Source organism: Cydia fagiglandana, chromosome 3, assembly GCF_963556715.1.
Source record: "Cydia fagiglandana chromosome 3, ilCydFagi1.1, whole genome shotgun sequence".
NCBI lineage: Eukaryota > Metazoa > Arthropoda > Insecta > Lepidoptera > Tortricidae > Cydia > Cydia fagiglandana.
Genome location: NC_085934.1, coordinates 5,320,144 through 5,464,322, shown reverse-complemented (window position 1 = coordinate 5,464,322; position 144,179 = coordinate 5,320,144). Strand labels below are relative to the sequence as shown.

The 144,179-nt window shown below is 37.9% G+C and overlaps 1 protein-coding gene across 2 annotated transcripts; it reads left to right on the top strand.

Annotated features, from left to right (window-relative positions):
• The first annotated feature begins 53,346 nt into the window (after positions 1-53,346).
• Positions 53,347-120,819, top strand: LOC134679896 (tyrosine-protein kinase Drl). Of its 2 annotated transcripts, none has more exons than XM_063538825.1 (13): positions 53,347-53,759; positions 95,031-95,158; positions 97,645-97,751; positions 98,382-98,512; positions 104,190-104,385; positions 109,377-109,504; positions 110,588-110,703; positions 114,577-114,754; positions 115,139-115,301; positions 115,720-115,863; positions 117,286-117,445; positions 117,890-118,026; positions 118,318-120,819. In XM_063538825.1, the coding sequence occupies exons 1-13, from the start codon at positions 53,651-53,653 to the stop codon at positions 118,427-118,429; spliced, it is 1,809 nt and encodes a 602-aa protein (XP_063394895.1). In that variant the 5' UTR covers positions 53,347-53,650; the 3' UTR covers positions 118,430-120,819. The 2 variants fall into 2 exon arrangements, with proteins under 2 accessions (XP_063394895.1, XP_063394897.1); XM_063538827.1 differs by lacking the exon at positions 104,190-104,385 and adding an exon at positions 103,981-104,167 and having other exon boundaries at positions 53,348-53,759.
• The last annotated feature ends 23,360 nt before the right edge of the window (positions 120,820-144,179 follow it).

Sequence of the window (144,179 nt, the reverse complement as noted above, 5' to 3'; positions counted from 1 at the left end):
GGAGGTACGCAGTTTTACAGCTCCTATAATGGGATTAGGCCAAATACCACTATTTTTTTACATCTGTGGAGTCACAACATAGTGTGTTGTATACCTTATCTCATGGTAAATGCAGTTAACAAAACACATTCTAGTTCTCATCAAGTATTAATTAATTAAAATTTAATAAGGTAAGGTTGACGCCAATTTCTTAAAAAACAACCAAATTTAATAAAACTTCAAACTGAAACAGCTCTAGGACTCTTATTTATGATAATATACAGCCAGTGTTAATAAACTACTTTTAGATACTTATTTTAGAGGAATTATGTTTTTTTGTCCCATTACTGGTTCCACCTCCATTATAGGGTCCACTACTATAATGTTTATTATGTATGACAAATGTATAGTTTTAGATATCTATGTATTTTAATAGGTAGCAAATTTTTAATTTATTTTGGTAAATGTTTATTTTAACACAGTAAGTTAACTTTATGCCTACTCATTTTGGCTCTGGTTAACTTATAATTAATTACTAGATTTTAAGATTGACATTGAATGTACCTACCAATAATGTTTATGAATAAAGATTTAATGGATTCTCATTAATTACCTGTATTCATGGGGTTTCTATTATTTTTCTTTATTGTGTAACATTAATCTCTATCTGGTTTTAAATTACACGAAGTTTTAAAACTAATTCTTGCTGGGATTATTGCGCGGTTTATAAAACGGCTTAAACACTGTGGTTACTGCAGGGACATATGACCTTTTAAAATGAACTTATTCGCAAACACTAACACATAATTGGAATATTAGGTATAATTTAAGATTTAGTTTTCCTTTTATTTCACTCCGCTGTTTAAGTAGGTATTTATTTATCATTTCTAAGCGTCAGCAACCCTAGCGTTGTGCCGGAGCGCGCGGTGCGGGGAGCGGCGCGTTGAAGGTCACTCCATTGTATTTTTGTGTAGGTATCAAAACGGTAGGTATTTGCGTTTTGTTTGAGAGATAAGTATCTGTTCGTAAGAACTATTATATAATCTGTGCTCCGGGCTTCAATTCACACTCGTTCGAATTCTTGTTTACCGCCTTTAATACACAAAATGTATTATTATTTTTTAGACAAGTCAATATTGACATATCACGCCATAAACGAGCAATTCTTGTTTATTTATTTATTTATATGTATATATATTTCGGGGATCTCGGAAACGGCTCTAACGATTTAGATGAAATTTACTATAAGGGGGTTTTTGGGAGCGATAAATCGATCTAGCTAGGTCTAATCTCATGCATGCATGGGAAAACGCGCATTTTTGAGTTTTTATATGTTTTCCGAGCAAAGCTCGGTGTCGCAGACATTTATTTTTTAGACAAGTCAATATAGTCATTACACGCCATGAAGCCGGAGCTCGGAGTTAACGAAGCACGCTCCACTAAGTATTTCCGCGGCGCTACGCAGTACGCACCCCACGGCTGATTAGTCCGAGACGGCGCCATTGCTTTACGGATAAAAAGTACGGTATATTTTAACAAATACGTTACTTTTCATCATACTTGCTCGTAACAGGCGTTTTGTAAGCGATGCGGTCCGAAAATCTTAAATTTCTTGGGCTGTAAAATTTCGACCAAGGACTGTAATTTACGTCCGAAACTAGGCACAATTTATATTATTTTCCGTTTTTGTACAAGTGTGATGAAAAATGTGTGTGCCACGGCGGTACAGGAATTACAAACTCGTGTTAATCGCGGCGCCATTGCTTTACGGATAAAAAGTATGGTATATTTAACCAGAATGTTACTGACTCAAGCGCCACTGGTACGATCACCATCCCACTAACCCGGTTAAACCTGAAGTTACCATGGTTAGGCCCACTTGCACCATTCAACTAACCCGGGGTTAACCGGGTAAACAAAACATGTAGTTACCATGGTTACCAGTACAATTTGACACTAGGTTAACGGTTTAACCGCTTAATCTCGGGTTAGTGGAATGGTGCAAGTGGGCCTTACCAGTAGGTACAATTTGACACAGGGTTAACGGCTTAACCGGTGAACCCCGGGTTAGTGGGATGGTGCTTAGTGTATTAACAGAAACAAAAGAAATATTACATATGTACTAACCCCCGTATGGACTTCCACAGTCATCACTCGCCGCACCAAGCTAAGGGTTTTCAACTCGAACGTAAAGTCGGTCCTCCTATATGGATGCGAGACATGGCCCGTCAAGCAAGACATAACCAGTAGACTCCAGGTGTTTGTAAACAAATGTTTGCGGCGAATCGTAGGAGTCTACTGGCCACGGACCATCTCCAATGTTAAACTATGGGAACTGACTGGCCAAAACCCTTTAGCTAAGGAGATACTTCTGCGGAAATGGCGCTGGATAGGACATGTTTTACGAAGGCCAAACAATCACCTATCCAAGCAAGGGCTGACCTGGAAAATTCCCGGAAAAAGAGGACAAGGTCGCCCACGTACCACCTGGAGGCGCACAGTGGAAAAAGAGGCGGCATCAGTTGGCCTTGGCTGGGCGGAGCTGGAAGAGGCCGCGCTGGACCGCGAAGAATGGAAATCCCTTCTGAGAGCCCTATGTCCCTGATGAGGGATAACAGGATATCATCATCATCACATATGTACTAAAACGTTTTAAGAAGGTAGACGTTAGAGTAGAGATAGATTTCACTTAATTTCAACATAACCTTACTGATTTAAACATTCACGATTTTTATACTCATTATTATTCACAACGACCATCACGACCACGACCACGACTACAACCACGGGAACAACGCCGTCCTAGAAACGTCCGAGGTAAATTAATTTTACGCGATTAAGTTCAGTCGTTGTGAATAGTAATAACTTTACTTTGGGGCCAAGCATCGTCGAATAATCTTAGACTCGATTTTTGTACAACTATACATTGGTACTTATTAATCGGAGCAGAAATGTTGCCCAGATTGGGCTCATTATTATCATCAAAATTTATATTTGTGAATTATTCGCTTTTGTCAGTTTATTCCAAGATATAACCACCCACCGTATCTCCTAAATGTAGCTTTTCGTATTTTTCAGTCCACTAACCTTACGTTTTGGAAAGTCATGTTGTGAAGCTCAAATGTGGTCACATTTTTCCATATGTAACCTGCCTCTTTCGCACTCATAAAATGTTTATGTGATGTTGTGTGATGTTGTCCCTTTTGTAGACTTCAATTAGGTAACTATCTTTAAGTGTAAGCTTCATTCAAAATCTGTGGCCGACGATAAAATCTAGTTAATGGCTATCTCGTCTAACCAATACACTTATACAGTGAGCGAGTAGCCGCGAGGTCGGGCGGCGTCTCCGGCGCATCAGTCTTGCTGCCTCATCCATCACCGGCCGCATCTTGAGGCAAAAAGGTCAGCAAGCGGAATTCAATTTAATTTACTAATAATAATAGTTTAAACAGACTTTATACATAGGTATAATATGTAAACACTTTTTAAATTAGTTAATTTGCTTATGTAAACAACGAGTACGGTCAAGTGTAAAAATATGGGTGCACTCATCATACTCAAAAATATGTCCAATAGCTCTTATGTCAAAGAATTAAGAACTATGGGAATTATGAGATATATTTTTTATTAACTTGTATGCACCCATTTTTTTTACACTCGACTGTACGTACAAAAACACCCACGGCATACATAAATAATTAAATAGCTTTTTACACCAACACAATGTCTTTTGCGGCATTTAAACATACGACCATCGGCTTCGCACCTAAACCACTGTGTAAAGAAAGGTAAACGAAACTACAGAAAAATCTTTTATACGGGGTGTGGCCTGTAATATGAGCAAAAAATTAAACTGTAAGCTATACTCCTCATACCCACCATTTGTTCAGCGATATTTAAAAATAACTTGTGGTTTGATTTTTAATACCTACACTTTAAAGTTTATTCTAAGACGCAATGTATTGCGAATTTTGTTATGTTTAAGGCGTGACAAGCAACGTCAGTCACAATGATATGGCGTGGCGATGGCGTCCATTGAAGATAATATTTATTTTGTATGAAAAATACGGAGTCTAAATACTTCATAATTTTTAAAAGTTATTGAACAAAAGTGTTACCGTTTGAGGAGTACAATCTATGTTTTAATTATTTACTCGTGTTATAGGCCACACCCGGTATAGTGCAGACATATCTCAGCGCTCCAACCACTGAATTTTACATCCAAATGGTTACATTAATTCCATTGCTCATTTTTATCCACCAGAATAAATTTGAAGACAACATCGAACGCAAAGCGCTTGAAACTTCAACACCTAAAAAAACACATCAGAGAAAATTTTAAATCACTCGTGAATAAATTACCCTAAGGTACCGAAGAAAATTTAAAACAGATTTCCGGCCGAAAATATGTATTCGGGTGAAAACAGGGTTGAAAAACACCCTGACGAGGTGTCGCAGTCGCCCCTTCGCCCCCCTGGCGGTTGATGGCAAGTTTATACTGTGTAACACGAGCTAAGTGAATCAAACTGTCATTCTGGCTGCATTACGTAGCAACTGGAGGTGTTCGATTAGTGTGGATAAGCTTTGAATGATTGTTGGTTGTAATCCTGGTAAGGGCATACTTATTTGTGTGTTTATCACAAAATATCAAACGGGAGGCGATGACAATTTTTTTTTTACGTTTCAGTGGCTGCCATTCCTCAACCCAGCAACGGAGAGTCAGCTGACGTCCATGAGGGATCATTATACATAGCCGTTAACCAATATACGAGTTATCACCCGGGAGGCGATTGGTCATGGAAATCTGTTCGTGGCTCGCGGTCTATTAACTACTGCCCAAATTTAAAGAGCTGTTCCTACGTTCAATTTCTCGTTACCTTGTGCCAAATATGTCATTGTGACATTTATGATATTTTACTAAATGAATAATAAAAACAACTTTTTATTAGACGTCATATCCTCCTTATTGTCAAGTCTCACGGTTTGCGTAATATCATCCCTTGCAGAACAGGGGTGCACCTTTCCATTCTCGCACCCTTCTGAACCGAATCTTTTCTACCGTAAAAACACACCTCCCATTTTTTTCGAATTTGTTTGATATTAAAAAACTTTGGGCACCGGTAAGGCGAAAAAAGTGAAGTAGTTACTTATGTTGGCAAGTAAGTATCAACGTTTATTTTAGTGCCATTTAATAAATAAATATTTTGGGGCAATCTTATACAAGTCGACCAAGCCCCACAGTACGCTCAATAAAGCTAAGGGTACATACTAGATGATGACATATTTAATAAATATATACAGATAATTAAATACTTACATATAAAACATCCATTACTCAGGAAAAAATATTAGTGATGAACATACAAATAAATTACCAGGATTTGAACCTGAGACTTTATGTTTTATAGGCAGGGTCATTACCGACTAGGTTTGATGGCGTTAAAATTTGGTAAAAAAGTATTTATTGTTTATTATTTAAAATGATTGCCATTTTGTTCTTTACCTATTTGTTCTGTGTGACTATGTATTTCCGTTTGTGGCGCATTCGAGCCAATAAATAAAACCGCTAGACCCTAATTTAAGCTGAAAAAGCGCTGCCAATAAAAGGTACGTGTGACCACTAGACGTGATCATGCGATGCTTAAGCGCTTAAGCGATTTAAGCCAAAGGATTTTACGCCCGACGGATTTCAGCAATCCACGCCTCCGGACAGCGACTGGGCGTTCAATACGTTTGAGTTATTGCTATGTGGAAAATAATATAGTCGGACCATGCTCATGTATTCAAGCCAAGTGAAAAAATATTTTTAACTACAAATTTGAACTAAGAATCGGTTCACAAAATAATAAAGAAAACAAATTTTATTAAAAAAGTTAATTTAGTTAATTGTTGTTAAGTTAGTTTTTTATAGTTTATAATTTGTATGTTTAATCTGTTTTATTCTAAAGGTTTATAATAAAGAAAATAAATAAATATTATAGGACATTCTTACACAGATTGACTAAGTCCCACAGTAAGCTCAAGAAGGCTTGTATTGTGGGTACTTAGACAACGATATATATAATTATAAATACTTAAATGCATAGAAAACAACCATGACCCAGGAACAAATATCTGTGTCATCACACAAATAAATGCCCTTACTGGGATTCTAACCCAGGACCATCGGCTTCACAGGCAGGGTCAGTAGGTACCCACTAGGCCAGACCGGCCTGAAAATACAAATGGTTGAAAATACACCTACTTTTCAAATGTCATTACAATATTATACCTGCTTCAGCTGCCATAAATGCGGTCGCAAATGCCGGTCCCGCATTGGCTTATATAGCCATGAGAGACGTTGTTTCTCGCCTATAGACGCTGCATAAATCATCTGTCAAGATGTTAGAGGCCTGATGATGATAATACCTACATATTAGTACATTATTGCAGAGGCCGGGAAAGGGCAATTCGTGGATGAGTTTCGATTTTGTCGGACGACGCGAAGCGGAGTCCGACAAAGAAGACGAATCCACGAATTGCTATTCCTGCCGAGGCATATATAGTGCTTTTCTCCAAACATGCGAGGAAATAAGCTAAAATAATTATTATTTAAGCATCAAGCCTCACTCAAATCAAACCTTCACATCCAAAATGTCAAAAACAATTTCCCTCTTTAATTAATTTTTAAAAGTTAAAGGCACAAACTTATTCTGCCATTCAGTACCATTCAATATTCGTTCATTCAATATAATTGCGCAATATAGTTTGTCAAACCAACTTTTCAGTCAGTAAGAACCAGGAAAACTATACCCATCCTTTTCTTTTGGGTGCTAGTACTAGTGTAAGACAAAGATAGTATGATTCTCTTTGTCTATGTTTGAAATGAGAAAGTCCTTTGACAAACTATGTAAGCTTTATGAACACGGATGAGATATAAAAAAAAAAAAAAATCTTTGATTTTATTAAGCAGTATTCGCACGATCATACACGTGAAATGATAGCTGATCGGGTCGTGTAGAAGCGGCTCGCGGCAATAATAATTGGCTGTTTGCGTTTTTTATTATTAAAAAGTAAAAAACACTACAGTAATAAGTTATTACTGTAGTGTTTTTTTACTTCCCGTCCGCTAGAACAGGACAGCGATAGTTTGATGTTTTTTAGTTAGAGTTTGACATTAACGAAGAACTTCCCGTACTATTTTTGCTACAGTAAGGTGAACATTTCCGAGCATATTGGAGAAAAGGTATTTTAGTTTACGAGTAAAATAGCTGTGATGATACGGAAAGACGGACGGACGGACAAGACGAAACTATAAGGGTTACGTCTTACGTCGTAAGGAACCCTAAAAATGACGTGATGTAGGTACAGTCGACAACAAAGATATATTTACATTTTTCGCCTTATTGTAAAGGTGTAAAAGTGCTCAATCATCCGACACATGGATACGGTGGGAAAAGCTCTTGAGTAGTTGACGGGGTTGATCTTTTCTAGGGGGTAATTGCACAAAAGATCCCTATGGGTTGAAGTGTATCCGCAAGGGCCTCCGAAAACAATAAGATAAGATAAGGTGCAAAAGTGTAAACATATTTTTGAAGTCGATTGTACAAAATGTACAGAATTGGCCTTCGTCACACGTAGTGAGAGCCCTTCCCGCCTGCGGACAGTGCGGACTGCTCGCGCGGAATGGCGAACCGCACGACCGCCGCCAATATTGTCTTTAAATGCATGCAACCATGCAACTATGCGAAACCGTAACAAAGTGATTTAATATTGCCCTTTTATTACATGTTTTGTAAATGGGTGACAAAGATATGTCTAACAAAGTTTAATTTGATTATTTTTTCTCTTTCCTAAATGGCAGATTAAAGACGATTACTTATTTATTTATACATACGGCAGGTACTGGTAAGTGTGGCATACGGTGAAGTGTGGCTGGCCTTCACATTGAGGTCTGTTTACACATTGATTATTATTTATTGCGAGTCCATACATTTGATACTTAAGCTACTTGTGTTTAGTGGCAAATGTATGAAATCGGAATGAAAATTAATTAATTTTTAAATAATAGGCCTCAAGCTGAAGAACAGCCACACTTATCCGTATGTCACACTTACCCGTATTGACCTTATAAAAAATCTAATTTCACATTAGTGATGTATTCATAAAGGTCTGTCAAATGTAATAAACCGAAGCCGATGTAATAAATTTCAGGTTAAAATTACTGTTTTTTTTTTCATTTTCTCCGTACCTATTTGAGCGTCCATCGTTCCTCAATCCACCAAAGGAGCGATAGCTGACATTTACAAGGCTTCAAGATACATTAAGGTTAAAAAATTATGCACTTTGCGAGTACCTACCCGGACAGAAATAGGTAACTGCAACAATTTGGTTTTAAACAGCTTTGTGCCGTGCCTAATGGGTAATACAAATTATAACCTGCAATACCTAATTACTGTTAGAATCGACGCAAAACAGGTTTCCAATTCCATCTAAATCAGCGTCTATAATTGCAGTATACAATAAATAGGAGCATACAAGCAGACCGCAGTTTCACGCATGCCGTTCGTATGCGGTCGGCGCGGTTGTGTCGGTAATGTCCGGTGCAGAAGGCTTACCGCGAACCACGTTAGACGTGTTGCCTCTTTGTCGCACTTGTAAATTTGCACGCAAGTGTGACAGGGAGGCAACACTTCGAGATTCGTGGCGGCTAAATGGGGAGGACTCATAGTAGTCGGGGTATACTTCTCCCCCAACCTGCCGCTGAATGCCTTCCAGCGCTTCCTGGGGGACCTGGAAGGGGTGGTGAGAAGGGCCGGCCAGGCGCCCATCCTGGTGTTGGGAGACTTCAATGCCAAGAGCCGAGCATGGGGGTCCCCAAACACCGAACCCAGAGGGGCTGAGGTTGAGGATTGGGCGGCGGCGGCGGGCTTGGTCCTCCTCAACCGCGGCAACACGCAGACGTGCGTCCGCTGGAATGGGGGGTCTATAGTTGACCTATCCTTCGCGACCCCTGACCTGGCAGCGCGCGTTGCCGAGTGGCGAGTTTTGGAGGACGAAGAGACCCTCTCAGATCATTTATATATCCGCATGAGGGTCTCCCCACTGCAGAGGGCCGCGCCGACCAGCCCTAACGGCCGACGTGCCGGGAGAAGGGGGTTCCCAAGATGGTCGTTGGCCCGCCTCGACAGAGAAATGGCGGATGAGGCCGCCATCATCGAGGCGTGGAACGCTCCCCAGGCGGACCCAAGAGGAGTCGAGGAGAGGGCCGTCCACTTCAGAAGGTCCCTGGAGACGGTTTGTGACGCTTCCATGCCCCAGGCCCGGCCTGCCCGGGGCAAAAAACAAGTCTATTGGTGGACCCCGGAGATCGCCGCCCTCCGCACGGCCTCCAACAATGCCCGGCGGGCCTACACGCGGTGCAGAAGGAGGAGGCACACCGCTGAGGAGGAGGAGCTCCTCCGCACCGCATGGGCAGAGAAGAAGCGGGCCCTCCAGCAGGCCATTAAGAAGGCGAAGAACGAGGGGTGGGAGGAGTTCTTGGCAACCCTCAATAGGGACCCATGGGGCCGCCCTTACAGAATGGTGCGCAACAAAATGCAGAGCGCCCCATCCATGGAATCCATGGACCCAGAACTCCTCCGGAGAGTGGTTGAGGGCCTGTTTCCGGAGGCACCGCACTTTGTCCCACCGGCGATGGCCCCCCCAATAGTGGACCCAGTGGAACCTCTCGTCGTCGTCCCCATCACCGACGACGAGATAGAGTGGGCAATGGACCGGCTCAGGGGCTCGCGCAAAGCGCCGGGACCGGACGGAGTGCCAGGAAAAGTGCTTTTCCTGGCACTCAAGCACCTCGGGAACCGTCTCAAATCCCTCCTGGACGACTGCCTCAAGGAGGGGCGCTTCCCGGGATGCTGGAAGGAGGGGCGATTGTGCCTACTGAGGAAGGAGGGGCGCCCACCAGACTCGCCTGCTGGCTACCGTCCCATCGTGCTGCTGGATGAGGTCGGGAAGCTTTTCGAGCGAATCCTGGCCTCCCGTATACAGCAGCACCTAGTGGAAACAGGTCCGAACTTGCATGACAGCCAGTTCGGGTTCCGTAGGGGGCGGTCCACTATAGACGCGGTGGGCGCGTTGAGGGATTTCGGGCTACTTGCGGCAGGCCAGGGGGAGGGAGTGGTGGCGGTGTCATTGGACATCGCTAACGCGTTCGGGTCCCTTCCCTATACGGTCATAGGGGAGGCACTCCGCTACCATGGAGTGCCTCACTATCTGAGGCGCGTAATAGAGCAATACCTGACGGGGCGGGTAGTGCTCTATGAGCAGAGGGGTGTCCGGGGCGCGAGGGCCATGGTGTGTGGGGTCCCACAGGGGTCTGTCCTGGGTCCCCTCCTGTGGAACCTCGGTTACGACTGGGTGATCCGGGGGTCGCAGCTTCCACGCATGGTCACCATATGTTATGCAGACGATACACTGGTGGCCGTGCGGGGAAAGGAGCTGGAAGAGGTGCTCAGGAGGGCAGCGGTGGCGACCGAGCTCACGGTGCACCGCATAGGACTCCTGGGGCTTAGGGTCGCACTGCCGAAGACCGAGGCCATGGTCCTCGGGCGAACGAGGGCGTGGGGGCAGCTGCCGGAAGGCACTGCAGTGAGGGTGGGGGGCGAAGCTGTCCAGGTCAGGGCCCACATCAAGTACTTGGGCCTTGTCCTGGACAGAAGATGGACATTCGAGGAGCACTTTGCGAGACAGGCTCCTCGTCTCATAGGTGCTGCCTCGGCTCTGGGCCGCCTACTGCCTAATCTGGGGGGGCCGAATGCCCCATGTAGGCGGCTATATGCGGGGATCGTCCGGAGCATGGCGCTCTACGGAGCGCCAATTTGGGCCGGACGACTGACGGGACGCGCGAGGGCATTGCTCCGTCGGCCACAGAGGGTGGTGGCCCAGAGGATGGTGAGGGCCTACCGCACCACCTCTCACGCAGCAGCATGCCTCCTTGCCGGCACCCCGCCTTGGGAGCTGGAAGCGGGGGTGCTGGCGGACAGGTACCGGCTGAGGGCGGAAGCCAGGGGGCGTGGGGAGCTCCCAGGCGCGGAGGAGGTTGAGAGGGTGATGCGGGGAGCCGCGGAGCGCCTGCGAGAGAGGTGGCGGGAGGCCTTGGAGGATAGCCACTATGGAACCCGAACCATAGGGGCTATTCTCCCGGTAATGGACGAGTGGGTGGATCGGGGCAGGGGGGCCCTGACCTTTAGGGTGACGCAGGTGGTGTCCGGACACGGCTGTTTCGGACACTACCTGCACAAAATACAGAGGGAGCCGGGGCCTCAGTGCCACGAATGTGGCGCGGCGGATGATACGGCTCAGCACACTCTGGAAGAGTGTAATCGCTGGGCCGTGGAAAGAGCTTCCCTCAGGGCAGCGACGGGGGTGGCGGATCTCTCGCTACACAGCATAATAGCGGCGATGCTGGGTAGCGAGAGGAAATGGGAAGCGGTGGCCTCCTTCTGCGAAGAAGTAATGTCGCAGAAGGAGGAGGCGGAGAGGGAGCGAGAAGCGGCGGCTGACGCGCTTCCTCTCCGACGCAGGCGGCAGGGTCGAAGGCGAGGAGCGTATGCTCGCCTCGAGCCCTAGTGGGGCCAGTGGGTACCGAACCCGCATCGCATCGGCCCCACACACGTCGTAGGGGTGGGGATCAAGCGTTTCTGGTCCCCCCCTGCATTGTGAGGGTGCCCTGGCGACAAGCCGGGGCTGCCGGAGGGCGCTGTGGTGGAATGACCTCGATCCCAGTGCGCCCTCACGAACGGCAAAGAGGGTGAAACGCCGGAGTGGGTTTAGTGGGTAGGGCCAAATTCTCCCTCCCTCTCGCTAAGAGAGGGATAAGGAGCGGCGAGTCCCACACACTGTGCGTAAATGCATTCCTGTGCGTAAATGCATTCGAACGTGGTTCGTGGTAGGCCCTCAGTACTTAGTTTGAAATGAAGCGAGCAGATCAAGTTCAGATGTTGGGTTGGCACCGCAGTTTGAAATGCCCAGTGCATATATGTAATTTAATTTATTACCGGCGCAAGGCGCATTATTACCGGGAGTGTCGACAGACGAAGGAGTAGAGGGCGTGCACCCAGTAGACGGTCAGATGTGGTCCAAAATATTACCCAGACTTCGCTCCAGGCAACGATGCAGATGGCTGAAGATCGAGAGACCTGGAGAGCAGTGGTAGGAAGAATAACCCATAGGAGTCACGTCCCTCAGACATGAGGTCACGACCACGAAGAAGAAGAAGAATTCAATTTATGCATATGTTGCATTACCTACGTAAATTAAGAATGACTCATGCTAGAACGCTGTGTCCAGTCTTCTGACACTCCGTTTTTTATGACGTGTGATTTGTGATCACGTAATGCTTTCTATAAAAAACTGAAGTGGGTGAGTTGGACACAGTTGGACACTTCGACCCGTAACGTAAGTCAACTTTTAGACTTGCTAATTTCGACTAAAGTATTTACTGTTCACCTTTTTGTTATAACTGGGGCTCTAACCAAAATTACAATGTGGATGACAGATGCTACGAAAAGTCACGTGAATAGTTACATGACTATAGTCGCACCAAAGTCTGCAGCGGATTTGATAGCCCACGCAGTGTAAGTGTTATGTATACGTCATAATTTCATAGAAGTTTGACGGTTTAAAATGACACTTGCACTGCGTGGGCTATCAAATTTAATCCGCTACAGACTTGGTTTGGTGCGACTATACATCATTTAGCTTTCGATTAGCGTTTTTTACTATCGTCATCTTGGCTAGTACCCCCTGATACTTTATTAAAATAAGTTTAGTCGCACATCACAGCTTGGAGTAAGTACCGTGAGCAATCTCAAAACTTTTCCAAACCTCACCGTGTCATTTGCCAACTCGGAATCACGCGAGAACACTTAGGACCCACTTAAAATTTCCCAACACAAATTCGCTAAATGCAGGCAATGTTTTCAGTGCAAGTTGCTAAGTACAGAATTTCTTAACTCGTAATTACTTGAGAGTTGTTGATAAGTTGCGGTTAGTTCGAGACGTGCAGTGCGTGGGTTAATATTGCTGATGAGGAGTTAATAAATTACATAGTTATCAGGTAAACTTTAATTATGATCAAGTTTATAAATGTAGGTTGCAGATGGCAGGCTTCTCTTGTGTTATATTATTATCTTAGAAGTGTTTGATTAATGCCAGTGAAATTCCCTCTCTCGAACACTTCGACAGCGGAATGAGCTTCTGGCAGAGTATAGGATGACTCACGCTATATTCGTATTCATATTCATATTCGTTTATTAATAATAATTCATATTACATGTCATTTTACAATGTTACATCAAAGTAGGTATAGAACAAAATAAATTTAAATTAAAATAAAATTAGAATTAGAACAATAAATAAAATGTCAAATAAAGATATAGGTACCTACGGTAACATAGGTAATAACTTAATTCATAAAGTCTGCAAAACTGTACAAAAGTGTGCTCTACAAGCCATCGTTTAAGCCTAAATTTAAAGCTGGTCAGTGACGGCGCATCTGTGACGTGTGGTGGCAGACGGTTGTAAACTGCTGGTCCCATTACATGGGTGAGTTTTGCGGATTTTGCCAATCTACGCTTCACGCCCACGAGTTTTCGGGCGTTTCGCAGGTTTCGTCCATGAATATCGGATCCACTCGAGTACTCGTCAAGGTGACATCGCACGTATGTAGCTACTTGGAAAATCACAATGGAGGGCAGAGTGAGTATCCCAAGGTCCTTAAAGTGAGGTCTCGCAGAGTCACTCTGACTCACTTGCACAATCGCTCGGACGGCTCTCTTTTGCATGCGAAAGACACGCTCCCATTCGGCAGCGCGGCCCCACAGCTCTGCGCCGTATTGTAGGAGTGAGTGTACAGTGGCAAAGTAACAAGACCGCACCACCCTCCTGGGCACCACTCTCGCCAGACGTCGCAGGGCAAAGCAGGCACTTGCTAGCTTGTTACACACTTTGCCTATGTGCGATTCCCACTGCAGTCCTCTGTCGAGCCCAAAACCCAGGAAGGTGGTATTCTGCACTTGACCCACTTGGACACCATCCACAAACACTCCAAGGTTTCTTGGGCCTCTACCCCCGAGATAGAAGTGGAGAAAGTGGGTTTTATTAAGGTTTAGTACCAGGCCATTGCTTCTAAAGTACTGTGACACCTGATTTGCGACTTTATTCAGACATTGCTCGAGTTTGTCAATGTCAGGTGCACACACTACCACGGCTACGTCGTCGGCATACATATATACTTCTCCCTCTACTATGGCTTCTGGAAGATCATTAAGAAGCAATGAGAAAAGTATATTGGATACCGACGACCCCTGGGCAACGCCCATTGTTGTAGATACCCATATAACCATTCCAGTCGCAGAATCATCAAAGTGGTAACTAAATGTCAGATGTGTCGTAACAGAGTCCACACAATGTGTCTAGAATTGTTTCGAAACAAAGTGTCGTCGCCGTGTCTACACTTTTCCGTAACAAGGTGTCGACACATTTGTGTGCACTTTGCGTGCGGTTTGCGACTAAATCTGACAGCAAATTTGTGACAGCAAATGTCAATATAAAATACCTCTTGAAAACCAAGGTTTGTCAAACTACTATTAGTGTCTCGTGTGCTCGTAAGTAATTCTTGTAAGTCTTCATGGGCGATGCAAATGATAATAATCGACCATAACCATATAAACACCCAACACCCGTCAACATTTTACAGAAAAGTTTTTAAAGAAATGCAATAAGCTACTTAGGTCAGCCAACGAATGCTCCAAAAAGTTGTAGAGGGAAATGCTCGGAACACAATTTTTGGCTCTGTAACTTGGTTTGGACAAGTTAGGAGGTGAACATATCAAAAGTCCCCGGCCGTAGCCCTTGAGCGGGGGGAAGAGAGGGGGCTTTGAAGGTCCCATTTTCCGGTTTTTCGATTATATCTCGGAAACTATGCATTTTAGCGACATGGCCACTTATACAAAATGAAAGTTAATTTAATTTTTTACAAGTTTATTCAGTAAATTTTTTCGATATGTTGAATAGTTTTTGAGATATCCGCTCTTGAAAGTTTATTTGTTTATTTAGGGCTCTCAATTTTATCTTGATATATCTACATCAGTGAAGGTGCTAGGCCGTGTATGGTATCGTTTTCGTATAAATCTGGGTTGCTGAATCCATTTAAGGTATCACATTGACACCATTCCACAAAATTAAATTAAATCTTTCTCAAAAAACGGAATCCTTATAGGATCACTCGTGCGTCTGTATGTCTGTCCGTCTGAATACACAAAATAGTTCTTTACCTATAGATGACAGGAAAACCTATTAGAAATGTGCAGTCAAGCGCGAGTCGGACTTAATGTACGGAACCCTTAATACGCGAGTCCGACTCGCACTTGGCCGGTTTTTTTTTAAACTCCTCTTGACGCTTAACCGCTGAACCGATTTCGTTGAAATTTGGTATAGAAATAGTTTGCGTCCCGGAACAGGACATAGGATAGATCTTATAACCAAAATCATCTTTTGAAGGTGTGAAAAGTGGCGTGGAAATTTGTACGGGAAATCAATAACCGCTGAACCAATTTATATTAAATTTGGGATCTACATCTTTGATTTAGTTAAAAATTATAAAAAAAAACATGACTTCGAACCTAAACTTAAACAGTATTAACTTCAAGAAGTCAATTCTGAATTCCCCCCTACACCTCATTTCACACCTTTAAAGGATGATTTTTGAGATAACTTATTATGTCCTGTCTCGGGACTCAAAATATATGTGTACTAAATTTACATTAAAACTGTTCAGCAGTTTAAGCGTGAAGAGGAGTTTAAAAGAAAGTAAGTTTATATGTTTTTACTTTGGAATGGTGTCAATGTGATACCATAACTAAATTTGGTACTGCGAATTTATACGAAAACGATACCAAACATGGCCTCGTAGCTTTACTGTTGTAGAAGTCAAAATAAAATTGAGAGCCCTAAATTCTTATTACTTGACCAAACTTGTGTAGAAGGAAAAGGAAAAATAAAAGTCTTCGGCAGGAATATAAGACACCAATATAATTATTTTTTTTGCGTTACTATTTCAATCATCAAATATATAAACATACCTTGATTATATTATTCTAGTGAGATCCTCATAGATAAACAATAGTTATTTGTTTTACAAGGGGGCGAAGTTGTTGTTTAACCGCTCGTGCTAATATTGATACCCGAGCAAGTGAAAGATTCCAAAATTGAACCACAAGCGTAGCGAGTAGTTCTAAAAATGGAATCTTGAGCGTTGCGAGGGTTTCAAAGCACGAGGATTAAACAAAATTTGCCCCCGAGTGAAACACAACATTTTTCACCACACCAACCCGAAGCAAATATTAAATGTAAAATATCAAACCAAATCAAATCTAAGTGAATTTTATTAAATATGTATCATCCAAAATCATCATTTAAAAGTCAATTCTACCACCAAACTAATAAGAAAACAACTCAAAATTTGCATTTGATTACTTTGCCTCACGAATAAAATGCAACTTTGCTATCAGTTTTTGAAGTGCAAATTAAGCCTTTCGGAGCTGGTGTGGTGAAAAAACATTTACTTAAAAAATTACAAGGTCGAAATGTCACGGAACTTGTGAGAGTAATATGTGAAAAATAAAAACTTTTATGACAAAAAAATCTGGACACAATATAAGAAGCATCCAATTGCGTCGAGGCATCATCTGTATTTTTGCTTGTTTCATTACCTCCTCGCTTCTTTTTTTGTCCTTTGTATTCTGTAGCAATTTGTTAGGTCTGAAAATAAAGATAAGTTGCGTCGTCACGGATGTCGATTTTAGGGAGTGCAGAATTCGAAAACGATGATCATTTTATAATCCAAGATGGCGGCTACGTATTTTGTCATAAAAGTCGTCATGAATATCGTTTTATAGGTTTTAGGAAGTGCCGATTTCGAAAATGATGACCAGTTTGGAATCCAAGATGTGTGCCGTGCACTTTGTCATAAAAGTCGTCATGGATATCGTTTTATAGGTTTTAGGGAGTGCAGAATTCGAAAATGATGACCATTTTGGATTCCAAGATGTCTGCCGTGCACTTTGTCATATAAGCCGTCATAGATGTTGATTTATAGGTGTTAGGAAGAGCAGATTTCGAAAATGATGACCATGACCAACAAAACGACATCCATGTCGACTTTTAACATAGTGCATGGCCGCCATCTTGGATTCCAAAATAGTTATAATTTTCGAAATCTGCGCTCCCTAAAACCTATAAAACGACAGCCATGACGACTTTTATGACATAGTGCATGGCCACCATTTTGTAATCCAAAATGGTCATCATTTTCTAAATCTGCGCCCCCCAAAACCTATAAAACGACACCCATGACGACTTTTATGACATAGTGCATGGCCGCCATTTTGGATTCCAAAATGGCCATCATTTTCGAAATCTGCGTCCCCTAAAACCTATAAAACGACATCCATGACGACTTTTATGACATAGTGCATGGCCGCCATCTTGGAATCCAAAATGGTCATCGTTTTCGAAATCTGCGCCCCCTAAAACCTATAAAACGACACCCATGACGACTTTTATGACATAGTGCATGGCCGCCTACTTGGAATCCAAAATGGTCATCGTTTTCGAAATCTGCGCCCCCTAAAACCTATAAAACGACACCCATGACGACTTTTATGACATAGTGCATGGCCACCATTTTGTAATCCAAAATGGTCATCATTTTCTAAATCTGCGCCCCCCAAAACCTATAAAACGACACCCATGACGACTTTTATGACATAGTGCATGGCCGCCATTTTGGATTTCAAAATGGTCATCATTTTCAAAATTGGGGCCCCCTAAAACGTATAAAACGACATCCATGACGACTTTTATGACACAGTGCATGGCCGCCATTTTGGATTCCAAAATGGTCATCATTTTCGAAATCGGCACTCCCTAAAACCTATAAATCGACACCCATCTCGACTTTTATGACAAAGTGTTTGGCTACCATCTGCATGCAAGACATTTCTATTATTTTTACGTACAAAAATGGCCCCCTGTCAAATTCCAACCGAGATTTAATCGATAATTTATTCGATTAATGTTCAGATTAATTCAATTTCAATCTATGTTAGGTCGACTAAAGTAATCGTGATTAAAATTTGAGGATTAACTTTTTTTATTCCATTAATTAGTCGAATAAACAGTTAATCTATTAAGTCCCATCTCTGACCACGGCATTTTTACACTTTGAGAATATCTGAAAACAAATGAAAACAAGGAGCCATTTTGCAAATCCAGTAACTTTGTTATTAATTTTGACAGCGCGTGTCATGTGTCTACACAGAGTCGACACAAAGTCGAAACATTTGCGACTACTTTGTGACTGCAATATTTCTCAGCCTTAAACCATATTTATACATCATAATTAACAAGTTTCGTAGTATGTAAAGCGTTATTTCTGTTATTTAAGTATAGTATACGCATCGAAGTAATAAAAATGCATCAAATAATATATTTATGAACACAGGCACTGAGAAGTAAACAATTTCATTTCCGGCTAAACTAAAACAATGTGGTGGCGCGTTGATTATATTACACTTAGTTTATCAAATCACTCGAGCAGTTTAATTCCCCATAATAATTTAAGTCCTATTGTAATATAAATGCAAACAATATATAATTACGTCTTGTAATCCGTTTTAGAGATGGCGTATTAATGTCACTTATTTTTATTTAACTATTTTTCCATCTGACAGTTTCCATTTGACAGGAACAAAATGAACGAATGAACGAATGATTTTGGCATAAAGTAGTCGCAAACCCGAAACAATGTGTGCACACGGCGACCACACTTTATGTCACTTTGTGTCATGTGTCGACCCTTCCCCATTTCTGGTAACTGTGTCGACACGGCGACGACTCTGCGACTGGAATTGTGACCGAAACAGACGGTGTCGACACAAGATGTGTCAACACCGCGTCGTAACGGCGACTAGAAATGGTTGTATGGGTATAGGCTCTGACCTCACTCTGCCTCCATCAGACACAACCACCTGTGACCGTCCGCGCAGCATATCACATACGAGTGCGTGGGCCTTGCCTCCAATGCCGTAATGACGTAGCTTAATAGCGAGTACGCCGTGGTCTGCTACATCGAAAGCCTTCGATAAGTCGCAGCACAACGCTGCGACTTGCTGGCCACACTCTCGAGCATCCAACACACGGCGCACCAACTCGCGCGTCATCGCACACGTCGAGCGGCCCGCGCGGTAGGCGTATTGACGTTCGGACAGGGCATCAGTGGCTGTTAAAAACTCCATTAAGCGAGAACTAAGACCGTTCTCGAATACTTTTGCCACCGCCGGTATAATGGAGACGGGCCTGTAGGCATCAATGTCTTCTCTTTTTCCCTTCCCCTTAAACAGAGGAGATATTTTACTCATTTTCAAGGGGGAGGGAAACACACCTTCAAAGATACATTGGTTAAACAGACCCGCTAGTACTGGTGACAGGGGAGCCGCGGCGATGAATAAAAGCTCCATAGAAATTCCGTACAGGTCTTTCGTGGTTTTATGAGGAATAACTTTAGTTATTATACGATATACCTCTTCTGCAGAGAACAGCCGCAGGCGGAAGCAGCGGTCAGCGGGCGCTCGAGCAAGTTTTAGCGCAATTCGCACTTGTGACAAGTCTGCGTTCGGCGCACCGCAAGCCGCCGCCGCGCACGCGAACCGTTGGATATCTGTGAAATCAGTCTGAGGGCGGCGTAATGATTGGCCCCGCTCCTTGTTAATAATTTGCCACATGGATTTTGAGGCATTTTGGCTCTTTGTAATGATATTAATATAGTGGTCATATTTACCCTGCCTTACTAACTCACTATATTTTTTGTGCGCAATCCAAGTAATGTTCTTTACACGTTCGTCATTAGGAAATATATTGCTAATTTTAATTATGTCAAAAAGTAATAATTTTGCATTAAAAATGTCATCAGATAGCCAGGTATGCTGTTTACGATTACATATTTTTTTAAGCGGGAAAAAAATTTCAAACTGATTATTGATTATATTAATAATAGACGTGGCCATCTGATCGGCCGTATGACCTCGACGACTCCACAGGTCATCCCAGTCGATGCTGTAAATGGCTTCAATAAAACCAGCTCGGTTCACATGAGTGACTGCGCGCGCCATCCGCGTCAGCGCAGGCGGTGCGCGAGCCCGGTATACCGCCTCGCAGCGCACCGCGAGATGATCGCTTATGTTAGTCGTCACAGGAGATGCATGCGTTACGCCAGCTTTGCAGTTAGTGTAAACGTGATCTAAACATGTGGACGAGTGACTAGTTATCCTTGTATTAAAATCTACTAAGGATATAAAGTTATATACAACCAATAGATCTTTTAATTTTTTTTGTGTGATGTCACTACCTAGTAGATCAATATTCATGTCACCAACAATAATGCAGTCTTTTTCATATTCCACGACCTTGGCGAGCACACTTTCTAAGTGAGTCATGAAGTCATTAGCGCTTATCATGTTTGTTCTATAAACACAAACAACTAATAAATTAAAATCTAACAATTCTATTGCAGATATTTCGCAATAACGTTCGATAGACAAATTTTGTAATTCAGTCACTTCGATAGCTTTGACATTTTTCTTAACAAAAATACATGAACCACCGTGAATACATTCTGTATCTTTAGGTATTTAAATAAAATTAAATAAAAATTTGTACATTTTCGGGTAGTTATAAAAGTTATCGTATCTTGGTGATGTCTAAAAGATATCTAATAAATGTCTGTTTCAAAATCGGAATCGATCTTTGTTTACTTTTATTTATATACCTAAAGATGCAGAGTATAGACCGAGCCGGGGCCGGGTCGGAGCTTCCGGCGCTTCGATTTCTGGTGGAAAGCACCACGAGATCACCGATCAGCGGTCATAGAAAATGACGTGTCAGACGCCTCGGCCCGGACACGGCCCGGTCCAGCGTGAGACATCCTTAAAAACTACTACTTATACCTGTTAGGGAAAGTAAGGTTTAAAAGGGGCAGGTCATAAACGTGCATGTACCTAATTTCTATAAATCCGATCCTGATACTAAAGTATCAAACAAATTGTTGGAGAAACAGCTAATAGTGTAAAGTAAAAACAAAACTAAAGTAAAAGACAAATGCTGTCAATATCTGCTTTATGTTGCCTTTCAATAAAAACTCAATCCAATATATTCAGTAAGATTTATATTAGCATGAGAGTTAAGTATATATTCCGAGGCGCACATTATCCCGGAATATAGGAGAATTAGGAGAAAGGAAATAAGCGGTAATTCTCTGACATATTCTACTATCCAAGCGGATATTTCGATTGCCGAGGTATTTGAATAAAGTTAACCCCCCTTCCGGGTCAAAGACAGTGGGGAATTGAAAACAGTACGTAAAGGCCCTTGATGACATAATTAACCCCCCGTGTCAAAAATAAGGGTCGGATCCATAACAAATTTAAGGATTTGCACATGCATCGCCGCGCCGCCCTTCGCTGACCAATCACGTGCAGTCTGAGTTTACTAGTAGGTACTTATGGATAAGATATATATACTAAGGTAAATACGGGTAAATGTGAGATACGGATTACTGCCGTATTCGAACTTCAAGATATTCACAAGAGACGACACGAGATCCATTCTAGATACGTTATAGTTTAGGTATCAACTAGTTCTCTTTTGCAGCGTTATTCGGGCAACCAATGTCACTTTGACGTTAGATAGAGTAAGATATAAATATTATTAGCAGGGGTCGGACAAAAAGTGCGGATGACGTAATCTTGCACACAGGATGATGTTTGAGTTTGTATTTATACTTCCGTGTCACGTACCTCCAAAAACGGAAAATTGCCACAATATTCGAGTAAAGATGACATTTAGAGCGTTTTCTTATACATTAGTAAATATAAATTTTAGCTAAATATAATCGTGAAGATACAATAGCTAAACAATAACGAAGTCAATTTATTGTTCATCTGATTGACAATGTGTCAGTCAAAAACGTACTTACTCATTTCAAGTGGCGATATCGTTTAATAAAGAGGTTGATAAATGATAAGTGATAATTGTTTATGAAAATAAAAAATACTATTTGAAATCATCCTATAAGTGGTTCGACGTCATCCGCACTTTTTGTACGACCCCTGATTATTAGATGTGAATTGGATCTCTATGTCATATCCTGTGGAAATCGTTCAAGAGTGTCTCCAGAATCGCGCAAATGTCAAATTTGACATGTGGCTGGCCATCACATTGAGGCTTATTTATACATTAATTAGTGTAGGTATATTGCGATTTCAATCATTTGCCACTAAACATAAGTTACAAATGTATAGACTCGCAATAAATACTAGGTAATCAATGTGTTAACAGGCCCCAATGTGAAGGCCAGCCACACTTCACCGTATGCCTCACTTACCCGTACCACAGAATAAATAATAGTACTAAGTAAGTACAGAAGACTCAGTCTCTAACAAAACGTGTCTGTTACGATCAGCACGGATATGGCCGCTAGGTGGCGACAGCGCCACGCGCGGCTTATGGCAAACCCCAAAATTTAAGCCGCCGCTCGCCTTCCCTGCGTCCCCGATGCCCGGCCCCGCTCAAACGGTATCACCGGGCTAGGGGTCGCGGGGTTGGATAAATGATCGGTGGCGAAAAAGCTGGCCTACACTAGCAGCACTGACGTCCTCAAATTGACGTCGACTGACCTCCCCACGCGGTGGGTAGCGACCCGCCACAGCCGTCGCAGCCGAAAGGCGGGCACGGCCACTCATACCTCTCTATTAATAGAGAGGTATCGAATGATATACAGTCAGATTGGGGCCGAACGGATGTACTTTTAACTACCTGTAGCAAAGCGACGAAATCGCGGAGTGAGACACGCCTGCCCGTACTGACCTTAATAAGGTTGAATTGAGTTGAGTTGAGTTGAATTTTGAAAAATAGCAGTATAATATACTGTATACTGCGGCAAGTCGTGATGAAACGATGATTGATTTCTGTTTGCACTGAGGGTGGGTTGCAATTTAATATCTTATTGTTAATCGAAGGAGCGTTTGCGTTGCGGGAGAGCTTAATTATTGTAAACGCCATCATTGTTTTGGTTATAATTTTGCGAAACCGGTCTTTGATGTTTGACTTGGAAACGGATTGTTGGCAATCGTTTCTTGATTTGGATGAAAATTGTTTGAGTTGTATGATAGTTAACGTAAAACGAGAATTTCAGTGGTATTTAGGAAATTAGAAAATTAGTTTCCTTATTAGTTCCATTTAAACAAAGGTTTACAAGTCAACACGCGGAAGATAAGTATTTTATAGTATTTTAAATGTCACTAAATGTCATTTTATAATTGTTACAGGTTTTACCCGAGTTAGTAAAAAAAATTTTAAGGAAGTTAAAATTTTAAGTACTTACATTTGTAAGCAAATAAACCAAGCAATATATTTCTGAGATGACCGAGGGTCAGAATCGAACTCGAAACTATTACAATAGGTACCACTATGGTGATACTTTACTCACATTTCACTAATTATTCAAATGCACACCCCTGCTAAAAGATCTAAACACCATTGCGTAGACACTAATTCAATTTCTTCGTCGTCAAATACATTTGATGTCATTAAAACAGCATCAATCTTTATTAAAATGTTTGAATTTTAAGGAAACTCTAGAGATTACTCGGTTAACTCCAAGAAACTTTTCAATTTAGACGAGTGTTACCGAGCCTAAGCGAAGGGATTGAATTGTGACTTTTGTGATACACACGGTCACCTAAGCTTATGCGATATCTAATGTGTGTGTATTCAAGTTAATAAGTACCTTAAAAAACCGGGCAAGTGCGAGTCGGACTCGCGCACGAAGGGTTCCGTACCATAATGCAAAAAAAAACAAAAAAAAAGCAAAATAAAAAACGGTCACCCATCCAAGTACTGACCCCTCCCGACGTTGCTTAACTTTGGTCAAAAATCACGTTTGTTGTATGGGAGCCGCATTGAAATCTTTATTTTATTCTGTTTTTAGTATTTGTTGTTATAGAGGCAACAGAAATACATAATCTGTGAAAATTTCAACTGTCTAGCTATCACGGTTCGTGAGATACAGCCTGGTGACAGACGGATGGACGGACGGACGGACGGACGGACAGCGAAGTCTTAGTAATAGGGTCCCGTTTTACCCTTTAGGTACGGAACCCTAAAAATCAGTTTATGATAAATGAAAATATTTTGCTTCAGGTTAGTTAGGAAGCAGTTCGTCATTCAAGAAAAACAGTCATAATATGTACAGACATATTAATTAGACCACAGGGTTTAATTAGTTGCCACGATCCATATATTTTCATACAAAATGTATGAAAAGGGTTGTGGCAATTAGACGCAACCATAGACATATTCTCAGAGAATGCTCCAGTATTTCTTTTTAATCGATTTTAAAATTTCAAAAGGAGTGTGTGAGTCTTAATTCGTCGCCTATTAGTTACCTCAGACACAATAGACGGTGCAGGCCGGGGTTCAGGCAGACCGAAAAGGAGATGGCGGGACGAATTGGACGCATTCTACCCGTAATGGTGGGAAAATGCCGATAACAGTGTCGAGTGGAGAAAACAAGGGGAGCCCTTTGCCCAGCAGGGTCATAAACAAAACTGTGTTCGCATCTTTCCTGTAGACATACACAAGAGTTAAGGACTATTAAGGTTAATTTTCTTATTTAACCCTTATCCACGTGAAAAGGTCCTCCTTTTATTTAGAGAAGTATGATAAAATCATCACTTACATGCCCACAAGCTGTTAACTATTGCCCACAGGAGAGAAAACTAGCGTGTTCGCGCGAACTCTAAATTTTTCTCTCCTGTGGGCAATAATTAACAGCTTGTGGGCATGTAAGTAATGATTTTATCACAGTTCTCTGAATAAAAGGAGGACTTTCACGTGGATAAGAAAATTAACCTTTATAGCCCTTAACTCTTGTGTATGTCTACAGGAAAGACGCGAACACAGTTTTGTTTTTGACCCAAACATATGAGAAGTGTCCGAAATTTTTCCATGTGGAAATTTCCCAATTCTTTAAACTTTACGATGGGATATCAGAAGGCACACATTAGCATCACCAGTGTGTCAGCAAGCACACGCACATAATAACATTAGTGTAATTGCGATGCAAGGAAAGTTAGTCCATTAGTGGCATTATTGATGGGTTTCAAATTGCATCCTGCCCGCTGGGACCTAAACGGAGGGTGATGCGAATATTTGGATTGCTTCCGTAATAGTTTCCTTGTGTGACGGTATACTCGGTGGAAATAAGGCCTAGTTTCCCCTCTGGGTTGGAAGATCAGGATGGCAATCGCTTTCGTAAGTACTAGTGCCTACGTCAATTCTTATAGGATTAGTGGTCAAGCGGACCTCCGGACACCTACCCAAGTAATAGGATAACGCGAGGAAGAAGAAGACGGTACTCGGTGGAAAATTTTTGATTAATGGATGCGTTTGGCGTATAATTTTAATTGCATCAGATTGTATAGGTTGCAACGCTGTTTAGTAATAAGAATCTCATTCGTGAGCATTTATATTTAAAGTTGTAGGTCCACTTGCATTTTAGATTTTGGAAATTTCACGATCCTAATACAAGAAAAAGTGTCCCCAAAATTTCATACAATTTTTTGTCGTCCGTTTTGTTACGTTCATAGAAGTTTTCGATTGAAAACCGTAACCAAACGGACCAATAATTTTGGGGACACGTTTTTTCTCAGTAAAAATGGACAAAGCTCGTGATTCTGAGTAGAAATAATATAAAACTTCACAATTGTAACAAAAAGAAATTAGTACAACTTTAAATAGGTTTAAATGTCGCACACTTACCTCTAGACCTCTAGTCACTTGCTATTCAATCGCTATTTTCAGTTGAATTTACGACAACCAATATAGTTCAAAAAGTTACCAACGCCCGAAACTAACTTCATAAGTCCCGGGTCAAAACATGAAAGTGGCCAATTTCCCACTTGGAAGTCCTCACTAGCCCATTGTCTTGACCGAAATTAAGTTTGTCAGAGAAAGTTGGCACGCCGCCGAGTTCGGTGTTATATATCTGCATTTAGTTTGACTATTATATATGTAGTTACTTATTTTAATTTATAAATGTTACTTTGGGACTTGGGTTACTAAACTTTTGATGAGGAAGTTTAGGTTATACATTGCGCAAATGAGGATGATGTTTAACTGGTTGAAGTCTTATGTGCTGATGATGCTGATTAGTATTATGTTAATTAAGTCAAAATTTCATAAATAAACTTGTTTTAGTCCCAAAATGTAGCTATACTTTCTACTAGAAAATAACCGCGTAAGTTAATAGCCAACCGGCTGAGATAAGTTGTATAAGTTCTCACTGCGAAAAATGAAGAAATGTGTTCTTTCTTTCCGGCTCTACATAATGTAGAGCATATAATTTGGAAGTAATGTACTGTTCGGATTAAGACTACCCTCCTAAGGCCCAGCCATACAAATGAAAAATCCAAAATTTGCCATTTAAATTAGAACCTATAGTGTAGGAAATAGAGTTTCTTTTGCGGTGTTGGAGCGGCGTTAATAATAGCCTAAGCGCCAACCGCCATAAAGTACCTTTTTTCGTGGTACGACACATATCTTTACTATATCGTGTCTAGTTCGCGCCGATAGACTTTGTACTCTTTGCAATAAGGTGAGAATTAATTTCAATGTAGTAAACTATTATATTCCTTCGTCAGGTAGGGAAAATGCGCTTACAGAGTTTCTTCCCGCCCTGTTTCAACTCTCACTCGTAGTATCCCCTAACTTACAAAAATAACTTTTCTCGCAGTTACAGAAACTTTTGAAAGGATAAGTTTCATTTACTTTTAAGGCGCCTCTGAAAATCACAGACAATTTGGAAAATTGGCTGAAAATACCTGAAATGTCCGATACGGTTAAAATATTAAGCCTATTTTTAGAGTAAATTTCCTGTCGTGGTTGGATCGCAGCTTAAATATGTACAAGATATTATACCGACATTTTTCGCAATAATAATATTAATATAACGCGGGGACAGCTTGGGGCGAGCTGACGGTGAGTGGCGACACCGCGGACCCCTATTCCAGAGGGCACTTTCATCTGGCCCTCGCCTCTGTGCTTGCCTTCACCGGCCGGCCAGAGTGGAGTCGCCTGAGCGGGACCTATGCTCCAGGTTGGAAGTGTAAAATGTCATAACGCCGGCAGCCCGATTACCGAGATCTGGCTACCGCAGACTCACCTCTCGACAACCTAAAGCCACTCCAAAATGTTACACTGTTGTCGAACTGTGCGTGCGGCCATTGCGGGGCCCACTCAATGAGTTGGCGAGTCACCACCTGTCTTATACAATATTGAGACTGATTGTTACGGCAGGTGTCCGCTAGTCTCCTCCCATAGCCCGATATCCAGTCCATCCAACATTCAAATCAATAGCCTATGAACTTATTACCTGCATTAGTACAAAATAAAAGCAACAGCACCATCTTAAGCAATTGTAGCTGTGGCATTCTCTTCTGAATTTGAGCGCGCGCCAAGTTTTGCAATCACAGCCGTATGTAGGCCAAGAGGCTGCGGAGGCTTAAGCTTTTTTTACCCTCTGTATATTGGCGGGAAGGTATGGTAATGCACTTTCTGCGGATCTTTTGTTTATAACGACATTATAGCTAACCGATGAATGTTATTGGGGTGAACGAAAATTATTGGAATAAGTAAGATCGAATGAAAGTAGCAAAGTAGCAAGTAGTCAAGTTACTTATGTTTCAAGACTATCTTTGTGTGTGGAGAGCTGTTAAAAAAGGTAGAACACGGAAAATTGCGGACTGGATCAGTATTTCACTATAAATAAAAAAACCGGGCAAGTGTGAGTCGGACTCGCGCACGAAGGGTTCCGTGCCATAATGCAAAAAAAACAAGAAAAAAGCAAAAAAAAAACGGTCACCCATCGAAGTACTGACCACTCCCGACGTTGCTTAACTTTGGTCAAAAATCACGTTTGTTGTATGGGAGCCCCATTTAAATCTTTATTTTATTCTGTTTTTAGTATTTGTTGTTGTAGCGGCAACAGAAATACATCATCTGTGAAAATTTCAACTGTCTAGCTATCACGGTTCGTGAGATACAGCCTGATGACAGACGGACGGACGGACAGCGAAGTCTTAGTAATAGGGTCTCGTTTTACCCTTTAGGTACGGAACCCTAAAAAGCATACAAAAATAGCTGAACTGAAAATGCAACACTTTAATAATATAACTTTTCAACCCTTTAGTGAAAGCCAGTAACTAATATGCTTAAATAGTAGGTATATAGATAACATAAATATCTATGGAATTGTTAGTCTCGTTATAAAAGTACTTTAGTGTTAAGTACGTTCTATATAAACACCTCGCAATCTATAAGGGTCAACAAAATACCTTGTACACAAAATATTCCAGATTTAAAGGTCCAAGATCCTTGTTAGGATCCTATTTGTCGATGTCCTTTATTATAATATCGGATTTCCGTCCGTGTCCGTGTCAGAGCCAAGGCTGTATCCACATTTTGTCGGTAAACATGTCTCGCGATCAAACAACATATCCGAGGGAATATTTACTCGGAACTATCGACGTTCTCAATGTATTTTGGCACAAGTTATAGGAGGAGCGGGTTGAGATACCTAACTTAAAATGTGTACATACAAATGTATAATATTATAGGTCGTAACCCCAACGTTTTAACAGTTCTAATTCTAGGTAGTTACTCGAGAATAGCACGGTTCGAATTGATTTGCTTTTATTTACAGGATGTTTACAATGTTCCTTGTTTAGGTACGTGGTAAAAAAATTCCTAGGTATAAACAGTACAGTGTTGTCGTCAGAAATCTCAAAATTGGACCAAATTTTCATTGTAGGTACTTATACAGTCAGAAGTTTTCCTAACCATTATTTCTATATTTATTCTTTGCAAAACAACACCAAATATTCTTTGCAAAGCAGTGCAGCGAGTTGTGCCAAGTACAATAGCGAGTTTACCAAGTACAATCAATGTTATTCCATAAAGTACTAGGTATCTAAGGTTTGAAATAACCAATTTTAATGAACTACATTCCGTCTTAGCTATCTTTGCACCGAATTGAACAGAACAAGCGAAGGAGTGTATATAATAACGTCATATTTTCATAGAAGTTCGACATTAATGATGACATTCCCACGCTTTCTAATCGAGAATGCCATGCACAGTTAGCTTGGACTGCCTCTACAATGAGTTAATGAATGTCGATTGAGATGACAGATGGTCTGATACAATTGGTGCGGTTCGAATATCCAATGACTTGAAAACCGCTACCGCCTATGGCTTAACCCTTCTCACTTGTGAAGAGAGAATAATGTTCAGGATAGTTTCACTTTTCCGCACCGCTGAACTGGATGCCATGAATATATCGCGCAACTTTTAAAGCGGAATCATTATTGTCACTCTCTTCTTCCTCGGTCCCTCATTGCTGAGGATCGCGACCATGTATGCTACGTCTCCACAGTGTGCGATCATAAGCCATATGGGTCACGCACTGCATGTTGCCGCCAACCACTCTCTTCACAACATCGGACCATCTCGTGGGTGCTTTTCCTCGCGCTCGCTTGCCCTCTATTTGGCCCAAGATAATTTGCCTTTCTAGGTCGTGCTTTTTAGACCGCATGATATGACCAAAGAAGCTGAGTGCGCGTTCTTGACATTTTGTAGAGAGCCATGTGGTGATCTTCAGCTCCTCTAAGATTATTGTCACTACTAAGTTCGAATTTTAAAATATTTCTCTCCCAGTGAAGTTTGCCGGGCATTTTATGAGGCGCGTTCAACTGAATATTTTGCATGTTTTTTTGAAACTTAGACTTTATTTTTTGTTTAGTAGAGCTTTTGTTACAATGACGAAGTTGTAGGATGTGAACGTTAAGAAAGTAACTAAATGAGTTTTTTCTTACTTAGTCGAAGTATAGCGCCGTTGGCGAGTGTCCAATTTTTTAGAATATGTTTACTCGCATATTCATAACTAACAAGTAAAGGCGGTTGAATTTAAATAGGCATTTTATGATAAAAACAAAGGCACGATTTCAGTTCGCTTTTTGTCAGTTCGTTAAATCACTAATGAATATTAAATTTTACTTGAGATTCTTCCATGATTTTCGTTACTTTCAAGTTTAAGACGAAGTATCTTTATTTAAAAAAAACCGGCCAAGTGCGAGTCGGACTCGTGTTCCAAGGGTTCCGTATATTACACAATTTTTAACAATCAGTACCGGATTAAGATATTTTGATGCCCTAAGCATTTCTAGGTGCTAAAAAATCCACACCCTGTAATTATTCAAGATTACACAATAATAGAAAAATTTGAATAAATTATGGAATTTGTAGTAACAAGAGTTAAAGAACCATTACAGAGGGTGTGGATTTTTTAGTGAATTTTTAAAGTGACCATAATTTTTAAAAAACGTGAGTTGGATTTTCTTTTTTGTATTTTTATGATAACTTGGTCTATCATCCGTTTACGGCTTGACGTCGAATTCTGGGACACCCTGTATGTGTACCAAATTTCAACTTGATTGGTCCAGTAGTTCCGGAGAAAATCGGCTGTGACAGACGGACAGACAGACAGACAGACAGACACACGAGTGATCCTATAAGGGTTCCGTTTTTTCCTTTTGAGGTACGGAACCCTAAAAAGCAGGTTTAAATTTAAATATATCATGTATAAATACAAAAAACACCCATTTTAATTGCCCTAGGGAGTGTTGTCTTGTTGCAGTCCGGTACACTGGTAATCTACATTTAAATAACCTAAGCTAACCTATTTAAATAAGTTAAGTGCATGTAATTCGTACTAAACTTCATTTTATTTTATTCTTCCACAAAAAATGACATAAGTAAAAAAAGTTGCCATCTGGAACAACTTACATGAAATGAAATGGTGTCTAAAAAGGTTTGATATATGTTTAGTTAAAGGTAACATTTGTTGTACCTATCATACAAAAATGCAATAAAATATAAAGTGTCATTCTATGAAACTTGCTAACTATAAACAAAAGTCACTAGTAAATTCATTCAGAGACAATTTCAATATGGCGGTTTGTTTACATAGTTAGCAAGTTCCATATAATGACACTTTAAGTACAACCTACGTTGATAATGTAGAGTCAACATGTGGCATTTGGTTTGCAATTTGGCTAAGAAACCCTAAAAATGACATGAAACAGTTCAAAAGTATAATAAATACAAGTGCATGCATGCTACTTTGCCCACTTTCCTAATACAATCCTCCAATAATTGCCAAAAAGGTATAAAACGTACGCAAGAGTGCTCCATTTCCTACTTCAAAGGCAATGGTCGGTGTCGGTCCTCATGGGCCAATTCTCCCCAATTACGGGGAAGGTGGGGGAAATCGCGCGACGAAACAAAGGGTAGTCGGGGCACTTAGCCGCAGTATCTGGCACTAGATGACTAGATATTGCATTTTACAATTTGAATCTATTCTTTGTTGAATAAAAATAGGAAACTAGGTGCATTTTTATGGCTGCAAAAGAAGTTGTCTTAAGAGCTTAAGTCACAAGAACGTAAATAATTGAGCAATTATTTATATCGGAAACTTTTTTGGCAGCTATCTGAAAACTACGATTTGCATAGTAAATTTTATTGAAATTATTTAAAATCGACACTTTTACATACATGCAAACCTACTTGAAATACATGAAATATACTATTAAGCTAGGTACATTGGGATTGGGATAACTTCGGAAGCAGGGTAAATTTTCGGCATAATTATATCTACTAAACTACCAACATTAAGCAATAAGTATGCCTTCGTAGGCAGTGGCCGATTTGCAGTCTTTGCCGCCCTAGGCCCCAGACCCTGTAGCCGCCCCTTTCAAGGCACCCATAATATTGACTACATTTTGAGTTATTTCTTGTTACCATCAGCGAATTTTTTGTAACAATTGGCTGCCCATAAATATCTTGCCGCCCTAGGCCCGGGCCTACTGTGCTGTAGGGCAAATCCGCCACTGTTCGTAGGCGTTGTATTAGGTAGCGTGTGTTGCTAAAGTATGAAGTTTTACAAATATTTGCCAATTACAAAACTACTCAGCGTTCGAATTTACCCCAATACACCTTACAGAATGGTGTATAGGTTCTTCCATAGAGATTCCATAGAGAGGAAGTGCAGCCGGCGTATTATGGATGGCTTTATCCATCTTTATCCACTTGATAATTTAACTGTCACTTTTTAACACCGTGGGACAGAAAGTGACGGACACCGTTTTATCACGCTGTCACGTAGACAAGAACGACCATCATATCCGTACAGCAATGTAGACTAGACTTAGTCCAAACTGAAATAATTGCTAGACCGTAGTCCGTAGCGGAAAACTTCTTGGATTGGAATAGTTTTTGTTCATTTTAACGAAAACATTGCACAAGGGAGAAAAATGGTAGGTGCTTAATTATATAATCGCGAACTATAATCCTAATACTAAACTATTACTCGTTGCAAAACAACGTACCAATATGCAACATTGTTGCGCTTCTTAAGCGACCGCGATTCGCTAAAGTTAACCGAGTAGCCCGAAGTTTGCCGAAGTTCGCCGAAGTTTCACGAAGTTCGGTTAATCTGGCCCGAATGGAAGGCGAGGCGTGATGGCGTAAAGTTTGGTGACTCGGTGTTTGGTAACTGGTCTTATTCCTATCGCCTTCGGGGTGAATCAGAATATTATGGACCTTGGTTAATTTAGTTATGCATGGTTATTGTGGATCTTATGATATTCCGTATGTAACACACGAGACGGGTATAGAAGCAAAACACCTCTGTCCATATTATGGACAAAGGTATTTTCACCACACCAGCTCGGAAAGGCTTACTTTGCACTTCAAAAACTGATAGCAAAGTTGCATTTTATTCACATGTGAGGCAAAGTAATCAAATGCAAATTTTGAGTTGTTTTCTTATGTTTGCTGGTAGAATTGACTTTTAAATGATGATTTTGGATGATAAATATTTAATAACATTCATTTAGATTTGATTTGTTTTGATTTTGTTTGATATTTGACATTTAATATATGCTTCGGTTGGTGTGGTGAAAAATTTTGTGTTTCACTCGGGGGCAAATTTTGTTTAACCCTCGTGCTTTGAAACCCTCGCAACGCTCAATATTCCATTTTTCGAACCACTCGCTACGCTCGTGGTTCAATTTTGGAATCTTTCGCTTGCTCGGGTATCAATATTAGCACGAGCGGTTAAACAATAACTTTGCCCCCTTGTAAAACAAATAACTATTTTTCATCTATTACCCTCAATTGTGACACAATTTCTACAACCTCGAAATATGGGCATGGACAGAAAGGCGTTTTTGCTTCTATGCCCCTCGCGTGTATGTGCGACTCATAGTAGCTATAATTGACATTTTGCAAATTTTGGCAGTGGTCACCTGTATGACGTCATTATTTGGTACGGCTCAGGCAATATACATAGAGATGGGCTCCCGATAGTTTAAGAATTCAATTCAAATTGTTAATAACATTTTGTACTACGATAGACGCGTGGATTTTGTGAAAAATTGCCAATTTAGTTTTTTTTTCTTTAAGGCATATTGTTCTGTCGAACGCTCCGTTTTTGGGGTAAAAGGTTCAGTAAAGTTCAACAATTAAAATGTGTCTTAAAGAGTTTTTAATTTCACGAAAAGCTATTAAACAGCTACTGACTATGGTTAAAACCACCTTAAGATAAACCTAAGAGTTAATATTTGTACTTACCCTTCAACACGAACACTGTCCTAAAATATTCCACACAGTCCACTGCACTTGTATAGCCGGTTAATCCGTCACCCTGTAAACTTACCTTAGCGAAAACGCCGTATCTTCCAACAAATTTCATATGACGGACGTCTTTTTGTGTTAAGCTGGCACAAGATGAAAGCATTCAAGTGATTCAAGGGAAAACGGTTGACGCAATTGGCTTAGGGATTCACAGCTTGGCGCTTTGAGGTGACCGGAGATAAAGGATAGGGCAGATTAAGAGGAAAGGAGACGACTGCTTCACCCTTACAGCATTTAGTAACTGGAGAAGTCATTGCTGTCATTTTCTGTACGAAACAGTCTGCCAATGTTTGCGGAGGACGGGGACTCCAAATATATTGCTATTTCTACATGATTTGTGCGTAACGTAAAAATAGCCATCAGTCCATACAAAAGTTTGCACAATTGTGCAAGTTTTTCGACAGAGGGGTACGCTCTTAATGGCGACTCCAGTTATTAAATGCTCTAAGGCTTCACCATACAAAAAGTAAGCCAGTGTTTTCCTCTCTGTGGCCGATATAAATAAAACAATAAATAATTAAAAATTCAGTCTGTATACGTCCCACTGCTGGGCATAGGCCTCGTCTCGTGCGCGAGAGGGCTTGGGCCATAGTCCCTACGCTAGCCCAATGTGGATTGGGGTCATCACATACACCTTTGAATTTCTTCGCAGATGTATTGTATGCAGGTTAGGGATATAAAACAAATTGCGTAGAAATATTTTTGCACAACTGCCCCGACTCGAAAAAATCCAAACGTAGGGCTAACGCTAAACGCATCAAATTGAGTAAAAATAGTTTCCTTAGTGCATTGAGGGGTATTGTCAAAGTAAATTTTTGTAGTCACAGTAAATTTACTGCCAGCTTTCGACCCATGATTAAAAATTTTTGCCCGAAAAAATAGTAAGTAACTATAAATATTTTTACCTGCATAAAATGACCTACTTACTTACCTTATAGGTACTATATTAAAACATACTTAATGTGCTTTGTTAAATAAAATGTACATAGTTCATATTTTGGTACAAAATAAGCAGGTGGGTACACAATTTTTCCTGTTTAGCGGGTAGTTATAAGGTCGTAAACCTAGAAACCTGTAATCCTTTAAGTTTACTTTTGTACTGCTACAGAGAAATAAGCGACAAGCGGGATTGAAGGACAGTTTTTTTGTGACATATAACTAAGCGACCGAGGCGCTCAAAAATATCTGAATACGCACTCTAGCGCCAAGGCGCTAGTGCGTTAGAGATAGGAACAGGTGAGTCAATGTAGAAATTCCTCACGTTTAGCGTCCACACTTTAATCAGTCAAATCAGGTACTCGTTATAATGCGTCAAATCGAATTGTTATGCTGAGAAACAGAAAAGGTAATGGTACAATGCAATGAATCCACCTCATTATTGTTGTGAAGTGTCGAGTTGAAGTTGATTTTAAAATAATTAGAAAGGCAAAAGAACTTTTTTTTTGCTGGGTATTGTTTTGACATCATAATCATGTCGATCTCGCATCGGTCTATTTAGTCACCAAAAACGGTGTTACACCATAAATCGTCTGATATAGACGAAAAGGCCTATGATGATAATCGCTATGAAGCCATTTCTTTTATCTATTAGGATACAGCCCAACTGCAAGCGAACATAAAGTTATCATACGACAGTTATTGTACGCCCAGTTGCAGCTGATTGAATAAAAAAATAGCGTAAATACAAGTTCTAAAGTCATTTGCCCCGCAACCTTTCAAAACTTGTACCAATACTCACCACCTGGAACGGAGGACAGTCATGCAGTGTGGCATGTCAGCACAGTATAAACTAGAAACGTAGAATCGCCCCGTCCACGCCACGGGGCAGCACAATAAGGCTGCCCTTACCATACCTACAAATTTGTTCATACGGTTATTTTTAGTTATTTTGAGGTGAGAAAATTAAATATCGGGAAATTATTTCCCACATCATTCTAATTTACGAAATATTTTTTATCTTTTTAAAGGCAGCACTCAGCGATACCAACCATACAGATTTAAAATCTTAGTAACATTTTGAATTTGAAAAATGGCAACACTTTTCTAATGGCGGCAATTTGTGACCATACGTCAAAGTCAATGTCAGTTGTGATTTTTTTTGCAATAACGACAATTTTTTTAGTGTTTTGAGGTTAAGTGCGAAAACAAATCTTGTAAGTGCATACACTGAATACTATCATAAACTGGACTTATTTTCCCTGTGTTTTGCTTGAAAAGAATTGTGATAACGATATGATTGAGCCAAGATTTTATGGTTTTAGTAAGTGGGTAATTATTTTCCATTGTTTGTTCCTGAACGTACGATTTACAAAAAAATTGGTACCTAGGTTTTATCAAGTGGGAAATTATTTCCCAGTATTTGTTTTGCACCTAGATTTTAATTGGTTTCCATAAATAAAAATATATGCCCGTTTGCCTGTTACACAAAAAAATCTGTGCCAGTTTTTGTTTTCTTTTTTCTTTTATTTATTTCTTTGATTTTTGAAGATTACGTTAAAGGATCATAATTGAATTCCAAGCAAAGCCGGAGGGAGCTACTAACTAGTAAAAAGTTCGTAACCGTATCGGACAATGGGAAACTATTTCCCACTTCATTCAAAATTTTGCTATTCCGTAACGGATAACGGGAAATTATTTCCCATCGCAAAACCCCCCTTTCCCCCCCCCACTAAAATTCTTTTTATATATTTTTTCGTAATCTACGCACCCAAATTACCTAAAAACCAATCTTAGTTTTCAAAAATCTCATAAAAAGTGTATTTTTGTTTTGCACGCTGTTTCGCACATTGAGAAGGAATATTTAATAATTTGAAATATGATATTTTATATCAACTTGATTTCAATATCAGAAATATCTTCTCGAGCCCAGAGCGAATATACAGATTAGATTAATTACAAAATTTTAAAAGTTCGGCAATGCGCATGTAATATCCTTGGAGTTGCATGTGTCCATAGGTTACGATGACCGCTTATCATCTAGCGGGCCGCATTTTGGTTCAGCACCAACGTGGTACCTATGTATATAAAAAATATTAATGAAATGTGAATATTTTAATCAGACATCAGAATTCACTTAACATTCCTACTTAATTCACACTTAACGGCATTATCATTTCTTTATTCAAGTCACGGATAACCGTTTGTTTAGATCCGGCAACTCGAGACGCGACAAGAGTATCCGGGCGCAGTATCCGGGTGCACAGATTAAGTAAGTACATAATGAGATACGCCACTCATGTCGTTGTGCGCCGTTACATTGTTTTATTATTATTTTAAGTTGAAGGGTTGACGGTTGACCCATAACGATTAAAAAAATCAATCGTTTCAGGGATGGGAAAGGAGCGAACAGGAGAATTATCTGGCATTTGCCAATAAACAGGTTTAGATAATGCCACGGAAATCAACAGCCAAGAAATGTAAAGTTCCTTATTCGATCCTTAAAGAAAAGATGGACACAAGGAGCCAAATCTCGAGTTCTTTGACAACTCAGCAAAGAATAGTTTAAAGCTGCTCAAATGAGTGAAAATCAAACCACACTCAAATTTATTAAATTTGACCCATACATACATCCTGTATCCTGTAGGTTTGACGGTTGCCACTATGATGCCATTGTATCTTTTGGTTTGCCTGAGCCTTTATATAATGCATATTGGGTGATTATATGTACCTAATGACACACCTAAATTCTTGCTCATGGCACTAGTGTGTGAACGTAGCATATCATTTTGTAAAATTCCATAGTATTGGTTTTCACGGTAAAAATGCCAGAACTATTGCTAAAAAGTATCAGGAACTCTAGAACTACGGTGCATGCTAATAGAACTCCAATAAAAACGTGATCTGCTAGACTTTGATATGCCAACTTCACAGACATCACATCGAACTTGCTCGCGAATCAATCCATAATTAGGCTTTGTGTGTTCGCGCGCAATCAATATTTCGGGAACCTATTTTTTCGTGGCGTATCTACCTTTGGCATTTTATATTCTGTGCAAGTACCCTAGCCCCGCTAGGGGCACTCGAGAAGAGATTTAAGGCTTCGCCAGCCAATATTTGCCCGGGTTTGCTGTAATTTGAGATAATGTATTTGGATTACAATTACAGGGAATTCGATTATGGACCTTGTTTGTGTTTGTAGGTTTTTCGATAATAGCTTAAATTTCAATGTTATTTGTTTAAAAGTTAGTTTCACAGTAGGTAATGCGCTTAAAGACAGAGCTGTATATCTTATTGAGCTTCTGTTAAGTACTGGATATACGCACGGGAGGAGACGCGCGGGCGGCGGGCAGCACGCGACGTCATCGCGGCAAGCCGCGAGCGACCCGCGGCCCACCACTTCGCTTTACCTACTTCACCGGCAACGGACGAATACCGAATTTAATTTTATAATTGTTTGGCCGGGATTTTCCATGTAATTAAGGCGGAATAAACCAGCCTATTTTGATACAGTCCGCGATTTTATTTCTACGTCCCAGTAGGACCCTAACATTGGTCCTTTAGGATTCTCACCGTCTTAATTCGCGAAGATAACGGTCAACCGACTTCAAAATCTCCGGGCGCTTCAGACGTGGTCTTCAGCTGTAGAAGATACCTGGTGAAGACTCTTCGTATTCATCGTCTCAACGGGTACTCCGCCTAGCAACCGCGCACGCCAGAGAAAAAGAAGCTATTCGGAAATTTGCATTGCAACGGACTTTGGACCCATCGAAAGTGCGAGTCATCTTGAGAACAAAGGAAGTCAACATATTTTATCACGAGTCACTGGTGGACGTTTATAGACATACGTGAGTTCGTTCCATATTTTTCCCTTATAAAAACCTTCCTTTTCGAAAAAAAAAAAAAAAATTAAATTTAAAATATTAAAATTGCAAGTAGTTTCAGTGAGTGCTTTCGTATTTCATCATAAGTGTAGTTTGCAATTGAGCTGCATTCTTCTTTTGCTGTCACTTCTTGTGTTTATAATCTTTAAGTTGCTAAATTGCAATTACAAGTCGAATAGCACCCGATTAACAGGAATTTGCTTACGACGCAGTTCACTCGCTTCTTATCGCCGGGTGGCAACTAGCTCAGTGCGCTTGCTTGCATTTATTTTTTCCTTAATTAGCATTGCAATAAGGTTGCTTACGCTATATTTTAACTTCATATGCGTACATATTTATTTAATCTGGGTCATTAGAACATCAGTTTATTGCTTATTCTGTTACCATGACGGCCGCAGAGACCCTTAAACAGCTTATTAGGAAACGTAGTTGTATAAAAGGAAAAATGACAATTTTTAGTAATTATTTAGACGAATTTGGCACTATAACAAAGCCTAGCATAGTACAACTTTTAGATTTAGAAAGCAGATTTAATAAATTCGATGCCTTATACGCCGCCTTCGACAAATTACAGGACGAGATCGAGGTGCTTTCGGAAACCGCGGATTCAGAACGCGAAGAATTTGAAACGAAGTACCACGAGCTGGTGGCAGGGGCGCGCAACCTGCTCGGCGCGCGTCCGCTGCACTCCGCGACCTTGGACGCTGCGCGTGAGGGATCCGTGGCGAGTTTCGAGGATGCTCAGGCAGGTGGTCATAAATCTAATTGTGTTAGGTTGCCAAAAATAGATTTGCCTACTTTTCAAGGTCACTATCAGCACTGGCTTGAGTTTAGGGATACATTTATCTCATTGATACATTCCAGACAAGATATGGATAATATTAATAAGTTACATTATCTTCGCGCGTCTTTGAAAGGTAGTGCCTTACTTGTCATAGATAACTTAGATTTTAGATCTGAGAATTACACGTCTGCGTGGAAATTATTGTGCAATAGGTACGATAATAAAAGGTTGCTTGTGAATAATCACGTCAAGGAACTTTTTAACGTTGAGCAAATGAGCAACGAATCTTGTACATCAATTAGACGTCTTATAGACGTTACTAACAAAAACCTGCGTGCACTTTCTACTTTAGATGAACCAACTCAACATTGGGACACATTAATTATTCATATGATGTCGGAAAAATTGGATAGTGTGACGCATAGGGCTTGGGAGGAGCATAGGAACAAACTCACTGATCCTCCTACTTTAGAAGTATTTATTACTTTCCTTAGCAACAGAGGAGACTTGCTGGAGACTTTGCAAGAAAGTAAAGGTAAAAATTACAAAACTGAAAATAAAAATACTAGCAACCTATGTATAGATACTAATAACAATAATAGTTCATTTAACAAAAAAAACACAACCAAAACATTCAACAAACAACATAAAAAACTATTTACATGTCCGGTATGCAATCAAACTCATTTTCTCTTTAACTGTGAAACATTCAGAGCCCTTCCTATAGAAAGTCGTATTCAAAAGGCCAAAGAAGCAAAGGTCTGTCTTAATTGTTTACGGCCTGGGCACTTAGAAAAAAGTTGCAACCTTGTGCCATGTAAATATTGTAAACAAAGTCATAACACGCTTTTACATTTGCATGAGCCCGTGGCTCATTCTGAGCCCACGGCTTCCCCTGTTTGTAACGTCGCTGAATCACGCCATGATGTACCGCAATGTACTACTGCGCCGCATGCTTTAATGTCCACAGCGATCGTGAAGGTGCGCGACGGCGCGGGCAACGTGCATACGGCCCGGCTGCTTCTGGACAACGGAAGTTCCTGCCACCTCGTAACAGAATCACTCTGCGGTAAGCTGGGTTTGTCACGGCGCAGTGTAGCCTCCACGTTGACAGGTGTTGATAAAATGAAATCACGGCTTACACAGTCTTGCAGTCTTAATATAATGTCGTGTTATGAGGATTACAGCTTTACTTTGAACTTTTACATTTTAAAAGAAATTTCGGAACCAACTCCGGCTTCTTACTTTAACATAGACCATATCTCTCTTCCGAAAGGAATCTTTTTGGCTGACCCTTCATTTAACGTACCGTCAGCAATAGACATTTTAGTAGGGGCCGATGTATTTTGGTCCGTTTTAGGTCACAATTCCATTGAATTAGGTAAAAACTTACCGAAGTTGTTTGAAACGAAGCTGGGTTGGCTGGTGGTCAGGGATCTCACCCATCTTAAGTCACCGTCTTCTGCTCCAATTTGTAATTTTGCGCATGCGGAGCCCAACCCAGATTTAAGTCGTTTTTGGGAGTTAGACACGGTTGCAGCCAAACACTCTTTGTCACCAGAGGAACGCGCCTGTGAGGAGAATTTCTACCGCACTACTACTCGCAGCGAGGATGGCCGGTTTATCGTTACGATGCCGCTAAAGGAAGATCCTGCTGTCTTAGGCGATTCGTTTCAAAGGGCAAAGTGCCGCTTTCTGTCCTTAGAGCGTAAGTTTACTCGAGAGCCGATTTTTAAGGAAAGATATATCGACTTCATGCGGGAATACGAACGTTTAGGTCATATGACTGAGAACAGAGAGTCTTCGGCTGGCTGTCTTCAATCCAAGGTCAATTATTACCTTCCTCATCATGGTGTGCTTCGCGAATCGAGCCAAACCACAAAGCTGCGCACAGTTTTTGCCGCGTCAGCACCTTCAAGCACTGGCGTGTCTCTTAACCAGATTCAAATGGTGGGACCAACAGTCCAGGAGGACCTTTACTCCATTTTGCTTCGTTTCCGACAGCACAAGTATATCGTAACTGGTGATGTCGAGAAAATGTATAGGGCGATTGATCTTAACCCTTCGCAACGCTCTCTTCAACAAATAATTTGGAGATATGATTCCTCACAGCCCTTAAAAACCTACACTCTTAATACCGTTAGCTTTGGGCAAGCTTCGGCACCGTACCTAGCAACGAAGTGTTTGGTTTCATTGGCATCTAGTGCCATCGATAGCGATGTTAAAGAATCGATTCAGCGGGATTTTTATGTTGACGATTATTTAAGCGGCTCATCGACCATTGAAGACACAATTAGGCTGTGCAAGGGTGTCATATCTACTTTAAAATCAGCACAATTCAATTTAAGAAAATTTCAATCAAATAACAAGTACATACTTGAACAAATTTCGCCTAGTTCGGAGGCGAATAATATTTTGGACATTTCAAATACTGACAATAATAGTTCTTCAAAAACTTTAGGTTTAAACTGGTTAATTTGTGACTCTGATATTATGTCATTTTCTATCAACATCCAACTTAATGAAAAAGTCACAAAACGTCATATTTTATCAGTCATCAGCCAAATATTCGACCCATTAGGCCTAGTTAACCCTTGCATTGTCGAGGCAAAAATTGTGATGCAGAGGCTTTGGATTGAAAAGAGCTCATGGGATCAAGAGGTCTCGCAGGAAATCGAGGAAATGTGGTTATCGTTTGTTAACACTTTGCCTCTTCTTAACTATTTGATGGTACCTCGCTGGGTAATTGCTGATAACTCAGTGAGCCATGAAATTCATGTCTTTTCAGACGCTTCAGAGCGTGCGTACGGTGCCTGTCTATATATTCGTTCGATTGATAGGTCAGGTCAGGTACAAGTGCATCTTTTGACATCAAAAAGCAAAGTAGTCCCAATTAAGCCAACCACAATACCTCGACTTGAACTGTGTGGGGCTTTGATGGCTGCAAGGCTGTGTAATAAAGTGGTAAGCTCTTTGACTCTTCATTTCAATGAACGTAGATTCTGGTGTGACTCTACCATTGTTCTGGGGTGGTTAAGTACACCACCAACCAATCTTAAAAGCTTTGTTCGTAATAGGGTTCACGAAATCCAAGAAAGCACTGCGGGTCACACGTGGAGCTACGTACCGTCGAAAGACAATCCGGCGGATCTTGTTTCTCGTGGGGTGAAGGCTGACCAAATCAGCGGTTCATCCTTGTGGTGGTCAGGTCCAACATTTCTGTTGGAAGCTGAATCTCAATGGCCAAAAATGCCTAACACTCACGTGAAGCACGATCTACCTGAGTTGATTACTTGTTCTTTGGCGCTTGTCAATGATTGTAGTACTGATTGCGTTTCTAAATTAATCGAGAACAAATCAAGGTTAACTAATCTACAAAATATAACAGCATATTTACTAAGATTTATTCATAATTGTAAAAATCAGAACAACATATTAACTGGTCATCTTTCAGTCCAAGAACTTCAAGATTCGTTAAATTTAATAACTCAAAAGGCACAGTTGGAAATGTTCTCTGAAGAATATGCTGTTTTGAAAGCCGGTAAGGCACAACCCGTCTAACAAAAACCGTTTAATTTCATTAACGCCTTTCTTGGATACGAATGGTATCATGCGAGTTGGTGGTAGGCTTGATAATTCTCCTTATTGCTACAACACTAAGCACCCAATTCTTCTATGTAGCAAACATCATTTAACGAAAATCCTATTTAGACATTTTCATATCAAACATTTACATGCTCCACCTCGACTCCTTCTAGGAACTATTAAACAAACTTATTGGCCATTAGGTGGCACAAATCTTGCAAAAAACACTGTAAACAAATGTGTACGTTGTTTACGCTTCAAACATGACACAGTTCAACCCATCATGGGCCAGTTACCTGCATCACGAACTGATTTAGAGTTCCCTTTTCTACGTTCTTGTGTCGATTACGCGGGGCCAGTGTTGATAGCAGATCGAAAAGGTAGAGGATGCAAGCTTATAAAATCCTTCTTGGCAATCTTTATCTGCAACTCGACCAAAGCCTGTCACATCGAGCTCGTCACGGCTCTCTCTAGTGAGGCGTACATTGCCGCTTTAAAGCGTTTTGTCTCTCGTCGTGGGTTACCATTGACCATTACAAGTGACAATGGGACTAATTTCGTTGGCGCTTGTAATGAATTGGCACAGCTCCTTATGAAGTCAGATCTTGAAGGTCAGGTAGCGCAGGAGGGCATCGAATTTAAATTTGTACCGGCATATACTCCTCACTTCAACGGTCTGGCGGAAGCGGCCGTTCGCTCCACAAAGCATCATCTTAAGCGACTGCTACAAACTACTCACTTCACTTATGAGGAAATGGCGACTTGCCTCACTGAAATAGAAGCAGCGTTAAACAGTCGTCCCCTCACACCATTCTCCACTGATCCCTCCGATTTTTCAGCTTTAACTCCTTCTCACTTTTTAATTGGCCGCTCACTTATGTCTATACCTCAGCCACAAGTGTCTGATGTGAACATCAATCGTCTGGAACGATACAAACGGATCCAGCAGATCCGGCAGCACTTCTGGGCCCGATTCTCGGTTGAGTACGTCGGCCTGCTGCAACAGAAGCTGAAGTGGCAATCCTCAAACAAGGAACTCAAGCTCGGATCGCTGGTCTTAATAAAAGATCGAGCTCTTCCACCCTTAGTGTGGTCCCTAGGGCGCGTAATCCAGTTGTACCCAGGCAACGACGGAATCACTAGGGTTGCGGAAATAAGGACGAGGAGAGGCACCATTAGGAGAGCCTTTAATAACATCTGTCCCCTTCCAGATTTTTGAAGTCTTCCTCCACATACTTCAACCCGGGCAGCATGTTAAGTACTGGATATACGCACGGGAGGAGACGCGCGGGCGGCGGGCAGCACGCGACGTCATCGCGGCAAGCCGCGAGCGACCCGCGGCCCACCACTTCGCTTTACCTACTTCACCGGCAACGGACGAATACCGAATTTAATTTTATAATTGTTTGGCCGGGATTTTCCATGTAATTAAGGCGGAATAAACCAGCCTATTTTGATACAGTCCGCGATTTTATTTCTACGTCCCAGTAGGACCCTAACAGCTTCTTAATTAATTTGTAAAGCTAGAATGTAATTGAATAGAATGATTAGCTTTTTTGCAAAAATAGGTTAGCACCAAAATAATTATTTAAAAAAATGTTCATAATACTCGACTGAAGCTAAAGGGTATAAAGCTCAAGATATTGTTATGGCTCCTCTACACGATGGGCCAGCGCCAGCCACTCCAAGGGACGCAGCCATACGGTAGAATGAGATTGCAATATCACTTGTTTCCTCTAACGCATAAATGCGTCTCTTGGAGTGGCCGGCGTTGGCCCATCGTGTAGAGGAGCCATTAAATCAGCAGACAAAGGGCTGGTTACACTAACCACAATTAGCGAACCGATCAATGTCACTCAGCAGTGAACTATGAAACTTCCCATACAATTAATATACTGCCGTATTCGAAGTTTAAGATATTCACAAGAGACGACACGTACTAGATACGTTGTAGTTTAGATATTAACTAGTTCTCTTTTGCAGCGCAATTCGGGCAACCAATGTCACTTTTACGTTAGATAGAGTAAGATATCTATTAGATGTGAATTTGTGAATTGGATTTCTAAGTCATATCCTGTGGAAATCGTTCAAGAGTATCTCCAGAATCGCGCAAATGTCAAATTTGACAGGTTAGATCTTAAACATATCGTTATCGTATCTTGGTGATGTCTAAAAGATATCTAATAGATATCTATTTCAAAATCCAAATCGGGCCCATAGAAACGCCTTGACGGTGACAGACGGTTTGGTTCAACCGAACCGACACTAATTGTAAAAAACTTTGACTAGCCATAGGTATTTTAGAAACCATAAGTATTTCAGCTATCTCTAAGAATTTGTTACTTTTTTGTAGACGGTATTGTTATGTAAGACCAATCCCACAAAATAAAACGAATAACTTCAAAATACATATTAAAACACAATAATACCACCCCTGTAAAAAACAAGATCGATAAAACCATAATGAAACATTTTATCGAGATCATTCCTCACTTTCCCGTAAAAATCTTACACAAAAATTTTATACAAAAAACATTGAAATAAAATATTTCGTGTAATGATAATTTTATCGCAACGCGTTTATTCGTTGCAATTTTAAAAACAGGTCATCAAGATAAACGGTGATTGTGAATTCATTTATTTTTAAAAACGGCGGAGTGAGTTTCAACTTTTTTTTACAATTAAGTAATAAATTTTGCAAGTGTTGACAGACGTGAAATTACTTCGTTACCTAATAGAAGGACAATTATTGTGTTTTTGAATTTGGAAGTTTCGTAAACGGTAAAAATGGCGTCTTTATAATTTTGTGATTACCATTTCACTGTCTTTTAGCGCAATTCTTATTTATTTTTAGTCATGAAAATTTGATAGATAAAAACACTATTGCAAAATATGTCTGACAAAAAATAATGAGAAACTTATAATAAAAAAAATACAAATTAGATATCGATATTGGTACCTATTACAAAATGTATCAAAATGACTCAGGGCCCGATTCGGATTTTGAAATAGACATCTATTAAAGATAAAGATCATTTATTTGCATTAAACATTACCAGTTACAAAGGTGTTCATAAAAAGAGGTGGTAGGTTTACATGTTTAACCTCATTTGGTATGCAAAAGGGTAGGTAACTAAAAACTAAAATTTTACATATTAATTTAACCCGTGTCAAAAAAATCCCTACTATAAAAGTTTTTGTTGTTAAGCCATTCATGTAATTTCTTTTTAAATAAAAAAATATTCATAGTGCGGAATTCGATTGGTATTTTGTTAATATATAGGTATTTTAGACATCACTAAGATATGATAAGGATAATATATGTTTAAGATCCCTGTCAAATTTGACATTTGCGCGATTCCGGAGATACTCTTGAACGATTTCCACAGGATATGACTTAGAGATCCAATTCACATCTAATAGATATCTTACTCTATCTAACGTAAAAGTGACATTGGTTACCCGAATTGCGCTGCAAAAGAGAACTAATTGATATCTAAACTATAACGTATCTAGAATGGATCTAGTACGTGTCGTCTCTTGTGAATATCTTGAAGTTCGAATACGGCAGGAAGTGTCGGATATCCGGAGCCGTACTAGTGTGAGTATTTTACGGGCATTTTTATACGATTTTTTGTAGAAAAAAAAATTGTCTCATAAAAAAGGGGAGCATTTCCAAAATTAAACTCGAGTAAATAGCTAGGAGCCGAAACGAAGTATTACTGCCAACATCCCTTGTATTACAATAAAACATCTCCGTAAACAATCCGTCCAATATTGTAAGAGATCGCTAAATGTTTGAGCAGACCGGGCAAATATTCCCTTTCATTGTAACCAAAGACCAGTTAGTTGAAAAGACTACCTACTGATAGAGATCGTAAATATATTGGAACAGCGTGCAGCGAACGGCGTGAGATTACCGCGGTGCGCAAAACCCTGCAAATAAACAGATACCTAAAGGGTCATTGCGTCAGTTTACCGTTCAGTACTTAACGATTGCCGTCCACTTGGCGTAGTTGCTACAGAATTGCGTGTAATTTGAATATATGCCTATATATTCAAGAAATACGTATAATCTGAATATATACCTGTATATTCAAATGATACGCAATTCTTTGCAGCAACTACGCCAAGTGGACGGGAACAGGCATTGAACGGTGAACTGACGCAATGACCCTATATAACGTTTGTGGATTTTGCGACAACATAAATAGTAAACGTTACATATTCAGCACAAAAAACAAGAATAGAAAAAAAAAACAACATTTTCAATCTCACATGGCTTGGCTCACATGCGCCTATACATGTACGGACAAGTGCGACCGAAATGCACGATAACTGAAATTAACTTAATGTAATATGACTCAGGATGGTATAAATTCGATTAAAAGTCTTTATTGTAGAAATGTCTCGGTACTAACTAAGCAAACCAAGTCACTTCGATACCTAGCTCCGTTGTTTGTGATCTTAGAGTTACAAGATTGTTATAAGGGTTTGCGAGCGCTTGTCGAAAATGTTATTGATTAAATTATGAATTGGGCAAATACCGTATATACCGTACTAGCGACCCGCCCCGGCTTTGCGCGGGATACACATCATCATCATCATCATCATAGGCCTTTTCGTCCATATCAGACGATTTATGGTGTAACACCGTTTTTGATGGCTGAATATTAGACCGATGCGAGATCGACATGGTCTACCACAGGTCTGACAAGAGAAGTTTGCGGAAACCGGTACTGAGACACCTTGTCCTCGTCTTTGCTTCTTGTCAGCGAGTGCCGCGAACCAGGTCTCATCCTCATCACAAAACTTGCGACCCTCCACAACTACGGGACCCACAAAACCTTAACAAATTATATACTTAAACCTTTAATTTTTAACAAGCAGAAACGATGCATAACATATGCAGGGGCCGTGAGTTCAAGTCTCACCCAAGACAGTAATTTTTCCACATTTAAATTTTTTAAACTTTCCTCAAAAATCACTCTATTGATAGGTGAAAACCGCATGAAAATCCAGTAGTTTTTGAGTTTATCGCGAACAGACATACACACAAACAGACAGATGCAGCGGGGGACTTTGTTTTATAAAGTGTTAGTAATTAGTGATATATCCATGTACTTATGAGTAGGTACTCAGGAGGGATATTTATTGTTAGTAGGAACTCAACTTAAAATTTGACGAACTGTTTTGAAATTTGAAGTTACTGCACTAAAAAAAAACCGGGCAAGTGCGAGTCGGACTCGCGCACGAAGGGTTCCGTACCATAAAGCAAAAAAAAAAGAAAAAAAATGCAAAAACCAAACGGTCACCCATCCAAGTACTGACCACGCCCGACGTTGCTTAACTTTGGTCAAAAATCACGTTTGCTGTATGGGAGCCCCACTTAAATCTTTATTTTATTCTGTTTTTAGTATTTGTTGTTATAGCGGCAACAGAAATACATCATCTGTGAAAATTTCAACTGTCTATCACGGTTCGTGAGATACAGCCTGGTGACAGACAGACGGACGGACGGACGGACGGACAGCGAAGTCTTAGTAATAGGGTCCCGTTTTACCCTTTGGGTACGGAACCCTAAAAACGGTTTTTATAGGGGTTAACACGTCTGTACAAATTTTGGTTCTAATCACGGAAACCAAAACCGAACTTTCGGTTTTGGTTTCGTTTTCAACAAAAAAAAACTGTATTCAGTCGGAGACTAATATTTTTTGCTACCCTGAACTATTCCATGTTTATCACAAAAAAAAAGTTAATATCAATTTTCAAGACAAAAAACGAGTGGACTGAACGGAAAAACAATTAAAAACTGCGTTCATCAATCCGCCATTGAATATTGAAATACTATCACAAGTTCACAGACTTTTCATGACTTGGGGCACGATTCAGTTTTATGAATTTGATATGGTGTTCACCTTATTTTAATACTCGTTTTTGCCCGCGACTTCGTCTGCGTGGAATAAAATTAGTACCAGCAGCTAGAGTAAGTACAGCGCCTAGATAAAATCTAATAGCAATTCAAGCATAATATGCTTAATTGTTTTCACCAATTAACAGGCACTTCATTCATTTTCTCATTTCCACTCTCCTTTTCATCCTCTTTAGGGATGACTTCTGACATAAAAACTACTTTGTCCTTCCCCGGGACTTAATCTAATCTCTATGCCAAATTTAAACTAAATCCGTTCAGCTGTTTAAGCGTGAAGAGCTGAAGAGGTAACAGACAGACAGACAGACACACTTTCGCATTTATAATATTATATATATAGTATGGATAAGAGATTTGACCTTTATGGCGAGCATCATGCAATCAACGTTAGTTAAAGTACCTGATATAATTAATCTATCTTATCTATCTAATACCTCTAAACAAGCAATTCTTATTTATTTATTTATATATATATATATATATATATATATATATATATATATATATATATATATATATATATATATATATATACATATATATTTCGGGTATCTCGGAAACGGCTCTAACGATTTTGATGAGAATTGCTATATGGGGGTTTTCGGGGGCGATACACGATCTAGCTAGGCCTTATCTCTGGGAAAACGCGCATATTTGAGTTTTTATATATTTTCTGAGCAAAGCTCGGTCTGGGAAGATATCATGATCTTCTCTGTGGCGTTAATAAGCACTGTTTTCGTAGGATAGCGGTGCCGCCATATAACGGCCGTTTCCATACAAAATAATACGGCTACCTAGATATGGAATATGGATGAGTATATTTTGTACTGAGATGGGCCGGCCGCTATAGAGCGCCCGGCCCATCTTTGTACAAAATATACTGCCGCTAAATGTACAAAATATGCCGTCAATGCCGTCATATATGACGGCATCGCTATCCTAGGAAATCAGAGGGCCTACCGAGAACCACGCTATTAGACATCTTTTAGACATCACCAAGATACGATAGGTAACGATATGTTTAAGATCTAACCTGTCAAATTTGACATTTGCCCGATTCTGGAGATACTCACATCTAATAGATATCTTACTCTATCTAACGTAAAAGTGACAATTGGTTGCCCGAATTGCGCTGAAAAAGAGAACTAGTTGATATCTAAACTATAACGTATCTAGAATGGATCTAGTAGGTGTAGTCTCTTGTGAATATCTTGAAGTTCGAATACGGCAGATAGTGGGAATGCGGCCTAACACAACTAAAAATAGTATAAAAAATTGTGAAATCAAGATCAGCCTCTTGAACCGTACAAAAATATAAAAGTGGTGAAAAACTAGCATAAGTTTGTTTGTGAGTGTGGAATAAATTCGGATAATTTTCGCTGGTGGCGCCCGTTTTATTCGATGTTGCAGACGATAACATTGATTGGATTTAAATACAAAAAATCGTAATGCATTTAATCGGTCTGTGTTGGTATAACTAGCGTGATAAGATTTAAAAATAATAACATTTGTTTAAATAATTTGCACAAATAAAAATTGTCTCCGGTATCTACTATATTTTTAAATCCTGTTAAAATATAAACACTGAACATTAAAATTGCGACTACCAAATATGTCATGATATGTTCGTGAAAAAGGATAATTAAATAATTTTTAGATTTTTCGTCTATTGTATAGAATCTTACGAACTTGGGCATATGTATACAATCTTGTACATCTGCTTATTCCAAAAATATTAGCAAAACTTAATAAGAAAAAAAAAACTTGAACGTCGTTTAAACCTTTTTCCTACCGTTACATATAACTATAACTTGGTTAATTTTAACTTTATATTGAACAATATGCTCTTTAAGGAACTAAATTAACATTACATAGTTCACGTTGAAGATTTCCCTCCAAGCTAAAATAAGAATATTTAAATATAGAAAAATGCAGGAAAAGTTTGCAAGCGCATGGCTCGCGATTTCCGAGCATTTTCCGCGAGAGCGTGTGTCGAGCATTTCTCGCGCGAGAAGGCATTGCTTACACTGGCGTAGAATATGTAAGGTATAGTTGTTGTAATGTCTAGGCAAAATATCAGTTTTGGTGTAAATTTATACCTATTTTAATGGGTAAAAAAAGGATTTTTCTGTACAATAAGAACTCGTACTTTTTAAGACTTGCCTATACGGTCTTACTTAAACTTTGTGTCTTGTTTAAGCGGACACACCATTCGATTTTTTAATTGATTAAACGGATCTTGACTTTGTTCTTGACGTGTCTTTGGTGGAGCAATTAATGTTGGGTGTGGGGTTCTAATTCTAAGTGTACTTACTTGTATCATAACTTAAACTAATAACTGTAGGTATCAGCATCGCTGGGCGAGAAGTCAAAAAGTAAAACATTTGAAAAGAACCCTTCCATGACTTTGCCGTACTCGTGTAAAAAATAAAACAGTGCAGCCCTAAAGGATTTACCTGCTCGTCGCAGCCCTAAAGGCATTTCCTGGCCGTCGAATCTGCCATTATACAGCTATGTATTATATAGATAGCACCAGAAACAGCTAAACGGGTAGGGTATTCGAAATGGTCTAGGTACATCGGGGGGCACGGCAGTGCCCCCGCCAAGTCGAGCGCGATCAACTTTTCAGGAAAGGCTGTCAATGTTTTATTTCTTGTTTTGTTTATTTGTTGTTTTATTTATTTGGGTAAACGTGTTCTTGAGTGGAGACCGCGACTTGGCAAACGTAGTGTAGGACGCCCTCCAACCAGGTAGGATGACGATCTGCGAAAGACTGCAGGCAGATGCTGGATGCGGCAAGCTGAGGACAGGGCGCTATGGCGCTCTTTAGGGGAGGGCTATGTCCAGCAGTGGACTACTATAGCCTGATGATGATGATGATGTTTTATTTCTGACTAATCAATCATAGGTAACTGTTGTAATGAATTGTTTTTTAAACTGATTTCACAAATAATAATTAATTACTGGCTTTCTTTCAAAACGTCATTAAAGTACTTAAGTAAGTACTCAAATTATTTTGGTCATTTTGATTCAGATTCAGATTCAGATTCAGATGTTTTATTGACAGATCAACCTAAAGACAGACAGATCCTAAGATCAACGACAAGGTCTTTATCTCCCAAATGATGAAGTTGTGATCAGATAATTTTGAACACCTCGCTCGCTTAGCTACTTCTGCTGCTGACTGCAAAGATTGACGTTCGGATTCAGGCCGCACCAACAATACTGCATCAGTATTGCATTGCGATATTACTGCCGGCTGCATTACTGCAGCGAATGTCAAAAATCCGGGCATCAACATCGATTTTAATGATGATTCGATGCGCTGCAATACTGCTGCAGTCGACTCCATTGCTGCAACTTCAATACTGCAGCGATGGTCTGAATCCAAACGGCACCTTAACCGTCTTTGATACAGGTGCAGCATTTAGCAGTTCTTATTAAGCGCACCATCCATCAGTGCCACGCATTACTTATGCATTCGCCAGCGGCCGGTAATCCAGCGCGCCGGGAAGTAATGTTTTATTGTTCTCTATTTAGATAATTAGTTATTCTGCGTGAGGTATTTTTGAAGCTTTGAGGTTGATGTTTAGATTGATTGCTTAAATATTCCAGAATAACTTAATCTCTTATTTTGAACTGTTCTGTAATTTATGTAACCGATACGTTTATTAACCACTATGACGATATTTTCGCCTACATGTCGATATTAAAACTTCTATGTTTTAATTATATATTAATGGTAAAAACTTACGTAACTTTTTAATGAATCACTAATTAGGACAGTCATGGACTAAAATTTAACTTCTACACATTTTTTAAGACTAAATCAGATTTGGTTCCAGCTTTAATAGGTATAGTATTTCGTGAAAGTTTGTATTTACATCAACCCCGTATTTGCACATGTTACCAAGTAATAATTAGTCTCCTAGAGCCCCTAGGGTTCTAACGTATTTAGGATGCAGCAAAGTGCCCCTTTTAACCCTATTAGGCATCTAATGCAAAATATTGAAGCGCAGAAACAAATCAATTTATCGCCACTCGTACACGATGTCACGCTAAATAAACTCAACAGTATCTGCATAGAAAATAGAGTTTAATTTTATTAGTACTCGCCAAGCGGGCGTAATGCAAAACGGAAACTCCCTTGAGACAAACTCAATTAATTCCCTTTAAAACACAAGTCGCTTTCAATGAAAGCCTGAAAATTTAAACATTTTCTGATACAGTTCTAAACGCTTCGCATCCACTGCTTTCTTTCCTACAGCGTTTTCTTTTTAAGTGTATTAAATGCAGCAATGTATATATATAGTATGAGTCCTTGTTCAAACTGCGAGAGGGTTGTACAGTGCGCATGACAGTAAGTAACTTGTTGGCACGGAAAGCGTTTCAAAGCGGCAGTGCGGCGTCCGACGTCCTCAGCGTATCCCGCTGGGGTTTACCGCTCCCGGACTAAGTTTCCGTTACGAAAAATCCGCGAAAAGCGTTCGGATTTCGAATTCGAAATGGATTAGGCGTGTTTTGTTTTTGATTGACTTTTCTGCCATGTTGGAAACGGGGTTTCACGCAACATGGATACAACGTGACTTTAAAGAAATTAAGATTGAATTTGATGGAATTATTGAACTGTAAGTGTTTGTGATGGCGTTGAAGAGACTTGTTATCGTCTGGGCGGTCTGGCTGGCGTTGCCATTGGCAACGGGCCATCTCAACGTGCTCATCAGCCAGGCTGAAGTGATGAAATTGCTCGGTGAGTCTGATTAGAAATTGCACTTGTCTAAGTCTTGAGACTTGGCAAGTTGTCCGCGCTGTTCATCGTAACTATTTGATACTTAGAACTATGTTGTTTATGATAACTTTATATCTTATGAATCTACAGAGAGCATAATATATACACTATTAGAAGACTAGTTGTCATAGTATTGGTATTCTGATAGGAAAGTTGCGCGTGGAAAAGAAAAGAACAAAATGCTTAATAAAGCCTTAAGTTGCAGCTTATAATAAGTACGAGTATGTTGCAAGTAAGGTAACTCAAAATTATAATTAAGTTCTATAGTATGCAACTATTTTGCGCTAAAGCTACTTAGGTACGAACAATTTGAATAAATATTTTTATTGTTCTGAAAAACTTCTCATTTTTGACTTCCTACGATAGCCGTTAGCCGTTAAAGCATAAATTCAAATAAATTAACACCTCTTTCTATGGGCCCGATTCGGATTTTGAAATAGACATCTATTAGATATCTTAGATACGATAACAATATGTTTAAGATCTAACCTGTCAAATTTGTCATTTGCGCGATTCTGGGGATACTCTTGAACGATTTCCACAGGATATATTATGACTTAGAGATCCAATTCACATCTAATAGATATCTTACTCTATGTAACGTAAAAGTGACATTGGTTGCCCGAATTGCGCTGCAAAAGAGTACTAGTTGATATCTAAACTATAACGTATCTAGAATGGATCTAGTACGTGTCGTTTCTTGTGAATATCTTGAAGTTCGAATACGGCAGTATATTAATTGTATGGGAAGTTTCATAGTTCACGGCAGTATATATCTCTTTCGCACTAACATGTCAGTACGAGCGAGATGCGTAGAAAGTAAATTACGTTCACGATAGCGTTTATGTCAATGCCAAACTGATGGTAGCCGTACTGTTATCATTGTTATCAAAATGCGGACGTATACGTAGATCTTAACAATACGGTTAAACAAAACATTCGGCGCGATTCGGGAAATGGATTAGACATTCACTAGATATGAAATAGTAACGATATGTGACGTTCCAAGAGAAAAGGTACCCTATGGCGGTTGGCGCTTACGCTATTATTAAAGCCGCTGCAATATTATTTTGGCGTGGAACGTCACATATCGTTACTATTCATATCTAGTGAATGTCTAATTCATTTCCCGAATCGCGCCGATAGATACATATAAGACGGTAAGGCTAAAAAGGATATCATCAATGTTGCCTCTTTTCTGGAAACACCCTTTTATTTTACATCACATTACGACTCATATCGTTCGTAAGAATTCTTTTACGTATCGCTAAGCAAAGACGTTCCATATATTTGAGACGTGACGACATTTCACAATCAGAATATTGATAATTCTCGTATTTAATATCTACATACGATCTGTTACATAACGACATGATTTGAATTTCATCAGAAGATTATTACATTTAAATTTTATATAATTTTATTGGTCTCTACTCTTTGGAAAGTAGAGAGAGGGCAATATAGAGCACACTCTCCAAGTGGGTGCTGTGCCTGGCGACTGAAGTCTAGGTACTGAGAGTTGGTCAGTTGTATTAGAGGGCCGTTTTTTCAGGCTTTAGGTTAGGTTTCGTTCATGTTGTCTCGGATATGAGTGAATATAGTATCTATGCACTCAGTGTAATGCCCTGAACACAAATATATGAGATGACAAGGATTGTAAAACTTTTGAACGTTTTTTAATAATTTGTTAGACCAAGTATTGAAAATGTTAGAGTACGTTATTTATATATTTGTGATCTACTCACAAAGCCCTTTCATTTGGTATCACACATTGCATGTTTACACGAAAACAAAAAAAAAGTTTGTACTGCCGACTTTATGATGTCACAGCAACGACCCCCACCACTTTCGCGCTTGTCATCTCATATATTTGGGTTCAGGGCATTACACTGAATGCATCGATATCATATTCACCCATATCCGGGACGACATGAGCGAAAATCAATTTCTAGAAGACTTTTCTTTCGTTGGCCGGCCCACTATACCCACAACACCAGTCTTCTTGAGCTTACTGTGGGACTTAGTCGATTTGTGTCAGAATGTTGTATAATACATATTTATTTATTTAGCACTAGCGATCTTCGCACGGGGCTCTCAAAATCTTAACAAATTATACACATAAACCTTCCTCAAGAATGACTCTACCGTTAAGTGAAAACCGCACGAAAATCCGTTCAGTAGTTTATCGCGAATATACATACAGACAAAGAGAGAGGCGGCGGGGGACTTCCGGCCCGATTCAAACTTTACTTTACGTCAATTAATAGATCTATAAACGATATGGATTCGATGTTAGTCTCAAAATGTCAAGTTTCTTCAAACAAAAACGTCACTTTTGACACTGACACATCTAATCCATATCGTTTTTAGATCTATTAATTGACGTATTTTAAAGTTCGAATCAGGTAGTTTTTTATAAGGTGTATTGATTTATAATATCAGTAAGGATTAACTATGAATACAATACCAAACCACCAAATTGCTACACATTAATTTATCCACCCAGAACACCATGACACAGTTTAGATATACAGGCCTATTCGGATTTCGAGATAATCACAAGATCTAGAGACGATATAGAGATCAACTAGATCTACATTAGATATCGACTAGATGTGACTTGGATATCTAAGTCATAACTTGTCGAAATCGTTCAAAAGGACCTTCAGAATCGCGAAAACGTCAAATTTGACATATCTATCTTACAAATACCTTTAAATTATCCATATCGTAACTTGTTGAAGTCTAGTAGAAATCTAATTCGTTTTCCGAATCGAGCCGATAATCTCATTAAAGCAACAAAGACAACTTATTACTTATGTGTTATCAAACTGGATCGAGTTTCTCTGCTAATGGAGTCTGAATACGATACTATTGAAACTAGAGGACGCGTTGCCAAAAAGGCTTTTATTTTTAAAGGTATAACCGGTTTTATGGGTAAATAACGGAACGATTTCCCTTTTTTATAAAACACACACGAGAAATAGATATTCGTTGAAAATACTGAATATCTGTACCTACTTATGTGAAAAGGAATTATATTTATATTATATGATATTATCGTGTAAAAGCTCAAGTACCTACTTAATTTTTATATACCTTAATTTTGGCATAAAAAGTCAAAATAAAATAAGGCAATGGCAATGACAAATTCTCAGTATTGTTTTTTGGCAACAAAAACAATAGATACTGAGAATTTGTTAATAATGCTCGAGAAAAATATCATTATCAACAATAGAAATAACAAAACCAATAAACAAAGAGAATATCATCCAATCAATCTCTTATTTCCTAGTGGATCGGTAAATGACATGTCAACTTGTTTCCAATTTCCTCCCAAAAACATTCCAATACCGTATTGCGTTTGACTTGCGTCACCTCCGCACAAAACCTCTCACAACTGTTGATACGTCACAAAGGCATTGACGACCCCTGCCTTCGGAGATCAAAAAATGTAATTATCTACCCCTGATCTACCCTCAACCATTTATATTTGTTCTACAAATTCGACGTATGTGAGTGCGTGTCCGTTTGTTGAGACGGTACGGCAAAGTGTAAGACTATATTTTTCCTTGAATACTTTAAGGACAACACGCCTTAGCTTTTCGTGTTACTACACAATTGTTTCATAGTATTTTATCTTTTAAACAACTTGTAGTAAATAGGGATATATAATAATTAGTAAGCTATATACAGCTATATTAATGTAACATTCATAAAATGACTACCATTGGTCAACATTTTATATTCGTTTCCACGGGTTTCTTTCATCGTCATTGAGGATATTAAAAACTCTGTTATAAATTGAAAAGCTAGGAAAGCGGCTAAGTTAAAATGGGACTGGGCTGGTCATGTCTGCCGAATGCCGGACGACTTCTGGGCCAAGAAGTTAACCACAGAGTGGGAGCCCTACGAGTCTAACTGGGGAGCCGGCAGGCCTCGTCGCCGATGGCGGGATAACCTGGACTCCTTCTTGAGAGGCTGGCCAGATACTTATAGCACCAAACAGAGACGAGTGGAAGAAGAGGGGGGAGGCCTTTGCCCAGCAGTGGGACACAGTGGGCTCTGAATAATAATAATAATAAATCGAACTCGTAATTTAGCTAGATACAAAAATAAAAGAAGATAATATTAAATTAAATAAAGCTAGAAATCAATTGAGTAATTAAGTCTAGCTACTTCTTTATTCACTTCTAGCCCTAAACATTCACTTTCCCAACTAACAATTCGCTTTCCAACACCCAACTTTCGCCATCCAACAATGGAAACAATTATAGTGCACCCGCCACTACTTTATTACTTTAGGGACTACCTACTGCCAGATCAGAATGAAAATCTTATTAGAGATAAAAGAAACTCCACTGTGCAATGCATACGGAATTGAGACATAAAACAAGCTGTCAGATAAGTGCAGTGGCTGAATAATGGTCAGTGCATGATGGAATGAAGGCTGCATAGTTGTGATATTGTTGGATATCTAGAAATGCGGGGACGTGAGATACATGCGAAAGTCAGTAGTGTTTAGTGTAAGCGGGCCTTTGTTCGGGAAACATAAACAGCATCCTTGTTCATGTAAAGATTTCTATTTATCAGAAATGTCTGTTGGGAACCAGTCAATCAACTGTTATTTTCGTACTCTGAGAAAGGTTTTCTTTGTCAAATTAATCCGATTTGGACGACATTTATTTTTGAGTTATTGAAATAATCTAAATCATTCTTGTAGAATATTTAGGTAATCGTTGGCTTATAGAACATCCTCCGAATTATTAGTAAGCATAATTAACTATTTAAATAACTTCGGTATTTAGTCTATAAAACACGAGTAGGTAATAAGAGTAAGTACACAGGTAACTAATGAAACAAAGACTGTAACCTACCTGTAATTAAGGATTACTCTAGAATATTCGAACTTTATTTTGAACGTAGAAATTACCCTCACTTATATTTTCTACTCAAACGTATGACTACATCTAAATCTAAGGAGTCTTACGTGTTTGTTTTATGCATAATTACCGGGTCTTATTTAATTTAACAATGATCACTTTAATATCTAAAGAGTAAAGTTCAATAAGTCTGTAATAATGCTTTTATACAACTCTTATACAATAACTTGTTATTGAAACGAAACAAATTATTCCAATAAACTAATACTTTTATAGCATGAAAGTTCAACGTACAGTCGATTAGACAAACATAAATCATTTTAACGACAAATGACAGTCGTATGTGTCAAAAATAATAGACTGGAGCGACATCTGACGTGCGGGGAATTAATGACAGTTCAAACATCAATTTGGGTGTCTTATCGTATGGTTGCAGCGGTGGGGTGTCACTGTATGGTAGACGTCAAAGATGTGTTACTAATTTAAACCATATTCCTTTGTAATAAGGATATGTATGTACATATCTGCAAAGGCGTTCGTATGGGGTTATTTAGCAATTTTTGTAGTGGATATTAGGGTAATGGTGAAATAAATGGGGTGATTGGGAGCGCTGAAGAATGGCAAAGTTGTGTCTTCATTTTAAATGTGTGGGGTGCCGTGATTATACTCGTATCGTATAATTAGATCTCAATTATTCTGGTTGGCAAACAAAGTGATGACTAAGTGCAGTAGTATTTTCTTTTATAAATTGACCTCTGCTTTTTATCCAGAAAGTCAGTTTTCTTTCACGTTTTTTACTACACCATAGTCCATAAGGGCAACAGGTATCTTATAGGTAGGTACCGTTTGGATTCAGATTACATCATCATTACTGCAGCAGTATTGCAGCGCGACATATTGCTGACCCAATATTACAGAGTTCTATTAAGTTTCACTTTTATCGAATTGAAATTTGAACATTGTCATAGTGACATTAAGGGGCACTTGCACCATCCCACTAACCCGGGGTTAAGCGGTTAAACCGTTAACCCTGTATCAAATTGTACTGGTAACTATGTTTACTCCAGGTTTAACCGCTTAACCCTGGGTTAGTGGGATGGTACAAGTGGCGCTAAGTCGAATTTCAACTATCTTGACTCAACTACCTTGTAATATTGGGCCAGCGATATGTCAAAACCGGGTAACGACACTAGTAACACAAAACACAACATAGGCTATGAAAAAAAAAACAGCAGTAAGTAAAGTTAATACGTGTGGTACCTTTATTATTGCACGAGTTTTCCACGGTACATAAACCAAAGAAACCTTGTGAAGGAGTTAGGACTTTGTGTTTCTACATACTTGCCTACTCTTCTAGCACAAAAGAGAAACGACGTAAGTGACGGAATTTTGTGAGTAAAATAAGCTGTTTAGTGTTGCCTTGCTGTTAAAGGGATAATATCAATAAAACGTACTTGAAGTCGGTTTATGGCGTAGTTTATGGCAGGTTTAGTGCGATTTGTAAGGTATAGGTGCTAAAAGGGCGTAGTTGTAATAAATATGTATGGTTACTATTGGGGAAGAAAGGGTCCAATGCTTTATAACACTTATAGATGTACGATACGACCCAAGCTTACTTGGTCTTTGGCGAACGTCGAACTATCTGAGGTCTCCTGCTCGTACAAAATATAATTGTAAAATTTTCGTTACAAAATATTTCATAAAAACTTCCTTGCACTATTTAAAAACAAACAATAATATATACAATAGAAGTTTCCAGCCTTCCTACGTGTTCTAACGAAGACGCGTGTCGTCCATTTGTGCCTGTCGCTATGTGGGTCACTGGGCTGTTATATATTATGGTAATGAGGGATGACCACTCCCTTCGCTATTTAGGTCTTGTACTTTATGTACTATCTATGTACCTATTGAACTATTTAAAAACAAATATCAGTACAATACGCAAAAGTTCTCAGGCTAAGTGTTCTAACGAATACGCATCCCATCTGCTATGTGAGTCAATGAGCCACTGAGCTGTTGTATGGTAATGAGGGATAATGATGAAATACGGCGTCAGCGAAATATAGATAAATACAGTTAGGAGTTAAATAATTGAATATATAGGTATGAAAAAGAAATGTCGCTGATATGCGGACAATATTGCAAAAACAACAAAATTGGACAAAAATGCAAAAACAAACAAAAGCACAATAGAAGTTCTCAGGCTACGTACGTGTTCTAACGAAGACGCATGCCGTCCATTTGTGCCCGTCGCTATGTGGGTCACGGATCTGTTGTACATGGTAATGAGGGATGACAACTCCCTTCGCTATTTAGGTCTTGGGATTTATGTACTAAAATGTGGCTGTAAATTACAAGTGTGATATAAAATACCGAAAATAACGTACGGGGGTAACTTACTATGATGTCCTTATTGCCATTTTGTTTAGGATCTAAACTGAGTGCTAAGGGACGAAGTTATGCGACTTATATAGCTCCGTCCTTTAGCAATTCAGTAAAGGTCCTAAACAGAATCGCAATAAAGACATCGTGGTAAGGCCCCAGGAAGGAATGAAGAAGTCACAGGAAAACAATTTAAGAAATTAATAAGGTGTAATAGGATAATATTCAGTCCTCTAGTAATAACTAAGAAGAAGGCAAAGCCAAACATGGAAAATGCTCCACCGACAAGAGTCATACTCTTAAATATATGATGATGAGTAACAACTAACACCATAGAATATGTGGTATTTTGTCATCTAGATTTGAAAATATTTTTACAACTAAATGATATCAGGAAGATTCCTAAATTAAAGTCAATGTGGAAAAAACCGTCTATCAGGTAATATTGTCAGCAAGCTCATACGTCGCTTCTCGTCTTGCATTTTGTACACAAGAGCAAAAGGAGCGAAGCTCTTCTTTTCTCACTGTGTTTGAGCGTGACATACTTATTTAAATACGAGAGTTTTCCCCCTATGATAGATATCCCAACCAAAAATTTTATATGCTAGCCATCCTTATAAGTAATGACCTTACCTATACACGAAAACCAACACGACATTAAATTTCAATAAAAATAGCATGCTACAAATTAGACTAGCCAAGTTACAAATGAAGCCGTAACATGTCATAATAAATAACTCAAATGACACTCGAGACCCGTTTGTCAAAAATAACCTTTAACATAAACGCCATAAGAGCGCTGGGCGCCATTAATCTGACAAACTTTTACAAATTGGCGTTTAAAACGCATCAGTCAGTGTTGCCATGATGAAATTGATGAACAACTCGCCGGACCGTCACGTGAGTTGCGATGTTTAGTATTACAATCGCTTTAAAATTTAAAAGAGTCCGGCACTCGAACCAACCAGTCACCCAACTAGTATATTATTTTTCAAACTGATAGGGTAAGATGATAGATGTCATCTCCATACAATTTATAACTTATAACCTTAAAATGCCAATACTTAGTGTCAAAATTGTCTTGAATTCACATCTATCATGTTTAGTTTAGTTTAGTTTAGTTTATTTATCTCAATATACAATTTTCATACAGGTAAAATATAACATTTCAGCTTGTACTACTTGTCATATGAAGATCGTTTTTTAGAATAATAATAAGAATTAGAATAGAACATCAAAATATAAAATAAAATAAAATTAGTACATAACAAATCAAAACAATGCAAATAGAAATAAATTAAAAAACGTCAAAATGTCACAATAGTAAAATATTTAAAAATAAAACAATGTCAATAGAAAAATTAAATCAGTTTCAGTACTACAAAGTACAGATCATAGAAAATGATGTCAATAAGAATAATTAAAAATAAAAATAACATAATAAAAACAATTTATTAAATATATCTAGTACCTACTGTATAGTACGCATCAATATCCACTAACTAATTATGTTCAATATTTATTTAATTATTTGTATATATTCTTTTACGGAGTAAAGTTCCTTTTCCAACAAAAGGCTCTTCAGTCTGCGTCTAAACGTTTCCTCATTAGTTTCCTTTTTCAAGTCGACAGGTAGGTGTTCATAGTATGTCGGCCCTATGAAAGATCTTTCTGGTGTTCATAAAGCTACATGTCATCTACCCTTCCAGTTTGAAAAAAAAAACAGTATAACGAATGCCCTTTCAGAGTCTTATATGTAAACTCACATAATATATGTGTGTATGTGCTTCCATTCACTACCACTATGTGGCTGGTGTTCTCACTTGCCCTCAATGTGCGCGGAGGTTCACCTCCAAGATCGGCTATGTCAGCCATATTCGGGCGCACGAGCGCCGAGCTAACTAGGAGTCGAAGTGGTCGCCATGGTCGAAATCGGCCGGAAGGATCATCATCATCATCATCATGTAAACTCAATAAGCTTTATGAACACCAGAAAGATCTTAAGTAGGTACTTCAATGGAAAACTAATTCAGATGTGTGCATTACTTCTAACGATGTAATGATGCTTAAATTATTTTATTTATCTCACCATTCGATTCACCGGCACCATCCCTACAATAATCCTCTAATCTAATATACAATCATCTATCCATCTCGCGTTGAATCATAGTTCACATAGTTGCCTGCTGTGCATAGGTCTCTGTTACTTTTGTTGTTTTTATCACGTGTACCGTTTGACTCACCCGTGCTTAACTCGCTATAGGAATATTCTAATGTCCAAGCCCACACTCTGGCTCGCATTGCATTTTAATTATTAATATGATCGTGTTATGCTTTTCAGTTACACGGGTCAGGTACACGTTTATCTGACCACTCGACTCGTCCAGCTACACGAATAAACATGATGTCCAAATTCACTGCGTATCGCATTGCATTATAATTATCTGGGTAATATGTTCGTGTTATACTTTTCAGTTACACGGGTCAGTTACACGTTTGTCTGAACGCTCGACTCGTCCAGCTATCGAATATCCCTGATGTCGAACCATTCCGTCTCGCGTTGCATTTTAATTATCTAGGTAATATTTCATGTTATACTTTTCAGGTACACGGGTTTGTCTGACCGTACGACTCACTCGTCTAGCTACATGAATAAACATGATGTCCAACCATTCCGTCTCGCGTTGCATTTTAATTATCTAGGTAATATTTCATGTTATACTTTTCAGGTACACAGGTTTGTCTGACGGTACGACTCACTCGTCTAGCTACATGAATAAACATGATGTCCAACCATTCCGTCTCGCGTTGCATTTTAATTATCTATTTCATGTTATACTTCTCAGGTACACGGGTTTATCTCACCGCTCGACTCACTCGTCTGGTTACACGAATAACCCTGATGTCCAACCATTCCGTCTCGCGTTGCATTATAATTGGCTAGATCTGCTCCTGTCATTTTTCACGTGACACAGTCGAGAACCCGTGGTAATACATCACTTATGATGGATGGTTCTGATATTTAAGAACTTATAAATTCCTGGATATTTATAGGGGCTTTAGGTGTGAAATCGGGGGACATGGTGGTGAACGCATTTAGGTGAAGGTAACCGAGTGAATAAATACAAAAAATGGGAGTCTCGAAATAATGTTGATATGAAAATATTGTTAGAAAACTTTCTTCTTTTTATATTGCTGTCAATAACCTACAGTAAGTATTAAGGTAAAGTACAATAGAAGTAACTTTGCTTTTTGCGATAGAGCCATGAGTAGTAACTATTATGATCTAAAAGCACATCTATTTATGATAATCATTATCATTTCCCCGCCCAATTTCATATGCCATTCCCAATTCATTTGATTCCCGCACAATTGCCTCGGGATTTGATAATAGTTAGCGGTCGTCATAAACTATACTATAAAATGGACTCGTAAAATACATTATTTTAACAGTTATTAGCTCTGGCTTTAACGATACACTTTCATATTTAGCATATTAGGAAATCTATTGGGAAATATGAAATTGACCATTTATAGCTGCGAAATAAAATATGAACTTGCAGACCTTATTATAGGTACTAACTTTTCAGTTTTTGCAGAGTTTTTTTAAAGCAACGAATATTTCAACATTAACATCAATAGAACACAATAAATCAGCACTCACCAACTACCTGTTTGTCCCAGTAGCCGTAGAGACGTCGGGGTGTTGGTGTGGTGAGGCAAAAACCTTCCTTAGGGAAGTAGGTCGCCGCATGCAAGAAAGGGGCCTTGACCCGCGCTCCAGGTTTTTCCTGGTGCAAAGGCTGTCCATCCCAATTCAACGCGGTAACGCGGCGAGTGTGATGGGCAACTTTGCGCCGGGGGTAACGCGGGGAGGCCTCTTTGAGTAGTTTTTATATTCTTTGTTTTATTTTAGATATACATATTTAGGGTTGTTAGTTTTAATTTAGTATTATTTATAGATATATCTAGTTCATAAGTTATTTATTTGCCTTTCTACTAAATACGTTTTTAGATCTAAATAAAGTTTCTCATGGGAACCAGAAAAAAAATATACCCCTCAAATATGTTATAAGTGTTATAACTGTTATAAGTTACAACTAACAGTCAAGTGTAAAGATATGGGTGCATATAACTTCTCAAAAATATGTCCCATGGTTCTTAATTCGCTGACATATTTTTGAGTATGATTTGTGCATCCATATTTTTACCCTTGACTGTACAATCAGATAACCTATTATTTACGAGTTAATTTTACTAATAAACAATGCAATTAACATCCTCTCTTGCATAAAATCAAACGTGCCATATTTTCCGTGAACACACAGTACTAAATAAACGTACTTTATGACGCTTTAAATTTATGACATGTGCGTTGCGTATACGCCGTAAAACATTGATAACGAAACGTGTAATCAAACGGCTCCCTGTGGACTGCCAAAACTGGTGGAATGGATGCTTTGCTGTGTATGTTTGGTGAAAGGTGGAAATTAGCCTTACTGATCATTACCTACTCATCAGAAGCAGCCATTGTATTGCAGATCGGCAGTTCATAACATTTTGTTCAGCAAAAGAATTAATTAACTGTGAAAATGAAAAGCTTTAAGGCGTGCTTTTTCCGTAGGAGCTAAGCGAACCAGTTTTTTGAATCCATTAGAAATATAAGAAACAATGTTTTAAAATTGTGAAAAAAATATATCTTATACTTAAGGATCTGGCAGATACGTTTTGGATCTCAAAAACATGATTAGATAAACTTTGCTCGATAGAAAAAAATTCCAAAGTTACGCCTTTTTTTAACAATAAATCAAAACCAGAGCTACAATACAAACTTTTTTGACTTGTTTTTTACATAAATGTATAGGTAATAAGATAATCTAGATGTTTTGGATCACTTTGTCTCGGTAACATCATTAAAATAATTTCTATGTTTCAATACCTACTAAATCCGCAAGCGCCATCACTCGCGAACGCACTTACGCCCTCTTCAGTCGCGCGGCAGCGCTTGTAGAGGACGGACCTGCGTCAGTGTGTTCCGCGCGGTCACGTGATTTTACCATTTACAAACAATGGGAAACAAAGCATATGAAACGTAAGAAAAAGTCACTAAGTGCTATAAAAACACACTTTCTGATAACAGAAGCATCTAATACTTTACGAGGTGTTTAAAAGCGCCTAGCTTTACTACATCAACAGTTAAAATATTTCAGTATTTTCACTAGGTCAGCAACCAATTTCAATGTAGGTAAATAATATTATATTCCTAGATAATATAATTGTGAGTATGTAAGTATGATATATTTACAGTATTTCACCTTTACTGATATACCTACGTCAGATCTGCAAAATGATTATATTCCTTCGTGCTCTTTGACTCCTTTGAAAATCAGAAATTATTTATTTGGATTGACACAGTATGGGGATGTATAGTGTTACGCTTTTAGTATGAGGGTGCCGAAGGCGCCCGGCTTTGGATCGCATGCAACGTGCCAGGCCCGTCAAGCGTGCAATTTCATCATCATAATCATAAATTTATATAAATATAAATTTTTTCTTTAATGTATTGTTTTTCGGGATGTATTCAAGCGATTTGCTGAAATTTATTGAATAGTGTTCTTTATTTAGGTATGCCTCGATACTCAAAAACCGAATACCATTTGTCATATAAAAAAAATTACTCTCTACTCAACCGGTGTTTTACAATGTAGTATACAAACTCTTCGATTATGTTTGCGTTTTCTTATCAGGTTGTCGTATTTAAGAGTAAAATGCTTATCTCTCACCCCGATTGATTAAGGTTCTACCTACCTACCTACCTACCTACCTACCTACCTACCTACCTACCTACCTACCTACCTACCTTACCTACCTACCTACCTACCTACCTACCTACCTATACCTTACCTTAATATGAACAATACCTTACCTTAATTGACCGTCACCTTAAAAATGTTTGTTTCCTTTCGGTACTTTAATTCTACTACGCTGCCATTAAATTAAAACGTTGTTACCGATCACTAAATAATAAGTGCACATGGCTCTGTAAAAATAATAATTCTAAATATAATGATCAGAAACACGTAATGAAAAAAATACATACATATACAATAAAAACTATAAAAACGTGACCCTTGCACGGTATGGTTAAAATACTGCCATCGTAAGATCCTTATACTGTGACCCGTTTGCTATCGCCGCCGCGCACAGCGCGCGCTCACGAGCTCGTCGAGCGGGTCGGGACGCGCGGGCGGGGCTTCACGGTTTGCCGCGCACCTCACCCCCTCAGATTCGTTGATGAGTCGAATCATATCGCCTTAACATTTTTAAAATATTTTGTGATTGTGGCATTGATCTCTTATTTAGATGTTTTATATCTCTATTTGAAAGACCTGCAACCTAAAATAAATTAAAAATAACTACAAGATTAAAATTTACTATCTAAAAAAAGTAAAAACGATAAAATTAAAAAGCCTAATATGTCTATAATTAAGCTAGCTAGATCATCCAAAGTCCGACCCCAGTGGAGGGATTTCTATAAGGCTGGTTGCGTTACAATAGCTTTCTTAACTACCTTTAGCGAACAAACAGACTGTTTTCTAAAATTGTACTCATGTATGTTCATCGGTAATTAAATAATTTGTCTATTAATACTAAGTCTACCCCACTATGTAACAACGTCTCCACTGTTTCTACCAATTTCATGAAATCAAGTAAACCTCAGTATAAATAAATCTAAACTACCAATTACTGTAAGCCTACGATTCGCGTGTGTTTACTAGGGTTGTCTCTATAAATAGACCGGACAAAGGACACCGTGGGAACCATCTGGTGCAACACGACCGTTTGTCAACCCTTCAACAATTACAAGATAGAATTAAATATAGAACGGAAAGCTTAAGGTTTGGTGTAATAGTGAATAACACAATGGAATATGTATGCGATAGTGTTTCATGGATTATTTATAATTTAGTTTAACACAAAACAACCTGTATACTTATTTAATTACACAAACGGGTCTACCGCGATATACGGCTCGATTCGGAAAATGAATTAGATATCTATTAGACATCAAGAAGTTACGATATGGATAATTTAAAGATATTGTAAGGGAGATATGTCGAATTTAACGTTTCCGCGATTCTGGACGTCCTATTGAACGATATCCACAAGTTATGACTTAGATATCCAAGTCACATCTAGTCGATATCTAATGTATATCCCAAAAATCTCTAGTTCGTCTCTAATCTTGCAATTATCTCGTTTCCCGAATACGCCTGATACTTTCATTGTCGGCGCGATTCGGGAAATGATTTAGAGATTCACTAGATATGAAATAGTAAAGTTATGTGACGTTCCACGGCTAAAGGTACCTTATGGCAGCTAGCGCTTACGATATTATTAACGCCGCTCCAATATTCAGCCAGGGCAATGGTGTTTTATGCCGTGGAACGTTACATATCTTTACTATTTAATATCTAGTGAATCTCTAAATCGTTTCCCGAATGGCGCTGTGTTTTTGCCTTCGCGAGAGTTTACAGTGTTATAACCTGTATACTAAGTTTTAGTACTAATTGAAAATGTTACTAGTTTGCTTACTTTTAAACTATTAGGACATACCTAGTGTAGTTTTGAGAATAGTGTGTGTAGAAGAACACAATTTTTAGTACCTACATTACATACCTATGTATAATAAATGTAGGTGGATTTAAAACTTGAAAACGTCTGATAGGCTACGCCTAATAGAGATACAGTTTGGACAGAACAAATCATTAGGTAAAATTGTTGAATAATTGTTTAACCTATATTAGGCATTAATTAATTAATAAACAATAATTGTTTGTTATACTCGTACCTACAATGAAGTATTTGAACAAATTAAATTATTTTCCAGGAAATATTTTTGCGATAGCAGAGGACGCTGGTTCGATTCCAGCCTGGGGCACTGGAGGCCTTGGTCACTTTTTCTTAGCATATGACATTTATTTCAGTTTATACTCGTACCTACTTGTATTCGGTAGGTGAATTTAATTTTCGCTTATACTTAGTATATCTATATCTAAGCAACAAAATAAATGTAAAACTGGACCAAAGTTGTATTAGTACTAATAGTTACCTAATTTTACGGTACCTATGTACAACTAATAGTTCGTATATGTTCAAGGCGATACAGGCTAACCCGTGTATTTGTCTCCCCTTTATGTGACGACTCACCTCATAATTTCCCACCATAATGACCTGTATTTATAGCCGCTGATAGCTTCGACAGCTCCCGTCAGACTGTCAATAATTATCGTGTTCTATATCAGTACTGTTTGACGTTAGTTGACCAGCGCGATATTTCCAGTGAATTATTTAAGTGGGCGGAGTTTACAAACGGCAAATAATAGCACGAGTTTCTTTGCAGTCTTTTTTCTTTTCTTCGGCTGAATGGATAAAAAGTAACGAGGCTGTGGTTATTTTGCGAGGTATTTTTTGCTGACTAAATAATTTGTTTTCGTGTCTCCCGTTGGGACAGTCACTTTGCAAATGAAGATATCTCTTCACTCCGTTCGAGCACCATAATACTTATATCGGGGGTAATGTGCATTGTGTCACTTACAACCCTTGGTTAACAATTTAAATCCAAGATGAACTGACGATCTAGTCAGGTTAGAAGAATACGCACGACTCGTTGTTGTAACATCCTTGAGAAAGGCTTTTAAATAAATAACAAATTGACTAAGCCCCACGGTAAGCTCAAGAAGGCTTGTGTTGTGGGTACTCAGACAACGATATACATATACAATATATAAATACTTAAATACATAGAAAACAACCATGACTCAGGAACAAATATCTGTATCATCATACAAATAAATGCCCTTACCAGGATTCGAACCCGGGACCATCGGCTTCATAGGCAGGGTTACTACCCACTAGGCCAGACCGGTCGGTTTTGTATGTTTTCTTAGCCTATTTGAGTGTTCCACTGCTCGGCAAAGCCTCTACCCCGGTTCACCATAACTCGATGGTTATAACTTACGAAACTTAAATTAAAAGCACTTACAGTAAATGTATTTAACAAAAGCGTTGTACCTCCCATGTTTATTTCTATTAACTTACACAATAAATCAATCGTTAAACTTTCCACAAACAATAGCTTAGCTTGCACGTGTTACCCGGTGTTCAGTTTATTTTGCCACAAGTGTACACTCTATGCTGTGATGTTATTCCCATAACTAGAGCGCGCGCACGTGCCTCTAAACCAACATAAGTGTGAACTCTGGGTATAACTGATTGTTATTAATATAAAGGTCAAGTTATACTAGTTATTAGTTTCAGCAAATTGCAAGATAAAAGATAAACTTGACGCGTGACGGAGTTATAGCTTGTTTACCTTTCCCATTACACTGGCGGGCAAGTTAATGGCTTTTAGATTATGAATTTACTGTAATTTGATAAAGTGGTTTTTAAAAGTTCAGGTACGTGGTGCTATTTTTGGATAGTCATGTTAGGGTGAAAGTACGTGATACTATAAAGATAGTAAACCCACTAACTTCTAAACTAAAGTACTTTTATAATTCAGCACTTACTTGATAATATTGGACTGGATATGATACTGGACTGTGCAGCGCAGACTACAAAAAGGTTCATGTTTATATTTCGTCGGGTGACAAGCAAAAGTCACTAAGTACTATCAAAAAATTAAAGTAACAATATTCAATTTATTACACTTGTAACACAGTTTATTGTCCAATAATTTCAATGGTGTTAGTTAGTGACTTTTGCTTGTCACCCGACGATTTATCTTTAGTCAAGTCACAGAATAAATAATAGTACTAGGTACAGAAGACTCACTCTCTAACAAAGGTCTGTTACGATCAGCACAGATATGGCCGCTAGGTGGCGACAGCGCCACGCGCGGCTTATGGCTTTCCCCAAAATTGGGGTGAAACGGATCTACATTTAGCTACCTGTAGCAAAGCGACGAAATCGCGGAGTGAGCCACGCCTGGTTAATTGTACTAGTTTGTGTTTGTTGCTAAGTCTGTCTGTTTTCCAGTTAAAGGGAACCAGGAATGAAGTGGATTTCGTTCGCATTGAACTAACAAACAAACAAAGTTTTCAACTTTTTCCAAGTCCCTGTTACTTTCCAAATATCATACTGTGTCTGTGAAGAGTGTTATTGAAAAAGAAACTGTACTGCAACTAAATACAGCGCACTTTTAAATAAATAAATAATTTACAATATAATATAAGTTTAGTTAAAGGACGCACGGACGCATCTACTGAAGCAATGCACAATCAAAGAGAAAATGTTTTTCTTTTGCTGCAGAAGATAGTTTTGCTTTTCTTTTTTTGTTTTGTTTTGAGTTTAGCACGGAAAGCATTGTTTTAATAAAGTATTCAGGAATATATGTAATCATTTTAAAAATAAAAACTGCAGTTTTTTTTAAATTGGTTATTTGTGTATAAAAATTGGTACCTAATTGATATTCAGGCTATCGAACGATGTTAGTGACATATATATTTTTTCTATATTTTTAGCCAATAGCAATTTCCAAAACTTCCTATGTGATGATTTGTTTGGATCGAATAATATTCTAATTAGAGTATAAGAATAGCTTCAATACTCGTGTCCTTAGTAAAGTTATGTATCAGTTTAATATAAACGTATGACACTTTATAAAATTGCCTTATTATTGATAATAACCGATTGAAAACAGCCACATTCATCAGAAGCAATTTAGCACCATACGTCGTAATATTATAAAAGCATTATATACTTGAAAAGTCGACTTTTTCCGACGATAAAATATTAATCGTGTGAAGCTAGTCAACATTCACAGTAAAAAATGAACCACTTATTTACACAATAATCAATTTTCTACCTTTTGTCATTGAAATAAAGCGTATAAATGGACATTATTAGATATTCTATAACTTGAAGAATTACGAAGGTACAAATTACTTTAATAGACGATTCAAAACTACCACATGACGTGTAAATTGTTACGTTCGTTCGTCGTTCGAAAAGAATATTAGTGAGAAACTTTTCTTTTCCTCTTCACGTTAGTATAAATTGTCTTTTTAGTTGTTAACTTGCACCTGAACTATTACAAAAGTAGTCCCCATCTTGATATTATTTACATTATTTATAGAAAATTTGTTTATACAATTTGATGCCACTCAACCACACGGGCATACCTTATTGCAAGGTATATTTCAATTCCCATCAAATTTTGGTTTCTAGTTTTAATATTAACTTGTTTGTAAGGCCTGCTTAGAGTGCTTAGCTTTACTTACCTAACACATAGTTTATAGTCTCCTACGTGACACTAAGTAAAGAAATAATAGATCAGGTACCAGAAACATTCGTTTAAACTATAAACAAAAAGCAAAATAATGTATAGCGAGATTCCACCAAGAATTTCTACCAGATATTTGTACGAACAATAACTATTCTTCTCAAGACAAATTAGCATCTTCATCTCCAAGCGCTGGCTCAGCTAACACGTTTTGTTTTCTTTAAAACAATTTCGGGGACGCAATTCTGGAAGTTAGGACATTGTTTTGCACTATAAGGCGTAATGGTGCCAAATGCTTTAGCCAAAAAGTTATGGAAGCAAGTCGAGATGAAATAGTGGTCTTTGAATGCAATTTGTTTTAAGTTAGATGCATGAAGTTAAATAGTGCAATATATATGTTTGTTGTTTTTAATATGTTAATTGTTGAATCAGTCACTTAGTTTAGATATAAGTAGGTAATTATAATCTGAATATCTATACAAATTGACCAATTTTCAATCTTCTTACGTGTAAATGATCTCATGTCGGTAAGTAAAGTAGTACTGTCTCCTCATTCTGAATCCTATATATACCTATGCTCGTACTCGCATAATAAATGCTCCATACATAATATGTACCACCTCTGAAATGGCAAATGTCAATAATGGCAATAAATGGAAATTGTAAAATATGCCACGGTGTCCACTTGCGATAAGGTAGGCCATAAATTGCATCCACACTGCAGTTTAATTTTGTAGGGCAACACTGTTCAACATGGTAACACTAGGTAACTTACCTAGTTACTTACTGTTGCACAGGTTTGCTCCAAAGTTGTTCTACAAAAGTTAATGTGGAATTGTGATACGTGAAATGTGAACGATACACTTATATGTATCCTAGTTTGACACTAAAAATAAACATCATGCTTGCATTTTCCTGCATTTAAAAATTACTAAACATTTACATATTCTAGTGTAATAAATGTATTACCCCATCTCGCTATAATTAACAAAGGCTCACAAAAGTTACGATTTATCCCCGAACAAATAAACATGTAATGGAGATATTCGGTAATTCCCCGCAAGGTCGCATACGTGACGGGCCGGGAATACTTTGCCGGCAACAAGTGGGTATAATGTCGGAAAATAATGCTTCATCGAGCTTTATTGCCTTCCGCTTTGCAGATGTGTTCTCCATTCATTCGTTGTTTTGGTTTTATTTGGACTTAATGTGTTTCAAGTTGAGTGATATTTCTGTTGTTTTTTTACGTAAAAATAGACCTTAAAGGTAATCGCAGACCAAAGCATATTTATTTGTGCAAATACAAAACACACATTAGTTATAGACTATAGCCAGAATAGCACTGCTACGTACCTATATATGTGTTATATGTAGGGTCGTGTTCCTGGTGTAAGTAGAGGATGACTCACGCTAGACCGGGCCGGAGCCGAGCCGGAGCTTGCGGCATTTCGTTTTCTATGGAAAGCACCACGAGATCACCGATCAGCCGTCATAGAAAATTACATTTCGGACGCCTCGGCCGGTCTAGCGTGAGTAATCCTTTAAGATTCCCAGAGTTCTTAAAGATGCATCTATTGAGTTTGTTGAGGGCCAGGGTATTTTCTGTGCCTTTATCAACATAGTAAATCCTTATGCATTTGTATAGCTAATGATAGGACGATACTGGAGTCAGTTATGTAACGCTGCCATACATGACCCAAAAAAATTTTATTAAGCTATGAGCTTCATCACATCTGATATTTGAGTAATTCTAAGCATTTCTAGCGTGAAGTGGGGGGGAGGGTGGGGTACAAAGACGGCCGCCATCCGTCATCTTTAAAAAAAATCTACTCTGATCCTGGTGGGTACTAGGGCAAGTTTGGTATCATTTTCGTATAAACCAAAGACGTAGAATTCATTGCTGATATTTGTTTTTTCAATTTCATAGTAATTTTACAAGAAAAACGTAAAAAGGTGAAAAATTTGGTTGGAGATTTTTGCTACGCGGAGCCGAAACTACAAAAGATAGAAAGTTGAAATTTACACACTAGATTACATTTATAAAGTGTACAAGAGATAAGAAGCGATTTTGAGAAATTCAACTCCTAAGGGGGTTAAAAAGGGGATGAAAGTTTGTATGGGGTTCAAGTTTTATTTTAAGCTAGGAATTTGAAACTTCGTAAAACGATATATTATTAAAATACAAGAAAACTAATTTCAGCGTTTTTGAAAATTCATCCCCTAAGGTGGTGAAAAAGGAGTTGAAAGTTTGTATGGATATCAAAAAAAATTTCGAACGCGGGACTTGAATCTTTGTATTTGGGGATATTATTAAAAGACAGGAAAAGTAATTTCAGCGTTTTGTAAAATTCATCCCCTAACAGGGTTAAAAAGGGGTTGAAAGTTTGAATCCATTACAAATCCGAGTAGACACACATTTCTTATTGGCTCCCAGGCTTGAAATGCTTAGAATTACTCAAGGAACATATGTGATGAAGCTCATAGCTTAATAAAAATTTTTTGGGTCAACTTTATAACTGCTTCCGCTACGAGTCTCCAACATTTACATATGTTCAATCTTACTAAGCTGCAGCTATCTAAGCCACAGGCATTTCTAAGTCACGTAAACTGAAACCTAGTATTAGACCTAGCCCTCTAATTGTAGTAGTTTAGATAGTCAACGGTCCAGTATCTCCAACGGTCCAGTCCTGAAATTATAAAGCTGTAAATAATTATATACCTACTACCTACAGTGTACAATTGTACATGTCATGGTCATGTACAGTAAGCTGCAGAGTTAAGTGAAGTTTTGTGTGGGAAGTGGCCTAAAAGAATTTTTTTATACGTTTTATTTTACCGTTCTGTCGCAATGCATGATTTATGTATCCATGCCAAATTGCAGCTTTCTAGCACTAACGGTCACGGAGCATAGCCTCGGACAGACATACAGACAGACATGGCGAAACTATAAGGGATTCTAGGTGACTACTTTACAAGTCCCTGTGATGTCATTGAAAGTAATAACCATGAGTAATCCACATTTGCATGCTCCAATATCAAGCACTTGAAGCTAACATGTGATCACAACATGCCACTCTTCATAAAGCTCAATTTGTGTAATAAAAGGTCTTCAGCAAAACTGCATTGTGATGTCAGTTACAATTGCTTTCGCGAATATTACAGCTTGTGACATGTGGACGTACTAAAGTAAGGTAGGGAGTGCACGTGAGATAGTTCCCAAGGAAAAGGAAATTTAACCTCGTGCCGCCCACCATACAAAATTATAGCCAAGGAAATTAGAATCTTGTTGTATTTTCAGTTGGGTTCATTTTCATTTGTTCGAAAATTTTAGGAGACAAATGAAATGCTACCTATTTTCTTTTTAATTAAGGTTGACATTCCATCGAAACTGAGTGTACATGCTAATGTACATTGGGCGGCACGAGGTTAAACGTTAGTGACGTTAGTTTTATGTGGCGCGGGTAGCCAAAAACTATATTCATTCCTATAGTACAGTAAGCAGCAATAGTTGCTAAGCGGTTGAGGTGTTCGAAATGATCTTGACGCGACTTTATTGTTAAGAGAATAAGAGCGCGTCAAGGTTATTTTGAACACCTTGCCCGTTTAGCAACTTCTGCTGCTAACTGTACGAACCGCGCCAAAGAATAATAATTTTGGTTCGTAATATTTTTAGCTTTCCCATATTTAATTTTTAGGTCTGTAAATCAGCATAGAGTTGGACCAAGCTAACTATGCATGGAATTTGCAATGACTAAGTGTGGTAATGTCATATACGGGTATGAAGTTTACAATGACACTCCCTTTGTTGTCTTCACTCGGTGCATAGTTAGCCTAGCCGGACTAGTTATTTAGTATTTTAGGCAATGACTGCCATTATTGGAAATGGGAAGTAAATCTAGTGAACCCGTTCATATTTAATTTTCTCGGAGTCGCTTAATTTTTTTTCTTTTATTTTTAAACCTAAAATGTCAGTCAGTCAATCACACCATTTTAGATTTACAGTGCAAACTTAGGTAAGACCAGGTGGTCAGGTCGCATTTTTTCCTACATACTTATATAGTTGGTCAAACCAATTTGACAGTCAGTAAGAACCAAGAAAACTATACTCATCCTTTTCTTTCGGGTGCTAGTACCAGTGTAAGACAAAGATAGTATGATTCTCTTTATCTATGATTGAAATGAGACGACGTTTGAGAGTGACAAACTATACCTAGCCCATAACAACAACTGCATTTATAAATTAAGTAATAAATAATTAGATTTAAATATAATATAATTTAATAGCAAAAGGCTTTGTAACTTTGCTACCCATCAATTTAATCATCCTAAAAGCATCCCCGTTTCAAACTTAATTAAATAACCATGACTAAACAACTCCTTGCATTCGATATCAGTTTCAGCAAAATTTGAAGTCATCCTGCATTTGTAAAGCATGTAATACGACCACATTGAATTCAATATTAAAATACAAAACAACATATCTGCCTTACCATAAGAGCCACTTAAGACCTTATTGTACTAAGCGTAGAAATTACTTTTGTCGTAGAACTCATAACTTCCTAGAAAATGTCTTATGCGGTTATACAGTTTTACCAAAGAGAATTTAGACTAGAGGGATATTGTCAAAGTAAATTATGTAGTCAGTACATTTACTGCCATCTTTCAACACAAATGATTAACACTTTTAGAACGCCATTTGATTTAGATTCTGATTTTTTCAATGATATGTGTTAAATTTGTATAAATGTCACAAAGTATCGCTATCTAGTCGAGAGTAGGCCAAAGGTATGGCACCATACCTTTGGCTTATCCTCGAGTTCTACACATATCAATGAAAAAATAAGGATTTAAGTCAAATGGCGTTCTAAAAGTGTTAATCATTTGTGTGAAGATGGCAGTAAATGTACTGACTTCATAATTAAAAAAAAAAATTAAATAGGACATTCTTACACAGATTGACTAAGTCCCACAGTAAGCTCAAGAAGGCTTGTGTTGTGGGTACTCAGACAACGATATATATAATATACAAATACTTAAATACATAGAAAACACCCATGACTCAGGAACAAATATCTGTATCATCATACAAATAAATGCCCTTACTGGGATTCGAACCCAGGACCATCGGCTTCGCAGGCAGGGTCACTACCCACTAGGCCAGACCGGTCGTCAAACACATAATCACATAAATTCACATTGAAAATAATATATCCCTCTAGTCTAAATTCTCTTTGGTTTTACAAACATAGGGCGTCGTATGAAACGGTGCACACTCTTTTGTCGTCGTGGGAACGGAGGCGTGCGCTCGACAAGAATACTATTAGTCAAATCTTATGACCGAGCAAAAACGGTCTTAAGGAAATGTCTAATTTTAAGCGGTTTTAAAGTGGTCGACGGTTTTGTGGTGATATTTTAAAATGTGGATGTATTGTAGCTTCAATATCGAATGGAACATTATTTACAAAAGAAATGCATTAGGTACTTATTTGAGGTAATAAAAATGCTTGGAGATAGGCAGGAATAGTTATTTCTATCAGCATATTGAGCGTGGGCCACAAGGTGGAATGATGACTTGGTAAAGGTCGCGGGAGTGCGCTGGATGCGGGTGGCGAAAATCCGGGAATTGTGGCACTCCTTGGAGGAGGCCTATGTCCAGCAGTGGACGTCCTCTGGCTGATATGATGATGATGATTGAGCGCGAATGCTACATTAATGGATAGTTGTAAAGTAAAAAACTGGCCAAAAGCATGTTAGGCCGTGCTCAGTAAAGGATTGCATAGTTATCCTTCTGTCACAATAAGCTGCCTTGAACGGGGTCTATTAGTAAATATTATGTTCATTACAAGCAAACGAGAATACCTTCGTAGCGCTACGGAGAGACGGATTTAGCGAAATTGTACGGTTTCTTAGTCGACTACGGAATCCTAAAAATGTAAGCTAAACAACTTCAGGCAATTTTCCAGTTTGCTCTGAAGTGGTTCCCACATTTAACTGAATGTAAAAGTTCAGGTTTATAAAAAAAATTAAGTCAGCAAAAGTTCGCGCCTCGCGCCATTATTTTTCGACTGGTGGTAAGAATCTAAACATTTCGCCACCATATTACTGTAGGATTAATCCAGCCTATGAAATCTTAAGTCTATATTCAGACTTATGGTACAGTCACCTTTACTCTTCGAAGGCCGTAAAAATTTCTGAACCGCTCATATGGCTCTACCAATAAGATTATGTCAGATATTTTTTCGGCCTTATTATTGCAGGTACCTAATATACACGCCTCCTACGAAACGTCACAATATTCCACAATTTCCACATTATGACAGTGAAATGCTCAAGACATGCAAATGAGTCAAATTATTGTCCCTCCGCGTCCTGACACACGTCAGTTACAGGTGGAGACGCGATAGCATCAGCTGCTTGAATATGAATGAAGACGTGTTATGGGGCAGTGAACGGGTTAAGAGCCAACGGGAGTGGTCCTTCTGGGCGAGCTCGCTCCATCGTAGGCCACGTCTACGCCTCGGCTAGTCTGTGGCCACGAGTAAACCCATGCATAATAAAAAAAAAAAAAAAAAATTCCTCCATACAAACGTAGTCCTCGTTTTCCTCCGTGGTTTTTGAAGCTAGAGCAATGATTTTTTCAACACAGATTAATATTGTCAATATCTGTGTCGGACCGTTTTGCTTTTTTTGATATGTTTGTTTTTTAAGGCGCTAGAGCCCTTCAAAAATGGCCAAAATGGCCTAATTGACTATGCCGCAATGAGAGGCGTGGTATTCAAAACTGATATCAATTACCCAAAAAAGCAAAACAGTCCGACACAGATAATTTCATAATCATTCAGATTTCCAAATTTGGTTACGATTGGTTAAGATTTGGAGGAGGAAAAAGAGGACTACGAAACCTCGATTTTTGACATTTTTACGTAGGATTTTTCGCCTAAGCTGCAGTTGTCCCTATCGCACTAATTTTAGGGGCGGGTTCAAGTTTCTAAATACGTACACAGACAGAAAAGTGATGGGCAATAGTCGACATGTAATATCGATAATCTAGTGATGTGAGAAGTTATCGATAAACCATAACAAAGTCGCGATTTGCCTCTTAGTAGGCGAAGTTAGTGAAGTAAGTAATACCTATTGCACTTTTGCCTCAGGGGAAACCGTTTAACACTATTATTTCTTGGTTCATACAAAGCTGAGTAGACGCACTTTTATTTAATAATAATTTTTGATTTCATATCTGTGGTAATAAACGCTTTGAATACATTTTTCTAAACATCATTCCGAATCCAATGAGGTATCACACCTTTGAACTTGTACTATACTGTTGTCCCAAATTGGGGTTTCGTATTTATTCCGACCAAAATCAGGAGCTCCTCAAACATAGGTACCTAAATGTATCCAAATCTGACTCAAAAATAATAATCGGCTGAGAGCATGTCGGGCCATGCTTAGTGTAGAGTTTCGTAGTTACCGTTCTGTCAAAATAGGCCAAACCGGGGCGATAAGTCAGTATCATACGTTTACAAGGGAGTACAGAGCGTTTTACGTATTTTTAGATTTTTACTAAGAACAGAAGATTTTTTGCAATAACTCAAAACCGACTGGAGTCCGGTCATATTCGCTATATAGTTTTCATTGAAAGTAGTTATTAAGCTTTTGATGATTTTTTTCATGATTTTGGACCATGGTTCAAAAATTAGAGGGTGGTGGGGATATTTTTTTTCTTTCGGAGCGATTATTTCCGAAAATATATAAATTTATCAAAAAATGTTTTAAGGAGACCTTTATTCGTTTTGAAACACCTATCCAAGGGTACCCCACACTATTGGGACTAAGCAAATAAAAATAAATATATATACCTTTGAGTTCAATTGGCGTAAAGGACATTTTAGCGAAAATGAGTTATATATACAGTTTTAATACCTGGCTTAACAACTTCAAAGCTGTACTCTGATTGCCTAATCATGCATGCCATACAATTAAATAAATAAATATACAGTTTTGTTCAAAATTCCAAGCGATTTTGTTCTGTATAGTTAAAATTTCGATATCTCGTAAAAAGTTGCCTTTACGACCCAATTTTTACACTATGAGCTTGCAAAAACAGCTTAGCTCAAGGGGCGTAAATGACCGCTTATTTTTTCTTTTTTTTGTAATTAAATTATGTTGTAAAGGACTAACAATACTAACATGTCCTTTGTCGTCATTTAGCCCTTCATTTGTAATGATAATTTTTCATATCGTGTGGTCAAGATGGTCGTAAAGGACATTATTTGACTATTGAAATTATTTTACTTGCCCTTTACGACCCGTCCTAAAAATGATTTTACCTTAAGTATACGAGGCGAACAAATTGTAAAGGACTTTTCTAACTTTTGTGTCGTTTAAACTCCAAATTGCAAACAAATAACATGGACGTAGCAGTATGTAGACTATCAAAAAAGTCGTTTTCTGGGACCATTATTACTATAATGTAATGTTTGCCGTCAAATTTGAAAGCATTTACGCAAGAGTTCATGCACATAAAGGTCTATAAAGCCAAATTGATAAATAGTTTTATGGGTCCTTTATTACCAAAATATAACGTTTGTCCTTCAAATTAGAAAACTCAGCTCAGTGTTTTTCCGCAACTATTACTGTGTTTCTCGCAGTGGAATCTCTTATAGTCTTGCGACAATAACATATGTACTAGCCTGTGCATAATACACTCTGAACCTTTCCGACTCGCATTTCTTGTTGATTAGGAGAACGAAACAGGTACAAAATATAAAATTCTTTATTTCATAAAAAACTGTACATATAATTTGAGGGATGGTGTCTCCCGGTAAGCAATATACCTATGCCTGTGTTGGGAGGCACCGCTCTTCCGTTATTATTGAAATCTAACTAATACTAAGCTACACTATTTACAAGTCACAAAACATTTACTACCTATACTATTTACAAATAATAATTATATACTAATTACAAGCAATACATTAATTATAACTATTAACTATACAACTATGCAACATAAAGACAACAATAAAATATGTGATCAGAAAAGTACTCAAGCCTACACGCGTGTGTGTGTGTGTGTGTGTGTGTGACGGTACTTATCGTAAAAGGCTCTCTGTTTTCTCATGTTTTAGTTTTGAGCCATTTGGTTACAGTAGACTTACATTCATGGGATTGTTTAGGGGTCATCCATTAATTACGTCACACGAATTTCTAGGTTTTTTGACCCCTCCCCCCTCCTTGTCACACTTGGTCACGTTTGGCAAACCCCTCCCCCCTAGTGTGACGTCACATTTTTTCTACGAAATCGCCAAATCGAATTAAGTACTTTAAGTAAGTACCTAAGTATTATTAATATTTTATCAAAATATTTTTGACGATATAAATATTAGTAATTTTATAACCCAAAACTGCTTAGGAAAGAAAATTAAACGAATAAAAAGGATTATCGTTTTAAAAACTTGTTATCTAAATGTACAGCAAATAAAATAAATTAAATAAATTTTCGGTTACTGATGAAGGTAAAGTGACGTCACAAAGTTTGTGTCTCCCCCCTCCGCAATGTCACAATATGTCACATTTTCTTGACCCCCTCCCTCCCCCTAAACGTGTGATGTAATTAATGGATGACCCCTTAGGGTAAATGTTTAGGATTTTATTGATTTTATTATATATGAAAGCGGATTTTGTGTTTATTTGTGAGTTCGCAAAGGTTGTTCTAGTATGAGAAGATCTCGCTACATTAACTAACTACCGTTTGATACATTTTTAAGCTTCATTATAAACTATGCTGAAAACAGTTAACATGTGTATAGTTCGTTTTTTTAGCATTAGAAAGAACTCCACAGAAGCAAGCGTGCAGTTTTTATCAGGCTCTTTAATTGTTAATAATTATTTAATTATCTAATGTAGCATGGTCAATACATATAATTTACTTCAAATTATTACCGCTAAAAGTGCCGGATTTGGAACCACAAGCTTACTTCTGCGAAGTTCTTTCTAATGCTAAAAAAAACGGACTATAGGTACCGTGGCTGGTAACTAATACACCCCGAATTTGGAATAAAATAGTCTCAGAATGTCACTTACGACCCTACTAAACAAGATACACTATATTATCAAAAAACGCAGCATGGGTGTAAAGGACATTCATAGTGTTTTTGACCAATTCTATAGGACATTAACTTCTTTCGTTTTTAATTTATAGATATGATTGCAATTCAGGTTAAAGAGACTAACATTTTGAGTACTTTTTTTATACACATCAAAAATATAGCTCCATAAACAACAAAAATAAATCAACATTTAAAAAAATCTCTGTCTCCTGAAAAATAGCATTTTGTCCTTTACGCCAATTGAACCCAAAGGTATCGAATATTGTAGCGGAGGTCTCAGGTCTGCAATTCTTTTTTAATAGTTTTTATTTTACCGTTCCGTCGCAATGCGTGATTCATGTATCCATGCCAATAAGTTGCCAACTTGCAGCTTTTTAGCACTTACGATCACGAAGCAAAGCCTCGGATCGGACAGACAGGCAGACAGACGAACATGGCGAAACAATAAGGGTTTCTTTGGTGACTACGCAACCCTAAATATCGGACCACTAATAAAACAGTTATTAAGATTTTAATTTGATTGCAGGCTGTAGACGGATATTGAATTCAGTTAGGTACCTAAAGCCAAGAAGTTAAATCACAACAACAGGGAATATGATTCGGTCAAATTGTGTTCTAATGTATGGGGAAGACAAACAAATTATAGCCAGCATTCAATGAATGTAGTATGATACCTTGGGGTATGGTGCTTTACGCACACTAGTGTCCCGACCCCTAAAATAAAAATAAAACTGCCAACCGGGACTTATTTCATGCTAAAAGGGGTGGGGGGGATTGCGTCAGGGGGAGGGGGTAGGACGCTAGTGTGCGTAAAGCACCATACCCAAAGGTATCATACTACATTCATAAAATACTGGCTATAGTTAGTTTTTCAAAAAACACAATTTGACCGAATCAAATAAGTAAACGCTTAGTGGCGGTAGCGAGCTAACGAGTTACCACCGAAGAATAAGTTTGTACTATTATAAGAAAAGAACTAGGTGTAGCAAAGCTATACCGGGCCGACCGCTTCGCGAGGCCCGTGAAGGCAAATGACGTGTGCGTCTGTGTGCGCGCACCACACACACAGGGATAGTCCTTCACTACGCAGCGCCGCCCCCGTCAGCGCGACGGCGATATTCACCTCAAAATCTCAAAACTGAGATCGGGCTGACGTCCTGTTTCGTCTTAAGTATATTAGTTGGATTATTCAATGTTAAAACTTAAAACTATGTGAACGTCATTTTTGGTTTACGCGCATTTTGAGGTTAAATGGGTACACTAAAATGTGTTAAGGCTTAAAAGACAGTCTCTATTGTTTCTCATAAAGTTTTAAGTCATTTAAACATAATTTAGTTTTTCTCAGAAACGCGAAACTTTTCAGGATTGCCGTAAACAAACCGACCCTAACAAAAATCCTGAAATGTTCAAGGTCTCAGAATTATGACTAATGATAATATGACAATCATTACATTATCTTTGATACCAAACTTACTTTTCGTGATCATATTGAGGCTCTGGCTGCCGACTGTTTTAAAAGGCTGGGATTCATCATTAGGAATGCTCGCGACTTTAACAACCCAAAGGCAATTAAATTACTTTATACTGCCCTTGTTCGGAGTAAGCTTGAAGCCGCTAGCATAGTGTGGAGTCCCGCTGAAAGTACGTATGCCTTGCTTCTAGAAAAGGTACAGAAGGCATTTCTAAGATTCTTGTACAAAAATGTTTACAAGCGCTATCCATTTTTATACCCTACAAATTTTTTGTTAGGATCCCTGGGATTCAACTCTCTGCAAGTGAGGCGGAACCATAATCTTCTGGTAGTGGCTTGTAGAACCTTGCGCGGAGATTCCGACTGCCCTGACCTAGTGGCACAGATAGTGAGGCTCTCTGTGCCTTTCCTATCCAAGCAGGAACTTAGGCCTAGACACCATAACCTTCTTGCAGTTCCAGCAACGCGTACTGCAGCACACCTAAAATCTCCTCTCATTCGCGCTCTAAAATTTCTAAACGCGCTTCTGTCATGGGCTCCTGAATGTGATTTGTTTGCAAGTCGATGGGCAAGTGTATGTAGTATCTGCCTGAGGTACTGCGAGGCGATGGATGGTAGTGGTATTTTATAAAACTGTTTGTAAAGTGTTGTGTACCGTAGCGTATAAGTAAACTCTAAATTGTTACAGTGATTTGGTTTGTACTGTCAGACTGTATAAAATTTTGTTTGAATAAAAATAAAATAAAAAATAAAAATTAGGACTTTCAATAATTATGTCAAACAAAGGAATCCGCTTAAAGGATTGTTTAGTTTGAAATTATATTCCGCTAAAGAAAAAAAAACACTTAACCCTTAATAGGGCACCGGTCATATATTTACCACTTCGTTCTGTCAGGCACAGATTAAACAAAAATTGACTTATCTGGTGGTTTGATAGGTTTATGAACGCATACATAACCTGTCATTCATAAAAAAAATATATTGGCAACACTTTGAAGTGTCAAACGTAGGTTCTGTACCTGCTAAGCAGAAAATTTGAAAGTCAAACGATTTTTATGGTGTTTAGCGAATATTTGTTATCAAAGTGTTCTAACAAGATTCCGGTAGGTGGTTTTTGTTGTTTTTATGTAGTAATTTGTTATTTTATCTAGCTCATCACGTATTATCCACCCTAAAATACATATTTCCACGGTTTGGGAAGATAGCTCCAAGTTGGTGGTAAATATTTTACCAGTGCCCGTTACGGTCATAAAAGTACGGATCCATATTATTTTTTTTAATTGTTTTGAGTAAATATGTTTAGAAAAAAGAAGTTAAATGACAAAGATATTCAAGAAATAATTGAAAATGATCTTTCCAGCCTTGAGAGTAACTCAAATGATGACATGGGGTACATTTCTAATTTCGTTAATGAGTATAATTATGACAACTATGTTTTGCGAGGGCTGTCAAATTTTTTGAGTTCAGAGGCTGTCGAAGAACATTGTGTTGATACCAGATATGATTATATAGAGGTAGACGATATGACAATAAGCGAAAATACCTCACGAAATGCTTTAGATACTGGTAAACATGGGAAGAAACCATGTGAATGGGCCCTCTGATTGGTCTTTCAAAGATATTTTGGGATTAGCTTATTACGTAACCATGGAAATAGAGTACTCACAAGACTTGTTACTCCTTTAAATCATGTGCTGACCCCTATTGCTTCATATAACCCTATTGCATGAGACAACTGATCCTCAACCCGGCAAAGAAATACCAGTAGGTATTGTTGTGCAAAATGAAATTAAAAATGTCGTGCTTAGTCCCTTCCCATGTTCAAAGCAGACATTACCTCCGGTCATAAATCAAAGTACACCTCAAAATATGGACCTAACTAGGTTTCGTCGTATATAACCAGCTCAAGAATGGTCTTCCGATTTCCCAGCACATCGCATACCCAAGTTTGATAGACCAATAGTATTTACTCACAAAACACAACCTGTCAGTTTCTTTGACCATTTTTTCCTGACGCGGTCTGCGAACTTATTGTAGAACAAAGATACATTTACGCCATACAAAGGAAAGCTTTGCATGGGGTTCCAAGAAATACAACAGAAATACGCGCGTTATTTGTTGTACTAGTTTTGATGGGACTCGATCCACTGCCTATTGCAATATTGCAACTTTTTTGGTCTTCAGATCTATTTTACAAAAACCCAGACATTTCTGAAGCGTTTACATGTAAAAGATTTAAGAAACTGGTAGACAAAGTTAATTTAAAACACAAACAGTCAGTTTCACTTGTCAGGACAGTATTGCCTCATGCAGCAAGAACGGGCAACGGTAAAATACTTACCACTTCCTAAAAACCATTAAAAGGTAACGGTCATATAGTTACCACCCGGTTTTTCATGAAAACTCATATCCTGAAAATTTTTTTTTTGGCATCATGTTGATTGTGGCCATAATAAATATCTAAATCACTTACATAACTTATTTTATTTCGAAATTTATATCTCTGCCCTATTAAGGGTTAAGTACATAAGTTAATGAGTATTGATAATGACCAAATGTACCCACTTAATGGAGGTATTTCAAAGTTTTCAAACTACCCATCTAGGTATGTTTTCACTTGACAATTTAACGTTAAAAAAACACTTGCAAATATTTAAGTGCATAATTATTTTCTTCTTATAATGTATTCAGTGACTCATTCTATAGAAAATCTTTTTCATTTTCAACCTTTAGTCCACAGGGTAGGGTTCCAAAACTCTACTTGAGTTTAGTGTAATTTTAGGGCAATGAGTCACACCAATGCAGACATATAAATTCCTTAAATCATTATTGGAATATTAACACCTATCTGTAGTCACAGTTGATAGGCTTCAGACCAAAATATTAATATTGCGTACACGAAATTCGATAGCGGTAAACCCTAAAGTCAGGCAATGAATCTACTCATATAAAGGTATATTGATAGCTGATTTTTCTCAGAGTAATATTTTTTTAATAACCGTAGAGTAATTATTTCTTTTAAGACTATTGTAAAAAGTTAAAATGTTTACCCAGGTATTTATAAAATTTGTTACCTTTAATTTTTTTATGTCACTATAATAATATGATGTCACGGTAAATGTTGTATTGATTTTGGTAAAAGCACTTCTGGCCTACTTAAATACTGTTTTTTTTTAATAATATTTTTGTTTAATTTTGAAAACGAGCAATTTTTGACCGTACCTACCTACTTATCAAAAAATTTACAATCATAATCTTGTAATTTATTGGCTCTTACCGACGAAATATCTTATTTTCGACTCTTTGTAGCAAATAATTCGATTTATAATTAGCAGCGTATCACGGAAAACAGAACGCCAGATTATTAACATTTCAAACAGAAATATTATAAATTCCAGTAGCCTCTACAGCTCTTAGCGTTCCAATTAAATAGAAAAATTGCGCTTCTAACTTTTTTAGGGTTCCGTACCTAAAGGGTGCCAAATCATCCTAAAGGCTATAGTAGAAAACCAGCATTTATTAATTATCTCTTTCACTTTTGCTGAGACTACGTAAGTGTGAATAAAAAGTTAAAAACCCCTGTTGGCCGTTTGTCTGTTTCTTGGCTCCTCTACATGATGGCCCAGCGCTGGACCAGCTAGATGGCCATGCGATGGTTGAGAGCATGCACTATGGAATGGGCCACGTGTAGATGCGTACGCGCCATCGAGACAGTTGAAATTTCACAGATGATGTATTTCTGTTGCCGCAATAACACCAAATACTAAAAACAAAACAAAATAAAGATTTAAGTGGGGCTCTCATACAACAAAAGTGATTTTCTGCCGCTTTTTGCGTATGGGAAGGAACCCTTCGTGCGCGAGTCTGACTCGCACTCGGCCGGTTTTTTAATTGTACAAAGCGAAAACGAGTTTTTCTACGAAACGCTGGTAGGTCAATTAGGACGTAATGACGAGAAACTTATCAAAGGAGGTTTTTCGGAAAGACGATAGTTAAAAACATAAATTTTAACGAGGCCGATTGTCGATGAAACTGTCTCTTTTTTTTACAAAAGTGTTTTTAGGGTGGTAAGCTTTTTACGCCACTGGCGTTCTTTGTAGGCTTTATTTAGAAGAGCATGGAAAATTTAATAAAAATGAAAGAAAAATCAGTCCCTAAATCTTGTTTTTTTTTTTTTAATATAACAGTATCCAACTCAAACGTCTGTAGGTATTAACTCAAAAACAATTGTTATGTGTCCAATTAAAGGTTTTTAGCTTTGCTATAATAATGTTGTTATTAAGCATTTAGGTACAATAAGTATCTCAACTTAAGTACCCTCGTCGCCATAATAGATACTAGCTGCATAGAGAAATTGATCCTTAATGTTAGGGCACCGACAGTAATATATAATATCATTAATATCATAAAAGCTAGAAACGCTTGTATACTTGACCTAGTAAATTTGCGTTTATGCACCAAGTGAGAACTGTGAGAACTCTCAATAAAACAAACATGGAGTAATGTACGAGAAAAAAAAATACAAAAAAAGAATAACGATCTAAAAAGTAATGAAATAAATGCATTTGTATTTGTAAATAAAAAAATACAATTATTTTCCTATAATTATTTAGTTTACGTTGCGTATGCGTTTCGAACTAAAACAGATGTCATATACCTACGAAAGAAAAAAATGACAAAGGCCTTCCAGGACCAGCGTGCTCTGCATTCGTGGCAGATGCTTATACCGGGTGTGGCCTGTAGTTAATACGAGCAAAAAATTAAACTGTAGGCTGTACTTCGCATATTGACCAACATTTGTTCAGCAACTTTTAAAAATAACTAGTGGTTTGATTTTTAATAAGTTAAGTTTATTCTAAGACGCAATGTATTGCGAATTTTGTTATGTTTAAGGCTTGACAAGCAACGTCAATCACAATGATATGGCGTGGCGATGGCGTCCATTGAAGATAATATTTATTGTGTATGAAAACTAGGGAGTCTAAATACTTTATAATTTTTTAAAGTTGTTGAACAAAAGTGTCACCGTTTGAGGAGTACAATCTATGTTTTAATTATTTGCTCATGTTACAGGCCACACCCGGTAGTTACCTACCACTCGGCCATCCGGACCACGGCCAATGCATTTCATGAAATATCAAGCCCATTTCGAATCGACGAACAGTTTAAATTTTCCATCAGCCATAACGAGAACAAATCAAATATTTATTAAGAACGGAATCTCGAACTAATAAATAATAAGCCAGAAAAGCACTCGTAAGTCACTTTCAATTACATTCAAAAACAAGAACGGGATGGGAAAATTTGCGAAAATTCCGCTCGCAAAATAAGGAACAAACTCAAATTTATTGCGGTGATAACAGAACTTCGAAAAGGCGGCATAAATTTCAGTCGAGTGTACTTTGACTTGTACATTTTGGAATTACGAGCCCTGGAAAACTTTTCGGCATAAGCATATTTGAACTTTTTTATGTGGAATAGTTTTGAATGGCCCCAAGTTTTGCATAATAAACTTTTTTCATAAATTACCTAAAGTTAAGTATTATGCAAACGAATAATACTCTATAAAAATATTTATTATTTAATATGAACTACTGTAAATCACACCTAATATGTGCCCTCCGGGCTTCCGGCTTTAGCCAACGGAGATCTTGGTCACTTTTTCTTTACTATATATGACATCTATTTCAGTTTAGGTATAATTAATAAATTGTAGTTTGACTACTCAAAAACACAAATCAAAAACATATGTATGTTTAATCATTTTACACTTATTTAAACAATACCTACCAGTTAAATTAGTGGGGATAGTTGGAAAACTCGCGCACAACTTACTTTCGGGCCACGGGTAGGTACAATGCCGTCTTCAAAACAGCAGAGGTAATTACTCTCTACCTCTAGTTACTCGTATTCCCAAAGTCCATGCCATGTAATGTACACACAAAGCTCGTTAATCTGTATGCATCAATAGAGACGCCCAAAATTTTGCATGTACAATGACTACTTCATAAAACACCATTCCATTACAATCACCAGTTAATCTACGAACCACACAAACTCCTCGAATTTTTGTCGCCCCGGGACCTCAGATAAAGCCTTTATTACCCCACGACTCTTATTTACAGTCTAAACTCCGGCACATTTATTAAAACGGTGATAACACGCTATTTATTGTCTCCTTGCCTCCTTAAGTCGTGGAAACACGCGAGATTTTTGTAGGTGTGATGTCGGAGAACAATATTAATGTACGTGTAACATACAACGGTTTAGACATTAAATACCTAGTTTTTACGCCCGTTTTACCTATTGTTGACGTAAAATAATGTTGTTATTTCACGATGAATGTCAAATTTAATGTGTCCTGACTTGACACTCCTGCCTGACTGACTGACTGGAGTGGATTAACATAGTGGACAACATAACTGTCTATTACATACCTCATTAAATGAAAACGGTACGGTACAAATCACAATCTTAAAAGATAATCATATTATCCGATTATACTTTAACATCGTCATTTTAGATGACCACAGAGTATAAACACAGTGCGCTCCCGTTTCGAACTTTAACGAACCATTACCGAGGTTGTCAAATGGGCGGAGATTTCGACCGTAATTCGCCATTTGTCGCGCTATAAGGCTAATTGGAACGAGGACTTCGGGTTTCATATTGTTGATTAACAGATGCTTATTTTCATAGACATATATTATGGTACATTTTATACCCGAGATGAATGAATGAAGAAGATAGAATAGGGGTGGGGTGTTACAGCCGCGGCCATAGTGACACTGAAAGGAGACTTAGAGTGACATTCCATTTCCAACTGCAGCTGCAATACTGTTCATTTTACTATGGAAACGCGTCGCTGTCATTGTCAATTTCCATAGTAAAATGAACAGTATTGCAGCTGCAGTTGGAAATGGAATGTCACTCTTAGGGTAACATTCCATTTTCAACGACAGCTGCACTACTGTCAATTTTACTATGGAAATTGACAATGACAGCGACGCGTTCATTACCGGTAGTGCAACTGCGGTTAGAAATGGAATGTTACCATTAAGGTGACATTCGGATGTCAACTGCAGCTGTTGAGACATTATTGTGCTGCGGTGAAGCCGTTGCTGTATCTGTATAAAATGAGTGACGGAAAGACCTTTAATCGCGGCCGTAAAACGGCTGCAAACCTACGCTCATTTTGATCGTACATCAGGAAATTAACAGATACCGTCTGTACCGCAACAATAATGTCGCAACAATAATGCAGGTACAGTTGCCAAACGAACGTCACATTTAATAGTAACCTTTACAAAATACATCAGACAGCACTGTAATGTTATCACCAGTTTAAACCAGTTTACTACTCTCAGTGGTGCTAGCCTCCATGTTAATTTTGGAGAGTTAACTTCATCTCTGAATTTCTTCGCAAAAATATACAGGTTTCTTACTCGCGACCTCCTTTTATCGACAAGCAACTGTGATCAGTCTCTAGGCGAGATAACTACTCCATAGAGCGACTGGTCGTACAAGGAAGAGTGGAGGGAACCAGATCGCGCGGCAGAATCACCTATGCGCTGGACTGGCCAAATAAAATCCGCAGTGGGAAACCGCGTATTTGACTGTGCCAGACAGTCTGCCAACAGGGAGAGATGGCGGGAGATCGTGCGAAGAGCTGTGTCCGCCTCTACTACCAATGTGGGCGCCTCAACGTGACCACGACCGCTCTGTCAAGAGTGATACAACAGAGAAGAAGAAGAACTGTGATCAGAATTAGTTTTAATATGGATATTTTGTATCCAATTAGAGAAAACTCATTAGTTTCAAATTTCTAACTCACGACCTCCGTATTGGTGACCGTTTTCCCGCTCGGCTATAATTATATGTGTGTGTATTGTTTACAGTAAATTCTTTGTCGCAAAACAATTTGTGTTGCCAAATTGCGTCCACCTTACCCGTCTCATTTCCGCTTATCCTTTCAGCGAAAATAATATTCTCTTTATTTTGTAACACCAAAACTTGTTATCCCGTTGTCTTTGATCATTTCCCCTCGTTAGCAAATTCCAACACCGACTTGCTTTCTTGTACGCAAATATAGTTAATTTCACATTACTTTGCTTTACACCTTTATGAAATGCAACACTGTTGTCATTAAGGAACTCTTGCTAGAGAAATTTGTGTTTTACGTAGCGGACACTAGAGATTAAAATGGGTTGTTTAGGTTCACAGGTATTAGCGCCTTTGACTCATTAATACAAAGGAATCGCTGCAGGGTCCCGTGCTGTCATTAGTGCGTTTTAATAACATGCGAGTTGTATTTTAAGCTTTGTTTAAACAGTACGATATTATAATAATAATAGCATCTGTATTTTCGAAGCATTTGGGTAAACTGTGGCATTATTTTAGGCGTCTTAGGGCAACTTTATATAAGGGTTAGATTTGACATTTGTGTTTATCGTTCAATTTTTAAATAAGGTTATATCAATGCAATACGATACGACGCTATATTCGATAAGTGCAGCCACACCGCAGTTAACTTTTGTGGAGCAACTGAAGAGTAACACTGTGCAACAGTACTTAAGTAACTCGGTAAGTTAGGTACTTAATGTGACTGTGTTGCACAGAGTTGCTCCACAAAAGTTAACTGCGGTGTAGATGCACTTGAACATATCTACACCAAAAACCATAAACATAATTAATATCAAACTTGCAATAAAAAGTAAGCTAAAATTTAAACTACCTGCAAAACAAACCAGTACCTAAAAATAAATAAAACATAACAGTGGTGACCTAGCCTAGATCATCCAGATCCGATCCCTTCACCATTTAATTTTATGACACTCGTAACAGAAAACAACCAAAGAAAACGTTTAATGTTAATCAAGAAACTTAAAAAAATACCTAATATTATTATGAAGTTTCTGCCTGAAAATATCATATCGCCTAAACAATATCGCATTTGACATCATTTTGTAACCAACGCCTCAGAAATACGAACCCAACATTCGTTCAATCGATCGTTAGCGACTGAAACTGTCCGAATATGAAGTGGCACTTCGCTCAATTGATGAATCACCCCCGTCTGCTACTTCCGAAAAGAAAAACGAAGTAAGTGTCCTACTGTCACGATAATGTATAGAATTTTCCGCCCTATTCCGATGGAGTAAAGCGCGATAGGGTTTAACATTTTATGATCTTGGTTCGTATGTGATTTTTCCTAAAGGCTACATAACAGCTGTCTTTGCACATGTTTGTTTTACGGACTTTGGATAAGACGGAGATATTTACTGTCCTACCACGTATATCGACGGCGAAGTACCATGAACTCCTAACTAACATTTTTAGTAATATACATTTTCATCCATTTAGTAAAAATAAGAGTTCATGGTACTTCGCCGTCGATATATTAAGCGACTGTACATTGACATACCTACATTACAGATGTAGTGCATAATAGTTTTCCATCGTATTTATTCGGTAACGTTCGTATTTGTCATGCTACTTAAGTCAACCTCAGTACTTTTTGTACCGACTGACTGAAATAGCAAGACACTTTCGTATGTTTACGTGAAAATACGATGGAAAATAATTAAACACTACATCTGTATTTTAAGCAGTAAAAAAGTGCCAAACTATATTTATATTTTATGATTCTACAGTTAGATCTTAGATGCAGTACATTTCAATAGCCTTATAAAAACATAATCCAATCGAGTACCCTGGAATTACATTTATCTGCAATCGATGCAACCCATCATTTCTTCCAAACCGAGCTCACACAAAAATAGACTCAGTTCCATAAACTCAAGGTTCAAAATTATAATCAGCAATGCCTCCCTACACTTTTCAAAAGCAAATAGTGTTAGTTGGATAATTGACACAGTGGCAACCCTAGGGACGGTAGGGATGCACCCTGTGCAATCGTTCGTACGAATTAGAATAATAAGATTTCCCTGCAATTTGAAATATTAAACAGTGGAAGAGCATTTCGACGTAACTTAGTTTTTTTAAGTGCATTCGTTTGCATAATGAATGACGATTGTGCGCCCAAAGTGTCGTGTTAAGATGTTATTAGGTGGATAAAAGGTACCTTCTATTCCGCTTTTATTCGATTTGCTTCCATAAGTCGTTACATTTGTATAGGATTCCTAATATTCGTATACTAGCCTATTCGTATCCAAGATAAAGAAAATGCTGACATATTTGCCGACATTGGACCACATTACGCCTCAAAATTAACTGTTTCTTTAATAACCTGCTTTTATTTGTAAATTGTAATTTTACTAATTTAATTTCAAATCAGTATTTTCTGACTTTCAAGACATTTATTTATATTTTGGTGTCCACAATAGTTTTTAATGCTTTTTTATATTTCGTTAACTTTACAAAAAAAGTTAATAAACATATTTCTAAAAGTATATATATACTATGTTATAACATTGTGCGAAGTATTTATCTTACATATGCCTACATACCTTATAAGTTGGAAATAAACACAGAGGTTTCATCAGTCTGATAACGCAAGATTTACACTATTTACAGTCCCGTGGCGTATATTATTCACTGGTAATAAAGTAGAATGTTTGTTCTAATATGTTACTTTACTAGTCTTATCTGTAACCGTCGATTAAAATTCACGTGTTTACTGTTGGAGGTCATGGAGGTCATGTCTATACATTACGACCCATTAGTCTACATAATTAATTACAGGGCGAGTCCAGGGTATAAAAAAATGGATAGGCACGGTCGACCTCAAATATTGGTCTAATTTTTAATACTGCAGTAGCGTTTTCTGAAGTACTTAGTACTTAATGCGAAATCAACGTCTCAAATATATGTTTCAGGCAGCTAAATTATCAGATGCATGGAATTATCAGATAGGTAGGAGCAGTCTACCGTTGACACCGTTGTCTACCGTTGTCCCGAACAAACATGATTTTTTTGAAGATGGTCTCTTAGGAGTATCTCTTTCTGTGACTAATGGTCAAAAATATGCCCAAAGAAATAATCATCCAGATATCGCCCAATTTTTTTTTATCTTAAAAGTCTTAATATTATACTTATTCTTAGGTACCTAACTAATACGAGGCTTCTTTGTTTCAGGTCTCGACGCAGAACTATACTACGTGCGAGAAGGCGTGGTAAACACCTATGCCACAGGCTTCATCGTACCGGTGCCTGCGCACATAGCAGACCTGGAGTTTATGTGGCAGTCCTTGGGCAGGAAACCAGTAAGTTCCTGGCAATTATTTTATTTAGTAGGGCCTTTTGCAAGAGTACCCCCAGACACAAAACAGATAAGTACAGAAGTCAATCACATGTATGTACTTTACATTTCATACCTACGCTCGGCGGTCGCTCTAGGGTTGCGATTGTTGCGAACTATGACTTATGCACAAAAAACTATCGTGGTAGTGGCACTCGTATCCACCGTATCGTATCTCGTATCTAGTTGTTTGATTTATTGTTGAGGATGAAACGGGAAGAATGGAAATATAAATTAATAATAACATTAATAACTCAAATAGGTATTTTAATTTTAATGTCATTGTTATACATATTACAAACTTGCCACAGAAAATATCTTGCGATGATTTCGAGATTGGCGAAATGCACGATTAATATATTTTAAAGTGTAATAATTTCGCATTCTCATGTACAATGTAATAAATTCGCATACGCATTCTCTCTGAAACCACTGGTAGCTTAAAAAACGACAATTCACCGGTTAATGTTGAATTTAAACAACCGTCCACTGTACAGTTATAAGAACTTTTTGTTTTGTTTCTCCATTATTGCACCAAAAAGTTCACCGACGCGTGTCTCAAGCGGATGGCACTCGCGCTCGCACTGGTCCCAACTGGTCCGAGATATCGTGTCCGTGAGCAGTGTCTATGTGTGCGTTGCTCGAGCGCGCTTTGTATGTAGATTGATTTCTGTACCTATCTCTTTTGTGCCCCAGACCACCAACTTCCAGACCGCCCCCGAAACCGAATCGACCTTAGCAAACTCTGCGCCGTCGACTGGACAGAGTAGTATGGCGGTATTTGGCGTCAGAGGCCAAGATCCAATTCGGGTAGTTGCGCCACAGCAGTAAGTCTTTTGCACGACTAATGGTACGCTATAATCCCTCGCAACATCAATCAGGAACTTCAGGGCTTTTAAGGAACCGGTAAGTCAGTAGTAATCTTAATAAAGCTTAGAACTATTCTCTGCCCCATCACGATCAGACATGGGCATTACTCGACAAAATATTCAATCGATTAGGTACAATCGACTAAACTAAACACGAACAAATCTCTATCAAAAGCTGACAGCGCGCGGTCATTTTTGCACGTGCACGTAGGTACCAGAAATTCAAGATTTACACATTGAAAAGCATTCTAGTGTTATAATACCTATATTGTGTGATATACCTGTATGACAGGCTGCATCATATTAGTACTAGTTGCTGTAAGTTAGTAGTAGTAGTAGTAGTTAGTAGTTGGACATAGGTTACCTATGTCCAACTACTAACTATAACTACTACTAACCTATGATAGGTTAGGTAGGGACATACATTGCTTACACATTCCACTTTGTTCTACCAAATAAACTATCTACAATAATCTACTCGAGGAAATAAGAAGGATTCTTTTATACGCACTTCTTACTTTTACCCAACAACTCTTAATTTCATCAAAACATTGCCCAAATGCCCAACTCTGCTAACGAAACTATTCATTGCTAAGTATTGGTTTGCTTACTTGAGCCTCTACTAAAAGTGCCGCTTACAATAAGCAATGACTGTATATAACCTGTTTTTTATTAATTACGCCCCGGCTTCGTACTGGTTAACAAATTATACACCAAATCCTTCCTCAAGAATCACTCTATTAATAGGTGAAAATCGCATGAAAATCCGTTCAGTAGTTTTTGAGTTTATTGCGAACAAACACAGAAACAGACAGACGCGGCGGGGGACTTTGTTTTATAAGGTAGTAAAAATATACTGCTATTTAATTATTTTCCTCACTTTGTAGCTAGACGTTTATTTTAACACACAACAGAACCTGAAACATGCAGGCAAGAGACTCCGCGCTTGCAATTTGGCTTGAATGCTATTCCATTTACGAAACAAAAGGACAGCTTTCGTTTTGGAATGTTCTAACGAGCTGCTGTTGAGCACTTTGCCCACCAAGCATAACCGTAAGCGACATTTGAATATCTAGTTGATTATGGAATATACAGTATGTAAGTGAACGAAAAGCAATTACTCAAACCCGATCATAGTAAGCAACTTTTACTATGGCACCAACCCCGAAATCGCGGAAAAAAAAATTTACTCTCGAATAGGAAATTTCAACATCAGACCAGCAAAATGTATGAAACATCCAATTTTTTTCCACGTTTTCGGAGTTGGTCCCATAGTAAAAGTTGCTCAGTAAGACCAAACATTAACGGGTTTAAGTAATTGCTTTTCGTTCAGATACATACTGTATTCTGTGAGAATAACAAATGACGACCGTTCTGTCGGCCTAGCCAAGGTGACAATCGCTATCGCTACGACAACGAAGCACTTTGTGTCTCTCTATCACTCATCTATATTAGTGCGACAGTGACATTTGCGTTGCGATCGTTACGGAGCGTAAGCGATTGGCATGTTGGCTACTCGGCCTGGCCTAGGTAGTTATTACATGTATAACGACGATAACGATATGTATATCGTTTGTTACAGTTACCGTACGTTATGGACATAGACTACGAGAGCCGAGGCGCGATGCTGCCGCCGCAAGTCAACATCTCGGAGAGGGGGATGGTGCCCACCAAGTTGCAAGCTTTCAGGTAAACACAGCCTAAGACGTAGCTAGATTATAGACAGGCTTGATGTAAAGTTACTGCCATCTAGGTTTATTAAGAGTAACCTAAGCCATTCTATAATCTTCGTAGTCAATTTAATACAGATGTAGTGTAGACGTTTCCGAGATACGTAGTTCGTATTTGTCATGCTACTTCAGTCAACCTAAGTATTTTTTATGCCGAGACAGACTGAAATAGCAAGGCACGTTTGTTTGTTCTGTGAAAATATGATGGAAAATAATATGCACAACATCTGTAATTTATGAGGGAATAATTTTAGGCCAAAAAAAGTACTAGTATACCAAGAAAAACGTACCTAATTAACGTACGTTACTTATTATTTGTAAATGATCAATGGAATAAGTCCAAAGCGCAGGTACAGCGAATAGCAGTTTCTCGAATAGCTCGTGGGTATTTGTGATATAAGTAAGTATGCAAAGTAACAATTTCCGGAAGAGTTTCGACCTTGTGCAATTACGATCGAATGAGTGTTTTAACAAAAAATATTGAGAATTTTCAATCCACAGATATACAAAAATATATAAAAACACCCATCATTCGTGCTGATCTAAATGTTTTAACTACACGTCACATTGCATAGCAAATTTATTTCAGAGTACGCTTGCCCTGCACCGGCAGCAGAAGCGCTGAGATTCTGGTGACAATGCAACTAAACATTTCGGCTCCTGATCGCGCCCACAAAGATGTACGGCTTTTGTTTAAAAGGAACAAGATCTGCTTGAAAGGTGAGTCACTATATAGTTTTCCTTATTATTTTCTTTTTCTCTTTAGAACTCCTAGTGTAAACAAGCGTTTGCGTTACAAAAATAGACATTTTGTATGGGATTTTGAACAGCGCGCCAAGCGGGACGTTTTGGAAACTCAATATCCCATACAACGCGTACGTCACGTCACGCTATCGAATGAAATTTACATACCTACACTAGGGGTTCTTGACTGGGAAATACCTAACATAAGGTCATCGTAACAAAAGTATACTTAAACCAACTTTCGGGTATTCCAAACATATTTATTTTAAGATATTATTACTTTCACATGTTGATATCTAAGTCTGTAATGACAGCTACATTGTACTACGAATCATGATCAACTGACGACATTATTCCGTACGAGAGATAAGGACACAAATAATATTTACAACTATTAGATTATTTACATTACTTATCCTTCCCTCTTTGTTAATAAGTAAATAAGACCACATACATTACCTATAAACAAAAAAAGTTCCTAAACTAATTCCATTTTATGACTATTCCACCAATTTAAAGAATTGAAGCCAAACGCAAAATCTTATTGGTAATTCAATAGTCTAATAAAACAATGAAGGATCCTCTTACACCCAACTTCATTGCAATCCCTGCTCAATAAATTATTTTACTACTACCAATATAAAACTGGGAACAATTTTACAAAGTTCTACACTTTCCCTGGCAATAATAATAACAGTAAATCAACTTGGCAACATTGGGAATAGTTTCAAAAATAGAGGGTGGGATGCATAGCAAAATATAGTGAACATGGCTACCCCATGTTAAAGAGCTTAAGGCATGTCCACACTTATGAGCTTCTATGTTCGACCACAGAATAAATTAAGTACTAGGTACAGAAGAGTCACTCTCTAACAAAACGCGTCTATCACGATCAGGACAGATATGGCCGCTAGGTGGCGACAGCGCCACGCGCGGCTTATGGCAAACCCCAAAATTGGGGTCGAACGGATGTACTTTTAGCTACCTGTAGCAAAGCGACGAAATCGCGGAGTGAGCCACCCCTGGTTCGACTTGAGTTTTTCTTTTACGCATACTTCAAAGTCATAGCGGATGCCCTAAATATATTTTAATTAGCATTCGTCGCAAATAAAATATTTTATGACACGCACTGAATGTAGATGAAGACGATAATGAAAATCGACTAATGTGGACATATCTTTACACGCTTACTGCAATTTTATTTTTCAAATGTTGGACTTGTACGATTTCAAAAAGTCCTATATACTACTAAGGTGTTCCTAAGCAAATGTAACTTTTTATTTGCATTATAGCCAAATCAGTTTACTTGACAAATGGGGTGCCTACTATATTATACTGTACCATTATCGAAGTTTCGCCGTTTCGTGAGATATATGTGGTGTTTTATTTGTCAAATAAGGAAGCATTTGGCGATGTTGGCAGGAGCTGAGTCATTTTGCATCCGGTGTGTTTTTCCGAGTGGGGTGATCTTTCATGTTTTTTTAGCTGTGAATGTAAAACTGAGTCTGCGGCCTGCGGCAAATTATTCCAGTAATAAGACCGACAACAGCAGACTTGGACGTGTTTTGTAAAAATGGTCACATTGCTTTTTTTAAGCATCAACAAAACTTTATTGTTGTTATTATAGAGTGAAGATACAAGGAAAAATAAAATAAGAATAGTTAGACCAGTTGTTTTAAAGGACCCACTGATTAACAGTCCGCCGGACGGTGTCGGCCTGTCAGATAGAACAAAATTTTGAAGTCGCAGGCAGAAGTTACTTTTCATGTACATACTAAATATATACCACAAAGTAGCATTACAAATATACACAGTACTCAAACTCTATACTACGATAATAAAACAATAACTAATCTTTGTAACTTCCGCTAGAGTAATAATTTGTACGATATCATTATTATCTTCATGTTCCGTATAGCGGTCCCTAATCAAATTGTCACATATAACGAACGGCCATAGTTATCCGGGTTATCCGGCCTTGAACTTGACGGGTACACGCGTTGCCTCGAGGCTTTTCCTATTATAAATAGTTTATCCAGTATAATAAACGTCACAAAAATGGCAGTTATGTAGTAAGATGATATTGAAAAAGCTATTTTCGGTGAAGAATCCGAGTACTTACCTAAAGATTATTTATAACTTTTACCATATTTTTTGCCATATTTTTATGATGATTGTCATTTTTATGTCCAGTGGCCAATACCTACAACCTATTGGCCTATCTTTTAACATAATACCCTAATTTATTTATGAAAAGAGATACATGTGATAGATTAACTTGAAAATGATCGATTTGGAAATAACGTTAATATTAAAAAGATGTATGGCAAGAACAAATCCGAGAAACCAAAGGCAATCTCGAACTAATACGTTCATCCAAAATCCTTTCCGCGGAGGCATTAGATACGAATCCCACTAAATGAAATATTAAGGATAATAGAAAAACTTTGCGAGGGAGCGAAATGGCTAAATAATAACTCGACAAAAGAACTTAAGCGCCAACATATTATAATGACAATACGTCCTTCAAAACGGAGCTAGAACGAAACAGGTAGGACGAAAGATGACTTACGTCACCTCGCTGAAAGAAATTTCTGAATACTGTAATAAGTACTATATGTCGTTTAATATAAGGTTGAAATTACAAGAACATTTTTAAGTGACATGAGAGCTTTCGAGTGTTATTTAGCACGTTATTAAATGTCAACGACAACGCTCTTTGAGATATTGATACTAGCTCCAGACATTTTAATTAAGAATCAAGAGGTAATATTATCCATGTGCCTATATAATCGTATAAGTATTAGTTTGAGCGTGGATATTGAACTTTTTTATGTGCCTATCGTTATATTTTTAGGATCAAAGTGACCTTGTTGCTAGTCATTAAATACCTAATATGATTTACTTAAATATAAAAAAAACGTCCAATTCAAAAAACCTCCAATGCGCACCGAAGGTTCCGTCCGTACCACTATTTTTTCCTCCTACTAACCTCCTCTATAACATAAGGTAGGGGGAAACCGGGAGACTTGCCCGCGTGAGAGACTCAAGTCTCCCAATATGGCACTTTTTAAATAAAATGGTTCAACCTCCGACCAGGGCAAGTCTACCGGACTCCCCTTTTTTCCTTCGTAGGTATTTTCGATGGAAATTAAAAACAAACAAAATGTTGGGCCCTGGGCCTCACATTTCCAATAAAGAGCTCGACAATATTAAAGGTTTCAATTTTCAATAACTCCTCAAGACATTTATCAAAACGGCCAATTGTATACACTCCACAAATCACTCCCTCGCATTCTATCCTCCGAGTGTATCCAGAGGGATGAAGACGTGAGCACACTAAACCAATTTATATCAGTATGTCATTATTGTGAATACCTAAGTACTTTTGGCACAAACGGCCCAATTCGAACTTTAAGATACGTCAGTTAATAGATCTAGAAAAGATACGGATTGCATATGTCAGTTTCAAAAATGACGTTTTTGTTTGAAGAAATGTCACATTTGGCACTGACATATCTAGTCCATACCTTTTCTAGATCTATTAACTGACGTATCTTAAAGTTCGAAATGGGCCGAAAAATCACACATTTGAAAAGTCCTGATATTTTGAAAAAGTGTAATTTTTGAATACACAACTCCTGGAAGGTTTATGAGACTGAATCTATTTCTTCATTTATGTCCATATGTATGTTTGTTTTTTCTCTGTGTTTCACCTTAACCTCAAAACTATATTAATTTCAGTGAATAAAACGCCAGTTGTCTCGTTTTTATCAAGTGGGTGAGACAACCTCATTTAAAATTAATTAACTGAATTTGAGTCTTGGTACTTTTTGCTAAAAGAAACTTAAGTTGGGTTAAAGTTTTTCATGCGTTTTGCTTGTAGTGAGGTGTATAAGAGGAGTTTTTTCGAAAATTCCTTTTCAAAATTCACTAATGAAATGATTTGCTGTTTTTGAGTTAAATAAATCCAAAACTCGTTAAGATCAGGTTATGAAATACCTCATTAAAGGGGAGTTAACCTACTGTGCATAGTATTACGACTGTGGCGAAGACTTTAAGGGACGCACCCCTCCTTAATGTGTTTACAACGAAGTATCGATTGTTCTATTGTGCTTTTATTTGACTTGTAAATTTTATGTTTCTTCTTACACGCTTTTTATTATAAAAACGGTACTAGGCAAACTTTGTATGTGTCAAAAAATTGGCTATTAGTAGGGAAGTAGTTTTTGAGTTACGAGGCCTGAATTCGAGTTTGTCATATACATATTAATTTTTTTATTTTTCCTTGATTTTAAGTTGTTATTTGAGAGTTTACAGTAAGTAGGTATTTCTTTTTTACTATTAACTTGACGTAATATGACCTTAATAGAATAAGTACCTGTACAAAATTTTTACTCTACTCGAGTCTAACTCGTATTAAGTAGTGAGTTTATATCAATGATTAATACTGTTTTCGGTTTTTCACATACAAACACTTTTGGTAAATATTCAATTCCTTCATACATACATATTGCAACATACTTTATGTTGTAACTACCTATGTAAAGAATTTCAAAACAACACCTTCACAAAAAAGTTCGGCGGAAGTGTTTAAAAAGCCACATAAAGGGCTGAACAAGAAAATAACTTTCTTAAACGCTTTACGAAACCCGACTTTGAAACTGTACTTACAAAAAAATGGTGTCAAGATTTTCGCTCCAGCGAGATTACTTTCAAATTGCTTCCCATAAAGTGATTCAGTTTCTAATAACCTTTTAAATAATGAAAATTTAGTCGAGGAAAGTTATTTTGGAGCGTGGAAAATTTTAAATGGCTCCTTGCGACCTTAAGAGGAAAGAGAACGGCCGCTTCTCCATACAAACGTAGTCCCCATTTTCCTCTCTGGATATTGACATTATGAAAAATATTTTTGCATAACTTGATGTATATTAACCATAGCTATGCTCCCACGATTGACTTTTTTAATTTTTTAAAAATTATAATATGTAATTAGGAGCGAACAACAGATTTCATACAAGTTTTTAAATGCTCCTAACTTTTAATAATTAAAAATAATAAAAAATCTAACTTAAAAACAAAACTAGAGGAATATTTAGCTGTGGTTGATATAGGTACCTACAACAAATTGTGTCAAAATATTTTCGAAAATGTTAATATCTAGAGAGGAAAATGAGGACTACGTTTGTATGAAAAGGCGATTTCGCGCGGGTCCTCCAATTTCGTCTTAAGCGAACGGAAGTGATTTTATAATGAAGTAAAATTCACGATTCTGTGCGTAATAATTAAAATGATAAAATTCAATTGGATTGATTTGTGTAGTTCAATTAAATATGTTATTATCGGTGGTGCCTGAGCCATGATCTTGATTGAAAACGTGACTTACAGGGAACCATTGGAAAAGCAAAGTTGAAACTTCATTCATATCTCATCGTCTCCGCCAGGTCTATCAACAGTAGTTACCCACAACGAGACAGCCATGCTGGCCGGCGACGCCACCCGCGGCTCCAGCGGCGTGGCCTTCGCTGCCGGCGGCTGTGCGGCTGCAGCGCTGGCGCTGCTGGCGGCGGCGGCCGCGGCGGGCACGCTTTACCGACGGGGCGGGAAGGCGCGCCATCATGATTCTATACAGTAAGTTCATTCTCAACCCCAGGTCTATCAACAGTAGTCACCCACAACGAAACCGCTATGCTGGCGGGCGACGCCACCTGCGGCTCCAGCGGCGTGACCTTCGCTGCTGGCGGCTGCGCGGCTGCAGCGCTGGCGCTGCTGGCAGCGGCGGCCGCGGCGGCCGCGGCGGGCACGCTTTACCGACGGGGCGGGAAGGCGCGCCATCATGATTCTATACAGTAAGTTCATAATATGAAGCTCGCTATGCGAAAAACAATAGCAACTTTTGTTAAATTTTTCTTCTTCTTCTTGGAGATCGTCCACACAAAAAGAGAAAACGTTTTTCCACTTATAAATATTTTTTTCTACTACTACTTTATTAATGAGGCCCTTTAGTATATTTCCAATTTTAAAAATTATGTAATATATGTATATCAATAGCTTCTGGCTCTCATCAATATAAAATGCGTGTATCAAAAGCTATTTTTGAATATGAGTAGATAAAGTACTTAGTTTATGTAACTTGTTCTCTAAGCCGCTGGTAATTAATACCTACATGTTACAAACGATTTCTACCCACTTTACCATGCATTACAAAAATTATAGTATAAATTATAGTGTAAATTGTAGTAATTATTATGTATATAATATTGTTTACATTTAAATTAATTAGTGCACGTTAGCCCAAAATAAAAAGTGTTGTTTTATAAGTGTATCTCATGTAAGTGAATTTTGTAAATTCTTAATGAGATAATAAATGTCTTAAACCATTAAACCATAAAAACACTCGTCTGATACTTTTAAGAAACTTACTTCGTTCGTTGCATAAACCCACACTCGTATTTTAATGCCTCTCATCAGTCACATAAACTACTAAATTATATACCTACATACATGAAAAAATGAGTGAAACAAAACTGTGTCACAATAAATTTTAATAAAAGCAATGACTATAAAAACGAACTGGAAATGACAAAAGCACGAGTATAAACGTTTATGGGTTTATTATGACTCTGTTCGGCTACGTTGCGACTATAAACAAATTGAACAATAAAATTTGATGTAATTGAAACTAAATGCTTTTTTATTACCTATTTTCTTATTGATCATCAGCAAACATAATAATATTCTGGAGGAAGAATAGATTCTATAACATTTTGACTTACATATTTTAAAGTTTGAATCGGGCCGTAAGTTAAGAACCAACAACAGGAGTGGTCATTTCTCCATACAAACGTACTCGACTGCTTCCTCCGTGGGCTTTGATGCTAGAGCAATGATTTTTTCAACACAGATTAATATTATCATTATCTGTGTCGGACCTTTTTGCTTTTATTGATATTTTTGTTTTTTAAGGCGCTAGAGTCTTTCAAACATGGCTAAAATGGCCTCATTGACTATGCCGCAATGAGAGGCGTAGTATTCAAAACTGATATCAATTAGACAATAAAACAAAACGGTCCGACACAGATAATTTATAATCATTTAGATTTCCAGGTTACGATTGGTTAAGTTTTGGAGGAGGAAACAGTTAGAGTACGAAACCTCGATTTTTGAGATTTTTACGCAGGATTTTTCGCCTTGTCCTTATCGCACTAGTTTTAGGAGCCGCTTCCGTTAGCGAGGCGGGCATATTTACCTAAAATATTTAAAACTCAGCTCCTGTTTCGTCTTAAATACGCTTACTCTAAAATGTAGGAGCCGTGCTCATACACATTACGCAAGCGGTATACCGTCTCTCATAAGGATCTGAATATTACAACGTTAGTGACGTGCACGTGTATGCACACACTTCCGGTTTGCACAGGCCTTTACATTTATGGCGTTTTCATAAGCGTCTGTCAAATCTTACAATTACAAGCCTTTGATAATTTTTGGTCTTGTCTGTCATTTTGACGTATCTTATAGCTAGTAGCTATTAGCTACTGACAAAAAACATACAACCAAATTGATAGCCTCCTTCTTTGAGATTCGTAAGTCGGTTAAAAAGTAACTTTCTTCATACAATTCAATTTCGGGAGAAAACGTTTTACACTAACTAAATCTTAACATACAGTCTTAATAATAATGATTTTGATATCGATCGTTTCAGCTTAATATATTATTGTCTCAGGTTTATTGGTTTCGCTTTTTTTGAAATAATAAAATAAAATAACATTATTTTTGTATGACAAATTTTTAATAAAAGGAAAACGTATTAAAGTGTCAATAACATAATAAAATATGGAGAATAAATGTAATTTATCTTTTAGCTAGCCAAGCTTAAATTCACTGAGCTGCTCATTATTTAACTTTATCCTAGCACAAATCAAAACTTATCAAGCCATTTGTGCCGTGGAACGTTTAACAGACACATTTATATACTTACCCCCTTATTATGATAATAATCGTTTGCCCCTTTCTATCATACCAATACGTCGGAAAAAGAGAAACGATTATTATCGGCTTGTCAACTTTAGTAAACGTTTATGAATAAGGGCGGTAAACTCGAAATTACCTTTTGTTCATTCATCATTTGGCTAAAATCAACCCCAGACAAAAATACGAACAAAATCCTGTTTATTACCGTAGACTTAATACAAGCCTACATTTACTGAAGAAAGAAATATCATTTTCATCGAACAATTCCGCTTTTCCTCGATGTTTTTCCGCGAGATTGAAATAAAACTCAATTGTGCTCCCATGCGCGAACTTGCTTAACTAGAAAACAAACAATGCCAAAAACTGGATTACTTGAAACTTTAGATGGATATTAAATGAAATCCCGAAGATTATTCAAAAGTGGGCGAAGTTCCATTTTAGGTTATTACATATTCGGAGTTAAATTGGTTGTCGTTACGAAATTATGCCGCTCTAAAAGGCAATTAATTCCAAAATTTTGGTGTAATCGCCATAATAATTACTGAAATAACTAACGGTTATATGTGAAATTGTATCTTTCTGTGAATGTTCGTATTGGTGGGAGAATTTAACACAGTTAATTTCTTATAATTTTTATTCATATAACTATGTATACAACAGTGCTTAGGTTGATATCCAAATTTCTAAAAGATGGCGCTGTTACATGGCACTAACTAGCGTTAGCTAGTTCACCATAGGATATATATGTATATAGGAAACTGTCAAATATCAGATTAAACGATTGGTATTTGTAACGTAGCAATTTCTTTAAACAAAGTGGTCCTTCGAGCCGGAGTCCTTGTATTTTTAAAAATAAATCCAGTAAAATTACGCTTGTTAAAGCAATCCAAAATAAAATCTTTGTACACAAATAAACGAGTCCGATTTATCCGAACCACTGAACAAGATAACGTGAACCGTATCGAAATGGATAATTTATATGAGTTCTTTAAAGGTTTTGATATATTTTACATGTAGGTACATGAATAAATTACATTTGAGTATGGATTATCTGAGTAGCAATTTCAGAGTAGGCCGATCTTCAATTACGAAATGTAATCATAAATCGAAATTGATGGTCTTATTGGAATCACTGAGCAGGATCGTGGCTGTGACTTGAAATATGTTGCATTAAAATATGGTTTTCACTGTGGTGAAAACCATATTTTAATGCAAAGAAAGAAAAACAAAGCCAGCTCGGAAAGAATTACTTTGCACTTCAAACACCAATAGCAAAGTTGCATTTTATCCACATGTGAGGCAAAGTAATCAAATGCAAATTTTGAGTTGTTTTCTTATGTTTGCTGGTAGAATTGACTTTTAAACGATGATTTTGGATGATAAATATTTAATAACATTTATTTGGATTTGATTTGGTTTGATTTTGTTTGATATTTTACAATTAATATTTGCTTCGGGTTGGTGTGGTGAAAAATTTTGTGTTTCACTCAGGGGCAAATTTAATTTGTTTAACTCTCGTGCTTTGAATCCCTCCACACACACACACTTTGTGTTTTTTTGGTTCGAAAAATGGAATCTTGAGCGTTGCGAGGGTTTCAAAGCACGAGAGTTAAACAAAATTTGCCCCTGAGTGAAACACAAAATTAGCACAAGCGGTTAAACAATAACTTTGCCCCCTTGTAAAACAAATAACTATTTCTCTGTGTAGTCAAAGTATATTTCTGTTACAACAATAGTTATTTGTTTTACAAGGGGGCAAAGTTGTTGTTTAACCGCTCGTGCCAATATTGATACTCGAGCAAGCGAAAGATTCCAAAATCGAACCACGAGCGTAGCGAGTTCGCAGATTTTTTTAAATCTTTTAATTTATCGAGCTTAGTCTAACAGACGATGCCGCTCGTGTTCAGATATTTTTGAGCAACTCGGCAGCTACGATATATCATCCCATTCTACATACAAGAATGAAATTTTGGATATATAGGTACTTTTATTATTGCACAAAACATACATACAGTTAGTTATACTTACAAACTATACACGCACAAGTTACTAACTAAACATTGCTACCGCTCCTAGACGCTTCCGGTGCAAAAGTGCCCATAATACTCGCGGCATTGCCGAATTAAATTACCAAAACCTTGTTTTATACTCTGTGCAACTCTCTAAATTTTAAGAATAAAAAACACATGTTTATCTCTCCTTTTCAACATATAATAGCTTAATCTTATCATACAAAAATATTTTCAAAAACGTATCCATTTAAAGGCAGCATATTAAGTTCAATAGATCGTATATAGGTCGACCCCTGTCTCTGCTGATGGATGGTGTGGCGGCGATAGACAATCCGAGTTTAATTATTATGGAGATTTAGACTGCGCGTAGGCATAGGCAGGTTCAGCCGCAGAAGTGGGGTTAACTGATTAATTTGTGTGATGACGTGATACGGAGTTTGAAGAGGCGCGGATTTGTTTTTTAAATAAACATAGGTTTTTTTAAAGCACGGTAGTATTGGTAGTTTATGTGACTGTTACATAATGAAAGATATTTTATACCAGTGCAGGTTTATGAAACGAACTGAAAGCAAGTTTCATAAAAAATCACACGAGTGTTTTAATGCCTAAATATGTACAGTGAGTTAAGTACATGAGTAATTATTAACCCTTTTTAATTTATGTTAAATGTATTAGTAATTACAATGATGAAGTTTATTGCAGTCATAGGTCATCTTCTAGTCTTCTTCACATGAATGGAATATTTATCTACTGACTGAGTTACAATTTCAGCTCGGGCAAAAAAGTTAGTTACATAGTATTTTTTGTAGTACTATGTATCCCAGTTTATATATGTAACAGAAAATGATTGTCCACAGTACATCATATACCACAGCAGCCTACGGCAGTCATCAGAACGTCCTGCTACGATTGGACACCCTCGGCAGACCACCGAGCTCCACTGGATCTTATGCTACTATAGCCAGCCTACATAAATTTCCGTTTGGTACGTATTATTAATAATAAATTAAAATAATAGACATAGATTGAGTAGTTTAAAAAAATAGAAAAGGGTACTAAAATTAATAGATTGGCAACAAAAACAGAGCCTTAAAATATACAATATGAGACAACATTTTAATGCTGTTTCAGCTTTTGTTTATTTTTAAGCAGGTACCAAATATTTATTTGGCAACTGAATTATTATATTAAAGACCATTTATGAAGCCCATTTTAAAAAGAAAACGGCTATCTAGTAATTAAAAAATGAAGTTCTGTTAAATAATATTTTTAACGTTTTTTTACTACTTTATCAGCTTCAAACAGATAGACATATTTAATATCTCTGAGTCTCACGGAAGTTTTGTTATTAAGACAGATAGACAACCAAAGTGGTTAAATAAATGTCAACACACCTTTGCAAATATAAATTTGCAAACCTGTCATGTAATACAAGCAAAACTGGCACTTAGTTTTCGTTCAAAAATTAAAGATACATAATATGCAACTGTGTACCAAAAAAAAATTTATTGATGTTACTTATATTATAATAAATATACCAAAAATGTACAGTAAGCTACAGAGCTGACCCTCCCTACAGGCAAGATTCTATGAAGGGAGGATCAGTTATCTCTCTCTGCAGTACCTACCTATACTGTACAATTGTACATCGTAATTTTTTTTTCGAATTTGAATTTATTGGCCATGTTTACTTTCAAGTACAGTCAACAACAGAGCTATGAATACACACAAAAATATGTATACAGTACTTTATTGCCTGTACATTAAGGTCGTGCATACATATTTTTGGCACTTTGCCTGTATTCATAGCTCTGTTGTTGACTGTACCTATCACAAATCAAAGTCCCGTACACTTGGGTTACTTTGAACCAATGGAGGGTAACTTTGACCCACATGAAAACCACCAACCTCATGTCATATTTCCATAAGTACAGTGCAATATAACCTGGACCGAGTAAATCTCAATAGCCAAAGTTACCCTCCAGGGCTAAAGTAACCCGAGTTTACGGTATTTTAATACGTAAATCCATTATCTCGATAACAATATGACGTTTTCATTAATAATCAGGCAGCAGAAGATCCCCTTCACCGTACGCGACGACCCACATCGGAGAGCACGTGTACGCTAAACCCGAGTCCCGGGTGTCCTACTACGCAGCCTCTAATCTCACGCACGTCTCGCAGGTGATTTCATTATTAATAGTTTTCGAGTTTAATCCACTTTGCATTTAATAGGTTGAAGTGGGGCAGAGAGGTATGCTCGAATATAGGGCAGCTCAGTTGGAAAATTGTCTTCATCAAATGTTATGTCAAAAGGTATTTTATACAGATTGTTTGTTTAATGTACAGTCATAATCTGCAAAGTGAATAATACTTATGTACTTAACAATTACATCATACAGATTTTTAAAGTAGGTTTGAACATGTCTAACATGTCTAATAAGAAAATTAGGCCTTAAAGGCTAAATGTTGTATTATGTCCTCATGTTGCGCATAACGCAAAAAAGTCTTTCACGATTTCGAAGTTAGTCTCACAGTAAAAGATATTTAACTGTCACAATACGTGGGCTTTATCTTGCATTATTCGTATCGTACCTTTTAATAGGCGCGACCATGACAGGGTTGCTGATGAGTAAGGTCACCAGGCTCCTGAGAATAGACTTAATAACGTTGAAGGATCTTGCCGCTTAACCTGTCAACATAGCGATCTTCATAATCGTTTGCTGAATTCATAATTAGTTACTTTGCAAGTAGATATCGTAGGCGATGAATGGTTTACTTCAATACTTCATGTTACTTCAATAATTATAGTAATGACACCTTTCCTGAATCTATTGATCAAATCTGACTTCGGTCAACACGTCAAAGTATAAAAATTGCGAAGAAAAAAGTAGATTCCTGTTTTGTGCCAATAGTGTGGTCCTACATCTACATTCTACAGCTCTACAAAGTTTCAACCTTAATATGCCCAAGATAAATTGCCTTGGCTAGAATCAAGGCGAACATAAAAAGCCTCCTTGTTTAAAGTTCAAAAAACTACCGTGACACAAGGTCCTGTGACATAATTGTCAACACTTTTCTTATTGCACTGGTTATATTGTCTTCTACAACTTTTATCTACTCTACGCAAACGAACGCCTTGAACTGCAACGTAAATTGTCCAACTTTTCTATTCCATCCGAATAAAACTCCTTCACCTCATTAAGAATCCAATTTAAGACGAGTTATCCTGTCTGCAGGTAATACAAACGTAATACAATTAGCGATGTTCACAGAATTGAAGAGAACTTCGACTAGAAGCGGCAAAGTTGCTCACTGTCGTTTGATGTACGGAAACTGGGAGTTGAAGTATTGTTTTAATCAAAACTTACTGCTGTGTAGTGAAGTTAAATTGAATTGTCTTAAGTTGTAAACAGGTGTGCAAAAGCCGAAATTATTGTTTGTGAGTTTCTTAACTAATCCATTTTCTGCGTTCGTGTTCGTGTTATTGTGTTCATGAGTTTAACAAGAACTCTCCTTTGGTGTCTCTGAACACCTAATTTTTGTTAAATAAATTTGATCAGATCCGGTATTTTATTTATGTGCCGCACGCGCCGCTGCACCGCCCGCGCACCCCCCGCGCGCGCGACCGCCTCCTGTCCCTTCGAAGTCACGTCAGCGTGCATATGCTGACGTCGCCGGTCAGCCCGTCGCAGCTAACTGGGTCAATGCGCCTTCTAAGGCGTGTGAATCACGGGCTCCTCTTTTGGAGAAGTCCTCCTGCACCAGTGTGGATAAGGAGGGATTCACACTGGTGGAAAGGAAGAGCAAGGCGCGCAGGGCGCCCCGTAAGACTCTGTGTGGTACTGCGGAACCAGTTAATTCTGGTCTACGAATTGCGACACCGAGTAAGGCGCTCTACGTGTCTCGCCTGCATTACTCCGCCGGGGCCGACGAGGTGGTGGAGTACGTCCGCCGGAAGACTGGCTTCACGCTGAGGGTGCACCAGCTACAGTCGCGTCACTATGTGCACTTCAGTTCATTTGTGGTGCGCGTGCCGCGGCCGCTGCAGGACACCATCGCAAGCGCGGACTTCTGGCCGAAGGGTGTGGTGTTTCGGCGGTACCGGGGCAACCTGCCGAATCCTACACCAAGTCAGACGACGCAACGGAGCCACGCTGTTACGTCGTCGCCCAAATGGAATGTTTAATTTGTCTTTATTTGTTTTTATTTGTAGTTTCTTAGTATTGTATTTTTCTTTTTTGTAGTTTCACAGTGCCTTGGTTTTACTGTAATGCTGTGTTACTTATTTGACTAATAAATAAATAATAAATAAATAAATAATTCTTCACATAAAATTGTTCTTCTTACTCTGAAGCCAAGCCCCTATCCTGAATTTAATTTCAACCACTAGTTCAGAGTGCAATTATCGGGTATCAGTTGATCAATCTATTAGACAGGAAAAATATCATATTAAAATTTATCCGTTAATAGGTAAGGCAGGATCCCCTTTAATGTATTAAATATCATAATATTTGGCATTCAAAGGCTCCAGAAACTTCATTGTTAAATAAAATGCAATTCCAAATAAAAATTTATAATTACATTGCTTATTTTGTACCGCTTTAAGATTTAATTCAATTCGTAGGATATATTTGAAGGATTCATCATTTGATCGTTCGCCTTCACACTGGATTATGGTTCTTCGTTTATTCTTAGTAGCCACTTCCAGCGCTGACGGCTCGTCATTATTAGGCCCTAGCCAGAGTTTTTAATTTGCGACCCCCTTTGTCCGTAAATTTCTCGCGCCGCTGGATATCGCCAGGAAACATGAATTAGTGCTCTTTAGCGGGGGAGGGTTAACGAATCCGGAATGCAAATAGGGGGTATCAACAATGCACAAAGATCCTTGGAGCTGTTGGTTTGGAGTCGAACTTAATGAATTTGCTCCGGATAGTGTCTTTGAGACGCTGAGATTAATTGCAGTTTGCAGTTTTGTCCGGCGTCTGAGGAAAATTGCTGTTTATACTTTGTTAATTAGTCTCATTGTTATTTGATTGAGTTGAGAAAAATTAAATATACCCAACAGAAAACATTTTGATACCTACTTTAGTTTAACCCTTCAAATCTCGTTTAAAGTTTCGATTAAATAAATATAAATAATGATGAGTTAATTTTATTTTGCTACTGATATTTTAATAGAACATAACATGCATATTTTAACGCGTGTTTTTTTTTCTTGTTTTCCTGATTTTATGCAATACCGGCCGAACCGTTTAAATTTTTGTTGGAAATTTAAAAAAATTGTATGTTTTGTGCATGTATTTTCTGAAAGTCATACTTTTAGGCTTAGGGAGTGCTAATGTTTCTCCTTAAGGTATAATCGACATATTCAAATATTTATAACACATAACTGAACTAAATTTAGCTTCCATGCACGTTAAACGAAAAGCTATCAACATGTAATGTTTTACATTGCAGAGCTATGGGTCGGAAGACCTTTTCCAATCTAGCAGTAAACTCGATTAGCGATAGCGTTCGCTCGGCGCTCAATGAAATTATATGCCCGAGCACCTGCCAACTGGGTTCAGACTTCGGAAATGTGTGTATAGATTTATATCTGTGATAGTGCACAGGTATAATGGGGCTAGATTAAAAACGATAGCTTTATATTTTACTTTACGCTTCACTGCATTTTTCTATTAAACAAATATGTATAATTTTAAGAGTCTATTTGCTGGAATGTATGTTTTGTTTTCATGAATTTTATCAGCATTCTCTTTATAAAATGAGCCTACATATTGAAACAAGTAGGTAAATTGAAAAAGAACACAGAGTTTAAAATTAAGCATGAAACACCAATGTATCTTAGTCATTTACGATTTTAATAGGCAGACGTATGGATTTATATTGATTGTCATTGTGTATGAATGTTAACTGTAAAGTTTATGAAACAGCTAGAGCTACTTTTAAGCGTTTACCAAGTGGAGACGTAAAGGGCTTCCAGACGGTGGTCAGAACTTCCCCTACAGCCAAAAACCCATTTGTCCGTCCCTATAATCAGTTACCTGTTTTCAGACCACAATAACCAAGGACCGCATCACAGACCCGGCGGAGCAGCTCCGAATTCTGACAACACCTCGGTCGAACATTCGTCTCGAGATCCTGGTTCATGAGGGGACGTTTGGACGAGTCTATAAGGGGGTGTACAAACGAGGGGATACGTATGAAGAGGTCTTAGTTAAAACCGTGTCAGGTGAGTAATGCTATTGTAATTTTGGCACCACTGCTGATCTGAAAACAAAATTCCTAAGTTACCAAATCTGATGAATAAATATATTCAGGGTAGGATAAGTTGGGATAGCATTTTTTAATCTACTGAAAATTCATTTAGATGATTTTCAAAATATAGTTCTGAGTTTGATTTATACTTTTGCACCACGATTCCGTCCTCCGCTTGCCCTTATTTATTTCAAAAGATATTTCCAATTCTTATATTTTCTTAATTTTCTAAACCTGATGAGCTGTTTAACTATGAAATGACTCAATTATTCTTCTTTAACCATTATTGAACCCTAATAAATATGTAAGCAACTTTATAATACTTCCACCAAAATGTGTATTCACTTATATTGTTCAGAAGCAGCATCGGCCATGCAAGCAGCCCTGCTCGTCGCCGAAGGCCTAAGGCTGTGTGGCCTCGTCCACAACAACGTACTAGCACCAATGGCAGCCTGCGCTGAAGAAGCACGGAAACCACTTCTAGTATATTGCTGCGCTTCTCACTCTTCTAATCTTAAAAGGTAAGTGATCCTCGCTGTTGATTTTGTCTATGTCAACAATTTTTGTCAGTGCCATCGTTAAAGACGGTTCGTCCTCCTATTTGTACTTCGTACTTAAGGCATATGCCTTACCATCAAAAATTTGTTTAGTAATGCAGAAAGTAGTAAACAACAATCACAACACGATATTAATTATTCGTTATATATCTCCATACATGGATATTTTGAGTTCTCATTCTCTCAAGTTGAACCGTAAAGCCGGGTTACTTTAGCCCTGGAGGGTAATATGCCATGAGGTTGGTTTTAGCTAACCTTTGACATTTTTTTTATTAGACCCTTTTAAATGAGGTTTTCATGTGGGTCAAAGTTACCCTCCATTGGGTCAAAGTACACCCGAGTTTACGGTATGTTGCTCATTCTTGTCGACGCTTTCCACCAGGTTCCTAACATCATGTCGGCTAGGCCACCAGGCATCACCAGCGACGCGGGAGTTAGTAGAGCTTGGTGCACAAGTGGCTTGCGGCCTGTCTTATTTACACGTCCAACGTTTCGTTCACGCTGACGTCGCTGCGAGGAACTGCGTGTGAGTTGACATCTTTTATTGATTAATTCACTGAAATAAACAACGACTTATCAGAGAAATGCTGTGACAAGCAATATAGCGGAAGCAGTTATAAAGTTGACCCAAAAATTTTTTATTAAGCTATGAGCTTCATCACATATGTTCCTTGAGTAATTCTAAGCATTTCAAGCCTGGGAGCCAATAAGAAATGTGTGTCTACTCGGATTTGTAATGGATTCAAACTTTCAACCCCTTTTTAACCCTGTTAGGGGATGAATTTTACAAAACGCTGAAATTACTTTTCCTGTCTTTTAATAATATCCCCAAATACAAAGATTCAAGTCCCGCGTTCGAAAATTTTTTTGATATCCATACAAACTTTCAACTCCTTTTTCACCACCTTAGGGGATGAATTTTCAAAAACGCTGAAATTAGTTTTCTTGTATTTTAATAATATATCGTTTTACGAAGTTTCAAATTCCTAGCTTAAAATAAAACTTGAACCCCATACAAACTTTCATCCCCTTTTTAACCCCCTTAGGGGTTGAATTTCTCAAAATCGCTTCTTATCTCTTGTACACTTTATAAATGTAATCTAGTGTGCAAATTTCAACTTTCTATCTTTTGTAGTTTCGGCTCCGCGTAGCAAAAATCTCCAACCAAATTTTTCACCTTTTTACGTTTTTCTTGTAAAATTACTATGAAATTGAAAAAACAAATATCAGCAATGAATTCTACGTCTTTGGTTTATACGAAAATGATACCAAACTTGCCCTAGTACCCACCAGGATCAGAGTAGATTTTTTTTAAAGATGACGGATGGCGGCCGTTTTTGTACCCCACCCTCCCCCCCACTTCACGCTAGAAATGCTTAGAATTACTCAAATATCAGATGTGATGAAGCTCATAGCTTAATAAAATTTTTTTGGGTCATGTATGGCAGCGTTACATAACTGACTCCAGTAATAGGAATCATTACCACTGCTTGTAACACATAAGTTTACAACTTCTCGAATGTACACGTCCATTTTCTGGATTGGACGGATGGCTTGTTGTTATTTTCATGTCATTTTAAGATGTTATGCGATAGTAGCTCTAAGAATAATGTTTATAATTACGTAAATATTTTTATTAGTTACTTTTAACTGACATTTCCCGAGACCATTCTTACGTATTGCCGTTTTTCAATATTATGTGATTCACTTGCATATATGATACAATTTTAGACATTTTACCCGATATTTTATTTTTATTTTGACGTGATAACGTCTTATAAATCGATGAACACCGGTAGCATGCACGAAAAAGTGTCACGTTGTGGACAGATCTCCATGGTAACGTTACGGCTAAAGTATGCAATTTTTCATCAATGTTTTCTTATGACGTTATCACGCAAAATTATCGTCCGTAGACCGACTTTACAGACAACCATATTTTTTTTAGAGTCGATGAGAAATTGAGACTGAAGGTGACCGATAATGGCCTATCCAGGGATCTATTCCCTGATGACTACCACTGTCTTGGCGATAACGAGAACAGACCAGTGAAATGGATGGCACCAGAATCTCTTCTGCAGAACCAGTACACGACAGCTTCTGATGTGGTAAGATCTTAGTATAAAAAAGCATCAGTCATTAGTAAATGTGAAACGAAAAGTTACGTTAGTTACCTCGTAAGGCTCAATGTTCATTACAATGTACACTCTGTTTCAATCTCATTCTAACTTTTTTAAGACGAAATGAAGTAGCATTTCTTTTGTTTCATTGTTTTCTAAAACAAACGAAAGTCACCCTAGTGTACTATATAACAAGGTTCAAAATAAAAACTGGGAATCTTTGTATGGTGGGCCGCACGAAAGTTAATGTGAACAGTTGAACACTATAGAAATCACAAAAGTTAGACATCTAGCAAAGAGAGTAAAGTTCAACCTTGCAAGTGAAAACTATAAAACGCCGGGAAAATTGAAAGATAAGAATTTATGTGAACTCTAAACTCGGAATATTAAAAAACTGGCGTTTTAATGCTATCATGTATTTTATGTTGTCAGTGGGCGTTAGGGATAACGCTATGGGAGCTGGCAACTCTTGGTGCTTCTCCATTAGCTGAATTGGATGCTGCTGATGTTGGAGCATTCCTCAGCGGAGGCTATCGGCCATCTCAGCCACATAACTGTCCGGATGAACTGTAAGTACTCAACAAATAATGAAAATAAAGCTAATAGGACATTATAGTCGCACCAAACAAAGTCTGCAGCGGATTTCATAGCCCACACAGTGTAAGTGTTATGTATACGTCATAATTTCATTTTTGCGTGGGCTATCAAAATCGCTGCAGACTTTTTACGGTCTGACTATACCATATTAAAATGAAAGAGAAGTACTACATAAATAATCTTAAGATAATCTTATAATTAACTACTGAATTCGTCATATGGATATTGGTCACTTTAAGTAATAGATGATTTTTTTAAATCAGGTATGGCCTAATGTCCTGGTGTTGGACCACTTCTGCATCAGCGCGACCGACAGCACCTCAGCTTTTGGCGGCCCTTCATGACTTCAGACAAGCACTTAGCACGTATATCTAACTTTGTTTATTCAGGATGTTTCAACAATATTTTGTTTGACCATATCACTGCTTTACTTTGTTTCAAATAAGTAAGTAGCTTTGAAATATGTACAATCAGCGGCAAAAGTTACTAAGCGGGCGAGGTGTTCAATATTATCTTGACACCCTCTTATTCTCTTAATAATAAAGTCGCTTCAAGATCATTTTGAACACCAGACCCGCTTAGAAACTGCTGCTGCTGACTGTATATTAATAAAGAATATGCTACCTTTTTATTTCTCCGAGACGTTTAACTTTTGGAATATTATAGTCAATTCAAATATCACTCGGCACTATTTTTCGTATACTTACTAAACCCAAAGTGCCTGCCAAAGAATCTTAAAATCCGCTAAGTAGATGGAGCATAAAATGATTAGGTAAAACCAAAGATGTAATGTCGGATGGCGTAGCGCTTGAGCTAGGGAATTGGTGTAGGATAAAATAAGGAAATGCAAAACGGTGATATATTTTTAATTAAGTCATAAGAACCTATTATGAGTACGAGTATACCCAAAATACTTAATTATCTTTCTTGAAATGACGCTAGTTAGACCGTTAGGTATCATAGTAAGCGACATTACGGCAGAATATTATAACCAAAGCAATTGAAATGTCCCCAAAGACGGTTACCAAAGATTAGGTATAATTTTAAGATAACCTATTACATATATTATATGACTAGACAAAAAAGAAATATAAAATAAATAAGTTAAATTATCTAAACTAGGTTGGACAAATGCATGTAGTAATTTGGTCTTGTAACATTATTTATTATATTATTTTTTCGAATACCTACAGTTGGTAATTACTCTCAGTTACCTCCTGTAGAGTCAGTTACCTACTGTCAGAGTAGTAACTACTCTCAGTTTTAGAAATACGATGTGATTGTTAATATTAATAATAGTAGATTTATTTTAAAGCATATTGCAATATTTAGTTTGCCATTGTTAATTTGTTATACATAATACAATTTTTACACTTGTTTAATGATTGCACGATTTACATTTTTGAAAAATTTGGACCAATATCGCCCAACCTCTTTTGTACATACGAAATCGATGCAAAAGGAATTTAATTTTGATAAATAGAGCCGATGGCTTTGATTAATTTAATTGCGATATTAATCGTTTTAGTCATAATTATTAGGATAGAGTTCCTGAGGACATAAAAGTCCGTCCAGGCACAAAAGGATACAACACCAAAGCAGTAGTTAGTCATGATATAGTTGACGAAATGGTTTCGATGAATCTACAATTTAATTAAAAATTGAAATGAATCACTTAGAAGCATCGACAAAGCAATAATAATAATATCTCATAATAAAATTGTTGTAGTGTCTGTACCCATTGCTGTAAAGATTCTTCAAAACCATTATTCGTGTAACTTTCATGATAAGAAGATGTCTATTAAACCACAATTACTCATATAAAATATATAAATGTACTATTCAATATAACTAGTACTTAAAACGGAAACATAACAATATTCAAATTGTGTAAATATATGAATTTAAAAATCAATGTCAGTTTTTTTCAAACCATCGTAATAGTAACAAGTACTTAAATTGAGGTTAGAAAATAAATTTACTAACAATTTCAAATCGGTGTCGTCATTAAAGGTAAAATATACGTGTATTACAAAGTGAGATTTAACTATAGATAGATTAACCAATTTCTTATTAACTTTATTAGGTACTTTTGCTTTTGTTTGTTGTTTGCTCATTATGTTTTATTTATTTTTTTATTCTTCTTTCTTATTTACTAAATGAATATTGTTCAATGCGTTATCAGTATTTCAGCTACCTCAACCATAATCTGCTTGCTGTTTATTCTTAAGACCCTAAATGCTAGTTACAATATTATTCCTTCTAGTTGCTATATTACATACACAAACATAGTTTCGTTCGTTTGTATTGTCTGTAAATCTCAAAACTGGCGCATATTAGTGTCATTGAAATTTAAATCAAAAACCTAACCTCGATCATCTTTTTCATATTTCACTTATTATTCTTTGAGAGATTCTTTATCTACCTTAATTCCAATGTCATTGACATAATATATGTATATGCTATTAATACTTGTATCTAAACATGTTATGGATCAAACAGGGTCTTTAACTCTTAGGCATTACCTATACGTGTTTCTTAATTTTAATGTGTTGCGCTTTCTACTAATACTTCGTAGCTTGATGTTAACTTTTCTATCGTAAAATCGGTGTTCTTGTAAGATTCTAGAAATAAGCAGCACCCTAAATAAAACGTTAGAATATAATTAAATCTTGTAATTGCGCAATCGGTATTGAACAACATGCAAATATGTAAGCTGAAATAGCTATATTATAATGTTTTGTACTAAGAGGAGGAGTCAGTAATGAATATGTAATTTTAAAAATTCTACTTTAAATTCATTAATGATATTTCGAGTCACCGATCTTTTATTCTACGAGTCTAAAACTTTCATAACTACACTTAGAATGTTTGTTACCATCTGAAATAGGTAGCTCTGATAGTTTGACATCAGTACTTATAAATTGTATAGATATAAAAACGCGTCATTTTGTATAATGACTGAGTGCCAGATGAATGTGATTGTATGTTACATGTTGAACTGTGTTTAAATTATAATATAAGTAACTGTTTATAGTGGTAAATGGATGTATTGTAATCAATATGGCTTCAATGGCGAATGGAACGAAATAAAGGTTATTTTATATTATAGAATAGTTATTTTATTTCCAATAACAATTTATTTCCAATACCTCATTCCTCAAACAATATTTACTTTATTAACTAGCATTAAAGGTAAATATTAATTTAAAACTACAAAGTTAACGAAGGTGAAACTATGTAATTTAACAGGTGAGTAGATGTTTAAAGCGTTATGTAACGTAAATTATAGGAGAGGTATAAAAAAACAAAAGGGAATGGCCAAAATACTCTCGTAAGGGTAGTACTTAAAGTATTTAATAATGACAAAAATATACCTAAGTACATACTTAGTAAATATGTGAGGATAAGTAGAGCTTTAAAGAGGTCACATAAATATCAAGCTGTAAGTATTAAGTAAGTTTTTCTCTAAACTTAGGCGGATACTTTGCTCGGCAACATAAGTAATCATGAAATAAAGTAAATCGAAACGGCTTAATCCATCAAAAATCGGTTTCTGGTAAACGGTTTTATTATCCAACCAGATTTCAACCCAATATAGCTATAAACACCAAAACGCTGTAAAGCGTAAAAAGCCAGTATCAAACTTCCAGGCCGGTACATAAATCAGAGCACTTAATGGCGGGCGCTCCTCTGTGACCGTTTATTTACTATCAGATTACAGTGTTGTGTGACCAACTTTCAGTTGTTTTTGTTTGATAATGCCGCTTCGCTTTGTGGTGAAACGTACGAGGTGTTTTGAAGTCGTGCTTTGAGGTATTCATAATAATACAAAAGGTATTGTGAGGATTTTATACTGACAATAATAACTTTGAAGCTTTGTAAGTAGATACCCTATCATCATTTCTCTTGTTTGTTAGGGTGCCGATCTCATGTAAAACATTCCTCTTCTTCTTCGACCCTTTTTAATCCACTGTTGGGGGGGTATAGGTTTCATCAGCACATCATTATTAGCGATCTAGGGCTCCTTGTATCCAGTTCTTTCCGACCACTTTGGCGATCATCATCATATCATCAGTTCATATCGCAAACTGAAGTCCATAATTCCGACTTACTAACCAAATTGGAATATAAATACGTAAGTAGGTAATACTACTAGATAAAGATAAAGATAATTTATTTGTCAAACATGAGTAAAGTAATATAGAGATGTTACTGTACAAAGTTGTCCTTCATGCTTTGCCTCGCGGTGTACAAAATATAGTATACCTATCTATAATATATGTATAACAATTAATATAACAGTCTAACCTGTGGACATTCCTTAAAATTAAAATACAAATATAAGAATAATTACTACTACTACATTGACTTAAAAACTAACATCATTAATAAAATCATTAACATTATAATAACATTTTTCCAATAATAATTTCGTTAAATGGCGCTTAAACAAATTAATATTACTGTTCCTTATTTCCATGGGTATCTTATTATAGATTTTAGGTGCTATACCAAGTATACTTTTTCTCAGCAGGGCAGTATTAGCAATTTGATTATGAATTCTATTATTATCTCGTGCTCTTAGTGAGGCACACACTGAATTTTGCCTCTGAAATTAGTCAGGGTTATTCTTAACAAATAAACTTTATTTACTAACTTATGATTTATGATGTTTTCTTTTGGCCGCACACTCTAAAAAATGAAGACCAACTAAGAGCAGTTTCTTCTTAGTTGACGTTAAGTTAATTACAACAATTACGATCTTATATAAATCAATGAAAGCTGATTACTTAAAACAATAAGTGTATCTGTGATTGAACTAATAAAGTAGGTATTGATTAATCCTAACAATTGTATACCTTGCATCTATTATTAACTTGTTGACATAATTATGTAACGTAGGTTGATTCAATAAATATCAAGCTTAGTTGATCTTACTAGGGTCAATTAGTTACCATAATTCTTTTTCATGTATATATTGAACAAGATCTTAGTTGGCTCAGTTACATAGCAATAGTAAGATCAATCAGAATTACCTTATTTGAAATGTCGAAGTCCTTGTTAGGCTCGTATGGAATCAAGATGCTTGATTACGACTATCAAAATATTGATAGGGCCAACCAAATTTTTTTTAGAGTGCACGATCCTCTCCCATCCTCTCCACATGGCCGAGCCATTGAAGTCGAGCAGCCTTGCTCTCGCCGATGATGTTGGGCTCGCCCACCAGATGGATCGACGAGATCCAGAAAGACCTGTGTGGCATGCAAGCGGCTGAATGGCGTCAGATCGCACAGGAAAGGAACGAATGGCGCAATTCAGTGTCGGAGGCCAAGATCCACTTCGGGTCGCTGAGCCAGCGAAGTAAGTAAGTATGATGTTTTCTATATTTCATATTTTGCCATAGGTATACCTACCGGGTCTCTATTGTTTCCCAAATAGTTTTAAGTCATAATGTATTGTTTGTCCGAATTTTCGTTAGTCGTAATTGTGGTTTTTCTCAGAAATGTGTAACTTTTCAGGATTTCCATAAAACAAACCTATCCTAACCTAACCTATCTATAGTAAATTCTGAAAAGTTAACGGTTTCAGTAGGTATTATGACAAACAATACATTATGACTTAAAACTTTTTGGGAAACAAAGGGACCCCATCTACCTTCTCAATCTTGGTATTATCAAAACAAATCAAGTTAATATTCGATTCCCACTGACCGGCTGGAGACGGGCCGCGCCGGACCGCATTTTCAATGTGGCTATACATTATGTATGGCAGAAGCGATGGAGTCCGTCCGGAGCCGTCCGCCTCCGCGAGGAGCCGACCGGCTTGCGGCCGTACACATGTGAAATGCACTTCTACTACGCCCGTTCGGTGGGAATCGTACCTACTTTATATTATGTACTTTATAGTTTTGGTCTAATGTTGAGATAGGTACTCTACTTTCCTAGAATTTCATCCATGAAATAGACTTTAGTTTAGTATCCAAAGCATACTAAAGTTACACATACATAAACCATGCTCGGGTTCCTTTCAACGTGTGAAATATTTAGCACTAGGATAGACAAAACATGCGCTCTAGGTGCGAGGCGTGTTAAATATTTGACAAGTATGTGCATCACATTCGTGCCCGGAGTTCCCACGGTTTACTTTTGTTTCAGTACTTGTTTTGCTATAATTTTAAATGGAGAAATCCTTTGAGGCTTAGGAGAAATTCGTCGCGTTCCCTAAGAGGGTAAGTGTCATAAGTCCTAAAGCGATCATAGTTTTATTTTATTCATAATTTTATTTTATGTATTAGGTATATCAGTAATTAACGTTCTATGCGATAGTTATAAATTATTAAGTCTGAATACGATACTAAAACTGTATATATGAAATCCGTTATTTATCCTAGAAAATATAAATTAGCGAAATTTAGTATCGCTACAATTATTATGCATTACACATTCTAAATAACTAATGTGTACGTACCTCACCATTGCATAAAATAAATTTTTCCATTTGTTTACATAAAACAATGTTTTGTTTGTTTGTTTGTGTAAAATGTTCGTTCAATTACCCATTACGCGATCACGAAAAGCATTCATGATCGCTAAAAAGTAAAGTTCACCCGCCGCGGTATGGCCATAAAACTATCTACTCGAACAGCGGAATGTCGGAAGCTAGCTAATAACAATGTGTTGTAACGATGAAACAATGGAGGTACGTTATTCCCAAGGTGCTTCATACTAATATGAACTCCAACAGCTTTAGGTGAGAGGAATTAAGCACAGCAGGTGAATTTGTATTTGGATGGTGTTTAGCAAAAATGTGGTCATCCCACATCCATTTTGCAATAAAATGTCAACTTCAAGCGTAAATTTTTTGAGTTGACATCTTATTGAAAAATGAATGTGGGTTAACACATTACTGCGTATCAGCTTCATTGCCAGCCAGCCAAACAAGACATCCGCGCCAGGCCACAACAATTTCGTCATATAATGCAGTAGTACCACGATCCCGACTATCGGGTCATCCGGCCTGGGAACGAAATCATAAAATATCCTACAGTCGGGTTTTCGTCACTGAATACACATTTTCTCTTAACTGTGAACCATTAACACAAAACTGACGGTCATTAGGGTATTCTCCTACTAGTCAAATCAGTTTCTTTTTTAGAACTTTCAAAACGAATTGCTAGTATAGAATAGGGTATTTGACTGTATTTAAAATAAATTATTTCACTCCAAGCATGAAATAAAGCAACAATTTTTTTAGGTGGGGCTCCCATACAACAAACGTGGTTTTATGGTCGTTTTTTGCGTGATAGTATGGAACCCTTCGGTTTTTAAAGTTTAGTTACCTATATAACTAACTTGGAGTATATTGAAGTAAAAGGTGCGTTTGCCCTGTGGATACGTGCTAGAAATTTAAATCCTCAATAAATACAATAGCCGTGTGTTTTTAGACACATTTTTCGGTCGCAGAAATATTTTCGTAAAAACTCACTAGTTTTTAGGTACCTAGCTACGTTAAATCATGGGATTAGTTGTCAAGCGGACCCGAGACTCCCATGAGCTGTAGCAAAAAAAAACGCGAGGAAGAAGATAAATATTTTCTACCTTCAGATATTATTTACTATTTCATTTAAGTTTATCTGCTGTAATTTTCTCTTTCCCAAGCGCATAGCTCATAAAAGTCCATTCAACGGTGCAGTAAACACTAGTTTATAGTGCAACTACATAGATGTCGCTGCCGGTTACGGCCCGTGGTGGTTAAGTTGCACATTTCCGCACCTTTATTGCATTTGTGCAACTTGACGATTTCATGGAGAGCAGAGGGAGTAGTAGGAAGAAAAGATTTTGTTGAATCTTAAATCTAGGCTTCAAATTCAATTTATTGTATGATGTCGACGCTCACTCATTCAACTGTTTTGCTTTGATCATTTCAGTTTTTTTTATCTCTCACAAATGGAGCCTTTTTGCTGCGATTGTGTTGCAGTATAAGCTGCTTAAATACCCACACTGAATTTTACTAGTTCCTTTACTTTTGTGTTCGTAGGTTTTGTCCTTCCTACGCATTCCTGTTTCTAGACAAGAAACGCCGTAAAAGAATTCACAATTTCATGAAAGCTAGAAATATTGTTGTTTGGCTAACGCTGCAATATAGCAGCTTTTATTTAATTTTACTCTCTAGTGAAAAAGTCCCACATTATTCAAGTTAATAAACTAAGCACCTCCCATCGCCGCTAAATCACTCCCAGGGGTGCAATCGACCTTAACAATCACCTTAACATCGCATCACTTCATCAACTTAGTCCATAAACCGCCCGATTTCTTTCTTCGATCTTTATCTGACCATAATCTTAACTTTCCGCCCTTGCGCGCCAAAGCGAAAAACGGTGAAAGTAATCGCCGTATCAAAGCGAAATTTGTCAAAAACACGACTCCACGTGCACTTCCGTCAATTCTCTCCAATTAATAACTTGAAGCCGTCCTCTTTTAACCTTAGCAAGATTCAATAAGTGTTTCTCCCTCGTGTCCCCTTGTTTGAGAAGCCCCGTCGAGATGGAATATTGCCACTTTGTCCCACCACCTCCTGGGGCTGTTTATACACAGTGAAATTGCAATATTTCCGAGGCGGGCTATTGAAAAATTCAAAGTTTCACAAAGCGAAGAAAATGGGGTTTGAACCTTATTAAATTGCAGACGCTTGTTTACTTTGTCGCGTAATGACTGGATGACCTTTGCGGGTAGACGGACAGTCTGTATTTCCATTAATATAAATCTTCCTCCGAGCACAGAATAAAGATTAGTATGTATACTAGGTACAGAAGACTCATTGCCGTATTCGAACTTCAAGATATTCACAAGAGACGACACGTACTAGATCCATTCTAGATACGTTATAGTTTAGATATCAACTAGTTCTCTTTTGCAGCGCAATTCGGGCAACCAATGTCACTTTTACGTTAGATAGAGTAAGATATCTATTAGATGTAGTGAATTGGATCTCTAAGTCAAATCCTGTAGAAATCGTTCAAGAGTATCTCCAGAATAGCGCAAATGTCAAATTTGACAGGTTAGATCTTAAACATATCGTTATCGTATCTTGGTGATGCCTAAAAGATATCTAATAGATATCTATTTCAAAATCCAAATCGGGCCCAAATTTTGTAGCAGGTATTCTATCCGACTCACAAAAATATAATTTTCACATACGACTATAATTTGCTTCAGAATCCCCGTACCAATCAGCGCAAGAGTATTTCATTAATTTAATTCCGTTGCAGATTCGCAGTGAAAAATATTTGTCACCAATTACTGCAAGAGGCACGAGAGGACGCGAATAACAGTTGAAACAAAATAAAACAATTGAACACCGCACCGTCGTCGTCATTTTCTGACGTAATTTTTGGTGTAATAAATAAAATTAACCTGCTGTGTAGTGATGTCTGTACTCTAATGAATACTGAGCAAACTGACTATAGTTGTTATAATCGGGTTGTAGTTAAACTAAAGATCTATGGAAACGGTTCACTTTGTATCACAAAATACCACTGGTACGTTTTTGCCGCAAAAAACCGGGCTATGGACATCATATCTGTTCTTCTTTCCAGTCGTATCCTCATTGCTGAGGATCGTGATTACCAAAGACGCTTAGCACCACTTTCTTCCAGTCACCTCCTATCCTGCGCTAAGCCTGGGCCTTGGGTCCTGGATATACCTTTACTGTATCTATCCACCGGGTAGGTGATTTTCCTCTTCTTCTCTCCCCTTCTACGTTCTGTTCTGTCTGGTTTTTACAAATGCTCTATTCACAGGTTTTCGTTATATCACCATCGGCACACCATTGCTCACCCTAGCTCCGATTCAGATGTAAATTAATTGAATTGCACGGGACAAAGCTGGTTTTTGTTGCGAAGTCAGTTTAATGTGATTATTTCCAGTTTCACATAAAATTGGACGCTCTCGGATGGATTTGATGAACTTTTGACGTCGTTTGATTGGTTTATAGAATTTCACTATTTGAATGAACACTTTGGATTTTAGGATTGGCGCATTGAAAAACGTAAAATAGCTATCAATTTTCATTCAACACTGCGCACGTGCATAAAGTGCGCATTAGAAATCATAAACACAATTTCAAAAACGTGAAAAAACGACAAAATCGTTTTAATGGCTACTCGGTTTAAGATTAGCATAATTTTGTTCGAGGCAAGGCTCAAATTCGCTACTATTCAGAGTCGCGAGTTAGAGCCTGGCTCGATGCCCTAGACAGTGAATATTTCCTATTTTTATTTATTTCTAAGCTTCATAGTATAAAAACATTTTTGTCTTTCTTTTAAGAGATACTTTTTGAGATAGAGGTAAACCGTTCTCCGTTTCGTGGGAGCAGCAGATATTATTTTAAGATAAGTGACAACATCTGAACACGCAAACAATAACATAAGCTGTTGTGTTTCTCTCAACTGAAAATGCATTTTGTGGAAAATTCAGTACTTAACTAGTAAGAAATGCTATAAATAAACTGGTTTACGTAGGATTTCTTTGATAGACGGGCACGTTAGACAATCCTTTAGGTATTTGTTTTTGTTACGCTTTTACAGTGAATTGTGGTAACAACAAACCCTCTCATTGAAGTCTGTAGCAAGTACATGCCTATTATATTACAAATAAAGCTACAATTTTAGTAAGCGCCAGATACTCGTATGATTTATTATTTTATAGTTAGAAAAAGTTCGGCAGACATTTGGATGGCAACTACAGATGCATTTTTTCAAATAAAATAAAATTACTGCCACGGCCTTGACGTGGGCGTAGTCGCCATTGTCGCCTTGATAATATTATTGACGTTCGTAGCCGCATTCATTCTGGCAAGGAAAAAGGAAATTAAATTACCAAAGTCATCGCCCGCGTCACGGTCGCTACAGTAAGAGTGACATTCCATTTCCAACTGCAGCTGCAATACTGTTCATTTTACTATGGAAACGCGTCGCTGTCATTGTCAATTTCCATAGTAAAATGAACAGTATTGCAGCTGCAGTTGGAAATGGAATGTCACTCTAATGCAGCTGCACAGTCTTCCTCCACACTTGCTCCACATTTTGGTGTGGATGCACCCTTATACGTATTACCGCATTCTGGTAATAAAATAAAGAATATTCAATCATTTCCTTACAATAATAGCACTCTTCGTCCCAAACTTAAATTCTTATTACACTCATAAATCCCATACGCGCTCGCTCCAATATCTTGAGCCATAATATACATTCAGGTGCACACTTTCAGCGATTTATATCGTTCATTACTGCCCACAACTGTACGCAATCTCAAGACTTATCTTGAGAACAATCTGGGCATTCCTGGCGTATGTTCTTATTGCATATGCGAGCGTAGAGCTTTCGGACTGGCCAGTGTAACACGTGGCAAAGATCGCCTAGGTATACCTACGTAACTCAAAATATATATTTTTTTTTTAATTGTTTACACAGTTTGGTCGACATAGTGGCCAGCGACTGCTTTTTTGTGAGAAGATTGGCGTCGTGGCCGAAAGGGCCTCGTCACCACCAAGGACAAAAAGGAAAGAAATTTAAAGAAATAAGGATACGGAAAATCAAGAATAGAGAAGAGAAGTTAACGTGCAGTAAATATAATGGTGTGATAGCTTACAAAGGCCTGCTGCCTGCTCAAACAGTTTTTCTTTATCAAATAACCAGATTCCTAATAAAGGTAAATGGTAGGTAGATAAAGACAGTGGTTTGTAGAGAATCGCTGTTTTTTTTCTAGAAAACAATATTGAGGCAGACTTTACAATGAAATGTAATTATAATTTTTAATACATGTCCACATTGTCCACCCCGTATTTGTCCCATACCTGAATTTTTGCTAGCTGGCAGTTTATCAGTACGGAGTTGCGTTGAAATTTTAATGGGTGTTTTAATCCGCAATTCCGCCTAATTTTGTAATTCTTTCCCAGAGAAAATGCACGCATGACGATATGAAATAATCAAAATTTTTCAAGTGTTCTTTTAAGATTTGTAAAGTCCCATCGATTTCCCCGGGACCATAATAGGAAAAAGTGGATGGACATGTATTGTAAAAAATAAAATCAGAACTTTCTCAATTTTGAAGTGCTTTCTCGGTTGCTGTGTTTTTTACAGAAACCCTGACGTTTGCTCGGCAAGCGAATTGAACAAAACACCTGGCCTCACCTTTGCTGCAGCATTTGTCCTTAATGTCCACTCTTTCCAAATCAAAACGGTGTAAATCCAAGCAAGTGCCAATCAACTTTCAATTCTACATCGATGTATTTAAGGTGGATTTGTGCTGGTGATAATATCAAGTTGGTGTGGATTTGACGATTGGAAGGGAAGTTTTTGTGTTTGAGCAAACTCATCAATTTTAGAGGCGTGAAGCTGTTAGGTAGCGTTGACCTAGTGTGTTCGGAGTTCTTTTGTCACGTTACGTAGTTATTGCCGTGGTCGGGAAAAACTTTTTTGGTTAACAGTGCGGCAGGCAAAGGTTCTATACAGTTTTATTTCTAGTTTGTTACGTTAAAAACGTTTTCACGGGGCTTTTAGAAATAGTGTTGCTTTTTTCGAATTGTTTTAAGGTCTATATCAGAGTGTCGCTAAAATATAATGGTCAGTTGTTTTATAGCACCCCTTTTTTTCGTTAATTTATTTTAATTCTGTTGTAATGAATAGACAGGTTATGAACAGGTATAACGAATCGATGTGAAATTGTAATATTTTTCTTATCATCATGAATTATAATTAGAACTATGTAGTTCATGAGGATTCTCTTTTACATTTAAATTTAAATTAAAAATTGTTTATACCATCTCTAAATGAATTGCCTATAAAACTCTCTACGTAAGTAAATCATTTATATTCACCTAAATGAAATCGTTCAGGTATATATGTATAATTATGAAATAAATTTGTCAACTCTACAAGCAATGTCTATTTCATTTCCGATTCCATCTCACAGAGAAACTAGCATGGCCTTGCTATACGCCACTTAAAAACACTTGGATAGATAGAAAAATCCCGTATCATTTTGGACTGAAAGCGACCGGATATGAAAGCTAGCTGGAAAGCTCGCTTCCGCCCCCTCAAAGGCACACGTGCTGCTTTTAGTTTCTTTGTACTTTTAAATTTGAAAAAGTTCCTTTTGCGCAGTTTTTATGCTTCGTTTCTTCGACACAGTTTTGTTTTTTTTTAATTAATTGCGCTAGACTAACCAGATCTTCTTCTGTTGTAAGAGTACCTATAAAAGGGATGTTTTTACAAATTTTTGGACTAGAACGGAAAGTGATCAAGAGTAATATTAATTTACATAAGAATTGGGGTTTTTGCTTCAAGCCCTGTTTACTCCGTGACGCGTTAGCAGTCACAACAGGGTTCCGAATTTTTTAGGGTTCCGAAGTCAAAATGGCGAAAACGGAGCCCTTACATTTTCTACATGGCCGTCTGTCCTTCCGTCTATTTGTCCGTGAGTAACAGCCAATTTTGTAAATGGCGTAGGTATTCAGTTGTATGACCTATTTAATATTATAAATATTATGTAAAACTAGATAAAACTTGGTTCTGCGTGGAACGATCATTGATAGAAAAACCATCTTTTGTTCTTCCTTCGGCCTCAAACTATCTCCATACTGACATCTTTTAAATCGGTGCAGCGGCAGAGGTAAAAACGGACATACGGGTAGGATAGTAGGGATATACACTATTGTCTCACGGAACTCTAAAAATAGTACCACCTTGTATATTTCATTTGGCGAGTACCCGATATTTCGGCACAGTTACATCGTAAAATTACTCCATGAAGATGAAATCAGTAATTTTACGTTAGCTATAATCTTTATCCCTAAACAAGAATAACATATCAATCCAACAAACGACATTAACTTTATAGTGCGGTAAACTCACTATTTACGTTTGAGTGTGGCCGTTTTTTCCCACGAGTTGGGTCGTACCATAAATTTCTGTATCGACGGGTCCAGGGTTGCCATAAAGAGGGTAACGTGACAGCCGCGAGGTTTCGCGCGTATGAGACTTGACGTCGTGTTGGACTCGGATTTTATTGGTTAGGATGACGCTGAAGTACAATATTGATGTTATGTTAATATTTAGTGTTGGCAACATTTTGCAAGGATATTTCTGGAGAACACTAGTACTTACCTTTTTATTTTTATAGAAATATAATGAATTTTAGTCTGCCGGTGTGTTATTATTCTAAAGATACAGTTGCAGCAGAAGTTACTAAGTGAGCGATGCGATCAAATTGATCTATGCGTATCTTTATTGTTCAGGGAGTAAGAGCGTGTGCTGATCATTTTCACTTTCTCACATGCTTAGTTACCTCTGCTGCTGTCTGTAAGTACCTAAGTATGTACCTATATATCAACTTTAATTCGTGACTCAGGTTAGGGCATTTGTATTTGTATCCACGATAACCTACATCTACATGCGATCAAGTACATAATTAATTAATTACATACAAAAAACAAATACAAAAAAGCAATATATAAGATACTAAAGCTCACAGACTCCGTTGGTTGGGCTACCTTGAGAAAATGGATGAAGATCGGAACGTGAAAAGAGCATACCTGGGCCGTCCAGCAGGAAGACGTCCTATCGGACGCCCCAGATATCGCTGGTGCGACATGGTGGAGGCGGACCTGCGCGAACTTCGAGTCAGCAATTGGCGAGAGGTCGCACAGGACCGAGAAAAGTGGCGTTGTCTTGTGTCGGAGGCCAAGTCTCATTTTGGATCGCTGAGCCAACGGAGTAAGTAAGTAAGTAATATATAAGATCTGTTTAATGTGTGACAGCCCTAGCGAATAGCGCGTTGCACGTTTTGTTTCTACTACAACAGTAGTATGCTCCAACGCCATTGCCCAGCTAAGCCTAGTCGGCTTTAAATTTTTTAGCGTGTAACTGGCCACCAATATCACTGTATTTCGCTTGTATAGAGCAAACTTAACAATACCTTTCAAAGCAGTTCAGAGTTGCTTACTCGCGCGCGACTCCAACATCTTGCTCGACTTTAAGTATGGACTCGCGCGCGTCAGCTCAACTAAAGCTAGACGGTCATCGGTTATGAAGCAAGCACCCGATGTAAGCGATGAACATACAATTTAATTAGACGGGAGTGGGTCAAATTGTTTGGAAAGGCAGCGACACATCTCCAGGAACGTGTTGCGCAGCATGCGACGTCAACCATAGAAAACTTAGAGAATATAACCAACGGAGTGGTCATTAACAACAGGCGTTCCCCTCTGTCGAAAAAAGGCGGCCAATGGTCAACCACATGTCAAACACATGTATGGACTGACGTTTATCTGACATGGCTATGTTGACGTTACATATACATTTAATGTGCCCCTCCCCCGCAAAAAACGGCAGACTATTTTGTACCGAAAATTATAGACATGACGTCTCCGTTGGTCCTCTAAGATAGAAAAGGCACTAAATATTTTATAATCTGGGATGTACATGTTCCGCTGGCTTAGTAGGTTTTTTCCTTTAATCATTAGGCACCTAATTCGATATTCCATTTTATAAGGGACAGATGTTCACTACTGCATAATATCATTCAAACTCAAACCCACGTATTGTCTGTATTTTTGGCCCCGTTTGTTTTTAGGTAGTCTGGCAACCAATCAAAAAAATAACATAGAAATAGTAGGTAGATCTAATATAAACAAACTTGCAAGTAATTTTAATTTTTGTCATTTGTCAGGCTATCACTTGACGGATAATTGAAGTGAAACCAAGCTGAACTTCCAAAAGGGCTCGATAAAATAAAATTTGCGCTTCGGATGATTTATTGCGATTGTTCGAATGAGAATTGTAAGGGCTTTTCACTCGCTATCGAGATGGGCACAGCTAGATATTTATCGCGTTTAATGAACATCCGAAAACGGGGTGACCATGAGCAGTTTTGATTGAAACAACAATTTTAGATAAAATAATAAAGAGTTCAAGGTCCGTACCTTTTAGCAAAAAGGAAAGAATTAAAAGAAAAGCGGCCAAGTGCGAGTCGGACTCGCCCATGAAGGGTTCCGTAGCAGCAAGTAACATAATAAAATTGCGGTTTACAATTTATGACGATAAAAAAAACTACTTACTAGATCTCGTTCAAACCAATTTTCGGTGGAAGTTTGCATGTACATCATATATTTTTTTTAGTTTTATCCTTCTCTTATTTTAGAAGTTACAGGGGGGGGGGGGGGACACACATTTTACCACTTTGGAAGTGTCTCACGCGCAAACTATTCAGTTTAGACAAAAATAATATTAGAAACCTCAATATCATTTTTGAAGACCTATCCTACAGACCTATAGATGGCCCACACATATGGGTGTGATGAAAAAAAATTTAAGTTTCAGTTCTAAGTATGGCGGACCCCAAAAATTTTTTGTCTATTTTTCTGTGAAAATCTTAATGCTGTTCACAGAATACATCTACTTACCAAGTTTCAACAGTATAGTTCTTATAGTTTCAGAAAAAAGTGGCTGTGACATACGGACGAACAGACAGACATGACGAATCTATAAGGGTTCCTTTTTTTTGCCATTCGGCTACGGAACCCTAAAAAGGCGTACTCGAAGAGAGTTGGATTTCAAGTGACACAAAAATCTGATTCCTTGATTATTTTGATTTTTATAAAATTTTAATTTTATCGAAGTAAGATTTTTAGAATCAATGCCAGTGTCGCCACCGCTTTATTTCTACGGAAAAAGATGGAGCTATTTGAAATGGTAGGTGAATCATAAGCTTATCGCTCGCTTTTTAAAATTGCAATACTAATAGTCATACTAATGTCCCTGCATTAAAACTCACTTCGTAAAGGTTGATAGGGGTTAGTACAACATAGTAAAAAAAAAAATGTTATAAAGGTATACGTAATTTTTTCCTAAATACATTTTAAGCGTCAGTTGGTCACATCGATTCAAAATTCGAATCACTTCAGTCAGCGTAAGCTGAATCTTAGCACTGATTGTCATTGTCAACATTGTCATAATGTCTAATGTGATCGTAGTCCGCTATTGCTTCGACATTATTTGGTCATTTGTGATTCAAATTTTTATTTCGAACCAATAATATTAATATTAAATTGTTTTTTTTTGTAAAATACGTCCTAGTAAATAAATCCCAAAAAAAATATCTCAAGAAAGGCCTCCTGATGAATTTATGAGACGCGGGTGACCGCATCAATCGTGTTTAGTCTAATACTAGTGGCGCCCCCAATTTGTCACTCGGCGCCACAGACCACCTCATCTAGACAGACTGCCGTATTCGAACTTCAAGATATTCACAAGCGACGACATGTACTAGATCCATTCTAGATACGTTATAGTTTAGATATCAACTAGTTCTCTTTTGCAGCGCAATTCGGGCGACCAATGTCACTTTTACGTTAGATAGAGTAAGAGTGACATTCCATTTCCAACTGCAGCTGCAATACTGTTCATTTTACTATGGAAATTGACAGTGACAGCGACGCGTTTCCGTAGTAAAATGAACAGTATTGCAGCTGCAGTTGGAAATGGAATGTCACTTTTAGATATCTATTAGATGTGAATTGGATCTCTAAGTCATATCCTGTGGAAATTGTTCAAATTTATCTCCAGAATCGAGCAAATGTCACATTTAACAGGTTAGATCTTAAACATATCGTTATCGTATCTTGGTGATGTCTAAAAGATATCTAATAGATGTCTATTTCAAAATCCAAATCGGGCCCGGAGCGTATTTCGTGCTAAGACATTTGTGTCGCTTAGTTTCAAACTCGGATAAATCCATTCGACCATCTCAGCAAATATCTACCCTATTAATAATAATAATATCGACGGTGGAAATTTCAAATGTCGTAAGGGACATGTTGTCGTATGTCAACGTATGACGTATGTAATGTCATATATTAATAATTTGGCCCATATACGTCCCACTGCTGGGTACAGGCCTGCTCTCAAACACGAGTGGGTTTAGGCTATAGGTTATGGGTCTACCCTATTACGTTTTCTTAATATGTACAAAAATCGCATAATCTGACACGTGGATTTATCCGAGTTTGAAGTTAAGAGACTCATTTGCCCTTGTCATTTTAATGTGTAAAAAAATCTATAAGTATATAGATAAAAAAAACAAAATTTTTAGCCCCTTATTAAGCTGAGATGGTGTCACGACAATTCGATGTGATAGTTGTTAATCAGAGCCAAGGAAGTTGTGCAATAAAAAAGCACCAATAGGCAGAACAAATTCACTAGAAAAACACAATTTCACATCAAGAACTATACGTCAAAACAAAAGTATTCATCTTAAATTGACTGCTCGTATCACAATGCAAATCAAACCTTATTACTATCCCAACAGGGTTGTATTTGTGTTATCAAGGGTATAATGGCATAATTGAATTGATGGCGTAATAACTGCGTTGTTTACGAGAAGTTGGTTAAAGTTTAATTGAGTCGGGCATGGACGAATCGGTAAGGGAGACGCAGGTTCCGCTTTGCACCCGCGGATGTGAACCGGGAACTTATAATTGGATTATAGTTTGAAGTGGGGAATGTGGTATATTATATGTATGCACGCAGCTGAATTTTATTTTAGTCTCACTGCATTTCGCTCCACTAATAGCTATAGAGATGTATGAACAGATGATGTATTTCTGTCGCTGCTATAACAACAAAAATACAAAAAAGTACGGAGCCCTCGGTGGTCGAGTCCGACTTACGAGTACGAATACGCCCTCCACATTTCAGACTTAAAGATGTACCCTCTTATTCATAAACGTTTACTAAAGGTGACAAGCCGATAATAATCGTTTGGCCCTTTCCATCATACTAATACGTCGGATTGCGCGCGCAGAGAAGATGGCCGACGGGGTCGAAAAGTGCTCGAGTGGAGACCACGGACTAGCAAGCGCAGCGCAGCAGATTGACAACTTTAGTAAACGTTTATGAAACACGAGAGGGTGAATAAAAGGAATAAGAGGGTAAATATATAAAAACAAAATGGGTATACAGAGTGGTACCAAGCGGAGCAAACTAAGAGAGCTGGGACTGGGAATTACCGATTCCGGTATAATAGGGACACTGCTTGTTGATGTGTTGACGTAATTAATGTAAAGCAAATGTTGATGCTCCGGCAGACGGTGTTTTAATAAATAAATAATAATAAGCTTACTGAAAAATGGTAAATAAACATATAGAGTATATCACAGAATTAAGTACATAGAAGAAACACGTGATTTTATAGCATCGTTTGACAAAGTCGCATTTTCCAGTTATGTCGCATTATCCTACAGAACAACTCGAAATGAATAAAATATTTGAGCTATATTTGACTCACATCTGTCATATCAATGAATATAGTCGCCCTTTAATATAATTTTCGTATTTTTATTTAAAATTACTAACAACAACGAAGAAATACATCAATTTTATTCATTTTGAGCTATATTATTATTAAAAATTGTACACTACACTTTGTTTTGGGAATTTTCATGTTATATTTACTCAAAATCGCGAGCTTTTCCGATTGTAAAAAAGAGTCTCAGTTTTCCATCCATTTTTCGTTTCTTCCATTCTGTTATCGTCATACTAAGTAAATAGTACCTATATGAAAAATTGTAACGAAATGGAAACAAAAATCTCTTACCCGATTTTCACTTGACACAGTTGTCATAAAATCTCATCTCACCAACGAACCACTGATTTAAAAAAAAATCCAAGCCCAAACCAAATTAACTTCGACAAGCGCCTATCTCAGTGTTAATTTCAAAGTGAGATGGGACTTTCTCTCACCAAGACCCCGAAGTTTCCTTGTAAATTTGAGCGAAGTGCAAAGTCCTTGTACCTATAAGAAGACTATTTGCTCAAACTTCCCGGAAGTTTCTAGACTAAATTTAACTTTTTATATATGGATAAAAATATTGTTCTTCGCGATGATAGCGGTTTTCATTAAACAAACTTTGTGAGAGTAAAATAAAGTAGGAGATATAAATTGAATATGCATTTTCATTGTAAAAAAAGTGTGTTGACTAAGGTTACTACTTAAAAAATATCTAAACAATATTGCTGGGAAATTATAAAAAATAGGTAGCCATATTACGGTTTTGTTTTTCGTCAAAACATTCATTTATTTACAGTAAGTATGTATATTGAGTCCGTGAGATCTATCAATTGAATATTCGTTGGTACGGCCACGTCTTACGAAAATCGGCAAGCTACGTAGGTCCCAAATGTCTGAACGCCTGGGGGTCGATTTTTGAATTTCGATCACTCGATTTCGCCATTCGACCATCGGTCGAAAATGGCGAAATACAAATTTTTGAAATACGAGCGATATAAATTGGGAATCGAGTGGTATTGACCACTCGTTTTCAATTCTATTAATAGAATTTAAATACCTAGTATTGGAGATATTATTTAACAAAATATACGTAATCGAGCGGTCGAAATTCAAAAATCGGCCCCCTGGCCCCGAAAACATGGGAAAACGCTGGCTGCACATTGCGAAGGATGACAATACATGCGTGCCAAATTGCCAATGATCTTACTAAAAAGTATAACGAAGACCGTGCGAAATAATGGTTTTACTTAAAAGATACCGAAGACCGTGCAAAATAACACACACACGCACACACACACTTAAAACCGTTAAATTCTATTTTAACACCTCAAATCTTTTGAATAGAAAAACCCAACCAGAAAATTTTGTGTCATATCTTAGCCTGTAATATTTTCTATTCTCTATGTTGACAATACCCTAATGTAATTTAAACATAAATATCTATTGCTTCAAGCCCAACTCGAAACAAAACAAAGACCCACCTAAGCAATCTTCCACGACATTATGCTAAGCGCACACTAAATTCCACTAAGCCCACAACTATTTACGATTTAACACATGCAAATTGTGCCCTATCGAGAATCACGCCTCTCAATGATGGATAAAACCGGATAAAACCGGCTCAAATCCGGTTAAAACCGGATTACACCGCTTCGAGGCGGAGACGTTCATTTATTATGTAAATACGCGACAAATTAAATCCAATGGGAATTTCGTTTGACAAACGGTTAGGTTGTAAGATGCATTAGTGAGTTTATTTGGATTCATGAGATGGATTTGAATTTTGAGGGTGGAATTTTCACGTATTCGCGATAATTTGACACTTATCGGTGGAAGTATTTATGTTAATGGATTTTAAATTACAAATGAGCATATTATAGAATATTTCGTTTGCCATAATTAAATGAGAGGGGAAAATTTTCTATAAAGCTCATGTTTTAAACCCCGGGGACGGAAGATTTTGGATAACATATATTATATAAAATATTAACATTTTGTAGTCTATAATAGAGTCTAATAAGGCAAATATAATGTTCTGAAAACATTACTTTGGCGACACAACGGTGTGGGTCGCCTATTCCAGTGTACGATTGGGGAATACAACTCCCTTCAGCCAGGAGTCCACTCTCGCGATGGTCAGCTGAAGTAATAGTTGAGACTACCAGGAAAGGCTTTCTTCTTCTTCTTAGATTCTTCTTCTAAGCTTCTTTTAAGCTGGATCAACGATTGTGTAAAAAGGTGTAGAACCATTGAACGAGAACGTACAAACCGAACGAGCGGTTGTTGATAAGGTCCTTAAGGGAGGTTTTTGTTATGGCTCCTCTACAAGATGGGCCAACGCTGGCCACTCCAAGGGACGCATTTATGCGTTAGAGGGAGCAAGTGATATTGCTATCTCATTCTACCCCACGGCTGCGTCCCTTGGAGTGGCCGGCGTTGGCCCATCGTGTAGAGGAGCCATTAGGCGTTCACCGTTATGATACAATAATGAATGTTTTTGTATATCGCAGAGCTACGACTCACACTAGTCACACTAGATTAACCATGAAACGCAAAACATATAGAGTCTCATACTCAATAAAAAAAACATCTTAATAAAAAAAAACCGTCACCACGCAAGTCATAAAAGTCAAATAGTCACCCCGATCACCTGCTTTACTACTTCACATTACTCCGCCTTCAGTACTAAACAAACACATTACACTATTTCAAGAAAACTCCCACCCAAGTCGATCTCAACCTTATGACTTCGCTTTATGATTGAAATTCCCTTGAGACTGTTACAATGTACAGTCGCGTATGTAAGTGCGATCACGTTTCCATGTCAACAACTAAGTTTGAGTTGTAGACTTGTTCCAGTCGCTTTCTAAACGCTGACGAATCGAACGCTCAAACAGCAGGTGTAAGTACCTACGCGTTATAGAATAGAATAGAATAGAAATAATTTTATTCGTAAGCACAAACACAAAATAAAAACTTATACTAAACAGAGAAACATAAAAAAGAGAAAGTGCCACGAAATGGTCTCACCTCAGCATGTTGCTGGCGACTTCCAGCGCTGATCTTCCGATAAGACCATCCGGTGTCATTAACATCATTGTATCAGATCGTTGTTACTATGCTAGCTTTTCTGCCTCAGTGGCTGTTCATTCCACAAACAACTTGCCGCGCCCCCTAACCACTTTTGGTAACTCGTAGCCAAATCAAGCCTTGATTCTCTAACGGAAGTCCTCATCTCAATCAACATCAATATACTTAGTTACGTTTTTTGCATAATTGTTATGAATCGTACACCTTGGCCACAAAACGCACGCTCCTGACCACCTGCAACTGCCTGAAAATATATATTTTCATTTCCTTAGTTAAAATGGCTTTCCACTGAAGCGGAAATGAGCGGAGAAAAGAGAAATCAACCCATAAGATTGGATGTAATCCACATATCTTCTCTGCTCTGCTGGATTACAACCGATGCTATTGTTTGAGTCATCTTCGCTCATCTTCGCCGTATCAGTGGAAAGATAGCCTTGATGTTTGTGGAGTGGAGTGAGATTATTTTTGGTGGTCAGCGTCGGCGTCAAACCAGGGTGTGAAACTCCTGACTTCGGTGAAACTGGGCTCTGCTCGGCTCAGCATTGCTCCGAGCGATTATTAGGATTGGCACCACTTGACTTCCTTTTGCGTACACGACCACAGATAAGATAATCACTTGATTTTTAGGGTTCCGTACCCAAAAGGTAAAACGGGACCCTATTACTAAGACTTCGCTGTCCGTCCGTCCGTCCGTCCGTCCATCTGTCACCAGGCTGTATCTCACGAACCGTGATAGCTAGACAGTTGAAATTTTCACAGATGATGTATTTCTGTTGCCGCTATAACAACAAATACTAAAAACAGAATAAAATAAAGATTTAAATGGGGCTCCCATACAACAAACGTGATTTTTGACCAAAGTTAAGCAACGTCGGGCGTGGTCAGTAGTTGGATGGGTGACCGTTTTTTTTTGCATTTTTTTCCGTTTTTTTTTTTCATTATGGTACGGAACCCTTTGTGCGCGAGTCCGACTCGCACTTGCCCGGTTTTTGACAACCCTAAATAGCCCAAAGGAATAGTGCCATATTTAGAAAGGGACAGCATGATTCGACCCTGAACCGCTGTCAAACTTCGGTCTTGTGGGAAGTTTCCTTTCTGTACGGTATTACTATTAATTATTCTGTGGTCAAACATTCACGTTCGGAGCATACGTTCCATGGTCCTACGGCTGAAAGTCACTAGTAAGCTTGCTAGCTTGAGCATTCGATTCAGCAGGCATCAGGAATACAACCGGGAGGTCCGGGAGTTTAATGGACTCCGGTGACGTCACGGCGATTAAGCCGCTTGATGGCAAACTAACTAAACTAAATTAACTGTGCTCTGAAAATGACAGGCTTCTCAAGAATTTAAAGGTTTTCGGGAAGTTTCAGCCTCTTGGCACTTCGACATGTAGGTAATGACATCTTATGATGTAGGTAGAAACTTGTTATTATGCTGGAATCGATGCGGCTCCATTATCATTTGTGTCAAGATGCTATACCGGGTGTGGCCTGTAATATGAGCAAAAAGTTAAACTGTAGGCCTCATACTGACCAACATTTGTTTAGCGACTTTTAAAAATAACTTACAATGCCCCAGGGGCCTATTTTAGATTTAAGCTAGTTATTAAATTCGTTTAGTTGTACCACTGTATATATATATTGTATGTAAATAAATGATTGACTTGTGGTTTGATTTTTAATACACTTTAAAGTTTATTCTAAGTATGCGAATTTTGTTATATTTAAGGAGTGACAAGCAACGTCAATCACAGTGATATGGCGTGGTGATGGCGTCCATTGAAGATAATATTTATTTTGTATGAAAACTAGGGAGTCTAAATACTTCATAATTTTTAAAAGTTGTTGTGTCACCGTTTGAGGAGTACAATCTATGTTTTAATTATTTGCTCATGTTACAGGCCACACCCGGTATATATATAAATTTTGTGACATAAAAATATTTCGTAATGTATTGTCACTGAAAGGTCTTAAGGACAGCTACATAAAGGATGACTCACGCTAGACCGGGCCGGGGCCGGGCCGATGTTTGTGGCGCTTCGTTTTCTATGGAAAGCACCACGTGATCACCGATCAGCCGTCATAGAAAATGACATGTCGGACGCCTCGGCCCGGGCCCGGCCCGGTCTAGCGTGAGTCATCCTGTATTATAAATACCAAAACTTGTACCTGCAGTAAAGCATCAAGTTTTCATCAGGACTCCGCTATATGACCACTTGGCCAGATTTTTTTCACTTAGTATTTTTATTCCGGACCAACACCTTTTTCGTAGTGTTATAAAGAGTGCACTAGTAAACCCGAAAATGCGCGGATCTATGTGTATTCTTTAGCACATACTTTAAGAGCTAAATCATGTTAAGAGCCCTTCAACGTGCACACTAGCGCCACTGCTAAATAATCGTGATTATTTAAATTTAACGACAGGTATTTAAAAATCGGGGCCGCTACGGACTGTATTGTGTATTTAAGTAGGTACCTTTTGAATACATCAAACTAGTTTTTATATTGCTGGATTCGTCGATGTAGGAACTCAACACAAAAACGGCCGTTTTTACTTTGGACGCATAGATTGACAAATCCAGCAACATAAAAACTAGTTTGATGTATTCAAAAGGTACTTAAATACACAATACAGTCCGTAGCGGCCCCCTTTTTTTAAATATCTTTCGTGAAATTTAAATAATAACGATAATTTAGTAGTGGCGCTAGTGTGCACGTTGAAGGGCTCTTAACTGACCCACGTTTTAAACTGACTTATACCTACTTAAAGAAAGCCCTGGTTTATTTGCTCAGCTTAAATTAAAGACACGACCAGACTTACTCAACAATAGTAATTTTCTGCAGTAATGTAACTAGATACATCCGCACTCCCATTATCCTACCTTAAACAATAATTACAGGGCTGGAATCCACTGTCACACACACACCACCCCCTACAGTCACTTAATTTAAATAACTCACTCCATTACCAGTGGCATTGATTATCCAATATATCGACTCCCTACATAGCGCTAGTGTCCACTCCACTGCTATACATGGTGTTTGTAATTTGGACTGGCCTTATACAGGGTGTACAGTACAATGCTACAATGCCGGTGTTTCAATTACGTGTGTAGACTACCGCACGCCTCCCGGCTCCTTTCTATCCAATTAGGATTAAAGGTGGGTCGGCAGTTGCAGCGGATGGTGTGGTGTTGGCCAAAGGTATAATTTAAAAGGGCCCACTGATTAACAGTCTGCCGGACGATATCGGCCTGTCAGTTAGAACAAAATTTGGACAGTTCCGAACAACTGACAGGCCGATACCGTCCGGTAGACTGTTAATCAGTGGGCACCTTAAAAGTTAATACGGGTAAATGTAACTAACCTTCATATTGGGGCCTGTTTACATATGATTAGTGTTAAGTGCGAGTTCATATATTTGTCACTAAACGGATATAGCAAGTAGCAAATACCAATCAATGTTTAAACAGCCGTAATGTGTAGGCCAGTTACACTTATGCTGTATCTACACTTACCCGTATTGACAGTCGTTATTTTTATAGCTGAAGAGTTCCAGCGACCTTGAACAAATGTTAACAATAAATCCTTTAAGATAGAAAACGGCTTGTGTCGCAGGCTCGCAGGTAAATCATATCGGAAAGGAGAACATTTAAATGGTAATTATAACTCTCCTTTTCCTGGAAC

Excerpts from the sequence above, each read along its gene's own strand:
- LOC134679896 (XM_063538825.1), top strand. The coding sequence starts at position 53,651 with ATGGCGTTGAAGAGACTTGTTATCGTCTGGGCGGTCTGGCTGGCGTTG. Across the intron at positions 98,513-104,189 it reads GAACAAGATCTGCTTGAAAG|GTCTATCAACAGTAGTCACC; the intron begins GTGAGTCACTAT and ends TCTCAACCCCAG. Across the intron at positions 104,386-109,376 it reads CGCCATCATGATTCTATACA|TACATCATATACCACAGCAG; the intron begins GTAAGTTCATAA and ends GATTGTCCACAG.